Genomic DNA, 144,179 nt, shown 5'->3' on the forward strand with positions numbered 1-144,179 from the left:
TGGATTGCTTTCTAGATGCTTCTATAGGATTGAGATGTTTATATGATTTATTCTTGGAGATGTCATGTTATGACGTGGAATGGTTTATGTGTACTTTCTTAGATCAATCCTATTAGGATGATCATTTTAGTGATGCTTGTATTTTGACCAATGATTTTGGTACTTGTCAGTTGCTTGTTTAAGAACTGATGTGTGGTTTATGGTCGTATGAGACCTTTTAATTTTACTGAGCTTAGGGTAGGTTATATGTATGGCATGCTAGGAAGTGGTTTGCAATGGAGGTTGAGGCCCTAAAGAGGCTGATAGGTAACCCATTGTAGGCTATTTAATGAGTGATAAAATTTCATTAAATGGGTTTTAAATGAATTAACAAGATATTGGTACTACAGAAAGTCAGTAGGGGGGCAGAGGATTAAAAGACTAGCTGGGTAACCTTAGAGCTGACTCGTTAGTATGCCTTGTCAGTACGAAAGGATACTAGTGCCACATAGAGTCACTAGGGGGCCAGAGGATTAAAAGACTAGCCGGGTAACCTTAGATTTGGCTTGTGCAATGAGACTTACCCACATGCATAGTAGATTCCCTACATGTCTTTGTTGCATCTAGGATTAGTTGACACTTGTGCCTTGGTACCCTTTGAGATAGTTTGTTTTTATGCCCACATGCATAGTAGATTCCCTACATGTCTTTGTTGCCTCTGGGATTAGTTGACACTTGTGCCTTGGTACCTTTTGAGATAGTTTTCTTTTTAGTTGACACTTGTGCCTTGGTACCTTTTGAGATAGTTTTCTTTTAGGTGTTTCCTTGACCTAAATGTTGGTTTTAACTTTTGAGTTTGTTATCCTATATGAGACTTGAGTTTATCTCCTCAGTGCAGTGGGAGTGGACCTTTTTGGGTTCCACGAGGTCAGATGGTAGTGTTTTTTCTTATACCATTGAGATCCGACCATTGGATGACGATTGTTGGATGTGTTGGATGTGCTTGTGCAGATGTTCCTTTTTAACCGATCTTGTTTTTCTATGATGGATGATTATACCTTTTGTATTGTATTTGATTTTGTGAATCTTATGAGATGTAATCTATTTTTATGTTGTATATTCTTTTAGCCCTTCATACCATGTGACCTTTACAGTCAATGATGGAGTATTTTGATTATTGCCAAGTGGCATTCGAGATAACTATATATTATTTAAATGGAATAATACTTGTATATTGTTCTTTGATGCGGATTTATTATATTAGATTTAGTGTTAATTATTGTCATGGGACCCTTAAGAGTTGTAAGTTGTCTATGTGTTGTTGATGTATGAGTGTATGTTAATTTCTTCCACTATATTATATCTATTGTTGTTAAGTTATTTTCTTTTTAAAAAATTGTTTGACAAACTTAGTGAAACTTTAGGTTAACTTCTTTTGGGTCACATTGTGGGGTGTTACATTAATCATCATGCTTAAAGAAAAGTTTACAAGAAAGGTGAAAAGATTGAATTCCACCATGTTGGAAATCCTTGAGATGGACGATAAAGTGTTACCCGAGTTTTTGGGACATTGCAAAGAAATTGTCTCTTAGGCTGCAAAAAATAACATCATCTTGGAAGATGACCATGCATATATGCTCTTGTGGAAAAGTCTTTGTGCAAGATTTCATAAGTTGAAGGATCTACAAGAACATGAAAATAAGATATCTTAGTTGAGAAAGGAAATAGAAGTGAATTATAATGGAGTTCCTATGATTTTATCATATTTTATTTCTTGTAACCATTCAATCCTAGGGGAGCAAGAAGCCCAAGCAATAACCATTTAGCCTCAAGAAGATTAGATCTCATCAAGAGAGGATGTCTAAGACAACATTGAAGAGTCAGAGAGCTTAAATAACAAGGTTTTACCAAAATCTTTCTTTACTCTAAGCTATGAAAATCCATCTTGATCCAAAAAGTTTTAAAAATGAAAGTTTTTAGATTTGTTGAAAGAACTACCCCTATAAAGTAGTTGTCACATCATCAATCTCCACAAAAAGAGGAAAAGTCTACAAAAGTCAAAGTCAATATTAATTTTTAATTACCATTGAATTTAAAATTTTAGTACATACACATGTGCTTGGCAAAGGGATCAAAATCCTACAGAAATGGATTGCTTAACCCAAGATTGGACATCCTGAGTGGTTCTAACCCAACTCATTTGGACTCATTCAATTTATCAACTAGGTATGTAAACTTGAAATGGTGTCTGTAAAGTATATGCTTCAAACTTCTCTCAACTTAAGAACTACTCTACGAAGATTCAAATGTTTATGCTATAGGAAATCTACACTAAAGCTAAGAATCAAATCTACTTTAACAAAGCATGAAAATACAACTGAGAACTACTTCAACTACTTATGCTATAGGAACAATAGAGTCTACTCTAGTTCTACGAGCTGAAGGTAAATCATATACTAACTAATTAGTTCACTCTTTGTGTGGGCCCCCACAGAGAAGTGAAGTAGATCAACTCAGAGATGGAAACCTAAAATGATCTTCTTATTCATAACAACAGTAAATATACATATTGATAAATAAAAAGATTTTATTCAGTACTCAAAAACTTCTTCTTTCTATTAAAAACAACTAATTAACAAAAAGCTCTTCTAGAACACAAACTTCTAGTTATTTAAGCACAAACTAGGAACATAATTCCTAGATTCTAGACTCCATCAACTACCGAAACAAATGACAGCATTGAATATTATAGCAAATGAATTAACTCTAGAACTAAATGGAATAGGAATTTAGGAGCTCACGACCCCTAGATTACCTCCACTAAAGGCTATCAATTAACGTGAGCAGCTACTTTGACTCCCTCTTTCCTAAAAATAGGTATCAGCTATTATGGACGAAATTATTGGTGATGTAGAAGGTCATTAATCAAATCTGCCACTATTTGCTTGGACTGCTGACTCCACTTAGCTGAGTTGACTTCGCCTTTAATTCTACAAAATATTAGTGCCTCCAAGGTAATAAAATACATCAAGACCAATTCAAAATATGTCATCTAAATTAGTTTACCCTATGTCACATTTCTGCAGGAGAACTACCCAACCTAGCTAAGGAAGAAAAAACATCATTCTTATTATTTTGTAATCAAATTACATATCATTTCATAGCATATTCATTTCAGTCCTAGAAAGCAATTATGCACACATATGTCTAAAATTATCATAAACATCATGTTCGTAAACATCAAACTCTTTAGAAAGTTTGCAAATTCAACTAAAAATGAAATGATAAAATAGACCATATTTTGGTCTCATCATTCCCCCCAACTAAAACTTTGACTTGTCCTAAAGGAAACATGAAATTTTTCACCCTTGCAACCATTCTAAAATCTGAGGGAACACTCTATCCTTTACCTCCCATAGCAAGGTTCTAATAAAAACCTTTACTCTCCATCTACCTTTCCCATTTGTGGAGCTTTTCTCTCATATCAAATTTCTCAAAATCTTACTTATTAGCAAGCAATGGGGACAATAGTAGTGGAGGCTGAAAAGTTAAAGGGATCCAATCACTTTTTCTTTCTTCCCCTAGCATAATGTACTAGGATGCTCACCAAGTAACCATGATAAGATTTAGTGGAGAATGAGGTTCCTTCTTCTATAAGTCTTCACTCAATCCTATCTAGCGCCATTGATTTCCCTATTCTGCTATAGGAAGATCTATTTCTACCATAGTTGTATATCCTTGATAGGTTGCCTCCCTTAAAGGAGGAATAATCTAGTTTCTAGATTTTGATTAAGCATCTTTCAACCAATCATAGTACAGTGTTCTGGCATCCTTGGCTTCAGGCTTAAGAAAAAGTGGAATCTCATACTCTAATTCTTTGTACTGGTGGGCCTAGTTTTCTCTGCTAACTTCATTTTGGATCCAAAACATCAATGCCCTGAGTTTAATATCACCCACATAAGGCAGAGGGTTCCAATCTCTATTGTCAGGGACTACTAAATTATGTAAAAAGAGTTCATAGAGAAAATTTTTGATGGCTATAAGGACAATATGAAAAGCTTGGAAGAATTCTTGAGGAGTATTCAATGTTAAAATTTTACCCTTCATTACATAGGTCATCGATAATTGACAAATTGTTCTTTTAAAAAGAGAGCATAAATAGGAGAAGGAGAGTGACAAGACATCAATTCAGGAATCATGGCAGTGACTTTTGTAAGTTTACCACTTAATTGTTCAATCTCTGCATCCTTTTCAATCAAATATTGAGTTTGATTAAAGATGATTTTGTCGAGGCTCTCTCGCTCTCTATTTTCCATTCTTCCCTCTCCTAAATTAACTGATTAGATAACTATAAAATAATACTTAACAATGAAACAGTGGAACCAAGATGGTAAGTAACATGTAACACAAGTATAGGACCAAGAGGAATAACTTACTGGGCTATAGATGCTAAAGCATTAAGTCCTTGCAAAAGAATTTGTTTAACAACATTGTTAACTACACTCAAACTTATTCCAATATCTTTTTCATGAAATTTTCCCCTTTGAACAATAGGAGGAGAGTCTAAAACTCCAACAGATACATTGTTGTCATTGTCTAAATCTATGGAAATGATGGGTGGCTGGACAGAGGATGTTCTTGTTGCTATAGGCATATGTTATCCTCTTTCTTCATTTGAACCATCTTCAATGATGATCGTATCCTTGTCAGAAGAGGATTGCTCTTTTTCAATAGTTACATTTTTAGACATAGGGGATTGAAAAGACACACCCTCATCAAGTTTTATAGACATTTGGCTCCTTCGAGCTCTATGCCTGAGGGGTACTTCTACTACCTTTGAGGCTACAGGAAGTTTTGGAGATGTTTCCTGTACATTCCCTTTCTTCTTCTTATAAACCCTAGGAACTGTAGGAGAGCCAACAGTTGGGGAAAATTTAATTTTCCTTTTACCCTTATTAGATGTTGGACCTGACCTAGAGGTAGAGGCTAAAGGAATAGAAATTGGGGTTCTCTGTGACCTCATGGGTCTGGACGAGAAAGAACATAGTGTTGGGTTTATAGGATTTTCCTGAGGTTCTTTTTCCTCCTCAATTTTCTCTGTAGACTACCTAACAGGGTTTTTCACATTGTTTGAAATAAAATCATCCCATGATATTTCAAGTAGTTCCCTAAGGGCTTTTTCTATGATGAGCTTAATATAACAATGGTGTGAAAAATCTTTCAAGGTTCTTTTTTGCACTATAGCAGCTCTTTTTAACAAAATGTGATACATAAAATGAGGAACATTTAAAGGGCAGTCATCATGTCTTAAGCAACTCAAAAATTTGAAATGTGTGGCATGAAAATATGAATGTCTCCCCTCACGAGTAAAATATCTCACAATATAGACAACACATTGGTTAAATAGTTCTGGTAAAGATCTGTGGATTGTACCTTGTTTTCAGTCTATCTGAAGCCGTGGGTCTGTGTGCACTATAAATTGTGCTCTAGCCAAAATTGGGTCCAATGCATCTAAAAACTCCTCTCCTGTTAGAGGCAATTCCATTATCCTAACTACAATTTCGAGTGAAAATGGAACCCTTAGTCCTCTGGCTATGGAAAAACCAACCCTCAACGTCTGCAAGAATTCTAAGGTAAGCTCCTCATCCCATGCAGATAGTTTGAACATATAATTTGTCCACCCCTAGCTTGAAATATAGGTAGGCAAACTAGGTCTCCCAACAATGTTGCATGGTCAACTAGTTCTCTTCTTCTAAAATCACCCCCATTGTTCTTCTGGTGTGATTACAGGAGTAATTTCAAAAATTCTCAAGTGATTGGAAGAAATTCTCAAGAAAAAGTCACATGGAGCTTCAGAAGAAATTTTGAAAATGGAAAAGTTTGGAACAAGACAAGAAGACAAGTGATAGTACTTTTTAAGTAACTAATTTTTTAGCATTTAAGATCACTTAATTTGCATTAAGTACCTCAGTTGGAACTCGTACTTACCAACTTGCAAAAAGTGTGTGACATAAAGATAATTGTCACATCACATCATTCTTTTACCATGATTTATGGAAAAGGACAAAATATGTGGTGGCATAAAAAGAATAGCATGAACATTTAATGATAAAAAAATGAAATATAATACCCCTCTCCCCAACTAAATTAGGTAATAGCTCCTACAATTGCTAGTGACAAAGGTAACTGAAAATAGAATAACACATTAAGAAAAATATTTAACTTGACTATGTGTACGGACCTTGTAATTCATGTTGTCACATGATATCATCATGTAGAAGTTGATGAAGGATGAGGTGAGGTGGAAGACAAGAAAGAGTGGAGTGAGGTGAAATTATTACGGAGAAAATACTTTCACTAGGAAAGTAGTTTATTATGATGAGTGAAATGCGCTTAGAGAGAGGATGATAAATGAGTGGGAGACTCATCTGCAGTTGTTGTAAGAATTGTAGGATCAATAGTTGGTTGGAATTGTTGCAGGAATTCTTCACAACTAGATGGCTTATGGTAGAGTTTTAAGCAGTACCCATTAACAAGTAGTTTGAAGCAAATAGGATCAATGGTAGAGAGTTGCACTGCACCATTCTCAAACATAGAAATGATTTCATAGGGTCCAAGCCAACATGTTTGGAATTTTCCTAGAGTTTGCTGATAACAGGAATCATATAGCAGGGCCCAGTCTCCAATAGAAAACTTCTTGTCATGGAAGAACTTATCATGCCATTTATTTCGATGTTGTTGGATTATCTTTGTATTATGCAGGGTAGATTTGTGGTATTCATCAAGGGCATTTAGTTGTAGTAACTTATCTTCTTGAGCCTTTGAAAGATCAACATCTAGCTCCAAAGTAGTTTTTAGAGTCTTGTGCTCCATAGAGTAACTAAAATGAGGTAAATCCAACGGTGCTCTTCCATGTACTCCTATAAGCCCAAATTGCTTCAAGAAGCTGGGTAACCCAGTCTCGCTTGTGAATAGCAACTATTCTGGTGAGGATTGCTTCTATTTCTCTATTTTTGATTTCTACTTGACCATTAGCTTGAGGATGGTATGGGGAAGATGTGCCATGATGGATCATGTACTTCTTCATGAGTTTCACAATCAAGTTGGATGTGAATTGAGCTCCTTGATCTGTGAAAATTTCTCTGGGTACTCCAAATCTAGTAAATATGCATTCATATAGGAAATATACTACTTTGTGATCTCTGGCATGTGTCTTAGCTTGTGCTCAACCCATTTAGTTTCATAATTAGTACATACTAAGATGTATGATTTTCCATGAGAAGAGGGTTATATTGGACCGACAAAGTCAATATCCCACTTGTTAAAAGACGTGACTAGCACTTGTGGCTGCAGGGGCATTTGATTAGATTTAGTGAGCCTTCCCATGTGTTGGCATCAATCACATCACCTTGTATACTTTTATCCATCTTTGTGGAGAGTAGGCCAATAGTATCCAGTTATCAAAATCTTGTAGGTTGTTCTCTTTGCTGCAAAATGACTCCCACATGGTTCATCATGACATGCCCATAGGATGTCATAGGTTTCATCTTCCCTCACATACCAGTGAGTTACTTGATCTAGTCTAGTGTAGAACATCAATCCATCTATCCATGAGAAATTGAAACTCTTTTCCACTAAGAGACAGTGCTGCTTGGGTGAAAAGTGTGATGGTGTTCTTCTTGTAGCAAGGTAATTTTTTATATTTGTGAACCATGGGTTATAAATTTCTATTGAAAATAGATTCTCATTAGGAAAGTTGTCATCTATGGCTCTAAGATCATCAGGTATTGAAAGTCATGATAGAAAATATGCTACTATATTGGCTCAGCTTGGTTTATCTATTATCTTTACTTTAAACTCATGCATGAGGAGTAACCAATGTGCTAATCTACCAGAAATAGCAGGTTTGTTCATCAAGTATTTTCTAGTAGAGTAATCAATGTAGACAAAAACCTCATAGCTTGTGATATAATGCCAAAATTTATTAAGTGCATACACATTAACAAGCAATTCTTTTTTAGTGACAATATAATTCAGCTCAACACCTTGCAAATTCTTACTAATGTAGTAAAGGGCATGCTCAATAGTACCTTCTTTTTGTCCCAAAATTGCTCCTAAAGTAGTATCAGATGCATCAGTATGAATATGGAAAGGTAGTTTCCAATCAGGTCCTCTAAGAATAGGTGTTGTAGTCAAAATATTCTTCAATTGTTGGAATGTTGCTTCATAGTCTTTTGTCCACTCAAATTCAACTTTCTTCTTAAGTAAGTTGTCCAAGGGGGTAGCAAGCTTACTCAAGTCTTTGATGAACCTCCTATAGTAACCGACATGTCCAAGAAAGCTTCTGATAATTGTTTTATTGGTTGGTGTTGGTAGATTAGTAATTACAACAATCTTTGCAAGGTCAACTAGAATTCCAAAAGAGGAAAGGTAGTGGCCAAGAACAACTATTTCTTCCATCATGAAATAACACTTCTCACTATTAAGAGAAAGGTTGTATTCTTGACACCTTTTTAGTATTTTCTCCAAGTTGGCATGAGCTTGTTCAAATGTGTCACCGTAAGTAGTGAAATCATCCATATAGATCTCAACACAATTAGCAACTATGCCAAAAAATATGCTAAGTACTGCTCATTGAAAAGTTGTTGGTGCATTACATAATCCAAATGGAAAGATAGAGTAAGAAAATGTTCTCCATGGATAGGTGAATGTTGTCTTATCGTGATCTTCTGGAGAGATCTAGATTTGATTATATCCACCGAAACCATCTAGAGATGAAAAATATCTCTTTCCTGCTAAATTATCTAGTACTTGATCAATAAATGACAAAGGAAAGTGATCCTACATACTCTCTATTTTCCTCCCTTCTTTGGAACAATAACTAGAGGTAACACCCACTGGCTATCAGAAATAAGATAGATAAATCTAGCACTAAGAAGTTTTTGTAAGTCTGCTTTGACTATATCTTTTAATGTTGGGTTTACTCTCCTCTAGGGTTGTCTCACTAGCTTACATTTTGAGTTGATAAATATCCTATGTGTACAAAGACTAGGATCTAAACCCTTCATGTCAGTATAGTCCCATGCAAAGGCTTGCTGACTATTTTGCAATAGTTTAATGAAACTTGTCATTTGAGATGTAGTAAGGTCATTATTGATATTTAGCTCTTTTTCTATAGCAATCTCAGCTCTCTTTACCTTTTCCATCATTAAAACCTATACTATTGGTGGAGATTTAATTTCATGGAGTAATAATGTATTAAGGTAATTAGGTGATATAGGAGATTGAGGTGCATCACGTTTAGACAATACAATTTGCAAGGATCTGGTAGGATTTTCAGAAGTGGACTCCTTAGAATCATACTAATTAGTAAGGATTGCTACTAGTATATCATCTTGTTCCTAGGATACAACAAATGGGTTTCTCTCAAACATCATGAGTTGTTGAATAGAATTAACTTCTAAAGGATCATCACCAAGGTTTGGCCAAGAAACTTGGTCAAGATCTAGTTGGGGTTGTACGGGAGAGTACAGAGTTAAATTTTTAGTCTTGGCACCATTTGATATTGTCATTTTTCTTGATTGATATGCAATGCATACATTTGCAGTGGTCAACCAAGGTATTCCTAACATTAATGGATATCCTCCAAGGGTGCCTCTAGGTGACAACACAACAAAATATGAAGGAAAATCTAGGGAATCCAAGGTTACAATGATATCTTCTATCATACCATCAAGCTTGACAGTTGAGTTGTTTGCTAACTGAAGTATTGTAGGAGTGTCCCTTAATCCAATAATGCTAAGTCTTAACAAGACTTCTCTAGTCATGACATTAATTGATGCTCCCAAATCAATCAAAACATTCTGAATTTGAATTCCATTTATGTGTATGGTAACCACAAGACTTCTTGGGTCTAAATACTTAGGCCTCAAGGCTTTGCTCAACATTAAACCATTAAGTTGTCCCAACACATGGACAATAGGAGGATCCTTTTTCTTTCTACCAAACTACTTGACACATGCTTCCTTTAAAGCTTTATTGTAAAGGGAAATCTCCTTAAGCACATCCAATAAGGGAATCTGGATAGTCATTTGCTTAAGATGGTCTAGGAGATCAGTTGCTATAGGATTTGGTTTGGATGGAGCTGCGAGAACTAACCTTTGCGGATATGGAAGAGTAGATTCTTGTACAGATGGGGTAATTAGAGCATCAACTAGTTGACTTGTTGAAACATTTTTAGTATCAGTGACCTCAGTTATTATAGGTCCTTTAGGTGCAGGCAACTTGGTTCCAGACCTTAGATGAATATCATTTATCTACAAAGAATAAGCCCGCTACTTATTGTTGGGATTTTTTGTTGGCTGAGCAAGAAGTTGTGGTTGCTTCTATGGGCTAGCATTGGCTGTAGGAGATGGAGGCATCAGGGCTTGTCACTGAGGTGGAGCCATCAGTGCTTGTTGCCGAGGTGGTTGGATAGGCCCCCACTAAGGTGGTTGTTGCCAATTCCCCTAATGCAGAGGTTGTTGGTTAGGGCCCCACTGAGGATACTGGTTATTTTATTGAAGCCATTAATTATTTTGCTAGGGATACTAAGGTGGTTACTGGTAGGCTTGGTTATATTGTGGCTACCAGTTGGGTGAATTATTGTTCCAATTCTATTCTTGAGGGGCAAAATTTGGGGGAATATTACCTTAGCATTGATTATTATTATAACCAGAATTATTTAGAGGGTCTTGAGGCATACCTTGTTTCTGAGCCTATGGTCATCTTTGAGCAACATAAATCACTTCTCCTGTATCCTCATCAATTGCTTTAAGCTTAGTGGGCATTGGATGTGCATTCACAACTACAATGGTCTTGCATGTGCAGTTCTTCTTCCTTTCTCTGTAATGAGAGCATAATTCAGTCAGCATAGCATCATTTTCATCCTTTTTCCTTCAGGCTTGCATGGTATCCAACTGAGTAGCAACATCATTAATGATATCTTGCTTGAAATCAAACAGTAGGTTAGATAACTCCATACTAGATACTCCTGACCTATCATTAGTCTTATGTGGTAGGCTCCTTAGTCCTCTACCTTTCTTTATGGTAGCTCTTGAATAATTCTAACATATCTACTTGATTTTATTCCAAGTCCTTTGTGTAACATTTCCTCCAGCCATTAGGTCTAGGGCTTCCATGCTTTCTTCTTGCACACCTCTAACAAAAATATGCTTCTTAGATTCTTCATTTAGGTTATGCTATGTACTCTGCTGCACATTGAACAAGAATATGGAAACATAGTCTTCCAAGGTTTCACCTCCCTTCTGTGACATTTTAAAAATATCACCCCTTTCATATCTTGACCTCTACAATATTCTTTATATTTTTGAAGAAACAAATTACTCATTTCAGTCTAGTTTGCTACAACATTTGTACCCAACCCCATGAACCATCTTAGAGCAGCCTCCTTCAGAGTAGAGGGAAACAACTTTAACTTATGGTCATTAGTTGTGTAGTCATAGCTCCTACAAAGAATTTCAAACTCAAAGAGAAAGGTTTCAGGGTCTTCTATAATAAGGCCATAGAATTTTGGAAGGCAAGCAGCAGGTATGTTCTTCAAATTTTGATTCCCTTGCTAAGGTGGAAAAGGAAAAGGAAAGGTAGGTATAGCCATTCTTGGAGGAAGAGGTGGTGCTTGGTAGATAACAATGGCTAGTGGATTATCTTGATATTCAGGCTCAACAAAAAGTTCATTCAAGTGGAGTGATTCTTCTGAAGATGAAGGAGGTATTTCAACTTGAATGTTAGCAAATAGATTTTCAAAAGGTTCATCTTTGTTGTTCTCTCTTTGGGGTTCATCTAGTTCAGGATGAAAATCATTGAATGGTTCTTCCTGATTATCATGAGGAAGGAATCTCCCAATGTGGTCTCTTCTTCTATGCATAGCATGCTTCTTTAACACTAAACTCTATTCTACAAGGAATCAAAATGCAACTACAAAGATTGGTTTGAATTAACTCCATCCCTGGAAATGGCGCCAAAAATGCTTGGCCAAAGAAAGGGATCAAAATCCTACAACAATGGACTACTTAACCTAGGATTGGACATCCAGAGTGGTTCTAACCCAACTCATTTGGACTCATTTAATTTATCAACCAGCGATGTAAACTTGAAATGATGTTTGCAAAGTATATGCTTCAAACTTCTCTCAACTTAAGAACTACTCTACGAAAATTCAAATGCTTATACTACAAGAAATCTACGCTATAGCTAAGAATCAAATCTATTTTAACAAAGCATGAAAATACAGCTAAGAACTACTTCAACTGCCTATGCTGCAGGAACAACAGAGTCTACTCTAGTTCTACGAATTGAAGGTAAATCCTATACTAACTAATTAGTTCCCTCTTTGTGTGGGCCCCCATAGAGAAGTGAAGTAGAACGATTCAAATTTGGAAACCTGAAATGATCTTCTTATTGATAACAATAGTAAATGTACATGCTGATAAACAACAAGATTATATTTAGTACTCAAAAATTCAAAAACTTCTTTCTACTAAAAACAACTAATCAACAAAAACCTCTTCTAGAACACAGACTTCCAATTATTTAAGCACAAACTAGGAACAAAATTCCTAGATTTTAGACTCCATCAACTATCGGAATAAATGATGGCATTAAATATTACAATAGGTGAATTAACTCTAGCACTAAATGGAACAGGAATTTAGGAGCTCATGACCCCTAGATTTCCTCTACTTAAGATTGTCAATTAATGCAAGCAACCGCTTTGACTCCTGCTTTCCTGAAAACAAGTATTGACTATTATGGACAAAATAGTTGACGATGTGGAAGGTCATTAATGAAATCTGCAACTGTTTTCTCAAGTTGTTGACTCTGCTTAGTTGAGTTGACTTCATCTTTAAGTCTGCAAAATATTAGCGCCTCCAAAGTAATAACATACATCAAGACCAATTCAAAATATGTCATCTAAATTAGTTTAGCCTATGTCACATTATTGCAAGAGAACTACCCAACCTAGCTAAGGAAGAAAAAATATCATTCTCACTATTTTGTAATCAAATGACATATCATTTCATAGCATATTCATTTTAGTCCTAGAAAGTAATTATGCACACATTTGTCTGAAATTATCATAAACATCATGTTCTTAAACATCAAAGTCTTTACAAAGTTTGCAAATTCAACTGAAAATGAAATAATAAAATAGACCATATTCTAGTCTCATCAACATGTACAATTATGAAGATAAGAGACAAAATGAAAAGTTCTAAAAGAAACCATAACTAGTTACCAGAATACCAACATGATATGAACCTATCTTCCAAGTTGATGAAGACTCTTTAAGTACCTGTCGAAGAACAAAAGGTTGAGAATATTATAAAAGTGCTTTCCCACCCTACCACGAAGCTGATAAGCTTCCTTAGAATCTTTCTTGACATGAAAGATACCCACTCTGGTAATGAGGTAGTCTAACCAAATTTTTTTTTAAGGAGTAATGGAATTGTGTAGCAAAATAGTGTCAAGAATATACAAGTGTTAGTTAATCATAGTTTGACAATATAACATGAACAACCTATCATTATTTTATCATAATCTCATCTCATGCACTTTTAAAACATTAAATCATTTATCCAAATGTGTAGTTACATAATTGTTGGATGCAATTTTTCAATTGTGTGTTGTCTTTGATGTTACACAAATGTCATATCAGTTATCAGTCAGAGTCTACCGAGCTCAGTTGGTCAACAAGGCAAAACACAATGTCTACCAAGCATTCTCAAACTTTACCTTGTGTAGATAGTTGTCACTGAGCTTTCAAGGTTAGCAAAGGAAATTTAGTCTCTACCGAGATTACTCAGTCATCAAAGGAAAATATGGTAGAGAATAGTTCTTACCAAGCATTCATGGTCAGCAAAGGAGATTCAATTCTTACCGAGTTCACTTGAAAACCAAAGGATTTCACAGAATTTGCAGTATTAACTGAGTTGAGATGGTTAGCTCAGTAAATTATTTTTGGAACAGTGTTTACCGAGCAAGGTCAGCCAATGAAGGATTTCATTGTTTTGGGAAATAAAGTTTATTTGTTTAATGTAATATTTGTAGCCCACTGATGTATGGTTTATTGGTAAATGTAACCTATAATTGAGCCGACTTGACAATTTGTAATGTATAAATAAAAGGTCAAGTTGTGGATTCTAATTGAAAGGAATGAGTATGCAATGAGTTGATTGTGTGAAGAGGCAGTGTAAGTGAATTTTGAAGAAGGATCAGATATCTTGAGGAGAAGCAGAGTTGTATTTGATCAGTGAGGATCTATTGAAGCAAAGTAGAGATCTCTATCAGCAAAGTTCAGTTGCATCTCATTCAGGTCACTTATTGTTACTTTCTCACCATTGTAACAATGTTTCCTAAATCTCTTAACAGAGTTAGTTTAACAGCCATTTTGTAAATCCTCTAACAAGGTGGATAGTTTAGTTGAATTATTCTAAAGACCTCTAGCAAGGCCACTCCTAGCAGGGTGATTAAATCCTCTAATAGGGTCACACCTAACAGTGTGTTTTGTAACCTTTAATAGGGTTGGCTCCTAACAGGGCTCACTTCAGAAGAGTGAAAATTAGTAGCTAGTTACTTGATGATTTTTCCCATATTGGGTTTCCACGTCAAATATAGTGTCTCTTGTGCTCATGTTATTTACTTTTGCATGCATGTTAATAATTATGAATACTTAAAGATCAGTAACAAGTTAATCTATCGAGTTACAACATTTTTGTGAATGTTTACCGAGTGACAGCAGTAAGTAACTTGTTTGACATCTAAGGGATCTATGGATTTGTTTTTGTGGTAACTAATTCTCCCCCCCCCCCCCCCCCCCCCCCCCCCCCTCTCAATTACTCCATCTATAATTCCAAAAATTGGTATTAGAGCTTTTGGTGCTTGTAGGAAAAGATTTCAAGGATCTAAGCTAAAGATCAAGATGTCTTACAAGAGGGAAATTCCAAGACTTGATAGGGACAACTTCTCAGCATGGCAGGGATTGATGAGACTTCATCTAGCTTCTATTGGAGATACAGGACTAAAATATCTGGATGAAGCATATATAGAACCTGTTGGCACATTATTTGTCAATGATATTACTAAAAAAAAGACTCACAACAACATGATGATAGATATTGCATCTGCCCTAAGTTATGAAGAATTTGATGATATCAAGGATTGCAAAACTGCTTTTACAATGTGGAACAAGCTAAAAGAAATTTATGGAGGAGATGATAATGTGAGAAGAGGCAAAGCAGAAAGTTTAAGAGGTCAACTTGATCAGATGAGGATGAGAGAGGATGAAAACATAGCAAAATATGTTGAAAGAGTTAAAGCAAGTGTCGGTGCAACCAAAGCATCTAGAGGAGATATCAAGGAGGAAACAATTATAAGTAAAGTTCTTAGAACACTACTTCCCATTTATGCAATCAGAGTTTTTGCAATTCAAGAAAGAAGATGTGAAGCAAATCATAAGATAAATTTAGAGGCCATAGTTGGAAGATTGACTGCACTCGAGTTAGATAACTATGATAATTATGTTCTAGTTGCCAAGAACATTGAATCAACATTTGAAGTCAAGCTTTCACTCAAGGAGAAAGACAAGAAGATAAAGGATCCTCAGTCAGATAGTGAAGAAGAATCAGAACAAAGTTTTGATAGTGATCTTGAGGTGGTTGAAGCTCTACTAGCAAGGAAATATTCAAGAGGCAAAGGGAAATACAAAGGTAAGGTTCCTCTAATCTATTTTTCTTGTGAAGAAATTGGACATATTGCTGCTAGGTGCCAAAATAAGCAGAACAAGGATGAGAAGAAAGGTCACAAGTGAAATGGAAAGAAAGACTTCAAATCATTCAAGGACAAAGGTAAGAAAACTTGTTTCATGGCTAAGGATTCTAATGACTTTGATGATGAAGAAGAAGATGAAATTGTTTACATTGTTGTAAAGAATGAATCTGATAATGATGAGGAAATGACACTCATTTCTCATGTGAGAAAAAATGATACATGGATTATAGATAGCGGTTGTTCTCATCACATGACTGGTGATAAAACTAAGTTTGAACATTTTGAAGACTATGATGGTGGCAGTGTGATGTTTGGTAATAATGAACCTTGTTGCATAAAAGGAAAAGGAAGAATCTCACTAAACAAAGAACTTGTATGTGATAATACATATAGGGTAGAAGGACTATAACACAATCTGTTGAGTGTGGCATAGCTACTCAATAATAGATTCAAAGTAAAATTCATGCATGGAAAAGCAAGACTGCTAGATGGCAAAGGAAAGCTGATTGGATCAGACACTCAAACAAAATGTAACTTATTTTATCTTGAACTTGGTGAATGTTCATATTTTATTGCTCAAGTTGAAGAAAGTTGGTTATGGCATAAGAGGTTGTGTCATGTGAACTTTGATAACTTGGTGAAAATAAATAAATTCAAGAAAGTAAGAGGCATTCCTAATATAAAGAAACATGAGGTTGGTCTATGCAAGAATTATCAAATTAGCAAGATGAGAAAGACTAGCTTTAAAAGTAAGAACTATTAGTCTAAAGAAGTTTTAGAAATTGTGCATACTGATTTGTGTGGATCTATTGGAATTGAAAGTTATACTAGTAAAAAGTTTTTCATTCTTTTTGTTGATGATTACTCAAGAATGATGATTGTCATGTACCTAAGAGAGAAATTAGAAGCATTTGAGAAGTTCAAATGGTATTTGGCCAAAGTAGAGAAGGAAACATGCAAAAGACTAAAATGCTTGAGGTCAAACAGAGGTGGTGAATTCATTTCACATGAGTTCAATAACTTTTGCATTGAAAGGGGAATCAAAAGGCAGGTTTCAACACCTAGTACTCCTGAACAAAGTGGAATAGCTGAAAGAAGGAACAAATCTATCATGGACTATGCAAGAACCTTAATGATTGAAAAGAGCATTGCTATCAAATATTGGAAGGAAGCTATCAATACTGCAGTTCATACCTTGAACCAAGTACAACTGAAGAAGGACTCATTCAAAACCCCCTACGAGTTATGGTATGGCTACAAACCCAATGTAAGTTACCTAAAAGTATTTGGAAGAAAATGTTACATTTTGAAAGAATCTAGAAAAGGTAAATTTGACATGAAGGGTGATGAAGGAATATTTTTGAGATATTCTTGCAAAAGTAAAGCATATAGATATTTGAATTTGTCTACTCACAAATTCATAGAAAGTGTACATGTGAAAGTTGATGAGTTTGTAGAAAGAACTGAAGAAGAAAGCAAAAGGGAACTAGAAGACTACAGGAGATTTTTTTTCATTGAACCTAATACAGTGCCAGGTACACCTATCAATCAAAAATCTTCTACTCTAGAGTCTTCTATAATCGAGTTGCATGAAGCTCAAACCGAGCTAATGCCTACAAAGTTGCAAGGATTCGAGTTGCAAATCAAAGCTACCGAATCAACAACTACTGAGCCCAAGCAACTAGAACCAGAAGTTTAAACACAAAAAGATAACAATGCAAGTAATTCAAAAAGCAAGGAGCCTATGCTAGCCAAATATGTTAGGAGGCATCATGCACTAGATCAGATCATTGGAGACAAATTTGAAGGAACTATGACAAGAAGTAAGTTGAAAGGTACTTGTTTACTTGTTGAATTTGAACCTAGAAGTGTCAAAGATGCATTAGAAAATGAAAGTTGGATTGAGGCTATGAATGAAGAGATAGAGCAGATAGAGAAAAAAAAAACATGGACTTTTGTACCCGGGCCTAAAGACAAAAATGTGATTGGAACTAAGTGAGTATTTAGAAATAAGCTAAATGAAGATGGTAAGGTGTCAAGAAACAAAGCTAGATTAGTATGCAAAGGATACTCTCAAGAAGAGGGTATAGACTATGGAGAAACTTTTTCTCCTATTGCAAGATTGGAAGGTGTTAGAACCTTACTTGCATATGCTGCATACAGAGGATTCAAAGTTTATCAGATGGATGTCAAGTCAGCATTTCTCAATAGTATACTGGATGAAGAGGTTTACATTGAACAACCTAAAGGTTTTGTTGATCCAGACAAGAAAGACATGGTCTGCAGATTACATAAAGCATTGTATGGTATAAAAGAAGCCCCTAGAGCATGGTATGAGAGATTACATAACTATCTTATTCAAATTGGTTTTCAAAGAACTAATAATAATAGTAGCTTGTATATCAAGGAAGGACCAAATAATAAGATTGTTTTGGTAGAAAAAATTGTAGATGATACTTTGTTCATAGGAAATGATGATCTTTGCAAAGAATTTTCAGAACAAATGAACAAGGAATTTGAAATGTCAATGTTTGGTGAGATCAAATTCTTTGTTGGTCTTCAAATCCAATAGAATAAGAATGGTATTTACATCACTCAATCAAAATACATCAAGGAGATACTGAAAAAGTTTGGTATGGAAGATTGCAAACCAGTTGAGACTCCAATGTGTACTGGAATGAAACTTACCAAGGATGATGAATCAAAGGAAGTGGATTAGACATTGTATAGATCTATGATTGGAAAGTTGCAATATGTAGTGCATACAAGACCAAAAATTTCCCTTGTAGTTGGAATTGTAGCAAGATTTTCAACAAAACCAAGAGAAAATCACATGATGGCAATCAAAAGGATCATGAGATATTTGAAAGGCACTAAAGATTATGGATTATGGTATAACTTGGAGGAAATTTGGATTTAAAAGTGTTTACTAATGCAGACTGGGTAGGAAATATTGATGATAGAAAGAGTACAAGTGGAGGATCTTTCTTTCTTGGAAAGAGGTTGGTTTCTTGGACAAGTAAAAAGCAAAATTGTACATCCCAGTCCACAATAGAGGCATAATATGTTGCAGCAACAGTAAACTGTTCAAACATTGTTTGATTTAAACAATTATTGGAAGGCATGAAGGTAGAGATTAAAGAATTAGTTTTCATGTTTTGTGACAATACAAGTGCAATTAATATATCCAAAAATCTAATGATGCATTAAAAAACCAAGCATATTGCTATAAAGTATCACTTTGTCAGAGAATTGGTGCAGGATAAGGAGATCATATTGGAATATGTCCATACAAAAGAACAAATTGCTAACATATTCACAAAGCCTTTACCTAAGGATGCATTCTTGTATCTAAGAGGTAAGTTCGGGGTCATTCCCCTATCTGAAGCTCACTAAAATACAGTTTTAGTGATGCATCAATAGGAACAAAATTGAAGATCTATCAGTTGATGCAGCAAAATAATGAAGACATTGCATATGAATTAGTACTTAAGGCACATTGGAATTTATTTTAGTTGTGTTGTCTTTGGCATGTGTTGTTAAAGAGGGAGAGTTTAATATCATATCTTTCTAAAATTTGCAAGAAAAAGAGAGTTTATGCAAGAGGAAGAGATTACTATGAAAGAGGGAGATTTTTGTATTTGAGGAGTTTTGTGGAATAAAATATAAAAGGGAGAAGCATGACATGTTGTGTTTCCATCAATGCCAAAGAGGGAGATTGTTGGATACAATTGTTCAATTGTGTCTTGTCATTGATGTTACACAAATGTCATATCAGTTATCAGTCAGAGTCTATCGAGCTCAATTGTTCAGCAAGGCAAAAGACAACATCTACTGAGCATTCTCAGACTTTACCTTATGCAGATAGTTGTCACTAAGCTTTCAAGGATAACAAAAGAAATTCAGTGTCTACCGAGATTACTCGATCATCAAAGGAAAATATGGCAGAGAACAATTCTTACCGAGCATTCATGGTCAGCGAAGGAGATATAGTTCTTACCGAGTTCACTCGGCAGCCAAAGGATTTCACAAAATTTGTAGTATTAACTGAGTTGAGATGGTTAGCGCAGGAAATTATTTCTGGAATAGTGTTTACCAAGCAGGGTTGGCCAATGAAGGATTTCATTATTTTGGAAAATAAAGTTTATTTGTTTAATGTAATATTTGTAGCCGACTTATGTATGGTTTATTGGTAAATGTAATTGGTAATTGAGCTGACTTGACAATTTTTAATGTATAAATAAAAGGTCAAGTTGTGGATTCTAATTGAAAGGAATGAGTATGCAATAAGCTAATTGTGTGAAGAGGCAATGTAAGCGAATTTTGAAGAAGGATCAGATATCTTGAGGAGAAGCAGAGTTGTATTTGATTAGCTAGGATCTATTGAAGCAAAGCAAAGATCTGTATCAGCAAAGTTTAGTTGCATCTCATTCAGGTCACTTATTGTTACTTTCTCACCATTGTAACAATATTTCCTAAATCTCTTAACAGAGTTGGTTTAACAGCCATTTTGTAAATCCACTAACAAGGTGGATAGTTCATTTGAATTGTTTTAAAGACCTCTAGCAAGGCCACTCCTAGCAGGGTGATTAAATCCTCTAATAGGGTCACACCTAATAGTGTGTTTTGTAACATTTAACAGGGTTGGCTCCTAATAGGGCTCACTTCAAAAGAGTGAAAATTGGTAGCTAGTTACTTGGTGGTTTTTCCCATATTGGGTTTCCACATTAAATTTGGTGTCTCTTGTGCTCATGTTATTTACTTTTGCATGCATGTTAATAATTATGAATGCTTAAAGACCAGTATAAAGATCAGTAACAAGTTAATCTACCGAGTTACAATATTTTTGTGAATGTTTACCGAGTGACAGTAGTAAGTAACTTGTTTGACATCTAAGGGATCTGTGGATTTTTTTTTGTGGTAACTGATTCACCCCACCTCTCAGTTACTCCATCTATAATTCCAACAATTGGTATCAGAGCTTTTGGTGCTTGCAGAAAAAGATTTCAAGGATCTAAGCTAAAGATCAAGATGTCTTACAAGAGGAAAATTCCAAGACTTAACAGGGACAACTTCTCAGCATGACAGGGATTGATGAGACTTCATTTGGCTTCCATTGGAGATACATGACTGAGATATCTGGATGAAGCATATGTAGAATCTGTTGGCACATTATTTGTCAATGATATTGCTGAAAAAAAGACTCACAACAACATAATGATAGAATATTGTATCTTCCCTGAGTTATGAAGAATTTGATGATATCAAGGATTGCAAAACTACTTTTGCAATGTGGAACAAGCTAAAGGAAATCTATGGAGGAGATGATAATGTGAGAAGAGGCAAAGCAGAAAGTTTAAGAGGTCAATTTGATCAGATGAGGATGAGAGAGGATGAAAACATAGCAAAATATGTTGAAAGAGTTAAAGCAAGTGTCAATGCAATCAAAGCATCTAGAGGAGATATCAAGGAGGAAACAATTATAAGTAAAGTTCTTAGAACACTACTTCCCACTTATGCTATCAGATTTTCTGCAATTCAAGAAAGAAGATGTGAAGCAAATCATAAGATAATTTTAGAGGTCATAGTTGGAAGATTGACTACATTTGAGCTAGATAACTATGATAATTATGTTCCAGCTGCCAAGAACATTGAATCAGCATTTGAAGCCAAGCTTTCACTCAAGGAGAAAGGAAAGAAGATAAAGGATCCTCAGTCAGATAGTGAAGAAGAATCAGAACAAAGTTCTGATAGTGATCTTGAGGTGGTTGAAGCTCTGCTAGCAAGGAAATATTCAAGAGGCAAAGGGAAATACAAAGGTAAGGTTCCTCTAATTTGTTTTTCTTGTGAAGAAATTGGACATATTGTTGCTAGGTGATCAAATAAGCAAAACAAGGATAAGAAGAAAGGTCACAAGTGCAATGGCAAGAAAGACTACAAATGATTCAAGGACAAAGGTAAGAAAACGTGTTTCATGGCTAAGGATTCTAATGACTCTGATGATGAAGAAGAAAATGAAATTGTTTACGTTGTTGTAAATGATGAATCTGATAATGATGAGGAAATGGCACTAATTTCTCATGTGAGCAAAAATGATACATGGATTATAGATAGTGGTTGTTCTCATCACATGACTAGTGTTAAAACTAACTTTGAACATTTTGAAGACTATGATGGTGGCAGTGTGAGGTTTGGTAATAATGAACCTTGATGCATAAAAGAAAAATGAAGAATCTCACTAACCAAAGAACTTGTATGTGATAATGCATATTGGGTAGAAGGATTAAAACACAATCTATTGAGTGTGGGACAACTACTCAATAATGGATTCAAAGTAGAATTCATGCATGGAAAAGCAAGATTGCTGGATGGCAAAGGAAAGCTGATTGGATCAAGCACTCAAACTCAAATAAAAATCCCTATTCATGATAAAATCTTGAAAATATATAGTGAAATGAGGTAATGTAAAATGTATAGTTTCCAATTACAATAGACTTATTAAAGATTTGTTACTAAATTAACAAGAAAATATCAAAATTCAAATTGAAGTTCAATGTTAAAAAAAAATAGCAAGATAACATCTTGAAATAGAAATAAGATAGTGGTTTATATGAAACTCTAATTTCAAAAATGACAAGTTAATTTAGGAAGATTTAGTTACTTTATTTACTCATCAATTTTTATAAAAAGAAAAAAAGAAAAATAGATTTAATTAAAAATCTATTTGGCAACAAATCGATAAAAAAATGTTGGTAGTAAAAAATGGGTTGTGACATTTGTGTGCAACCCAAGTACGAAACATTTAACTTTGTTTAAAAGATGGACAAGGATGATTCTTTATATTTGAAAGTTTATAACTAGGTCTTTATAGATTCATTTTATTTTGAGGATGAAAACAAACTATTGGAAATTTGTTTGTTCAAGGGAGATTTTGTTAAAGACGCTGAGTCATACTCCACTAAGTACTTTTCAAATGTTGAAAATTTAGTTGGAAAAGAGAATCTTAAATCAAACATGATGCAAGATGATTGTTAAACCAACGAGGTATTGCAAGCTCAAGAAATATTGGACAACTTGCATAATATGTCTTGTTGTGAGGAGGAGATTATAGTTTAGTATTTGTTATCCATCAAATAAAAAGATTTCAACCAAAGATAGTCAGATATTGGTTCCCTTTGAGTCGTAAGTATGGATAAAGAATTTTCAAATTTGATTTCCATGAAGATTGATGATGTTATTTCATTAAAGAAAAATCTGATGTTTGATGAAATCATCTCTTCTTTTCAACATAATGAGAATCTGAACATCATTTTTCAAATGATGGTTATTATAATAGAAACATGAAAGCTCTTGCAACATGTCCTTTTGAGCTCCTTCAACATTATTCTTTTCAATATGAGGTTACAAAGCATTTGAGAAGTAATCCATAAGAGACATCAAAAGGATAAGATATTTATGATGAGATTTGACTTTTCAAGATAGATTACTTGGTTACCAAATTTCTGCATGCAATTAGTTAGCATTCAACACCGAGGAAGTTGCTAGAGGACAATGGTTTTTGGGCTACTCCATTTGGAAAAAATCTACTACTCTAGAAATGCTCATACTTCTCCTTATTGGTTAATGGTTATTTGTGAATTTTTCTTACCTCTTCTTCTTGTGGTAGGTGTTGAGATAATGGGTGTTGCACACATTGCATTATATTATTATATTGTATTATTTTATTTTATTATGTAATGTTTTATCTAGGAGCACCTAGATGGACGTGCAACATGTAAAGATTCCCATGGGGAGTTGTATTGTAACATTGTGATAATAATTCACGTAATTGTTTAATATTGGGGAAAAGAATTAAGTTTCCAATATTAAATGTGGGGTCAATGGGTTAGGTAGCACATATTTTTAGCACATGGTTTATGTAATACCACTAAGTGGTTTTGTGGGACTTGCTACTATATAAGCAACTACAAGGGTAGTTGTTGTATGTGAAGAGGAAGACAAAAAAGGGCAAGAGCTGAGCGGGACAAGGCTTGACAGATTAGCCAAGGGAGCATTTGTGAAGGTTGGAAGCACAACATGGGATGTGTGGCTTCATGCTTGTTCGCATAGATTGTTTGATTGTGGCTATGGCATTGAAGGCTTCCATGGCTGTATTGCAATGATGTTTTTTGTTGAATAATACATGACAATGGATGCTTTTGGAGGCTGGGTTATTCCCTTAATGAGGGTTTCCCAAGGATATATCTTGTATCACAATTTTGTGGTTATGTTGTCGATTATTTTACATGTGGATTTCAATTGCATATTTATTTTAGATCTATTATGGGTTATGTGGAAATTGTTATATTCTTTATTGCAAGTTTCCTTACAAGTGGTATCAAAGCTATGGTTTTATTATTGTAACCCTAGATTGAATCCATGGGAATGCATGAGAGGATAAAAGAAAGGTTAAGATATATGAGTTGTTTATTGTAGATCTGAAGGTTTTGGGTTTGCTGTTATGATGGGGATTTTGGTAGATTTTGGGCATGTGAAATTGTTGGACAAAAAAGTTTTTTGAATGTTTCATTTTAATGAGGGTTTTAGGGGGAGCTTGTAGAAATGACCTCCCAGGTAAAAATAGACATCACCATTAGATCCAGGTGGATGTTTCCATAAATTTTGATATATAATATACCCTAGTTTGGCTATGTTCAGAGAAAATGAAAGGGTTTTTTTGGTTTCAGCCCATGATGGCCATCAAATTTAATCCTATCAAAAGACTATCTTAGTAAAACGACCATAACTTTCTCTCAAGATATCCGATTTCAGACTTCTTATAGGCATTGAAAAGATAATTTAGAGCACTACAACTTGGTGTAGGTTTGACTCTGTATTTTTGACATTTTATCAGGTTTTAAGAGCCTAAAATTTAGAAGTTATTTATTTTGAGCACAGATTGGGGCATAACTTGGGTATACAGAGTTAGATTTTGGACTTACAATATTCAACGAAAAGCTCTTAGAAAGCTCTACACATTAGTTCAGATTTGGTGTAGGTTTGGTATGGTTTATTTGGTGATATATTAATTTGGACAATTTATGGTATATATTAACTATGGTAGCATTCTGAGTTTATGACATTGTATATTTTGGAGATTTAAGGTTTGATGTCATTGTATACTCAGTTCATATTTTAGATCAGTCTCATGATGATATGGTTATTAGTGTTTGATTTGGATATGTATGATGACTTGTTGGGTCTATAATTTGTGCAGTGTTCTAAGTGGTCTATACTTACATGTTGCATTTATACCTTGGTTATGGGTTGTCTTTGCCCATTGATCTTTCATCATTGATGCATATTCAGATTGGTGGCTTGGATTTGGGTTGTCTATGCCCTAAATCACATGATTTTCTGATTTTTTCTTCACATAGAAGGGATGAGATGTTGTTACCAAGTATAGTCATAGTGGAGGATTGTGGTTGACTATTCTATGCTGATAGGTTGGACACTTTTGAGAGTTAGATGCTCGGTTCAGGGATGTGATCATGGTGTCATGGATTTTGGCATGACATGATTGGATATGCAAGTACATCCTTGATGTTCATTATTTGGATTCCTGATGTGGTTATGGTGGTATATCTTCTTGGTTGAGGATCATGGTTATTTGGTTTCTTTTGAGGAGCTCATGATGTGCACTTTGAGTTCTTTGATGGTTTGATGATTTGGTTTATTATCATGGTTAGAAGATGGATTTTCATCATGATGTCATGGATAGCTTGGATACACAGTTTAGTGGGAGCTTGAGATAGTGATGAGGTGATAGTGCAGGATTAGTTTCTAGTTTAGTTTATATATTATTGGGTTTGGAGATCTTGGTTTCACTTGGTACTGACACATTGGTTGTGTGAGTGTAGACCTAGAGGATCTTCATGTAGGAGATGGATTATATGTTGCCATAGGTGACTCGGTACCACGGTTGAGTGGGAGTTGTTGGCATTGATATATTTATTGAGTGTTTGCAGATGTTGGAGGTCTGTCTTAAATCCTATTGTTGCATAAGCATCTTTGACATTTACATGGTGCACTTAGTTATCTTCATGGCATGTGAAGATGGTTAGATCTTGAGGACTCATGAGGTTCTTGGTTATTTTCATGGTGTGTGGAGATGGTTCTTCATGGTATGTGGAGATGATTTTCTTCATGGTGTGTGGAGATGGTTGCACCTTGAGGACTCACAGGGTTCTTGGTAAAGGTGTGGTTTATGCTTTCATTTGAAAAGTTATCCTTGGTGTGAGGATGGTTTCATTATTATGTCATGCTATACTCTTGATACACGTTTAGATTTGTGACATGTTATAATATGTTCTTAGGGAGCATGTTGTCTCCTTTGAGATGGTTAGATCATGTTGTCATGTTTGTGTTTTTGAGGCCGTGGTTGGAACTTTGACAATGATCTTGGTTTAGTTTTTTGATATTGAGTACACTGATCATAAGCTAGGTACTTCATGATATTGATATGTTGCATTTGGAGTTGGAATGGATTGATTGGTTACAAGTGCTCATGGATACTTAGAGACGGTGGTGATGTTGATTTCTCTTGGTTTAGAGAAGTATTTTTGGGATGGTTGATGATTTCAACAAGAAGTCTGAGGGGCATTCACCTGATATGGACTTGAGAGGAGATTTTTCTTAGATGAGTCTTGGTTGGAGACTCGAATATCTTGATGAGCATTCTTATTCCCCACTCTTGGTCTACTCAAAAGTTTTGTTACTTGAGAGGTATAGCCCAATGTTTCTCTCAGTTGCATTATATTTATACTTTTCTTTCATGGATATGGATCTTGAGCTATGGTACATGAGTTAGTTCTTGAGGGTTCATTTGAGAGATGGTTTAGTATTGGTTATCTCCATTTGCATATGTTGTAATGTTAGTTGAGTTTGGGAGAAGGTTTTATATTGGGCATATTCCTTGAATTAAGAATGGTTTATGAGTTTGATCTTCTTGTGAGAGGTATATATCCATGATTAGTTATATGGTATGGTTTGGGTGTTGTTGAGGCTTCTTGGTTGGGGTTTTATGGAGGAGATCATACTTACACAATTTACATCTAGAGGTGTGTATAGAAAGACATGATAAAGGTTATGATTTGCATGATTTCTCTTTGGTCTTGTTTATCTTCTTGGATGTTTAGTTTTCACTTACATTGAATTTGAGATTTGTTAGAGATTGTGATCACTGGTTTGTGCTCATGTATGTCATGTGAGAGATGACATGGTTATTCCTTTATCTCTTTCTTTTGTTAGTTGTGAAGAACTTGGGAGAGCATTGGAGACTTGTTATGAGAGTTGTTCTTGCATGTTATTGGTATATGTGTTGTGGATGTCCTTGATACTACATGGATTCATTTCTTTGAGATGTTGTGAGTGGATCGGTTATAGATTTGACATTATTTTTTGCAGTGGGAGCTTCTTGGTATATATGTGGAAGGTATTGCTCTTGAGGCTTGTGATTGCAAGTTACAGATTGGATATGTTGATGATGTGAGATTCACTTGGTATACCTTTGGAGGTATGGATAGTTGGATGGGTTTGGCACTTGTTGTGGGTGCTATTTCACCTATTGATATTTTGAAAACTACGGATACACATGATTACCTTTGGATCAGGTTTTTGTGCTTGACATTTCAATTGGTACAGGATTTTATGATCTTCTAATGTGATAGGTTGGGTGGCTTTCTCTTTGGATGGCTTCTATGTATGCTCAGTAGTAGTGACATAATAGGAGGTGAGATCATTCATGTTTGAGATGCTGGATACTTTGATTTTGTTGTAGGTACTAGGATGGAGCACTTTGTGTACTTGATTCACGATGGTGGATATGCTAGGAGGGATTGTTCCCTTGTTTATTTATGTGGCTACAGATTGAACCCATGCAATAGATACAACAAGTGGGAGATTGTTGAGATAATGAGTGTTACACACATTACATAATATTGTTATATTGTATTATTTTATTTTATTATGTAATGTTGTATCTAGGAGCACCTAGATGGACGTGCAGCATGTAAAGATTCCCATGGGATATACTTGATGAGTTTTATTGCAACATTGTGATAATATTTCAGGTAATTATATAATATTAGGGAAAATAATTAAGTTTCCAATATTAAATGCGGGGTCAATGGGTTAGGTAGCACATGGTTTTAACACATGATTTATTTAATACCACTTAGTGGTTTTGTGGGACTTGCTACTATATAAGCAACCACAAGGGTAGTTGTTGTATGAGCAACCACAAGGGTAGTTGTTGTATGTGAAGAGAAAAAGACAAAAAAGGGAAAGAGTTGAGCAGGACAAGGCTTGACAGGTTAGCCAAGGGAGCATTTGTGAAGGTTGGAAGCATGGCATGGGATGTGTGGATTCATGCTTGTTCGCATAGATTATTCAATTGTGGCTATGGCATTGAAAGCTTCCATGGTTGTATTGCAATGGTGTTTTTTACTAAATAAGACATGGTGATGGATGCTTTTGGAGGCTTGGTTTTTCCATCAATGAGGGTTTCCCAGGGTATATCTTGTGTCACAATTTTGTGGGTATGTTGTCTATTCTCTTGCATGTGGATTTCAATTGCATATTTATTTTAGATCTATTATGGGTTATATGGAAATGGTTAAATTATTTCTTACAAGTTTCCTTACAGTAGCAGTTTCCTGCCTATATACATACTTCTAAATAAGTCTCATCCTTGCCGATTTTTATTGTTCTTAGTTTAGCTTTTATTTTTGGCTTGTTGGTCAGACCAATTCCCCCCTCTGCCATGTATAAGATGCTCCCTGCATTATAGCCCTTCGTAACTCTATGCCTAATAGATATGGAATTTATATGTTGTTCTCCCCATTTGAAACCTATGTTAAACCAAATTTTGGAATCTTACTAACGACAATGCACATCTTGGATCATACGGATTGTTTCCTAATTCATCAAAATTCTTCCTTGATCCTACCATGGTCAGGTTTGTAACTGTTAAAGAGTATGATTATCTTCATTGTCACATCATATCATAGTTTAGAAATCAGAGTAAGATTCGACCATCACTTCAAAAGTGTAGGAAAAGGTTGATAAGGTTCGATACTTCTTATTGCTCTTAATAACCAGACTCATCGAGAGTTACTATGATTAGGATACACCACTACGTGGAGGTCTGTTTGCAATAGCCCTATTTGATAATAGATGCATTGTATATAATATTCCCATGAATTTGAAAAGATGCCCCAAGCTCACAATGAGAGACCTCGATTAATTGGAAGAAGACACAGTTTGATGTTTAATAAGTCATGGTTGGGCCAACACACATAGTAGAAGAGATATCGATGTACTTAGAATCACATGGGAATACATGTGTGGTGTATTTCATTGACAAGAGATATCAATGTACTTATAATCACATGGGAATACATGTGTAGTGCAGTTCATTGACAAAAAAACATTAGCTTGGTGACAAATAAAGAACCATAAATGAAAGTAAGAGGATGGGTAAGATTCAAATGGCTTAAACATTACACACTAAAGTTTGATTCCTAGACTAAAAGTGTTAAATAGTCAAAGTTGATTTATTTTTTCATTTTTAGTCCCCAAAGTCATTTGTAATTGTTGACATTGACACATTAACACTTGTCATGATAAAAACTAAAGTCTGAATCAGACAACACAATAAATTTAGTACATGATTGAGGATATTCAAAACACTAGAAGTAGTCTAGCCTTGGAAGATATCTATATTTTCAAATTCAACAATTGTATAGTCCTTAGATTGAGTGAGTGTTGTAGAGTAAATTTTTCATCTCCATGCTAGATTTAAATATTAATTTTTGAATTTTAATATTTAATTCTTTAAAGAATTAAATATTAAAAATATAGAGAATAACATCTTTTAGTTCACTTAAATATTTCTCTAATAAATTAATTATTATTTCAAATGTAGACACATGTAAAATGGGGGTGAAATAGGAAGAGGCATTAGTGGAAAGGTGAATCTTGAAAATGAGTTGAAAAGGTGGAAGTTATGAGAAGTTACTCAACAACTTCTTGTCTAGTAGTTTTGTTAAAAGGGAATAATTCACTATAAAGGGGTTTCTTGGGCTTGATTCTTTTTTGGAATAAGATTTCTATAATCATTTTTATCTTTTCATTTTTAGTGAATACTTTGGCAAGAACTTGTTTTCTTGTATATACATCCTCTTTAATTTTCTGTGTACTATTACAGGAGAGTGATTAGTACATCACTATTATAGAGGAATATTGATAAATTGCATTTTATTGTACTTGTGCATTCAATTGTCTAATTTCTAATTAGTTTTTACCAATCACAAGTAACTACTTTCATATAATTGAAACATTTCAAAAGTTTTATAATTTGTTTATTACTTTTATATATTTTAGAAAATATATGATTGGGTGATATGATTTTGTGTTATAGGAGGTCTTTTTTGGGAGGATTCTCCATATTGCTTTTTTCTTGGCCAATTTTTCACTACATACAAATATGATTAAATAGTGTAAACTTACTACAATGTTAATCCTTGTTATAATACTTTGATAAAAAGTAACAATATATATGACTAAATAATCAATTTAAAACAAAGTTTAGATAGTTCATTCAAAAACTAATATAAAAACATAATTTTCATAGTTTCAAAAGAACTATGTTTGTTGATTTCATTACTACAATTTGAGTAAAAAATCACACTTACAATAAAATTTACATTTTAAAATTATAATAAATAAACAATTAATCTTTTTCATAATAATTTAATTTAAAAATAATAATTTATCAAACTAAATAATCAACTTTAAATAATTTTTAACTATTCCCTTATAAAACTAATATAAAAACATATGTTTAATTTCTATAAAATGTAACAATGTTAATCTACTTAAATAATTAGAAAATCTAACAATGTTAGTACTAATATTTTGTACTATAAAACTACAATGACAAGTACTGGCCACTATGTGGCACTTGTTGATATTTGCAAAATATGCACTGGAATATTTGGTTATTAACAGACTTTGTGCCATTGATATATATTCACATTTTGTCTAGTTGCAAGAAATTATTTTCTTGACAAGAGAGATTATTTTAAATATTAATATGATTGTGAGTGCAAGGGAAGTGGGATTTGTATCATTTTCTTGCATTTACTTTAACGTAAAATCCTTATGCATCTACTTGCATGGTTATGGGAAGATGTTAATGACCTTTCTTTCTTTTGGGTGAAAAGCATACTTAGTGTCTCGTTTATTCGTTGCATATCTATCAAGAGTGAGTTGTACCTCTCAAATCAAAGGAAGATGATCAATTTAATGATAATCTCTCCAACCATTAGTGCAATTTATTCTTCTTTCTAGGTATTTGGAGTCAATTTGTGTAATTATTTTCAAAGAGAATTATGTTCACTATCAAAACCCTAAGGGCTTGTTTGGTTATAGGCATAGGAATGGCTATTCCAATAACAATTTTTTTTGGAATCGGTATAAGCTCATTTTAGAGGCAAAATGGGAATATGTATTCCTATTCCCTATTCCAATTGACAAACCAAACATAAAATAGAAATCATATTCTAAATTTTCTATTCCTATTCCAGCAACTAAATGGGCCCTAAGTGAAACCTCCACAATACAAAGATAATGTGTTTTATGACTACAATAGGATTAAAGAATGCTAAATTTCAAATTTTATCAAATTGAGAAATCTTATTCAAGATCATATTAATAAGGATGATTACAACATTACAAATAATTCTTCCTCAAAAAACAATCTCAAGGCATTTAATGATTCATTCCCAAAACATGGAAAGTAAGATGTCTCTAACAAGGGTACAAATGTCAAGAATACTAACTAGTTTTTTGTTCCAAATGAATACACCTCAAGCATAAAGATTCAATTTCATAAAAAATGTAGTTCTTGTATATATACCTACAATACATAGGGGTAGATTAGAACCTCATGATCCCCATCCAAATAAAGAACCCACTATCCATTCAAGGCTGACCAATGATCCCTTTCTACATTTAGGTCAAATATCCCTCCCATCTCATCTAATTATTTATTTTCATCTCATGATCCTAAATCATCCAATGTTCTCTTTCCTAATCAATATCAAAGTACTCTTCCCATCAAATCCCATGAAAACCCTCCACGTCAAGAACAAGATATCTCTTTTATCATATCAAATGATTCTATTATTGTCACTCTACTTCATGATCCTATTACAATTCAAGATCAAGTTATCCCTCCATCTCCATCTCAAGATCCTAATATCCCATGTAATCCCCACTATGATCCCAATCACCCACAATACCCAATCATACACATCCAAGTTGCATGTTAAATCATAGAATACATTACTATCCAAATTCTCTCATCCTAAAACTTCATACGCACTAAAGCCATGCATTCCATCATATAGGGAGAGGGGGTTCAGAATGGTACATTCTTGTTCTAATTTCCTCTGTCTTGAGGATATTATCTTTGTTCAAGAACTCCTCTTAAAGAAGATCACTTTCTTTTAAGGTTCTCTTACCACTACCCCAATTTCCTTTCACAGTTATCTTTTTGGTTAACAAGTTTTAAGGATATCTCCTTGTTATTAGATGTAGGTATCCTTGTTCTCTCTTCCTAATAACGGCACATAGTTCTATGTCACTATTATTGTTGATGTTTGGTAGCTTCTCTTGGATAAACTATAGCACACACACACACACACACACACACACACACACACACATTTACATGTATACATATACATATACATATATACACACACATACACACACATGTATACATATACATATACATATAGATACACACACACACACACACACACACACACACAAGAGGATGTTGCATTTGAAGAACACATACTAGATATTATGGATGTGCCAATACATTTGCAGTAGTCCTCTATAAACTAACATGGTATCAAAGAAGGTTCAAACTCTTGGGATAGAAAGATTTCAAGACATATATATGAACACATTGCATAGTCAGGAGGCTCTGAAGCAAGATATGTAGAAGGAAACAAATGAGAGAGTTTCATATCCTACATAGAAATTTAATAAAAAAGATATACAATCAAAATGATCAAACCAATGGTCATACACATAAAAATCTAGCCACTGATGTCCCAAGATTATCCTATGGTACAACATCTGATAACTGATAATAGGAGAGCATATTGTGTAAGAGGTAAATTACCCATGTATGATAAGCAAGAATGCAACTTGGTCTTCATGTGTTGTGTCTATCATTATGGTGATGGTTCAAGTTTGTCACTAACATGATTTAACAAGCTCTATAGTGCTACTCATGTGTGTCTTAAAAGATGTTTGTATCTTATGAGTAGGTTGCTAGCTTATCTGTCAGCTTGATAAGAGCAATATTAAGAGAAATGGAATCCTTTATCAAAGCTTTCAAATCAGGAAGAACCAAAACCAAACTAAGTGTTGTCGTCGCTCTTGTAAGCCGCTATATAAAATAGACACATACAACCATTGGATTGAAAGGGAAAAATTTATAATGATTATTCTAGAAAAGACTATGGAAGGAGATGAAAAATATAATTCATAGGGAATCCCTCCACTGGCAGAGAATGGAATATAAATAATTTATTTAATTGAACCACCGATCAGACAATGGGGAATGTGTGGACCTCTACAGATGCACATAGAGTTCATAGCAGATTCTTCAACCACTCTACCAATTATATAATGGACACTATTAGCAACCAGTCTATAGTCACTATTTCAACACAATGAATTAAGCCATCATTGGCAATGCAAATGGTCAAATATCACCGCATAAAGCTAGGGATTTTCACAGCACGTGAGTTTTAGTACCTTCCTTGGGATGGGTCACTTCTCCATTCATCGATTATTAAAAGACACATTGAACAAATTGTGCACATGCCTACACATCACATGCAAAGACCATATAGATAGAAATGCTAGTCAAAGGAGAGTAAATGATAGTTAAAGAAAATAAAATGTACATGTGGCATAAGGTATAACCAAGGTAAGGGGGAAAACCATAGCTAAAATAAAAAATTTAATTGTATACCACAACTTGAGATTGAACATAACAACCACCTTGAAAAAAGATGTGACATGGAATAAGGACCACCAAAACCACCCATGAGGGTCGCACACATGTCCACAAAGGATAAATTCAAAGTAGTTAGTACTAGTTGGAGTACAGAGAGGTAAAGGTAGAATCACATAATTATATGAGGTCAAGTACATGGAATAAGGTATGTAATTATTCCCTTATTATTCTTCATATTGTGATTTATAATGTGTTGATTATATATGTATCTTAAGTACATATATTTTCCAAACAATTACTTATGTATCTTAAGAACAATAAAATTAATTAATTAATACTAATGTCTAATGGAATGAAATAAAACGATAGTGATGTACAAATGAGTATTTATTATTCTTGTGTATTTTATTTATCTAATCATTGTAGTCTCTCCCTTGTATTTCTATACGAGCTATTTGTCTTGATATTTTATGAGGATTCTATTGCAAGAAGACAAAGATTGAGATTCAGAGGGAGCCTAACATTTCATCAGAGGCAACCTTGAAAGAGTGGGAGAGGATAGAGGATATGATTCAACCAACCTTCAACAATCTCGATCATATTGATTCAGAGGGAGTAAACCATGTTGAGATGAATTCTCCGATGATCAATAAATTGTAGCAGTCAATAGGATTGTGATTCTAGAATATACGTTGTGACTATGTGATTTTAATGGGCCTACAACCTGTATACATCATGAGGAAGTGATGACTTCCAAATGATGTCACTGGTATTTGTAAAAGTTATTGAAAGGTGATGATTTTACAATAACTTAATTTTCTATTATGATGGATATCTTATGATGTCTATGCAGATCATAATAGACTATACTTTGTATGGTAGATGTTTATATGGTAAGCATTGTGAGAATGTGTGTGCACATACCTTATAAACTTTTTTGAGTGCATGGTGAATGTTAAGCAAATTGATGTTCTAGAAGGTCATTTACACAGAGTACTTGGTGAATGTCATGCGACTTGATGTTGTAGAAGGCCATTACTCATAGAGTACTTGGTGAATATCATGCAACTTGATGTTTTGGAAGGCCATTACTCACAGTACTTGGTGAACATCATACATCTCAACATTCTGGAAGGCCATTACTCACAGTACTTGGTGAACATCATGCATCTCAACATTCTGGAAGGCCATTACTCAAAGAGTATCTGGTGAATATCATTCATATTTTGGGAGACCAATACTCATGATATCATATGTGATATCAAACATTTTTGAGTAATTGGTGAATATCATGTATTCTGGGAGACCAATACTCATGATATCAGATGTGATATCAAAACCTTTTTGAGTACTTGGTGGATACCGAATGTTGATATTATGGGAGAACGATACTTATGATATCATATGTGATATCAAACCTTATTTGAGTATTTGGTGAATATCACGTGTTGATATTATGGAAGACCAATACTCTCGATATCATATGTGATATCAAAATGTTGTACATCTTCAAATCAAAGATATTCGTATAGTATTGAGGTAATATATGGTCATGTGTTTATCCTCCTAGCTAAGAGGGAGTGTTGATGTTTTATAGTGTGTGTGTGTGTGTGTGTGTGTGTGTGTGTGTGTGTGTGTGTGTGTGTGTGTGAAGATGCTATATTTGAAAAAAAAAACATACCAAACATTATGGTAGTACCAATACATTTGCAACAATTCTCTATAAACTAACAATTATAAGGGATTTACATACAACCTCCTTTATACATTATACATCTTTTATTAATTCTTTGACTAACCACTTTCTCATAATATAAACAAAGACTATGTTTTTCCTAAGATTGATCTTATAAGCCACACTATGTGCAAAGTTTTGCAAGCCACCCCATTTTTTATAATTTACCATGAGCAAATTTCTTTCTTTATAATTTTGTAAGTATTAAATATTATTAAATCTTTGTAATAATAATTCTTTAAACCTCATCCATCAATCTAGGTTTAATCAATGCTTACTCAAATTAAAGCCTATTTAATAATAATAATAAAAGATTGACATCATTTTTGTTGTCATATTTTGTGTTGTCCCACAAAAACAAGTATTACATTGTGATGTGAATATCAGGATTTAACTGTGTGATGACCTCCCGGGAAGTCCCGGTGCTTCACCCCTGTGAGCATCACCTAGATCCAATGAGTGCTAAGTGTTCCATTTATTCTCATGAGAGATGGATTCATGTTGAATCACTACTCATGAAATATGGGTCATCGAGTTTGACTCAAAAAATCACACAGTTAAATCCTGATATTCACATCACAATTTGACTAGCTGTGGAAATCATCTCCTACTTATCAAGTATTACATTAGTAGAGAGGATTTGGGGATGTAAATGGACCGAGGAATTTCAACTCCCAGAAGCATACCGTTGAGTTTGGAACCTCCATAAATTGGAAATTGCAGGGAGGGTTGAAAAACAAAGATGAAGGCAAGGACGTGACTATCTTGTATAAAACAGGCTTCCAAATCAGGCAAAGACGCATCTTTAAGTAGAAGGGGAAAATGGTGAGGGAAGTGTCGGAGAGCTGTTTGGAGAGTGTCACGATGGAGATGGTGTCTGCATACTGTGGCAGGTTCTATGGCAATAAGCAGGAGCTTGCCGCCAGGCGGATCGAAGCCATTGGCTTTCAAGTTGGCCTCCAGCTCGCTGAGAGGTCCCATTTCTATTTTTCTTTTCCTTCCACATTTGCACCCTACTTCTATTTCTTTTCGGATTTATTTTTCTCTTTAATTCAATTGACATCTGAAAAGGAAAATCTAGATGTTAGATTATGACGGGCCATTGAAATGCACTTCTTTCTTATTTATGAATTTAATTTTGTTTTTAAAAAACAATAATTGTAGCTATTCCATGTGGAACGGGAAGAATTCGCACAGCCAATTGAAAATAAATATGATGTTTCTGCGCATCCTTTCTGAAGCCCATGCCTAATTAGGCAGTTAACTCTTAAGCTGGGTATACAAGGGTTAGATTATTGGAGCGCTGCAGCTTAGCTAGGTTGTTGTGATTCATCCTGGTCGTTGCTTAGATGTAATTCTCTTGTCACTAGTATTATCTTTTACTTGGTTGGAGATTTCGCTACAGAATGCTTTGGTCTTGGATTTCTTATTGAGCTCTGGCTAGCATTTGAGCTTCACTGGTAAATGATAAAGAAATTGTCTTTAGTCAGGCCATGAGAGCATGTCCATCCATGCATCGCACAAAAGAATGCATCAGTAGGAATTGAATGTTTATCCATGCACCCTATATAAAAGCGCTTTTATTAATATTGAATCAAGGAAAAGAAATACATTATAGAAGGCAGCCAGACAACTGCCAGTAAGAACCAGCAGAAATAACAATACAACGTAACATCCAGGAAGAGGATTGAAACAAGAACAGCTCCAGGGGAGCATATCACCATTACAAAAGAGGACCAGGGGAGCATAACACCATTACAAAAGAGGACCACCCTCAAATTTTGAATCTTTGAAACTTGCTGCTGTCCTGATGATTGCCGATATTCACTTGTTCTTTGGGACCCCCTTGCAGCTGAGAGCACCAAATTTTTAAAAAAAATGATATTAGAGTAAAGCCTTAGCATTTGACCTTCTTGAAGAGTATCATGGTTAGAAAAAACAACCGTGCATCTACTTCTCCATATGCTGAGTAAAATACTCTTCTTCTAGAATTAACAATAAATTTTCTCTGAAGGCTTAAGTCCAAAATCACTTCTATCTAACTGAAAACATGGTAACAATTGGTAGGGATATAATAGAAAATAGCATTCCATGTTTTTTAGTACATGCGTAGTCCCAGAAAATATGTTTCAGCCTTTCTTTTTGATGTCAAAATGGATATCTATTTGGCTGTACCATGATGCATCTCAACCTGTCACCAATGGCAGCTTGAACTGTAAAACGTTCCAAGTCAGAATCTGAGCATTAGCCTCAGCCTTAGACTGCCAAGTTTGAGCACTCACGTTTTTCTAGCTCTTTTTCTTGGAATCTACATTTTCACTTTTGATTCAATCTAGGATTAAAGTCAAAGCATGGAAGAGACATGAATAGATTTTTTTTCAAAGAAAGTAGCCATGCTGATGATTAGAAAATTGCCGCCAATCCTTAGAGAAATTATATGTTAGTGGAGTGCAAAGTTTCATAATAATGTCTAGAGGAACAAGAGATTTCACAAAAATGACAAACCCTTTAAACCTTTTGTTTAAATCAAAGTTGTTCCTAATGTTTTGCCAGGTACCCCAGTATACAGAACTAAAATCCTATAGGCCTTTGATTCTTTGAACTGATAGACACATTTCCTGAATAAGTAGTAACCATCTGTTTGAAAGAAAATAGCATGAGGTTGAACTTGATATCAAATCGATTCGTTCCACGAAATAGACGTGGAACCAAAACTGAACTCATGTTGTAATGAGTAATTTTTGTAGTTCATGTATTTACACACTTGCTGTCATGTCCTCCAAATAGACTGTAAGGGAAATGAAGTTATAATGTAAAAGAAAAGAGCCATCAGTAGTTTATCTACCCACATGACAGTTTGCCATTTTTTCTTGAGTGAGACTTGGATAATAGTAAATACTAAATACGATAATGAACCAAGTTTTACAAAGGTTCGTCTCCATTAGCAGCACTAATTGTCCATTTTATTGCCAAACAACCCCCCTATGTTTTGGGATTGAACAGGCCTAACCCACCTTTAGCTTTAGTTTGGATACAGTGTGTTAGAAAATATAGTCCACTGATATAACTGAGAGGGGAGGGGTGGTGAATCAATTATACAACTAATTTTCACAAATTACAATCTTAAACAATTTTAACCATATGAGTAATGTAAACTGAAACTACAACAAGATACTCATACACAATAACACTAGATATGTTAACTAGGGAAACCCTTGATCGGAGGGAAAACCCTGGTGGGGATGGTACCCACAAGATGATGTACTAATATAAATATTCCTTGTTAGAGGATAGACCCTGTTAGGAGTCTGTTACAACATTCAGTACATGAGTCCGTGTTAGGAGACTTTGGATCCCTGTTAGGAGATTCCAACCCTGTTAGAGTTGTGCCAACCCTGTTAGGAGTTGTGGAAGACAACTGGACCCACTACCCAAATAGCTTCAAGGGCAAGACCAATAAACCCACTGTCCAAATGGTCTTTGTATCATTCCTTGCAGAATAATAGAACTGAATTGTACTTCCTTCCTCCATCTCTGTCCTGTGAACTGGACTTTGCTCCTTTAGATCGTGTAACCAGATCTCGAATTGCGCATCCAATAATCCCTTGGATTGCTTACATGCATTTAGTAAGCACTCTGCTCCTTTTCGCAATTCGTGCTTGAATAACTATCATAATACTTGAAGACACATTACAATTAAGGAAAACAACTTTCCTTTATACATATCTTCATAAGAATTCCCTGAGTCGGCCTTGAGACTTTCCCAATTAATAAAAATAAGATAATTAAAAAAATTACTATTCCAATAACATTGTCGGCTCATAGTCCATACAAAACTTTACACATGCGATACTAAGACTTGCGCACTTGCTAACATCATTAACTGACTATCCTTTAACACTGCCCGACTGCGCAATACTTCATTACATCTCAAATGTAAGATAGACAACAAACATCAGGAACTGCTTTCCCAATACTCTCGTCTCTGTACTGCTCTCCGAAAATCAGGCACAACTTTTGTACGCTACCGACTTAGACTTTGTGCACTTGAACACTTCATCGGGACACTGTGATTTACATGTCCATAATTGCGCATGACCAAACAATCAAACCATTGTCCATATCAGCAAGATCTCTCTCTGCTACCCTGCCAGTCTTTACAGAAACAATGCTATCTTGACATCAATGATAAACACAGTCATGAATGCAACATATCAATACTCTCCAATGCTCAGGATACTCCCCCAATGTAGTATCATCAGCATTCATGACAACACAATGCATACTTGAATCTGGCATTACCACTCCAGTTGGACTGTAACAAGTGGCAAACAATCTTAATAAAGTCATCATAACCTTTCTTAGAAGGCAGCTTGCAAGAGGACAAATATTCACGTGAAGCCAAAATATGCAATTCACAATTTCAATCTTGCCAACTAAAAAAATTGTTTCCCAAGTGCATAGTTTAATTTTCGCTTTCTTAAGAAACCACTTCCACAAATTAGAAAGAGAAAACCCAATCCAAAGGGGATGCCCGAATAGCGATAAAACTGTTGTTGTTTGTAGCTGCAGGAGATATCTCGATTACTTGCATGCTGTTCTTTCATATACTTGCGTTTGGAATTATGAAGAGACATGCATTTGAGGGTATCAAGAGACACGTCTAAATATACGAAGAGACACGCATTTGGAAAATGAAGAGACTTTCGATTATGATATGAAGAGTCTCGCAAGATATATATCGTTACTTTGTGTGATGACGGTGTATTCAGTTCAAAGCATTGCACTTAGATCTCTATTATTTAATAAAAGAGATTTTTTTGGTGTTGCTGGGTTTTTCCCCTCAAGTTGGAGGGTTTTCCCAGGACAAATTGTTGTGTCTTAATGTTCTTTGTTTTGTTCATTGCTGTTTATCTTTATTTCTGGGCAAAACATTAATATGTTATCAGAGGCGGTCTAGTAAAGATCCTGAATCGGAATAGGAAAAGTGGGAATTTAGGAGATGCAAGAAATGAATGTTGGCTTCAACTTGGGTACGACTTTGTTTGGTGGCATAGGGTTGACTGGTCAGTGAGTATGTTTTCCATTCAGTTAGGTCTGTGTGTGATCTTCAAGCCATTAATCAATTTAGAAGTGATCTGAGCACTTATCGCTGCATTTCAAGTGGTTGGGACAATTAATTCTTGAGAGTTACATACACAGGAAGCTCCAACAGAGGTTGGAGAGGCAAATTTCATATGTGCTGCACTAACAAAGCAGTCCCAACTATTTTTGCTTCTAGTCTATTGACTTTGCTGCTAACAAAGGAATGATTGGTGCATTTGAGAGATAATTATAGGCACTCTTGAAGTGTTTATTGATTATACCTTTGAATATTGATCTTGAATTTTATGTACTTAATATTAATTCTTGTTATAGCACTGAGATTAGTGTATGCTTCTAGCATTGATCTGTATATTTCTCATCTTGATAGTTTGATTCTATGAACTATTACCAATCTCTCTAAAAATGCTTCTAGGACAAATCAAGAAGCAACAAGGTGTTGAGAGATCACATGCAAAATCATGCAAGCTGAAGAAATGAAAAAAAGATGAGGACTCTTTTGCAGTCATGGGACTGCGTTGATGGCATATAACTATACAGATTGTATTTGCATGGAGAGGAAGAAATAAGATTCAGAGGGAGCTTGTGCGGTAGAGGGAGAGTGCCAAGTCCTTCACTAAGGATCAACAAGCTTGTGTAGCAGTGTCACTACAAAAGCTCCTTGTTTGGTCAAACTTGGAATCAGCTCTTTCATTGTAATAATCAAAGCAGTGAGAGTGCTGCCCCTGTCGAGAAAGAGATACTATTGAGAGAGAGTCTCAGCTTTAGTGATTCTTTTACTTATTGTTAATGAGTTATTCTCCATGAGGGAGAAGTTCGAGGTGCAATACCTTTTTAATGAGTTCTTCTCTACGAGGGAGAAGTTCAAGGTGTAATCCCTTGTAAATGAGTTCTTCTTTGTGAGGGAGAAGTTCGAGGTGCAATCCCTTGTTAATGAGTTCTTCTCTGTGAGAGAAGTTTGAGATGAAAGCCTTTGTTTCACTAGCCGGAGTAGGTATGGTGGATTCAACCTCTGGGAGTAGCCATGGTGGAAGTCATGTGTGAGACTCCATCTTAGTTCTTCACCCTTTGGGAGTAGCCATGGTGAATGTAATGCTGAGATGACTCTATTATGTTGAAAAAATCTGTAATAAAGTTTTGTTATTGACACACATGGGTGTAGTTATTATGTTTGTCATGATGACCACAAAATCTGCAAATGATATCTCCTTTTCTAAGAGAAAATGTTGATGTTTGTAGCTGCAAGAGATATTCTGATTACTTGCATGGTGCTCTTTCATATACTTGCATTTGGAAAGATGAAGAGACACACGTTTGAGGGGTATGAACTTTGAAGAGACATGCGTGGAAATATGAAGAGACACACATTTGGGAAATGAAAAGACTTTTGGTTATGATATGAAGAGTCTGCCAATTCTTGTTATATATCATTGCTTTGTGTGATGAGGGTGTATTTAGATAGAAGCATTGTGCTCAGATCTCTATTGTTTAACAAAAGAGGTATGTTTTTTTTAGCTGTGGCTGGGTTTTCCCCCTCAAGTTTGAGGGTTTTTCTAGGATAATAAGTTGTGTCTTTCTGTGTCTTACTGTTCTTTATTTTTCGTATTGCTGTTTATCTTTATTTCTGGACAAAACATCAACAAAATCTGCAAGAATCTAAGGAGGAATAGGATCTGTTCGTATCATGTGCTAACTTAGAATTAGAAACAAAACACTAAAGGTTAAGGCATCTATAACATTAATGATCTCTTTAAAATTTGAAGAAAAATCATGCTATTATAGCAAAATGAGAATTAATAATTACCACATTATTGGGAATGTAGATAATCATGATCTTATTTACTTGATTGTATTCTCGCTGCAAATAACCAAGGGCATTAGCAGCAAGAGCATAACGAAAATGAAACAAATGACAACCTTTTCTGATTGAACATTCTAAGGGAAAAGTGGTTGACATATCTTTATTCATTATAAGCTAAGGATTGGCATCTTTAAACAACATTCAACATGCTTACATAACTTGGGGTTAAACCTAACCATTCAGCATCTCGAGAATAAACCTCTAACACATTCTATTGTAAGCTTTATCAAAATACAACTTAAGAAGGAGAGCATTTGGACTTGATCATTGAAAATTTGAACCCATTCTATAGTTTCACATGCTAGCATAATATCATCTAGGATAAATGTCTTGCTAAGAAACCTTATTTGCTCTGGTTTGAAAATGCCTTTCACTATAAGTTTAATCCTTGCAGCATTGCTTTAGCAATAATTTTGTTGGAGGTATCAAGCACTGTAATAGGCTAGGTTACCAATTCGGATGCGGATTTTGGAAGCGGATACGGGATGCGGGGATTTTTTTTTTTTTGGATGCGGATGCGTGAGGAAACGTATATATATATATATATATAATATGCAAAGAAATGCAAGAAATGCAAGAAATATACAAAAATAAATCATTTGATAATATGACTATGAATCTATGATACTTAACCCTTTATCAAAATTCAAGATATTTCAAAATTCATATGATATATCAATATCAATATGTGCTTGTCCAACATTAGTGTTTAGTCTTAATTTTTAAACAATAAGTTCAAATAGGTCATGTTCAAGATTCCAACAAAATAAAAACATAGTTAATGATTGAAGTCTAAAGATTCAATCAAAGTAAGTTTGGCTCTGAATCATAGGGATTCGCAAGAAAATCCACATTCTCATCATCATCTCCAACTGCTGAAAGATTATTTGAACCAAGCATGGTTCCACTTATGCTAGATGCACCATGTGCCACGCTATCATCATCACCGTCTCCAATCGTAATAAGATCATAAAGTGTTGCATCCAAATTTGCACACTTAGGGGCTACATCCCAAAGCTTTGTTGCCACTTCCTTGTAATGATCATTCTTACGTGACAAAAGACGCAAGTTGGTGTGGACAAAGACCAAGTCCTCAGCTTTCTTGGAGCCCAACCGATTGTGCTTCACTGAATGGATAAAGGAGTATGTACTTCAATTCCTTTCAGCAGCAGAAGAACTAGCAACCTATATAGTTGTCACAAAACATACAAATGAAAAGCAAATTAATTTTAAAGAATGTGTGAAACACTAAATTCTAAAATGCAAGTGTAAACATAAAAGTTTAAAACAAATTTACAAAACAAAATTAAAAACTTACTTGTGATAGGACCTTGATTGCAAGAGGTTGAAGATGCTTGAAAGGTTGAACATACATGTACCACCATGTGATAGCTCCCATTCTATTTTGGTCCTTTAGTGCAAATGGAGAATGCCTTAACCTCGAAGCAAACAACCCAAATTCTTCCCTCACTTTTTCATGCATTTCTTCCAGTGGGAAGAGTCTTGTAAGAGCTTTGTGGCACCCCTCAGCAACCTCCTCATCCGCAAATGGTGCAACTCTACCCGGCATACCAACTACCTCCTCACTATAGTACCTAGGAGATAAGGCATATGCAAGGAGGTGCAATGGGGTAGTCATCTTATTCCAGCAATGGTTGATAATTGCTTGCACTTGTGTGCTTAAGGCTTCACATTGTGTGGGGTCACTCTCATGTGCTTGTATAGAATGTTTTACCTTCTCAACCATGGTGTCCATGCCATCATACACATCCCCCAAGTAAGGTGTATCTGTATCAGCAAAACGGAGCATAGTCATGATGGGCTCGGTGAAATCCAATACATATGCCACACGAGCCCACCAACTCTCACTCAAGATCAAATCCCTGATCCTTTGTGCTGTTTCTGAATTTGAGATCTTCCATACACCCCATTGATTACTGATGACCATTTGGCCCAATGCATATTTTACCTTGAGGAGTCGTCTCATAACAATTGTATGAGATGCAAAACGGGTCTTAGCAACCTAAGCAAGTTAACAATATGTCAATTGACAATATAATTATAAATTTTAATTTTTAACTAAATTACAAAACCATGAAACTTAGTAATTTAAAAAAATTAATTTACGTTCAGCAACTCCAATTTGGAGTATGTTCTAAAAATGGATTGTGACATGTGGTGGTTGGTCTCAAGCATCTGTATGTCCTCCCCCTCTTCATATATTTTCTTCACCCAATCTACTTCAGTGCCAATCCTCTGCATGATCAAGTTAAGGGAGTGAATAGTGCATGGGGTCCAAAAAATATGCTCATACCGACTTTCAGCCAAAACACTCACATCCCTGCAATTTTTGGCATTGTTTGTGACCACCTGTACCACATTCTCACTACCCACCATCTCGATGGCCTCGATGAGAATTCTAGAAATGAATTCGGAATCCTTCACTTGCCCCTCACAATCAATAACCTTCAAAAACATTGCCCCTTTGGGGGAAACTGCAATCACATTAATTAGTGGCCGGTTTCTTGTATCCTTCCAACCATTTGACACAATAGTTAGACTCGAAGTTTTCTAAGATTTTTTGATTGGTTGAAGGTCTTTCTCTATATGTGCCTTCTCTTGTTGCAATAGAGTTGTACGCACCTTTTCATACTCCAGGCTTGTGTAGTCAGCTGGTGATTCTTTGATTGCTGCCACCATTTCCTTCCAATATGGCGATCTCACCAAGTTGAAAGGAAGCCCATTCGCATAGAGGCAATGTGCAATAGCCTCATCAGCACGGTCTTTTGCCTCCATTTTAAATGCGGTGTGCAATGGGCCTCTTTTGCGGGTTGAAATTCCCACTTCTTCCTCATCCTCTCTTGGCACAGGTACTTGCAAGAATGGGTGTTGGGAGGATGCAATTGGTTCAATGGGTGTCTATAGCTTGCTCTTTGAGGAAAGACCTTGATAGTAGCTTTTTTTTGATCTATTGATCAATGCATTAGCAGCTTCTTGTTCTCTTACAAATGAAAGTATTTCTGCACTAGTCATCTCAGTACCATTTTTGCCTTTGCACATTCCAAATCCTTTGCCAGCAGGGCCCATAAAATGAAGCTTCACTCGGGAATATGAGCTATTGAAAGGTTTTCCTTTGTTACTTTGACAATAATTGCACTTCCAGTAGTATGAGCCACCTCCTGAAACCTGTGATATCCGTGTTGTATGTCTCCACAAAGGAGAACCTACATCAATTTTGAAATTATCAGTCCCTTCCCCTCCTTGACCCCCCACGAAACTTTGACTAGCACTGCCACCGTCATCCATTTTTGCCTAGTTTTTTGCAATCTATTTTATAAGAAAATAAATAAATTTTAATTAGTTCCTAACAACTATGAACATCAATGATCATTCATACAAGTGGAAAGAAGTGAGAAAAACTACTAAAATAGATACCCAAAGTTGCTTCTACATATCTTTCAAAAAAAAAAAAAATTGAAAAAAAACTTTAAAAAAATTCATCTAAATACTCAAGAAAAGGATTGATCACTTACCTTGAATGGTTTAAACTCCTTTGAGAAAGCTATCTCTCCCTCTTCGATCGATCCTCTTCGAAAATGCTGAACTTAGCTTCACAATGAAGGAGTGGCTGTAGGTGCAAACAAAGTTCTAAAATGACTCTTGTGAATGCTTCAATATTGACTTTTAGGGTCGTTTTAGGGTTTCATAGTGAAAAAAAACTTTAAAAAATCATTCCATCACATGTCATATTAGACACAAGTCATAAAATAATGTTTTTTATTGATTTTTTTTTGGTTTGCAACCCGTTGGGCTCGCAGATGATCCTGGATGCGCCCGAAAGCCCTATGGGTGCTGGCCGGAAGCCAGCCGCAGGCTGTCGGATGCATGTGGAAGGTGAGCGGGATTCGTTTGCTTCCGATGAGGATGCCACGATTGGGAGCCATGAATCGGTATCTGAGGTAATAGGATGCTAACCCTCAATAGTGTCTTAATCTTTTCTCTATTGAAATGAGTTTGGTAAGGCCCCAATTAATATTAAGCCCTAATGAGCCTAGCTCCATAGCCTCTAAATCTAATATATAGAAATCATCTTTAACATATTGCCACATAGCTTGATAGAACTCTATTGAAAGTCTATCAATCTCAAGACTTTTATTAGCAGCCATAGAAAACACAACATTTTGTAAGCCTTCAATGAAGAGATAATGAATTCACATTCAATTCCCTAGGGATATTGTTCTTTAATAATATCTTCCAGAATTGGCTGGACATGTTGCCAATGCAAATCTTCTTATAAAAGCTTCTCATAGTAATTCCAACACAAAACTTTTATATCTTTTGACTTTGTACGAAGATGACCATTTTCATCTGGAATAGCTCCAATATACTTCTTTTTATGATTATAGTTAAGAAAATTATAGGAGTACTTAGAATCCATGTTACCCTCCTTAGTCCAATGTAATTTGGCCTTGATTTTGGCCGTGTTCTCTATACTCGTCCATTTTTTGAATTTTAGCTTCTAATGAGGCTATACAAATCTATAAATTGATATCATTTGGTTTGACTGTAGTTGAAAAAATCGGACTTGACAATAACTTGGCAAATCGAAATTTTTAATAAACTTAAGACTTAAAAAACCCAAGGAAAAATTCAACAATAACTTGGCAAATTAATTGAACATTTGAAAATAAAATAAGTTTTAAAAAATCAATTATTGGTTAACGAATTTGATGAAAAGTTTTTAAATATTTCTATTAATCTTTTAGCTGTTTGATATATGGACATGAGATTCAGATTGAATTTTTTAGACTAAAATTAAAAATTGGAAGATATTTATTTGATCGAAATTATTTGGAATACCATCCCAATTTCATTCTCACCTTTCAGAATTAAAAATTTCATCACTAAAAATAATGAGAGTTCAATAATTTATAAATATGTTGAAAGAGAGTAGAGATTTCAAATGTACTGAATTATTCCTGTGATGAAGACATTATTTTGAAATAAAGTATGCCTTTTTATTTTACTGTCCAAGGTCTATTTGAAAGTAGGATGGACCGTCAAATTTAGGTCCTAGTTGGTTTGGGCAACAGATGTCTTATATTGTGGAAAGTGCGATATTATCACCTGGATTATGTTAACCCAATTAGGACAGCTATCATCTCAAAACTCTAGAAACATAGATTTGCTTTGTTTTATCTTCTTCCAAATTGCACTCCACAGAGCTGTAGCTTGCAGATTTAACTCCGAAAAAGTGACTAGAGGTTAGAGGAAAACAGCGACACAAAAGGTGGCCAAGAAACAAATTTTTGTTGGTCCCATCTTAAACCACAAAAGAATGGGTGACACGTGACTTGATTATTGGTGAAAAAAACCCTTGGTTTTCAGTGAAAATATCTTTCAATCTTTTAAGGATTACCTATAATTTTTTATTAAAAAATTACCAAAAAGTTACTTCCACTCTAATACCATAAAATTTAATGGTATTAGTGAATTGAAAAGGAGAGGAATACTCCTTATAAAGAAATTACAATACAAAAGTTTCTAAAAAGGGAATTAACTACGATAAAGAAATACTAAATTAGCAGGATCCTAAACTAAATGACCATTATAGAAACTGTAAACATCTACGATATTACTTTAATAGTTGGCCTTTTGATGGGCCCTTGGGGGTTCAACCTTCATCTTGCCTCATAAAGGAGTCTTGAAAGGCCCTTGAGGAAGGGCGGATTAAGTTAAATTTTGGTGGTGCCTCAAAAGGCAACACTGGATCATTAGGAGCAGGATACGTTGCTAGGGAAGATGAAGGAAACATATAATAGGAGCAAAAAGTATGGTGATTTTGTTAGCTATTAGAATGACAATAAAGATGTAGGCAAGAAAGCTATGCTTAGAAGGGGATTCACAAATCATTATAAATGATATTATCAAAGGCAAATATGGAGTTTGGTATTTGAATAAATACATCCACATGATAAAATGGCTGCTTGAAACATTTGAGGACTTTAGAATCATGTGTGTTGGGAGTGAGGCAAATGATGTAGTATACAAAATGTCAAAGATTGGGGTCTATTTGTCAGAATAACAAAAGGAGGAGTTGGTGGAAGAATTAAGGGACATTCAAGTGGAAACATTGGATATGTGAAGTTAAAAGGATCAATAGGAGTATAGAAGGGACTTTTTGGGTGAACAAGTAATGTATTTAGTTAAAGGAGAAAATTGAAATTGAAAAAATAAAATGGTAAATGATTGAAGCAAAATGAGAAATGGGAAAGACATTTGAATGCATTTTAGAAAGATGTATCAGTTTAAAAGTGTGGCGAGCAAGTTGAATAGATGAAGGTTGGTGCAAAAATGATGGAGTCATAACACTCTTGTCACATGGAGCAAAGGTGATTGCAAGACACAGGGAAGGATTCAAAAGTTAGCAGATTGGTGTAGGGCTTATTTCAATCAAAATGGAATATACAATGTTGAAAATGAAATTGTGGAAGGGGAGAAAAGGAAAAGTGCAGAAATAATTGAAGCATATTTCTCGTTGTATTTGTCAAACCAGCTGTGAGCCATTAGAGGCGATGCCACTGTGAGGAGAATGATGGGTATCTTCAAATTTGAAGACCTTGGCTTTTGGAGATGTGTGGTGACAATGCTCGGGGAAGAATATATGAAGATTGACCTTCGTCCACACTCAAATCTGGACATTTCTTCCATTTTCTTTGCGTGGGCACAGTTGGGAACTAGAGAAGAGGGGTTGAAGGTAATTAGACAATGTGTGCGATTTGAGTGGGTTGGAGGCATTATATCCATTTTGGGTTAGGCTGAGCTAAGGGTAGGAATTGTTATAGGGGAAGGACCATGGTGGGCTGTGGAGGGTTCAATTGTAATTTACATCTATTCCTTGTATGGATTACTTCTAAATCAAAGGAGAAACAAATGGAGGAGGCATAGGATGGTTGGGAGGAACTATTGATCTATTTCGTGACAAAGGAGGAGGGCAAGAATGCCAACCTGAAGCATGACAAAGTGTGATGAAGAAAATGAAGAGGAAATCAGAATTGAAGGCTAGAGTGTGGATGGTAATTTGATTGGAGTGAAGTCGGCCAGGAAGCCCAAGGAAAAGTAGACACCAGAGGAGGAATGTTCATCTTGAGTGAAAGTAGGTAGGACATGCTAAGGAAATGGATGGAGTAATCGGCTTCCAGATTTTCTTTAATGTCTGCTATGTTTAGTTGATAGGTATATCTTGATAGATTGCCCAATCTTGATTGTAAAGTGGGCTTAAAAGCTTGATTGGAATTGATCAGAGTTAGCATATAGCATGGAGAATTGCCCAATTTTGAATATAGACTGAGCTTGGGATTATTTTGTAAATGTTCTTTGAATTGGACATGTGACAATGATAGCCTACGAGGCTGAAAGTATAGATGATCAAGATGTATATGAGATATAATGTGATGTATAACTGGTTGAAGGTTGAGTTTGCCAAAAGATACAGTGGCTAAACTATGTAATCTTGAACTCTGTTATAATTAATAAAAAAATATACATTACCAATAAAAAAAAATTACTTTCATAGTTATTTGGTGTTTTTTGACTATTTTCTGGTAAAACATGCAGTGAGTTTTAGAGAAAATGCAGGGCCGAGTTATTTGGCAAGTAACTTGCTGCCATTTTTGGTGCTTACGCACTTGCATGTCTAGCGAGTGATTCTTGATTTTTTTTTACTGTGGGCTTTTCATTAAATAATTTTTTGTTTTGTTCAAGTTTTGTTTTGAGAGATCTTTCTTTGCAGTTCTGCTGCCACATTAGTAGTCCTTCAAATGCATGTAGATGTAATGTCCCCTGCTGGGACTTCAATATAATTATTTCTCAATTTGCTTTCTGCAGAATTATCTCATATATTCTTTGTAATTCTCCTTCTCTCCATGATGTTTTTTCAAAGTTTTTATTCTATATATGTATATTTTTCCGTTCTAAAAGTCATGTCTTTTCATAATAATTATATTATATTGATTATAGAATAATATTAGTAATAACATATATTATATTAATTATATCAATTATTTTTCTTATTAAAATTAATAATATTATTTTTAATATTAATGTGGATGGTGGACCCACCAAGAAGAATGGAAAAAGATGATAATCATAAGGTATATAGAGTGATTTAAGGGATTTACAAGCAGGAAAATGAACTATAGCTGCTTAAAGTTGTCAAGATTAGTAGGAACAGATTGTACTTGCTTTGACTTTGCCACTTGTGTTGTCCATGTCAGCCACTTATAAAGTTGGAGATTGTGGGACACATAAAATGGGCCTGCCAACAAGGTAATTAGAACTATATTAATTGTTACTTAATAATTTGAATTACTAGTAATATTATTTGTTTTTCAATATTGCCATTAAGAATATAAAATGGAACACAACTTAAGTATAATTATAAATATTGAATATGATTAGTTATAAATAAGAATGTCACTTGAACATTAAAATAATTATATTGTTTTGAGGGAAGAGACAATATTACACTATTATGATTATTACGAATAACCGATTAGTCCCAATATTATTATTATCCTTGAGTATTATATTGATCTCTCTCTTTTTTTTAAAATTTCAATATGTTCTATAATAGCTATTTGCCTTGATCTTTTCCTTTATCTCCGAGGATGATCTTGCAAGAAAATGTAGAATGATATTAGATTCAGAGGGAGTCTGACACTTCACTAGAGGCAACATTGGATGAGGAGCTTAGAAGATTGATATTTAGAGGGAGTCTGAAAATCCATGTGTGTGACTACATGATTTGTTATAAATAAGAATGTAACTTGGACATTTAAATAATTATAATATTGTTTTGAGGGAAGAGACAATATCACACTATTATGATTATTACGAATAACTGATTACACCCAATATTATTATTATTATTATCCTTGAGTATAATGTTAGTCTCTCTTTTTTAATTTCAATATGTACTATAAGAGCTATTTGCCTTGATCTTTTCCTTTTGTCCCCGAGGATGAGCTTGTAGGAAAAGGAAGAATGATATCAGATTCAGAGGGAGTCTGACACTTCACTAGAGGCAACATTGGATGAGGAGCTTAGAAGATTAATATTTAGAGGGAGTCTGAAAATCCATGTGTGTGACTACATGATTTTAATGGGCCTACCCCTTGTGTACATCATGAGGAAGTTACGACTTCCAAATGATTATCACTTGTATCTATAGAAGTTATTAAAAGGTGATGATCTTTCAATAACTTAATCTTCTATTGTGATAGACATTTTATGATGTTTGAAACATATCATAATAGACTATAACTTTCATGGTGGATTAAGTCCCTTAAACAATCCATGGCCTTCTATTGTGATAGACATTTTACATGGTCAATTAAGTTCCTTAAACAGACCATGAATGTTCGTATGGTAAGTATCAATGAGGATACTTGTGCACATACCTTATGAACATTTTTGAGTACTTGGTGAATGTTATGCAACTTGAGGTTGAGGCCATTACTCATAGTACTTGGTGAATATCATGCAACTTGATGTTCGGGAGGCCATTACTTGGATTACTTGGTGAATATCTTTCAACTCGACATTCAAGAGGCCATTACTCATTAGTTAGAGTACTTGGTGAATGTCATGTGACTTGATATTTAGGAGGCCATTACTCTTGATATCATGAGATGATATCTAAAATGCCGAATATCTTTTGATCAAAGATATCCTAAAGCTTGCCATTCCTGATTTTTACATTGAGGTAATCTTGCATTTTTCCTTCCTCTTTCTTCCCTAGCTAGGAGGGAGTGTTGATGTTTAGTAGCTTCAGTTAGATAAACCCATGAGACTAAATTGAAGATATATCTATACACACATGTATATTCATATATATATATATACACATCATAGTAATGAGACTTGCCGCGAGTCACGGGAGTCACCGGGGTAGGCGAGTTGGGTTACCCCTACTGGGTCAAAATGACCCGTGACCTTGACTTGCCAAGTCATCTAGATATTTATATTAATATACCCCGGCTTGTTGAGTCATTGCCGAGTCACGACCGAGTCCGAGCCAGGTCACAAGTCGAATTGCCCTTGTTGAGACAGAGCCGGCTCCGAGTCTTGTTACTTTGATATACATATATATACATATATATAGAGACATATACATATATATATATAAATATGTAATTAAATAATAAATTGTTATTATATAAATCATAGAATAATGAATAGAGATCATTGCCTTTGGAAAACACATGCCGTACATGCAGTGCAATCACATTTGCAGCGATGCTCACAAAATTAACACAAAGAATACACAAAAACATAAAATAGTGCTCAATTATCCTAGGAAAAACCCTCCTTGCTCAAGGGAAACATTCCAACCCACAAAAGATGATTCCTTTATTTAAATCTTCAGATACATTACATAATGCTTGCATATAATTGTTGTCTTCAATTAGACAATCAATATATGAGCCTTTAGATTCTAATCAAAATCTCACCTAACTAGAAATCAAAACAATTATATTAATACTAGCTCCTCATAGAATGGTTTTTTGCTCTTATCAAAATTTTAACCAACTATACTAGTGAATCTCAAAGCACATAGAGAGAACTATCAATACTAATATAGAATGCAACAAGTTACAACACTTCTCAAAATTACAAAACAAAAATGTTGATTTTCTTTCAATGTTCAGAACCACTGAATAGAGACATGGTAATCACCTGCAATAATCTCGAGAATGAAAATGATAGAGCTCACATAAAGCTTGATTGTGAACAAGAGATTTTGACAGCTCAACCGTTGAGAAATGTTGACACATATGATGACATATGATGTGGAAAATAAAACCAACGATATAAATAATAACTGCTAAAATAAATTAAGATTTGCACGATGCTAGGAAAATGGTAACAATGTTGAGTCACTCAAACACTAGTGATAGGTAGGATGCCATTTAACATGCTTCCAACAGAGAATAAAACTTGAGGAAGATCGAACTCGAACAAATAAATGAATATTAATGTATGTTCCAGCTGAATGACACTTCAATGAAGAAAACAAAACTTTGAGATTGCATAAGTAGATAAAAATCACGTCCACACTGATATGAAGATCTTGATCGCAACTAACAATCTTCAACACTCTCTTAGCAAGAGAGAGATCTTCAGTATGTCATCAATTGACAAGAACACATAGCTGCAACTAAAATGGATGTCAACAAAAATCTCCTCACAAATCTTCTCAAAATAAAATTGTTATCTCAGCATAACAATATTCACCATAGCTACTCCCATAATTCATGTAGTCACACACATGGCTTCCACCATGGCTACTCCCAGAGGGTGGATCCACCATAGCTACTCCTAGAGGGTGGAACAAGGGCGTTCACCTAAAACTTCTCTCACATAGAACAATGCATTAACAAGGGATTTCACCTGAAACTTCTCGCATAGAGAAGAACTCATTATCAAGGGATTTCACCTCAAACTTCACTCATAGAGAAGAACTCACTGATAAGGGATTTCACCTTGAACTTCTCTTGTACAGAAGAACTCATTAAAAATGCATAGTGTTACTGATGCTAAGACTCTCTCTCAGCAAGAGCATCATTCTCCACAGTACTAAGTTTATCTTGAAAGTAACAAAACCTCACTCTAGAAAGTGGCTTGTGAGAATGTACTCTGTTTGCTCCTTTTTAGAAATATACTTGAGCTCCAATTCTTTTGTTTGAACCATATCTCTCAAGTAACGATATTTTATTTCCACATGAACATGATTGACCAAAGGCTTCGCACAACTTTGGTTATCACAAAAAATCATTGTAGGTTCCAATTCCCTTGCAGCTACACAAGCTGCAACTTATTCTTCTTCTATTGTACTTTGTGCAACACAAGATTGTTTCCTGCTGCACTAGGAGATTATAACCGAACCTAGGTTGAAACAACATCCTGAAGTGGTCTTCTTGTTAGGCATACAACCTGCCCAATCTGTAGCATAGAACCCTTGCAACTTCAGTTCTACACATAAAGAACATTTTATACCACATACCAACATACCATTGTACCACGAAGATATCTCAATATGTGTTTGGCACCACAAGGTGAATGTGTTTGGGTTCACAGATGAACTGACTTAAGGTGTTAACAACATAACATATATTAGGCCTTGTGTTAACCAAATACATTAATGAAACAATTAACTGCCTTTACATAGTAGGATCAACTAAATCTGAAGTGGCTGCAATCTCATCTATCTTTTTCATACTAGCTTTCATAGGAGTAATCATAGACTTGCACTCAACATTCTAAATCTCTAAATATCAATTGCATATTTCCCTCGACTTAATGTTATTTCTTTGGTCTACCCCAAGGCCGAGGAAGTAGTGCAAGAGACCAAGATCTTTCATTTCAAATTCATAAGCTAACTCTTTACATTTAATAATGAGATCATCATTACCAGTGAGAAACAAATCATCAACATAAAGCACTAAGATCAGCACTTTGTCATCACATACCTTGAAATACAAATTTGGGTCAGCATCATTCTTTAGGAAGCCAAAGCTCAAAAGATAATAATCAATTATGTCATACCAAGCACAAGGAGCTTGTTTAAGGCCATACAAAGCATTTTTTTTGACCTGCACACATGTGAGTCTTTATCATGAATCACAAAGCCCTTTGGCTGTTGAAGAATGCTGTTTTCACATTTATTTGATTTAGTCTCCAATTCTTAACTACTGCAACAACTATGATGGTTCTGATAGACGTGTAATGTGCTACAAGTGCAAAAGTCTTTTCATAGTTTATGCCTTTTGTATTTTTTTACACTCCCATCAAATGCATGTTTAATTTTGAACAACCACTTAGAAGATATAACAAATTTACCTTTAGGCCTAGGAACAATGTCTCACACATCATTTTTGATGATGGATTGGTACTCCTCCATCATGGCATCCTTCCACACTTGTTGATTTGAAGCTTCTTCAAAATTAGAAGGCTCAGATGCTATAATGTGATTCATCAAAGCTACATATCCTGCAAACTTATTAGGTCTTTTACACTCTCACAAAGTGCCACGAGGGGCTGCATATTTTTCAACCTCTTCCACAGTGTGCCTGACAATGGTTTTTACTTATTAGCTGAAATGTTACTTGGATGTGCATAAGTATCTATTGGATCAACTGGATTAACGGGATCAACAGTCTTCTAAATCTTATTTTACCTACGAATCTTTGAAGGTGAGTTTGGATCAGCAATATCTATATCCTGAGAAGGCTTGAAGTCTTCTCTATCAATTTCCATATTAGACTCTTTGGATTCCTTGCAAGCTACATCTTCATCAAAAGAGACATCCCTGCTGATTTCAATTTGATTTTTACTTGGAATGTAAATTCTATATGCTTTTGAAGATTCACTATAACCAACAAAGATGCCTTTCTTTCTTGAAGGTTCTGACTTAGTTTTTTTCTCTTTTGGAACATGAATGTAAACAGGACATCTGAAATTTTTGAGATGACTGATATTTGGTTTGATACCTGAAAGTGCTTCTTTTGGAGTCATGTTGTCTAGGATTTGATGAGGATTACAGTTCTAAATGTACATTGCTGTCCTACAAGCCTCTACCCATTAAAAAGTTTGAAGACTTTGGTCACGGATCATAGCCTTTACCGCCTCAACAATTGTGCTGTTCTTTCTTTCAGCTACACCATTTTGTTGAGGATTATAAGGGACACAAACTCCCACTTAATCTTTAGCTTCAACACAAAAGTTATGAAATATGCCAGAAACGTATTCTCCCCCATTAGCAAACCTTAGAACCTTTTTCTTCTTGTTAGATAAATTTTCACCAAGAGCTTTAAATTCTTTAAATCAGGACAACACTTCATCAGATTCTTTAGACTTAAGAAAATAAATCCAAGACTTACGAGAAAAGTCATCAATGAAGGTAACAAAATACCAAAAACCACTAAGGAAACAACTGACATAGGGCCACACAACTCAAAAGGAATTAACTCTAGGATAGTAGTTTGTAGGCAAATATAATTTTTTGAAGTGGAGTTATTTTAATAAGAATTTTTAGGCAAATAAATGGCTGGAAAATTCATCTATTACAAAAGATTATAAATATTTTGTTCACAAATTAACTAGACACCATTTTCAGAGAGGTATGACTTTTTATGTTGAAGTCATGGTTACGGGGAGACCCCTCTCCCCCCTAAAAGTTGCGTCTCGGTCTTTGAGATGCGTCTCGGAGACTTTTTGTGTCTCCAGAGACCTCAAAAAGGTTGGAGACTTCATGATGAAGTTTCCTGAAGTCTCCCAGTCTCCTAATCCAAATAGTGAAGTCTCCCCGAAGTCTCTTGATAAAATATAAATGTAAAATATAATATTAACTAATTTTATATATTTTAGCCCTTATTTTAATGTTTTTATTGCAAAAATTAAGACCAACAAGATACAATATTGTGATTATGTGAGTTATGAAATATTTGACTCTATATTAATGTGACATTACTATTATTATTTACTTTAGTCTTTTAGTTTTACAATATTATTATTTTCAAATTTTGTATTTAGTATTAGACTCTTTAAACTATTAAGAAAAATTGCCGTCTCCAAGTACCCCTGTTTCCTAGTTTTGAAAAATTGTCGTATCGGTACTAGTACCAGTACTAGAGACCTCCAAGTCTCCCTGTCTCTCGGTGACCTTGGTTGAAGTTGCCGTTCATTGAGGATATTTTCTACTTGATCATTTTGTTCGAATTTCATTACAATAAATTGAAAATGATTGACTTTAGGTTGCCAACATATGGAACTCGAGCATTTTTAACTAGCCATAACTAATAAGGAAATTCATGGGGCCATTTTGAACGTCCATTGCCTCCCATCAAATGAAAAAAAATGAAAGATTTTTTGTGATGTCCACATGAGTACATCCAATGGGACCAATAGAAGCATCCTTAATATAAATTTTATCTTTATGCTCTTTTCCATACTAGACCTTCTACTCTTAATCATGAGAAGGAATTTGACCGTTCGATTGACCTTTTCTTACTCAAATGATTGGTGCATTGTTGATGGGTGTTTTATGAACACACTAACATAGAACAAAGTGCCAAAGGACAATCTAGCATCTCTTGAGAAAAGGGACCTTGTATGCTAAGATTGCAAAGATCATAAAGTCGACTCATAGGTTCCTACTAAGATAAGATAAGATAATAATATTAATGTCCAACAAAAGCTGATAAAAGTTCTATGGGACTGAGAGCTTACAACAAGATAGTTGACAGAGGCAGGAGCACCAAATGGTGTTCAAGAAAAGCAAATAGGGAACAAGAATCAAGAAGAAGAGAAGAGAAGTGTATTGCAAACATGCGACTTGGTGATGGATATGAGCTCCATAAGGCTTGATGTATGCTGGCAATTCAAGGGGTTTTGTGTAATTTCTTTCAAGACGACTTTGATAGTTCTGGCTTTAGGATTTATTTGAATAATTTGGCAATGAAGAGTATTTCAAAATGTTTCCATGTAATATGCTGAAAGTAAAAGAGATAAGGTTGAAGGATCCTATTCTGATCCTAAGAACCTAAAAGAAAACGATTGGCTAGGTGAGTCTACTACACTTTGCTTTGGAAAATCAACCACATGAAGGAGGCAATCTTCAAAGGTTGTGCTAAGATTTTCAAACCACAAATGAACATCATAACAATAATACACAATGATCGAAGTTAAGCATCCACATAAAAGGATCAAGCTAACCTTACACTTCACATAAAAATCATCTTGTTGCAAAAGTTGCATGGAAATGATTTCACCATAACAATTTTATTGATTGCATTCCTCTAACAAATTGAAAGCAAGTCTAATCGATTGAGAAACAAAGAACCATGCAAACTCCCTAAACAATACAAGTAATCACAAAATTTCAACGATTTTATCTTTAATTTTGGTAGCTTATAATAACAATCTCCAAAGTTTTCTTTGTTCCAAATGAGTGAGCTAACCCCTTTTATAGGTACCATGCAAACTCCCTAAACAATACAAGTAATCATAAAATTTCAACGATTTTATCTTTAATTTTGGTAGCTTATAATAACAATCTCCAAAGTTTTCTTTGTTCCAAATGAGTGAGCTAACCCCTTTTATAGGTTGCAAACTATAGTGAATTGCCCAAATCAAAATAGAATCAAGGCCAAATTTTGCCATCTCAACCCTCATTAGGGTTCGACCAAGGAGAGATTTCGTGGGTCCACATGGACTAGTGGGAAGATGTGTTGTCCACTAGTAGGAGTGGGTCAAATCAAACTATAATGATGTAAGATTCCCACTAAGCCATTAATGCTCTTTCACCCAAAATAGATTATGCTTGATTCCTTTTTTAAATGTGGAGAATCTGGACATGACTATTTCTAGCTCATCCATGTAGGCACTTTGCACATTTTGTGCTTGAACTCCATAATAATTATATCCTTTTCACATTAGCTGAAGTTCTCCCATTTGGTACCAAGTCTTGAATCCCGCATGTAATATGTGAGAATATGAAAATAGTCTCCATTTCTCTTCAGAGAAGGAAATCATGCCAATGAATTATTCCAATAAGTTCTTCAAGCCATTGGCTGTCATTTCTTCATCGGTCAACCTTTTTGCAAACAATGCTTCGATTGCATTGAGAATCCCTTCGTGGATGTTCTTGATCATCTTCCTTTGTTGCATTGAGTCATTTGAATTCTCAAATGATTCCTTCCTTGTAACTATTGCACTTTACCATCGAAAGTGATCATATACCTCATTATCTCTTATTACTCCACCATCCATTAGTGCCTGCATACGAATCTCCATTAAAGACTCCCAAGTGTGGGATATTCTCATTCTGGTAGATGTGTGTCTTCGTATGCTTGGTCCATGCACTATATCCTCCCAAGGATAATTAGGGTTCTCCCAAACATCTAAGTCAAATCCTCAACAAAATTTTATGCAATATCATGAACATTCTTCACCCATCCTTTTGTGCCTTGGGCAATTTCCCGTATTTCTTCAATGCCATCGATTGTCTTTTTGGAAGAGATTCAAGGAGAACAAAAGCCTAATTTTCTTGTGTAATAGAATTTGTTAGATGTTGTAGATATCCACACAGAGCCTTGTTCTCACTTGTCAATTTCTTGTATTTCTCCACCCCCCATGCCTTTGTGGCATGCTGTAAGTTAGTTGTTGTCACAACATACTCTTCTAGGTTAATCATATCTTTGGCCTTGTCAACCTTTGGCATTGCTACATGTTGAGTTTTGGATACGTTGAGGACCTTGGAAAGTTCCTTTACCTTGCCTTTCTCTATTGGTTGTTGATATGGCTTAGAAATTCCTATGATTCTAGTGCAAGATCAATCTTTTCTTCAAGATACTTTTGCATCCTATCGTTCAACCATTCTAGAGCAGATGAATGCCAATCAAATGCTTTTTTTGGTCTTGCAATGATATTGTCAATTCATGACACTCCTTTGGGATGAGAATCTCTTACTCTACTAAATCTTCAACTAACATCGTCTCGAGAGATTCTTGAAATTAGAGATTTATTTTTTGTAGGAGGTTATTGCTCATCATTCCTGTGCAAGCTAACTTCTTGGAAAGCGTTGATACTTTGCATGCCATGCATTGGTAGAGTTATTTGGTCTTGTGACCATCGTCTTTTGTTGGTTCAATCCTTTCTGTTGTGAAAATATCAGATTCTTGTATACTTGAAGAATTGGCAGGTGATGCCGGTTCTATCTCTGGCCTTTGCCTTTTCTGTGGAGGTCTTCCACTTGGCTCATTTGACCTTTTCTTTGGCCACTCCTCCTGGATGATGCTTTTCCCTTTCCCATATTTTTCCTTTTTAGGTGGACCTTCTTCTCCTTTTCCTCCAAATTTTGATGATTTCCCAACTCTACTATCCTGTGGCATTAGATCTCCCATCAGGTCATTAGTTAAGAGAACATGCTTAGTCTTCAATTTGTTGACTTGATGTTCAATCCACTACCTTGTGAATTTTGTAATAGGTTTGGATAACATATCAAGTGTTGGAAATATAAGAGTAATTGAGAGGGGAGGGGTGAATCAATTGCCACTAAAATAAATCCCAGATCCCTTAGATGTCAATAGAGAACACAAACTTCACTAAAAATATAGATGCTTGGTAAACACGGGCACTCGGTTTACATTAGTAAATGTTGTAACTCGACAAATGCTTAACATGCAAATCTTTAGGATATTATCTGTGTTTAACCTTACTTAACTTAGTTGCATACACATAAAAGAAATAACAAGTGACACCAAGATTTAATGTGCAAACTCAATTTTGGAAAATTCACCAATTGCAACTAGTTACTAATTTTCACACTTTAGAAGTGAGCCCTGTTAGGAGCCACCTTGTTAAAGGTTACAAAACGCACTGTTAGGTGTGACCCTGTTAGAGGATTTAATCACCTTGTTAGTAGTGGCCTTGTTAGAGGTCTTTAGAGACTTAAATCTAGAAATGTCACCTTGTTAGAGGATTTACAAATAGCTGTTAAGCCAACTTTATTAAGAGATCTAAATCACTGTTACAATGGTTAGAGAGTAACGATAATATGACCTGATTCCTGATGCAATTGAATTGCTGATTATAGATCTCAATTCTGGTTTGTATACTTGATCCTTTCTGATCGAATGTATCTTTGTAGCTCCATAAGGATATTTTTCTAATCCTTCTAATTCGCTTCCTCTAAGCATCTTCAATTCTTCTATTCGTTTTCACACATTCAATCCTCTACTTGACCTTATATTTATATTATATCCATTGTCAAGTCGGCTTGAATATAACTTAGAATAATTAATATTCATCTCCTTAGTCGGCTAGAACCAACAAACAAATCTATTGAACTCAATATTCCAAAACAAGAAAATCCTTCATTAGCCGACCCTGCTCAGTAGACGCTAACTCAGAATTTTTTTTCCTTGTGTTAACCAAGTGAACTCGATTAACACCACATCTTCACAAAGTTCCTTTGGTAACCGAGTGAGCTCGGTTAACACTAGTTCCATGCAACTTTTCCTTCATTAACTAAGTGAGCTCAGTTAACACTCAATCTTCTGCGAACTTCTCTTTGTCGCCCAAGTGAACTCAGTAGTCATTGTCTTCTGAACTTGGCAAACTCTGGAATGCTCAGCAAACACAGGAAATTGTCTTCATCACCCGAGTGAGCTTGACATACACTAACTGGCAAAGATATGACATTTTGTGTCACATCAAAGACAATTCACAATCAACCAATTGTTTTCAACATCAAGATCTATTTCTTCAAATCCCATCTATTAGGCATTTGGGTGATCTTGTTTCTTTCTTTCTCAAACTTAGGCTAATTCACATTCAATCTTCCTCTACTTGATTTGGTACTAGATGAATCCTACATGTTCCTATCATTCATAGTGGTAACATAATATATTTTTTTCTTGACTTAAAATTCATCTTTGGCGTTGACCCACTAGTCTTCCAGATACATCTTATGCCTATATTTCCTGTCGGCCACCACTCTTTTTTATCTTAAGGATTAAAAGCTATCCTTGCTATGTGAATTGATAAATGATAGAATTGAATTTGCTTAGGTGACTTTCAGCCACTACACACATAAACATTCTTCATATGCAGTTCCCATGATGATTGGGTGTTCAATTCCGCATTTCCTCTTCTTTTGGATTCTATCATATGCTGTCAATTGCCTCGTGATTTCCAAAAACACATTTTTATTGTTGGATATGGTGGAAGTTTGTAAGGATGAAAAGTGAATGCTTGAATTCAGATATATGAAAATGCTAGGAACTTGATGAAGCAAGAGTTGTACTTTTCCACCAAGTCCATTGCTTGCCATGACAACCTTGTGTGAAAGCCTTCTTGTAGTGATCTGACAATATGCATGGCAAATGCGTCATTGGCTCTTAGGTAATCAAGCATATTATAGAAGTGAAATTGAGAACAACATTCGTGCACTTTTAACTAGTTTGGACCACATCCAATGGGTCCTTTGCATCTTAATCCTTCATATTTAATTATCCGTGCCAACATGTATGCAACATAGGTGCTCATATCAGAAGTCCTGGATTAGTCTAAATTCTTGAATTGCTCATCTCGATTGTCATTGATCGTCCTCAACTAGTCCATAGCCTTGACTACATCTATCATCTCTTCAAGAAAATTTGACATCTATGTCTAAAAATGCAAGACAACAGGCACCCCATTATATTGGTTAATAACATCATAGTCGTTATACTTAGTTCTGTGATCCAACGAGACAATTTGCTTGGGCAATTTGGAGTCATGAGCCTTGGGATTTTGCAACCACTTATGGTTGTTAACTTCATTACATCTGCCAATTTCAACTTTATAAACCCTTACTCCACTCTCTTTTGTTCTGTACACCGTTGAGTGATATGTTGGAATTCTAAAAGCCTCAACAATTGTCGGCTGAGTAAAATTCACAAACTTGCCATTTGGAGCTCGAATCATCGTCTAGTTTGAGTAGTAAAATTCACGAACTTGCCATTTGGAGCTCGAATCACCGTCTAGTTTGAGTTATAATGCTTTGCACATTCAACAATCAGGTCCAGATACTGGATGACAGGAAGGAAGCCGGCTAGCACCACTATTCCACTTTTGACTATTTTCTTGGTTAGGAATGTTGGGTAATATTCCTTGTGGCTGAACATTCGTCGGTTGAATTTGTCCATATTGAGGTCTCCTAGGTTTGTGTTGCCAACCGCCTTCCATTTAGACACAAGCTTTGACTCCGAAAGAAATCCCTTTAGCTCGTTCTAGGTCAAAGCTTGCCTAGATAAGCCTGATCCTTTGGATTCTACCATCTTTCTCCTGTAAGATAAGAATAAATGAAATAAGTATGACATTCGGGCATTAAAAGTAATAGAAACCATGTCTACATCTCATTCTAGAATTTGAATAATATTAAACTTTGAAGAACAAAGCTTCTTGATTTAAAAAAATCACTGCAAACTTACTTCTTCTCAAACCTCACTCTCTGTCTTTAATTCTTCAACTTGATGTGTGAAAATGAAATGAAACCTCTCTTATATAGAAAATTCACCCACTAGCTTGCTAAGATGGCAATGGGTTAATTTTAGCAATTGCATTAAATACTCTCCAAAAAACCTTTCAAGATTCTATTTTGGGAAACATTCTCTTTTTTCATCTTACAAGTTGCCAAAAATCTCTTACATTCATGTGTCATGTTATTTTAATTGTTTTTGGAAAAATACTATTTTGGCATTTTAACTTCACCATCATACCACGTACTTCACGGGTGCACATTTGATTTCAAAGTTGATTTTAGACAAATTTTAATATTTCCAATGTCTTGCGATATTGACCTTGGATGCCAGTTAGACATATGAGAGGATTCCACACTTAATCAAATTTCCAATATTTCCAACATTTTGTATGATCTTGACCTTGGGCACAAATGAGATGGATTGGAGGATTTCTGTTGGATGAGGCCCAAAAATCAATGATAAACAACAGAATGAAAAGAACTAAAACAAGTACAAGAGATACAAAAATTACTATGGGAAAACTCTTCAAGAAACAAAGGGAAAAACCCCAGCCACACAACAAAATACCAATTTATTGATCATAAATGTTTAAGTGTACAACATCCTTCACTTGATGCGATATATATAACAATAGGAGAGACTCTTCACATTACAACCGAAGGTCCTTGGGTTTCCTAAATATGACTTTATTTTTAAATACAATCTTCATATTTCCATGCCTCAACACGTGTGACACATCTTCACATTTAATATTACAATTTTATCATAATTGTCCTCTTTAGTTGAATGTGTCAATGTGACCATAACAATAATAACATTCATATTTCTAGAGATAAAGTTCTCTATCGCAGTTACAATCTCCAACACTCCCTCTTAGCCAGAGAGAGATCTTTAGCTAAGCAGTTACACAAGGCTGCAACAAAAGATGTCAATGATAAAACATAGATCCAAAACATAATTCATGGAATCACTCATCATGAAAACGTGCAAGGAACATAAGCAACTTTCATCACAGACTCGCTTAACATGATGTTGTCATGGAATCTCTCAACATGACAAACCTACAAAAAATCACAATCAACTTTCATCACAGATTCACGCAATGCAATGTTGTCATGGAATCTTTCAACATGAAAAGCCTATAAAAAATGACAATTAACTTTCATCACAAACTCACTCAACATGATGTTGTCATGGAATCTCTCAACATGAGAAGTTAGTAAGGTTTACAACCAACATTTTATCACAAACTCTCTCAATGTGATATAGTCATGGACTCTCTTAACATGACTTCCAACTCCCATGTCTCTACATGATGTTCACTATGAATCTCTCATAAGTGAAAGAGTTATCAGGTTGTCCTTATAACCTTATAATTTCACGTAAGTAAGAACTCAAGAGAAGAAATCACAGCTGGGACTTGTTTCCATCAACAGTCTCAAAATCCTATAATAAAGGAAATCACAGCTGAAACTCTTTACCAAGAAGAGTCTCTAAATCTAAGCATGTGCAAAATTCGCAGGGATTCCATAAATACTCCCTCTTAATCAAGAATTATTTTGATCACAACAATAAGCAAGAGAATGCAACCTTCCTCTGAGGCTGAACATCTCTCTCTCAACATCTCTCTCTAAATATGTATTCTTTATCTTGTTGCATCCTACAACCAAAAGAGATGTTAATGACTTATAAAATCAACTCTAATAGAGATCAATATTAGAATCATACACTAATTATATATCTATAATTCATAATCATGAAATACTTATCTCTTTGTAGTCTAATCTTCCTTAAAAGAATCTCAGCATGTAGAAAGACATGGATCAATACATAGTAATTTCTCAACATTTTCAAACACCCAACTAAAGGAGTCTTGATTCTTTGTATTCCTCCATTGCCATTAAACTCATTTTTGCAATTTTCTGTAAATCCACAACCTTATGAATTCACAATTATGTAGCAGTTGATCTCTGGTATGCCAAGACCGACAAAAAAGTCAAATATAGCCCTACTTCTCTGCAACAACGAACTCAGCTGGTCCAGATCCACCTGCAAAAAAATACATAGAATGTAGATGCCGGTGCAAATCCACTTGGAACCCCACGAACCAAGAAGATGAACAACAATAATGAATTGAAGAGAAAGACGGTAATCGATACTAAGGTTATTTCATAACCATAAACAACTCTCGGCAATGAAGAGTTGAAAACGAAGTCCAAGCAACACCCGTTACACTTAAAATATTAACGGCACATGCAAAGTGTGAACCAACACCATGCATAATCAACATGGCACCAAAGTGGATGCCATGTAAATAGGATTATGATGCCAGGACACACAATTCCAAGTAACACGATGCCTTTGACTCATCATATCGAATAATCTCCAGAGCAAATGCTCATAACATACAAAAGGAAAACATGCTTCTAACAAACGTGACCTTTGAATAATTCACACCATATTAGGTTCTCATGTCCTTTAGCTGCTGGTTGGAAGGGGATGACAAGAGTCACAACAATGTCCATTTAGAGATCCTTGCGAGAAGTCTTCCAAGCAAGGATTTTCAGTACTTCTCATACCTCTCCACAGAAATATGATAATACAATAATACAAACCCTTATAAAATGAAAGAAATCACCCAAAATGCCTGAAGAAATAGATGCATATAATAGTTACGGAAAAATATGCCCGTAAGAAGACGAATCCGCTTAGGAAGGCCTTTTATATTTTACTTAATTAAAGGCCAGTGCAGAATAAAGCTTCCACCGCTATCTTGCAACAATGACAACCGGTGTTTCTCGAAGCTCATTCGCCTCTAAATGGTCTGCGTGAAGAGTTTTTGAAAAAACTTAAAAACTGGGCATCGATGAATTCAACATCATGCACATGGGTCCTTTGGTTACTCTTGATTGTGAAAAATTGAATCCTGATTTTGATCGCAAATTATGAATGGTTTCTCCGATAAAGAATCAAAGAACATTGAAAGAACCAACAACAACCAAGATTTCGTGATACCCTTTAATCAAACGATTGCCGCTCGAGAATAAAGAGACCTCCGCTAGAAACAAGAATTGACTCCAATGGCTGAAGGAGAGATGGCATGATATCATCAAGTCTAGGAATAACAAAGCATGAGGGAATGTCCAAATGAGCCTATCTCATGCCACAAACCCATCAAGACTCACTTAGATATGCCTCGTCGAGAAGATGGATAACTTCAGAAGATGCTGTATATCCTGAGATACAAGACAACCCGAAACAGATGACAAAAAATGTCAGAATGTGTAACAACCCCTTTTTCCATCCTTAACTAACAACAAACATATCATTGAACACTGTCACTTTTCCATATTCTTGAGTATGAGAAGGCTGTTATAACACCTAGTTCATATGAAACAGATTAATGGTTATAACCAGTTTAACTGAAATATTTTAAGTAACAATTTGAAGCAGCATTCAACCAACAAATACGATATATATGATTGCCATTGTAACTAACCATTACCAAATGGGAAGAGAGATCTTTTCTACAAAGATCAATTGATCAATATTGAGGAAAAATATTTGTAACTGTTACTTGATAATTTCACATTTAACTGAACTTGGGTAACATGAAAGTAAAATGCTGTTATTCGTGAATGGCTTAAGAATGCAGATCTTGACCTCCTCTGTAACAAGCTATTTTCCATTTCTCTCAAATGATTAAATATAATCAAATTCATTTACTGTTCACTTGAAAAACAGTTATAACAAATGCTTTACATATTTAAATGAAAAGGGATCAACAGTTACTTCAGATTAATTGAACGCTTGTCAACTAAAAAGAGAGTGTGTGCTTAAATGATATTAACCAACTAAACATAATTTCACCTGAATTTGAAAGTACACAAAAAGAAATTTACCCACTAAATGAAAATGACTTGAATGCAGATCATGTCCTTGTATGGTGCAAGCCTTGGCATCTGATGAAGAGAAGCATTGCCAAGGACTTAACCTCCCAACAATGGCTTATCCTCACACAATCTCAACTGAGAAAGGCCCTCCCTACCTTGGGATTAGGCATGGGTCACCTCTGTTTTGCCACTGAGCCTCCTAATGATAAAATATCATACTGCAACCGGCTCGATAACAAAGATTCATATCCTTGGACCACCGTGAGCTGATACAGTTTTTATGACATCTTTTATTTCTTGATTATTTTTACCTGATTGTTCTCTCTTTTATCATGTAAGGATATTCCATAGTTTAGTGGCTATAATTCACACTCTTCATCTCGATCGTGCTAGTCTTCCTGGATGAAGTTTTAGGGTGATTGAAAAAAAACATAATATATCACAGCCATTTACATTCTGCCCAGCCTGGGCTTATGGCTTAACAGAGATTCACGTTACATATATTTTAATTACTGATTCTCCTTGAGAGTGCTACCCCTTATCTCAGGGACATATGGACAATGCCCGTGTAAAAGCTTGCACCGAATAGAGTTCTTTGAAATAAGCTCTGATATGAAATACAATATTCTGATATGAATTCAATATTCTGATATAAAACAGTGCTCGAATATGGAATCAGTGTTTTGTTATGGATTCAACATTCTGATATGAAATCAGCATTCAAATAATAGGAATAATGTGTAAATATAAACTCACCCATTCGGGTTGTAGTTTGACCTTCAAGACTTATGCTAATGCACAACCTGGCAATGGTTACCACCTTCAAGAGAGTGCCTTGCTCTTGTGGACTTTGAACTCTCAACAATTAAGACCTATGACACTTGCAGGCAGTAAATACGCTTCTAATATTAGAGGTTCTCACACAAAGTAACTATGCAGATCACAAAGCTATTGTGGCTAGAATGTGAATGCAATAACATAGATTATTGTGGCTGGAGATTGAATGCAAATAACAGAGTTATCATGGCTAGAAATGATGTTGGAATCAGATCTTTAATACTTGGTAATCGCTGTGGTATACTCTCCAATGTAATAGTCTCGTCGTATGTATAAATTGCCTCATGCTCGGTTAGAAAAAGAACATGAAAGGTGGTGGTGGAGTCATAAAGAAAACAAAGAGCGATCGATACATGTGGCACATGTGTAATATTAAAAAGGGTCACCAAAGTGACATAAGGGCCGATGAAATAATTAGCAAGGTGGCTGCTTGTTGATGTGAGTTTTTGTACCACTACATAACATATTAGCAATTGAATACTTGATACACACAATTCCTCTCTTGAAAAGTTAATACTCATGAAGACATAAGCATAACTCCAATGTTCCTTACACCTATGGATACTAACTCAGTTATTGATGTGATTTGCTGGTAATCACGTAGGCGGGCTTACGTTATTCATTTGAAGATAACTTGGTGGTACTTCATTTGCTTGACCTGTTCTTTTCTCCTTGATCACTTTCACTTTCAACTACTCCTACCACTAAATGCTTATTGCTCTACTACTACTCCTATGGATGGAGAAATTAGGCAATGGACGAGGATCTAACCAAATGAAAGCTTGCCAGTGGCGCTACCTCCATTGGTGCAATGATTCCAAGGGATACACTTAGGATTTTCACACTGACACCTATCTTCCAACCCAACTTGAAGTACAAGCGGAAAGATGATATGCAAGTAGAACTTAGGAGCGATTGGACTAGATTACCACACAAGGCTTCCTAACAAGCCGCTAGGATGCTAGTGGCCTAGTATATAGGTCCCTATCAAACATTCACTAACATCACCATACAATTAGCCATCTATTTCTACTCTAACAACATAGAATGAAATCCTACTTTAATTTGAGAGATGAGAAGAACCATGCAATACACCAAAATGATCATTTATATCCACCATGCAAGTCACAACAATGAATAGAGAACAATTTCGATAGTATTTTGGCAACAATTCTCCAACATAACTCTCCTGTCTCGAAGGTGTCCAAGACGTAAAATTTTCTAAAATTGGAAGTTTTTGGACAACTTCGAAAAATTATTGCCAAGGCAATCGAGAGAAAAGGGGGGTTCCCAAAGTTTTGGGGCGATGGTGTGAAAACCTCACAACACCGCTTAAGGCAAATAAACAAGACTTTGGCCAAGGATGAAAGAAATAATAATATTGTCTTAATATATAACATAATGGTATCTATAACTTATATATGTATATACATATACATGTACATGTGTAAACCCCAAACATATATTTCTTACGTATACATCAAATATCAAGTATGCGTATATGTTCTTATATATATATTTAATTGGTTTACATAGATACACATATACATGTATGTACATGTGTAGATATTTAGTATCATGGTGTTGATATGTTAGGACATGCTTATACACTAGGAGGCTCCAACCAAATAACACAATTTCAAAGGTACCAACTTGTTCATAGTTCAATCTATGCTTAGTGATTTCTTTTATTATTAAGTGATATATAATTTAAATGGTTAGCTCATTGTTGTCCCTTAGTATATACCCTTGCTTGACTAGCTGCTTTCCCTTAACCACAGTGGTTAAGACTCAAAACCTGTTGGCTCAATGGTAGGTGGTGACCTCATGCCCAATTCGTTCTTTGGCAATGCTTCATCCCCTTAGCCGCATTCTTGCAAGGGAAATTTATCATAGTAATAACATATTTCCCACCTTTTTAAGAAATCAAAATTATCATAGCATATGATCATATTAGCTATCCATTTCCAAATCATATGTCATCATAATGATTAACCACTATTCCAATTTCCTATAATATCATAATGAATAATCAACACTTCATTTTCACATGAAACCATAATGAATAACGAATTTAACCAATCATTCAACTTCGCATACATGTGACACACATTTAATATTAAAAAGGGTCACCAAAGTGACATATGTGTTGGCATTAAGTTATTATTGCCATTAATGACAACACTTATTTGTATCAGTATAGCTACCGAGCTCATCACTCAGTGTACAATGTATACCGAGCATTTAGTGGTTACCTTGTACATTCATCACTTAAGCAGTTTACACCAAGCTTCGCAGTTCACATCGAGCATTCTAAGTGTTAACTGAGCTTCGCAGTTCACACTGAGCATTCAAGTATTAACCGAGTTGAGTATAGCTACCGAGTAAATGTGCAATCCAACAGTGTCTACCAAGTTTACAGTGTTCACCGAACTTCACAGCGTTTACCGAGTGATGAAAGCACAGTGCCTACCGAGTAATGCAAGCGCAATGTTTACCGAGTGAAAGCAAGGTAAACGAAGGATACAGTTTTTACCGAGTGACACTACATCTACCGAGTCTCCAATGGTTTTAGAACTATGTCAGGTGATTAGTATGGACCGAGCCTTCACTTCTACCGAGTGCATGACGATGTCGAGTAATGCAGTGGACACCGAGTATCAGAAGGTCACCGAGTCAGTTCAGTGAACCTGAGTTATTTACTGTTTGGCCGACTTAGTAATATTTTGTTCACTTGTATTTTAGCCGACTTTGCAATTGTAATTATTGGAATGGTATATATGTAATGATCATTTGTAAGGTGTATCATATATGAAGGATATCAAGATAGGCATGTAATATTTTGATAAGAATGAAAGCGAATCAGCAGAAGAGCAGAGTATTCAGCAAGGTCTGCAAGGAGCAGTAAAGATTCATCAGTCACCAAAGGTGATCAATACATCAAGGATCTAATCAGCAAATCAAGTTTGTAAGTAGATCCACTGTTTTATCCTAACAGGTGAATCAATTTTGTAAATCCTTTAAAAGGGTAGACTTAACAGTCTTTGTATAAATCTCCTAACAGAGTGCATACTTAAGTTTATGTTTGTAAATCCTCTAAAAAGGTGGACCTAGTAGTCTTTTTTGCTCTTAACAGGGCAGATCACTGGAAGTGGTCAATGTAAGCCTTAACCGGCCAACTTCATACTGCAGTAACAAAGTTTTGTGGGTATCATCCCCACCCCAGGTTTACTTTCTATTTGGAAGGTTTCTGGGTCACCAAATCATTGTGTACATGTGTTATGGATGTTTTATTTCTTATATATGCAATAGATTAGATGAATGAATGATGAATAGTTAAAGTGCTGAATTGATTAAAGTTTTGAAGTTACTGATTCACCCCTCCCCTCTCAGTAACCTATCATATCTTGAATATTTCCAACAATATGAAATAATTAGCAAGGTGACCACTCAAGGCAAATAAATAAGACTTTGGCCAAGGGTGAAAGAAATAATAATATTGTCTTAATATATAACATCATGTTATCTATAAATACTTATATTATGTATGTACATATATCCATGTACATGTGTAAACTCCAATTATATATTTCTTACATATACATCAAATATTTGGTATGCATTTACATTGTTATATATATATTTAATTGGTTTACATATATACATATATACATTTATGTATAGGTGTAGATATTTAGGTATCACTAGGAGGCTCCAACCAAATAACATATTTACAAAGGTACCAACTTGTTCATAGTTCAATTTGTGCTTAGTGATTTCTTTTATTATTGAGTGATATACAATTTAGTTGGTTAGCTCATGGTTGTCCTTGCTTGCCTTGCTGCTTTCCCTTAACCACGGTGGTTAGGACTCGTATTTGTTGGCTTAATGGTAGGTGGTGCCCTCATGGCTAATTCCTTTTTTGGCAATGCTTTCCCCACTTTGCCGCAATCTTGCAAGGGAAATTTATCATGGTAATAACATGTTTCTCATCTTTTTAAGAAACAAAAATTATATTAGCATATTATCATATTAGCCATCTATTTCCAATTCATATATCATCATAATGAATAACCACTATTCTAATTTCCCATGATATCCTACCGAATAATCAACACTTCATTTTCACATGAAACCATAATGATAACGAATTTAACCAACCATTCAACTTCACATGAAGCCTTAATGGCTATAAAGGAGCATTTAAAATTGAGCAAAACATTGGGATGTAACAGAATGGAAGAATAGATACTTTAGGATGGAAGGAATATCTTGTTGGTCTCTCTAATTGTTGTTGTCTATCAGTGTCAAACACTTAGTCATTTATTAGGCAGAGCCAGATGGTCATCACTGCGATCGAGCTACTCTATATAGGCCGAGTCATGAGATAGACATATATAAACTTGTATATACCGAGCTCTATAGTAGCTGAGCAAGTATATGGTCGCTTAGTATTTTCAATATAAGTCGAGTCTAATGTAAACTAAGCAGTTCGAGCACATTCAAGCCAAGTTATACAGAAGATGCCGAGAATAGTAAACACCGAGCGTCAGCAACATATACAGTGAGTGCCGAGTATTAGAAATAGTAAGTGTCGAGTAACGCAGAATTTACATTCAAGTCAGGAATGATACAACTTTTGAGGTAAACCGTTTCACGCCAATATGGACGTGATATTTAATATTTGTAGAGTTTGTTATAGAGAATTTACACGTTTTATGACGTGGATCACAAATCCCTATGTTCTGTGATGAACGAATTAGAGGGAGAGGTGAAACAATGAAGCATCTAGGATACTCTTTATGAAATTTGTAAATAGGGAAAAACTTGACAAAGTTTTGTATGGTGGTGAAGTGTATGGTGATACAAAGGAGCAGACAAACTATTCATGCAAATCAAGTGTGAATGTGCGAACATTGCAGAAGAGGCAAAGAGTTCTGTTACTCCAGAACAAAACAAGCGACCTAGTCAAGCAGTAAAGGACATAAAACCTTTATCAGATCAGAGATCATAACAGATTGGAAAGAGAAGATCCAATATCAACTTATTAGAGCAGACCAAGGATAAGGTATTGAATCAATTTTAACAGATTGAGTCAGGGTAAATCTCTAATAGAGTGGTCTTAATAGATCTTTGTATATCTCCTAATAGAGTCCTTACTTTGTTGTAATACTTTGTTGTAAGTGTGAAATCCCCTAACAGGGTGAGATCTAACAGTCTCAAAAGCTTTGAATAGGGCAGACCCCTCACAGGCTAGATTATTGATATGGTCAAACATTGTAACCCTAACAGGTTAACTTTACTACTGCAATTTTGAAGATTTGTGGGTATCATCCCCACCCTAGTTTTACCTTCATATTGAAGTGTTTATGGTTAACCAAAATCCATGTGTCATGTGATTACTTTTCATGCATGTGATTGATAGATTAGATCTATATGTTATTACAATTTGATTTTATAAGTTATGCATGCATTAGCAATTGGATGAGAGATGGTAAATGTGGTGAATGCATTATAGAATTGTTGAAAAGGTTAAAGTGTCATAGGTCCTAATTCAACCTCCCCCCTCTCTCAGTATCTTTGTTTCCGATTAAGAGTTCCAACAAACTGTCACAATACAGATCTTGCTCATGCTCGGGCGCATGCTCTAAAATTGTCCGCTTCTAGAATCATCATGGGAGAAAGCAAAACATGGTCTCCATTAAAACATAGCCGCTAACAAGAAGGTTGCAGATGCAAACACAAAGGAGATGAAGCAATGAAACATCATCAATCTTTAATGAACCAACCATGAAACGGAATTTTGAATAATAACAAGGCAGATGAGAGATGTGTGTCATAAAAAATTACTTTGGTCAAATTCAATGATCGCACAACTTGAAACACACATTTATTACTGTAATCAAACTAGAGCTCTGATACCATGTTTGATTTAGCTCAGAAATCAATGATAAACAACAATAATGAAAATAACTAAAATAGATACAAGAGACACAAAAATTATCTTGGGAAAACCCTTTGAGAATTGAAGGAAAAAACCCAACCACACAACAAAATACCAATTTATTGATCATATGTACAACATCCTTTGCTTGATGCGATATATATAACAATAGGAGAGTCTCTTGACATTACAACCAAAGTTCTTTTAAGTTTCCCAAATATAACTTTATTTTTTAAATACAAATCTTTGTCTTTCCATGCCTCAATGCATGTTGTATGACACTTATCTTTATATTTAATATTGCAATTTTATCATAGATGTCATCTTCAACTGAATGTGACGATAATGATAATAACGTCTATATTTCTAGAGATAAAGATCCCTATCACAGCTACAATCTACAACAATTTCAATTTGAAACAAATTCCTTGTGCATGTAAGATTAGTGTTCTTGGGGGCACTTGAGCTATGCGGAAGGAATTTTAGAGTTTTTGAAAAATCTGTGGATTGGGGCCCTTGAGTGCATATGAGATAGGGAGGTGGTTTTTGAAGTCTTAAGGGATTCTTTCCACCAAGAGAATCCACGCCCTTGGGTGTCAATTGGACAAGGTGGGAGAATTTTGGACATTGAGGAAAATCCACAACATATTTGAATAAGCTCCTTTAAGCATGTTTTAGACATAGAGAAGGATTCTTGTCATTGGAACACATTCCTTGGCACAAGTGAATTAGTGCTCATGGGCACTCTTGGAGGTTTGTCAAGAAATTTTCATATACTTTGTCATTTTTTTATCGTTGTTTGTTATCTCCAACTTAGGCGCAAACTAGATGTGCCTTGGAGTTTTTAACACTTAACCATTTTTATTGTCCCTTACTTTCTCCAACTTGGGTGCACATTAGAAAAGGTGAAGCAATTTCCTTGTGATCTGAAATTCCTTGGACATGTAAAATCCATGCCCTTGGGCACACATTGGCCTTGGGAAAGTATTTTTAAAGTTTGAACAAATTCCTTGGCACCTTGGAATTCCCCCTCTTGGGTGCTAATTAGGCATGTAGGTGGAAGTTTCTAATACTTAGCCAATTTCTCATACTTTTCGTGCCTTTCTACTTTGGGCATTCACTAGGATGGGATCAAGGGTTTCTCCATACTTAGTGAAGTTTCAACGGTTTCCATGCCCTTTCCTCTTTTGGACCTTTTCAAGGATGCTCTTGAACTTGGTAAAATTTGAATTGTCTGCCTCGTTTGTTCATTTTTCAAATTGGAATGGGTACTTTCGGCTCATTACTATGTCAGGCTTATCAGCTGCCAGAAATAAAAAAGCCTAAAATTGAAAAAATGACTTACTAAAAATAGATAGTATGTTTAAATGCAAAATTACACCAATCTGCAACACAATGGAACTTACTAAAAATAGGAATTTCTAAAAATAGTGAGTTCATCAAAATGCTCAAAATATCACTGGCATTCTCTTTGAAAGATCATTTTTCTAATTTTTCTTTTCACACTTGACCAAATTTCCTGTTTTTCACAAAATATCCTGTTTCAAAACCTAAGGTATGCAATATTCCATTACAAATTTAGTTTAAATTGCTCATTGCTCATTCACAGCACAAGGAATTTTGGAGAACTTAACCAAAACTACCAAGGACACAAAAGAAAATTACCAAGTGGACAAAAAAATTACAGGGTACCCTTTTGCAATGGGGCGATGTGTGAAAGGTAACAACATGCATGTTGTCAACCTTCCAGCCCTTTAGTACTTAGTATTGATATCTTCATAAGATATGTATTCCATGATGAAGTGCCATTCCATTTCTACTGGTCCATTGTTGCAGGATATGCATATTCTTTGTTCCCAAGTTTCCTTGGGTATCTTCCACCTATCAGTCTCACAACTATGATGATGCAATCCCACCTTCGATTGTGCAACTGTCTTGCTTTTCCTTTAATAGCAGCCCTCAAAAATGTTTTTTTACCATGGCTCTTAGCTGGGCTAAACTCTTTGATGGCATGTTTATTTTCTGTCCCAATATGCTTTGTCCACTTGGCAGGTCTAGACTTTTCAGTCCATTAGCTTTTTATTTCTTCATTGGTGTTATACATTCTTGCTTGCAACCATTTTTTGCAAAAGACAATCATCCATGTTTTCAACCTTTTTTAAATAGCTTGCCAAGAAGGTTATCATTGATGCTTCAGCCAAAATAATTTCATATGAGACTGTCCACTTGGCTGGTCTAGATTTTTCAGTCCCACAGAGTAGGAACTTTCTTTCTTACAAGTTGATCTCCCACTTGTTCATCCATGTGTTATTTTGCTTCGTCCAAGTTTTCTGCCTACATTCTAGAATCTCCTTAACAACCATTTTGGACCAAAGATGATTATCCATGTTTCCAACTTTTTTTAAATAGCTTATCAAGGGGGCTATCGCGGATGCCTCTAATGGAAGAGTTCTAGCTTCAGACAAAAGAGTTTTATATGGGACTGTGCTTTCGACTTAGATTTCTCATGATTAGATGTTTCTGGATTCTTTCTACATACTTCCAAAGGAAGTAGATTAGAATAAAACCAAGGGAAATGTTTTATATTTTAATTTACACCAGCTATTTTATGTTATTGAATGGAAACACAGATTTAGTGCAACCTTTTGAAAGGCATGAGACAAGGAGAGTCACCTGGGTCCTGGACTATCATTTAGGGGAGTCATGTGAATAAAGACACACACATATTTGTACTGTTTTAAGTGCTCCATTCAAAGATAGAAAGGGAAGTCTTATATGCCTTAAGAAGACACAGTATTAGATGTTGAATAAAGACACCCAACTTTAGGAGGTCAGTTTGCTTGCACGAACCCTTAACATTAACAAAATCCAACACTATTCACTGCAATGATATTTAAGGGGTTGTGCCAGTTTTGGACGATATTAGGAAAGCGTGGAGGTAAATAAGGTGATTAAAGCTTGGGGTGATATTGTTATTGGCATTAAAAGCGTGCATATTTGTCAGGAAACAACAATATTCAAGAGTACAGATCAGTCTGAAACAGTAACTATAGAGTCCATCTCCATATACTTCCAGCAGAGTTTAAGGCAATTGAGGTTAGCAAATAATAAAAGCACCATCAGTGTTATGGTAAATTGGTGTTGTATTAAAAAGAGGAGATGAAATATCCCTATATAGATTTACAAAGATGAAGACGAATAATAGTGAACTAAAGACTTACTAAGATGACCATTAAAGAAACCTTATATATTCTAATACCCCTCCTGAATGGTCACTGTCTAACTACCATGCTGAAGACACAATATCTTTTGGTCACAAATTCATTAGAATTTTCTGCTGTTGGTGAGACTCTCCCTGAATCTGCAAAATGTTAATGACCTAGAAGCCCTCCAATTTGATGTTAGGTAACAAAGCTGCCCCTCCTTGTAGCCAAAGACATATTGAGAACAACTGCCACGATTTTGAGAAAAATCGACAAACCCCCCAAATTTTCACAAAAGAGCATGATGCCCCAAAACATACTGCAAAATGTCAATTTTTCTTAGGGGAAAAATTTGAAAAAAAAACACTATTTTTGAGGTGAAAAATTGGTCAAAAATAGAATCGAGGCATGGATCAGGAAAGAACGGTAAAACTTAATCAATTATCTTTTGATGGAAAAATAATCAAAACCCAACTGCTAGTTTTGAAGAAAAAATTATTAAAACCTAATAGATAATTTTTGAGGAATTAATTATTTAAAGCGAATAGATAATTTTAGAAGAAAAAATTATTAAAAGCTAAGCATAATTTTTTGAGGGAAAAAAATTACAAAAACCCATTAGAGAAGCATTTATGCAGCAAAACATGAGACTTTGTGTGGTAAAACAAGACATGCAAGCAACATGCAAGCATATGCAACTCACACAATGCACATGCAAGAAACATGCAAGTACATGCAACTCACAAAATTTCCATACAAGCAATATGCAACTCACATGCAACAAACAGGCATGTACATGCAAACTTCGAAAAATTAGAGACTTTTGCTCAACCAGGAAATTGTGCAATCAAAACCCTTGACTAGGGTTGCAATTTTCAGCAAAATCTTCAAAGATAACCACAAAACTTTGATAAAAATACCCCTGACAATTTCTTATTTCAAAAAATCAAAAAAAAAATTTCTGAAAAAAATTCTAGATCAAATGAGGCTCGAAAATTTCTTACAATTTTTGCCAATTTTTATGAAATCCCATTGACTCGCTTTGGTACCATGTTATGGTGAATTGATATTGTATTAAACAGAGGAGATGAAAGCTCCTAGCCTCCTTATATAGATTTACAAAGATACAGACAAATAATCAAGGTTGCATGGGGATGGGGTACTTGGGTACATCAAACTTGTTTTGCAATGTAATTTAATATTTATAGAAAATCTGAAATTATGAGTCATGACAATGGTTTTTCAAAACAAAACCAGTGATAAAATTTGCAAATGTAATGTATTGTTTTCAGTATTAGATTTGCAATATGTTTGTAATAATAATTTATAATAAAGTTTTAGATGCATAACAGAGAAGGCAGACTTTAAACATGAACAAGAAGATCATAAATCATATAACAATGCCATATTGCAAATGGTAAACTTCTTACTTGAACACTGATAAAGCTTAATGTTAATTAGTATTATATCATAAGTTTCAAATTGATTACTTATTGAATTAAGCTTGATAAATAACAAGCTGATATGCAAACAAAAAACTGAAACAAAAATCAGTAATCTTTATCAAGATCCTTAGCTATGATGCTCTCCATTGAGTACCTAGTGCTTGGGGTACGTGTACCCAGTATGCGGGTACATAGACAAATGTACCAAGGGTGTGTGTATGTGTACCCATGCAACCAAGCGAATAATACAAATTACTTAAAAAACTAAAGACTAAGATGATCATTAAAGAAACATTATCATATTCTAATAATCAGTGGTATAAAGGGCAGATAGACTGTCATTGTCATTTTTTGAATACTTTGTTATTGGAATAGCAAGCTGTAATATTTTTATTCAATCATTTTCAGTTGTATGGAATGTATGTCAATTGTTGACAAATTACCCTTTATCAAACATGTGAATTACTGTGGTGAATATATGTTCAAAAGTTTAGTTACTATCATTTCAAGTGATTGCTATCAAAACAGCTTTCCCAATAAGGAGGAAACAAAGTGTTTGATGAAATGTCTGCTAGTTAGAAACAACAAAACTTCAAGTTGATGGATAAATACCTTTGGAAGGGTTATTGCATGGAGAGGGTTATGATTTTTTTTAATCTTATGCCCCAACATCATATATGGCAATAAAATCCCCATCTTTCATTAATTACTTATTAATTACTATGTTTAGGGTAGGAGTGACTAATCTCACAAATCATTTAAAACCATAGAACACATCCAATCATTATGAGCTTCTATTTCATGATATAAGATAAGACCTTTCCAGAAATTGAAGGAAAATTTTCAGTTATATTGCACATTTTAAGTTGGGATAAAATGACCACAACTCCCTGAAATTGTAACATTTTTTGATCTTACAAAAGGCCAAAGAAAGAGGAAAGAAATATCTACAAAAACCTTAAGAGGGTTTTGCCAAATTCATTACAGAGAAGAAATGGCAGAGGGTCAGGTAAATTTACATCCTCTTAGTTAGGTTTGCTCCTTTTAACAGTTCCGATCACCTTGGCAAAATTTTTATTGCCCTGGTGAAATCCAAGTGGTAAAACTAGTGAATGTGATTGTTGGAGGGCAGAATGCTAGCATTTTGCCTCGAACTTTCTCATTTTTCTCACGCAAGAAGGGGAAATGATGACCTTCAGGATGCCTGTATTTGTAGGATCAAAACAGTGAACTTCATGCAAGAAAAACATAATTGAAAAGGTCAATTGCATTTGTATGACAAGCATTTCAACATGAGAAGGCAAGATGCTTTGATGATATAGTTTCTCTTAGAACTTTTAATGATATAAAATTGGAATTTAATGAATTATGCCATTGATTTACAAATGTCCCAATTACACATTGAAGACAAAAAACAACCAAAGCAACACATTTTATTTTATAAGCAAATATACATTTTTCCGCCATAATGAAGATTCCCGTTTCCCGGTCTGTTTTTGATCAAAACTCTCGATGTGAATAATATTACAAATTAAGATCGTCATGTATAGAATGCATGGATAAATATAACTCAATATCATCTACAAGGCCAAACAAGATAACTACTGTTAATCTACATGGTTGTTCAAAGGACTATTGCAACATTTTGAAGTATCAAGTGAAAAATCTTCAACCTTTTGAGAGATCTGCAAGAGACAACAACATTGCGAAGAGGACACATAAGAGAAGTATTTGCCAATCTTCCATTGTACTGTCGTTAAATTCCATAGATGTCTATGTTGCTATGGGCTTCTCCCAAGTTGTGAAGAAAGAGGATCATAAATACACCACTAATAAGGCTATTCTTAAGAATGTACAAATCTCTTGCACAAGGCTTGGGACTACACACAATTGTTTACGAAGATTACCGTAAAACAGCACAACCCATGGTTCATCTCAAAATAATAAAGAAGGTTTTACAATCCTGGATGTATAGCAAGTTGCAACATTCATCAATGCACTCTTTTACCTACAACCAAGAACACTAAGTTTCTCAAAAAAATTCCACGCAAAGACCACACATGCTTTTACACAAAACCCAATATATTAGTTAACAAGGCCATTACATGGTTGCCGATTTGAAGATCAATAAATCTCTAACAAGCTATTTTAAAACATCTAGTGTTTGAACCCAAATGTCGAAGCATCTAGTATTTGAACCCAAATTTTAAGGCATCTAGTCTTCAATCTCTCCCATCAAAATATGCATCACACATCTGATGGGCCTTTGGCAAACCATAGAAATGCAGTGTGTGTTTGAACCCAAATTTTAAAGCATCTAGTGTTCAATCTCTCCCATCAAAATATGCATATCACACTTGACGGACCTTTGGGAAACCATAAAATGCAGTCAATGCCCCCCCATAATGGCATTGGTACGGACTGCCTTCGGATTCAGTTTAGTTTGTTGCAGAAAACCATATTTGGCTTTTCATAGTGAGTCTCTTGGTGGCATTTGATGTGATCTATGATCAATAACCCTATATTCTATCAGAGAACAATGGTTTTTGGGATTGGAAAGTGGCTGTCATTCATTTTCACCAATAAATCTTTTGTTAACAATTCTCTTGCCTTTTCCACCTTTTGTTGGTCAGGTATTTTTGGCCAAGTTTGTAATCCAGCCGTCTTTTCACCTAGGCTAACTTGAAAAATTCCCATGCTTGGTTTCTATTTTAGGCAATGTCCCATGTTACCCAGCCTTACCTCAGTGAGTTTGAGCTCATCCATCAGTCATATTATAAGCTTCTAATGTCTCTTTGCTATGGTTTGGGAGTATTTTCATTGGTAATCTAAGGTCTTTTCCGTAACCAGCCACCAAGGCACCTTAGACATAATATTCTCACTCCCACTTTAGAGAGTCAGGTACTCTGCAGCTTTTTTTAGAGACTAGGGAAAGCACTTTGCCAAATTTTCCTGTCTGGAGGATTGTTGGCTGTGTATGCTAGATAGTTAGTCTGAGTAGTACCTTATTTTCTCTCAGGATAGATTGTCCTCTCGGTATAAGTCATTCTCCTGAGGACATTGATAGATAATATGCTTGCTCTTTTCCTCTTCTGCTATCGACTTTGATGTAGACTAGAACTTTTCTAGTTCAACTCTCTTTCCCTTATTTCCTCCTAGAATAGATTGGGGTTTGATGTGGCACAACTGATTTTCCTAAGGACATTCACATATTATGTATTGGCTCCATTGGGGCAATTGCCAAAGATGATAGTCACTCTCCTGTAGCTGACTTGGATGCATAGTAGAGCCCATCTCCTTCAACTCTCGTTCGCTAATTCTATTTACAGCTCTCTTCTCTAGATGTTATTTTCTTATAACAACTCTAGTATAGCTTTTTGACTCTGTTGCTCTCTTGGCTGTTTCTTTCTTGTGTAGGTACATCTCTATTTTAGAATTAGTTGTATGATATTTTTTGTTAGGAGCATTTGGGTTTCACCTCTAGAGTATTGGTTATCAAAATCTTTGTAGAAAACTATGACATACGCATAGTGTCACAATCATTGTTGATTGTTGCTAGTGACTATAGTCGCTACTCAAACATGGAAGGAATTATGTTGGGAATGTATTTATTGCTGCTTCAGATCGAGTATGTAGAAGATATGCAGAAGCTCTTTGAATGAATTCAAGATCATACGTGCTCCTTTTCATTGAGTTGCGAGAAGCATTCATCTCTATTATCATTTGCATTCAGAGTCTTGATTATGCAATCACAAAAAAAGTTTTCCTTGCAAAATAACGTAGTGCAAGGTAGGAGTATCCCCAAAGGAGATGTCCTAGCCCTCAACAAATAACCACATAGCGGAAGATAAACAATAAGACATATATTTAGATCCAAAATAATGCCAACTCTCATAATAGAATCATAAGATTTACATCCAATATACTTGACTGTAAGGCCTTTTGGGTTACGGCCAAATGCATAAACAATTACAATAATAATTCTGCAAGATCTAACAAGATCCAAACCCTAGCTAGCCCAGATCCACAATCTGGTAGAAACCCCAAGAAGAATCTAAACTTTTCCTCGTAAGCCAGGCAACCTTCTTGTTTCCCAAGCCACAGCTACTAGCTCTGCTAACAAACTTTTCTCTTCTTAGCTACTCTTCTTCTCCATGCTGGATCCCGTGCTCAATTCTATGCTCCATGTTAAATGAATAATGACAAGACAAGACCCTCTACTTATACCAAACCAAGCCACAAGTTGACCTAGCAAATTACATTAAATAAACACTGAAGCCACAAGTTACATTACATAATGACACCTATTAAATGCCTTTTTCCCTCTTTTGTCCAATTTTTTAAAATTTATTTATTATTTTTCTTCTAATTGTCGTCACTTTCTCTCCACAATTTTTTAAAAATTTTTTTATATTATGCCCCCCTATATTTTCTGATGCAAGATGCTCCTGCATCACAAAAAGATAGTTTGCAGAATATCATATTTGTTATAAGAACCGTTTAATGGAATATTGCAATTGTAATTCCAGAAAACTTGAGCTATCATCATAAATAATTATATGTTGGTATGAGAGTTTGGTTGCTTAGATAGCCACAATGGCAATAAGTTGTCGGTTGGGTGGAATGCATTGGAATTCACTATTAGAGGTAGTGTTTTATGTATCTAGTGAGTGTTAGGAAAGGAGACTTGCGGCGAATCAAATGATTAAGACTTATTGTGGCTGTCACCATTAATTAGACATTGGTTTAATGAAGAATATTTGGATTACATATACCGCCACCACAGATTATAAGATGGAGGGAAAAAGACTTGGCAACATGCATTATCGACCCTTGAACAGGAGTCAACGAGTGAATTACCATGGAGCCAATTTGATTATTAACTTACACTCAATGCAGGAGGATCCCACATGACTGAATACGTTATTAAATTGGCAAGGGGCTATTCAGTCTCCCGTCTTCGTCATACGCGACAACTCCATCCTCAAACAAAGGATATCAGGATAATAGAAAATGTCATCTGTGGGCACGCAGGTTTAAAGTGACACATGTCACCATTGACCAAGAGGACGAATGCCTAAAAAGAAAGAATGGTAAGTTTGTACAATAATATGGTAACCAAACTGAGCCAATCCATCATACATTGAAAGGTTACCCATGTGGATGGTAGGAGGTAAGTATTATTTTCCTATTTCATTCTCAATATGTTAATTAAGATTATTAAACATATATGTGGCATTAATAAGAAAATAATTTGTTAAAAATATAGATTAAAGTATATATAAAAGATTGAATATATGCATATATGTTAGAAGTATATATTTAAATTAGATATTCATCTATATTTTATTGGAATGGTCTTATATTATTATGCAAAATTATTATTATCCTTGAGTATCATATTAGTCTCTCTCTTATTTGTATTTCTATATGCACTATAAGAGCTATTTGCCTTCATCTTTTTCTCTCTCTCTGGGGACGTTATTGTAAGAAAAGGAAGATTGATATCAGATTCAGAGGGCATTCGACACTTCATCAGAGGCAACATTGGATGAGGAGATCAAAAGATTGATAGTCAGAGGGAGTCTGAAAATCCATGTTTGTGACTGCATGATTTTGATGGGCCTACCACCTGTGTACATCATGAGGAAGTGACGACTTCCAAATGATTTATTTGTAAAATTTATTGGAAGGTGACGATCTTATGATGTCTAAGAGAGATCATGGTAGATAATAAACTTGCACGGTGGATTTAGTTCCTTAAACAAACCATGGCCTTATATTGTGAATTTGTGATGGACATCTTATGATGTCTGAGACAAATCATGATAGATGATAAACTTTCATGGTGGTTTAAGTTCCTTAAACTGACCATGGTCTTTTATTGTGATGGACATTTTATGATGTTTGAGACAAATCATGATAGATGATAAACTTGCATGGTGGATTAAGTTCCTTAAACAGAGCATGGCTTTCTACTGTGATGGACATCTTATGATGTCTGAGATAGATCATGATAGATTATATCTTGCATGTTATGCAACTTGACATTCAAGAGATCATTACTCCTGATATCATGAGATGATATCTAAATGGTGGATATCTTCTAATCAAAGATATCCTTGAAACTTGCCATTCCTAATTTTACATTGAGGTAATATTATATCTTGTTTTTATCCTCCTTAGGTAAGAGGGAGTGTTGATGTTAGGTAGCTTCAGTCGAATTAACTTATGAGACAATACTATTGTAGATATATATGCGCGCACACACACATATATATCATTAAATATGAGATATAAATTTATTTTATCTACATATTATTATGTGAGAGAAATTAATATAATAATGAGTCATATATATATATATATATATATATATATATATATATATATATATATATATATATAATCAAAATTTGTTATTATATTAATTATCAAATAATGAATAGACATGTCCCATTATAAATACAAGGGGTTGCTGCCTTTGAAAAACACATACTTTATAAAGGTAGTGTTATTACATTTGTAGGGATCCTAAATTTAATAGTTATATATTTCTTGGAATTTTAATTACAATTCAGAATTTATTAAAAAATAAAATCCCAAAGCACACACTAATGGAGACCACCTTTAAATTGTTTTTTTTGTTGTTGATTTTGTAGGATCATTTTCTGTAAATCTAATAACACTCCTTTAAATATTTAACCAATAACCATAGGGGATTAACTCCAGATGGATTCAATTCGACTAAAGATACAACATTAACACTCCCTCTTAGCTTGGGGGGATTGTTATAGAACACATTATGCTCTTAAGTATATAGAGATATATCATCTCAATATGATATTCTTGGAATGACATATTTAAGAATATCAACATATCTCCATCAAATTAGATGTTATCTTTCAATATCATCTGAAGTACGATTCAACAAGGAATATCAATCATATGATATTCATCATACTTATATTCTCTTGGTATGTGCACTGGCATCATGTTCACGATTCCTACTAAAAGAATATGTAATATCCTAGAAAGGATGTGTTATGTGATCTCTAGCACACTCGGGGACAACAACTGAATGTAGTCTATCAGATAATAATCATAATCTTAACAACTTAATGTATATTCTAGAAGGATATGTGTTATCTGGTCTCTGACACACTTCGGGATATCAACTAAATGCAGTCTATGAGATAAAAATCATGGTCCTAAGGGCATCAACTTAATGTAGTATCCTAGAAGGATATGTGTTATCTGATCTTCGACATCCTCCAAGACATCAACTGAATGTAGTCTATTAGATAATAATCATGGTTTTAAGGACAACAACTGAATGCAGTCCATCATGACAAGTATCATGATCTTTGACACATTTTGGGACAACAACTTAATGTAGTCTATTATGATACATTCATTATCATGACCTCTAGCTCATTTCAGGATAACAACTTAATTGTCATATCCCCATTTTAAGATAGAATTTTAATAATAATTAGATAATACAACGTTGTTAAATAAATAATGATAATAAAGTCATATTAAAACTAATACTAAAATATAAAATAGGAAATAATAACTATTTAATCTATATTATAAATTAATAATATTTAGTATGATATTTTAAATAATAAAAAATAAATAAAATTTCAATGAGTAAATAAATAAATAAAATTAAATAGAAGAGACAATATTCTAGAAAGTATGTTAACTTTCTACATAGAATGTAATAACAAATAATAATAAACACAAATAAGTAAGTAAATAAATAATATAACATAGAATAATATAAATTAACTAAAGCTAATGAAAAGTCAAGAGATGTTTTAACAAATATACACAACTCAAAATTAAGATATAAAAGGGAGGAGAGTTTATTTTAGAGAGGGAAAAAAGAGGAGAAGATAGGAGTTCAAAAAGGAAAAATGGAAGAGGAAAGTAATATGAAGAAAATAAGGAAGTGAATTTTTGAAAAGGTATCAATGATATTGAAAGGATGAGAACTTTCGAAAGGGTTATGATTATGAATAGTCGCGACTCTTCAAAAATATTGTGATTATAAAGTATTGAGACATTTTTTAAAGGATTTTAGTTATGAAGTGTTGTGATTTTTCGAAAGGATTATAGCTATGAAGTGTTGTGACTTTTCAAAGGATTTGTATAATGAAAGGTTGTGATTCTTGGAAAAGAAGAAGGTAAGAAAGGTATGTTTATGGATTATATTTGTTTAATTATGTTTATGAATTTATTTATATTAATGAATCATACTTGTGGATAATATTGTGTTAGCTCATGAGGTTAACACCATGGATATTAATGAAACTCGAAGCATGGGGCATGTGAGATATTAAGATCTCCATTGTTTGCCATGGCCGAGAATCAATATGGAGTCGAAGCATGAAGCATGTGAGATATTAATATCTCTATTGTCCGCCATGGTCGAGAATCAATGTGCCAGAGGAATCTTAAGGGGTGCACTCTTGGGAAGACGAGGTAGTTATGAACTAGGAAGCCCGATTTGGAGATGTCCTTAAGATTCAGGGTAAATTAGAGGGTAGAATAATATAGTTAGTTTTGTTATTGTTGTGATTCTAACCATTATTTCGCAAGTATTACTTGTCCCAAACTAACCCTAATAGTGGGGACATTACGTTAATATAATCCATCATGATAATAGATCAAGCCATTGTTAAGATTGTCACCTTACAATAGCAACCTCACAAAAAACATCAATGAAAGATCGTCACCTTTCATGACATTTGTCCACATGCAAAATAGTAACTCTCGTGATATTTACCATGATCCAATTCAAAGGGTGGATCCACCTCAAACTTCTCTCTCGAAGAGAATAATGCATTACAAGGATTTTCATCTCGAACGTCTCCCTCTTAATCTATTGACCTTTTCTTCAAGGTTGCTTCTGATGGAATGTTAGACTCCCTCTGAATCTAAGAAGATACTTCATAATCTCAATCATTAATCATATTTGCTTCAAGAGCCTCACTTTATCCAGCCTGATCATCAGACGATTGATGAATTTTGAATCAAAGCTTCTTTGGAGCTGCTATCATGAGATTGAGTCTCCACAATATTTGGTAGCATGCCTAATGTGGCAATCTTCTTTTCCTGCAAGAACATCCCCAAAGGAAAATATCAAGCCAAAATAGCTCTTTGCAGTACGTCTGGAAATAATAAATAGGAGAGAGACTACAATGAGTAGATAAATGTGATAGTCAAGGATAATAAGTACTCATCTGCACATTATTTGATGCAAGCTTATTGAATGAAGTTCCATATACGTCGAATCAGAAAATTCTTTCATATAAGCATTGTTATATTCCCTCCACAATGTAAAATTCCTGCTTATATCAACCTCCTAGCCTCTTTTGTCCAAGATTGTTTCTAATGAACTGTCAAACTCCCTCTGAATGTTAGAGTCTCTCTTAGAAGAAATGCAAACAATTATCAAGATCTTCCTTTCTTGAAGGATTTTTCTTATGCTTCTTGGTCTGTCCTCTGTCAATAGATATACGTATCCAATAACATAAAATTCAGACTTGTTTACACGGTCCAGTCATTTCTCTTTCCTCAGGGCAGGATAACCAGTGCAGTATCTAAATTGTACACCATAACAATCAAGAATGTATTAAAGTTGTCACCAGCAGGGAGATTAGATATAAAGTTGACCCAATTTATCCAACATTTGCATGAATAGGGCTGCTAATGATGAATGCATGGACTAAGTAAGAGTAGACCACTACTGCATCAAATTATAAGTGGTGCTGCTCAGATATGCATACAATTGTAGCATCATTTTTCAGTCATTCTCCACCATATCAATGTAATTGGTGCACAATTTCTGGATGCGATGTGGCTTTCTGTAGTATATGAAATTCGGACTGCCTGCTGCTATATGATCTGATAAAAAAATATTGTAAGGTATCAGATCCTTGAATGGTTGTTGCTAATTATTTTGGCTATCACCACATAATAGAATTCGAAGCGACAAGTGTATCTACGGCTTAGTAATACCACACTCAATTAGTGTAAGCATATAGCCAATAGTAAACATGAAGGATTCTTTCAAGCGACTCTAAAATGTGGATATCATTCTACCCTTTGGAATCCCCAAGATCATTCTTCCAAAGTTGAATCTATTCATGAAGCTCAGTTTGATTTCTTTCAGGATTTTTTCCATTTCTTGAGTTTCGTCCATCACAATGGCATTTTGCACTGCATTGGCCGTTTGCCCTTTCTAAGATTATCTGCTGCTGCTGGTCCATGTCTTGATCACTGCAATAACAATCAAAAGATTTACAATGGAAAAGTGCTTCCACATCCTTGAATTTTGCTACAGTTCCAGGTTGCATATGGTCGACAACATTTGAAGCCTAAATTTTATGTTATCAAGCTTGTCACCTTGTGACTCTAATGGAATAGTCATATCCTGAAAAACTGATGCAAGTAAAGGTGCTTCTCTATGTCTCTTAATTCATCATGTTGCTTCTGGATCTCTTCTAAGGTGTTCATTATCTGGTACACTCCATAGTAATTTACCTGTATTATACCATGAGAATAGGAGCAATTCGCTACTGCTAATTGCACATGTGCCTTTGATTGTCATAGATAACTCAAATACAGGATGCCCATCATTACTTCCATTTAGTCAGGGAACAACGTGATAATCCTCCATATCTTTGAGCGCACTTGAAGTGAAAGTAATCACATTATGTCAGACACACAAATGCTTGTAGCCAGAGAAGCAATGAATGAAGGAACTTTACAGGAATGAACATCTGCGACCAAGCCAAAAAATACCCAGTGCATAGCCACAGAGAAATACATCTAGTGAAGCTCTAGCATAGAGAATGCTCTAAGCACAGAACAAGCCAAGTCATAGAGTCAATGAAGTAGAGCGACATCTGCAGTAGACTCCAATGACACTCTCAGTGAAGGCATCACATCAGAATTAAGAAAGATATTCCTTATCATGATTTCTCAGGCCAGTGTAGTCAACATTTTGTAGACTTTACAGACCCAGAATAAAAGGACAGTGCCATTGAAGAACTATTGCAGAAAACTATTGAAAGCTCTAGAGGCTGGGTTGCTTTCTCATGTAGAGGTACAATTGTTAATGCTCATTCTCTTCTGAATGTGTGTTTCAAAAGATAATATAAACCGAAATTTCTTTTGTTGGAGCTTTACAATGTTTGATTTAGAATTGTATTTAGTTCAGAACATTACAGAATTACAACTGATGGTTTATTATATAGCCTTTAACTTTTGCCATTTTCCAGTGGATTTTCACTGTCATTTATAAGACATTTAAAAAAAAGAATTTAATATATATGCGCTCCAAAAATATTCAAAATAATTCCAATTTTATCTCTTTATAAAATCTTCTGAAAACTTGGTTGACGACAGGGGTCATGAAGACAATCCTATTGATTTTACAAAAATGACCTAGTGGAGAGTTTCATAACGAAAAGATCTGCAAAAAGCCTCTTATTGCGCTTGATGCAAATCTACCCAGTCAAAAGACGATGTCTGAGTAAAAATCCGAGGTGTCACATTATTTGTGCCTAATACTAAATTATAAGTCAAAGGAAAATTTAAAAGGAGGAAAGTTCTCCTAGGGCAATATTACACTCGAGTGAATTTTCATCGACATGAAGGAAATTTCTAAAATATCTTTTTTTTCCCTCTCTCCAGAATTGCACCCAAGTGCAAATTGGTAGACCGATTACAGATAGTGGGGATGTATCAAACATTCTTATCTTCTAATTGCAGAGATTCTGAATTGAATCATACACAGCGCAATATTCAGGTCATGGAGATCGATCATTTCTTGTAGCTCAGGACTAATCATCTTTACACTTGCAATCTAGCTCTGAAACCCTGTTGATTTTGTAGGATTGGTTTTTGCAAATTTATGGTACAAACCATTGCACCAAAACCCTGAGGAGCTAGTGAAGGCTGCTCACCAGGATCATAACATCCCACCACACTCCGCATTCCAGACTCTGGACTGGATTTGCGCTCATATGGTGGGCCCTCTCTTGGCCGTATGAGCCCCGGATGAATACTGCAATGCCAGCGTTGCCACCCGCTCTGAGACTCAAACCTGGGTGGCCACATGGTACGAACCATTGTACCAAAACCCCGAGGTGCTAGTGAAGGCTGCCCACTAGGATCATAACAATGTAATAACACTACTTTATTATTTCTGTGTTCCAAGTGTAGATTTGAATGTATATAAAAAGGAGTAGAAGAGACATGTCTCTGTTAATCAGTAACGGTTATTGTAAGTTAATTTCTATTAGACATTATTAACAACAACGACGATATATATATATATATATATATATATATATATATATATATATATATATATAAAATTGAAGATTAATTAAATGCGATAATGATTAACCAATAACCATAGGGGATTAACTCTAGATAGATTCAATCCGATTGAAGCTACAATATTAACAATTTTAATTCCCTGTGATAATCTATAAGTTATTTTTGATCGTAGTCATGATAGACATTTAAGCACTGTTGCAATACAATTTGGCAATGTGTAGAATCACCATTGACTATTGCAAATTGTCTTCATGACTTAACATCCTAGTGTTCAGTTACCAGGCTAGATAACAATGCCTCTAATAAAATAGATTTTATTCTCATCCAAGATATGCTTCAATTACTCAGACATGGAATACATAGATCATGATTTACTGTACGATACTTAAATTTTTATGTTCTCGGAGTACATCTTTTGAGAAGCCAAACATGTTCAATTTGTTATGGACAATTATATATTCAAAGAAATGCATCTGACAAGCACTAATAGTAGCCCTCTCAAAAAAGGGGTTTAAGAGCATTTGGAAGTTGTTGAAGGTAATACAGCTGAAATTTTTTCTGTATTTTTCCTGTGATATTCCAAAATGTAAGTGTTGTAACAATTGTTGGACTAAGCTAGAATTCAGGAATATTCTGGGTGGGGTGAGTGATCCAAGAAAGCAAGCCTTGGGTGGTTTTGATCACGGCAAGCTGCCTGTGGCAAATACTAAGTGCATTTGGCGAACAAATCCTTCAGTGTCTATGTCTCTGGGTTGGGTGAGTCAAGAAGGATTCTCACAAACTGTTATTTACTGAAAGTTGGGTTGAGGATGTGGAGGCGTAATCTGCTCAGGGAGCATGAGTGAGGTAGTGATGCATGTGGGGGAGCAGGTGAGATAGCAGGGGGAGCTGATTACAAACAAGCAAGCAGGCCATTGGTGGGGCCAGATTGAACATTGGGGGAAGCAACAACAGTCACAAGTGTACAACACATGGACTGGTGTGGTTGTTCTTGGAAGAAGTCACCCACCTTTACTTATCAAGGTGTTTTCAATGCTCTTAGGAGTGTGGGTACACACAAGATAAAGCACTGCTTTTGAAGTCCTTTTAGCCGAGGTCTTCCCTGCAGCTAACCTAGCTCGTTCAACCTGCCTGTTACCCAACAAGCAAATTCTTATTGGTTGAGGAGGAAACATGCTCTTGAAAGTTTTTAGTTGAAAGACGTGCATAATTTAGCTGGTTATAAAACATTATAATACCTTTACCCCCTCAATGACAATATGGCATACTAGAATCTGCTTCCAACCTGGGGAAGAAGGCCCAGTACACCTTGGAAGTTTTACAAACTCAAGTCCCACCTTTTTACAAAAATCATATGATGAGCACCAGAGTTGCAATATTTTGATTCCACATATCTGATTTATATCTATTACTATTGTGTTTATGCTCAAAATATAGTGATCATATTTAATTTGTTTTGACTCAGATATACAAAGGAACGGCCTAGATTTGCAGATCATCTGGAGGCAATCAAGTTTATTTGCAAGGATTTTTGGTCAGAGCTGTTCAAAAAACAAATTGACAACTTGAAGACAAACCATCGAGTGAGTTTGTATTTAATCTTTTTGTTCATCTTAAAACAATGACTACTGTCGAGCTCATTCCATGATAGAGTTTTTAAGTTACCTACTGTTTTGATATGGAGATGCTTTTTCATATGCAGGGTACATTTGTATTGCAAGATAGCCGTTTTCGATGGCTCACACATATATCTCTTGATACCCCATCACCAATTATAGATGGTTCCCAGACAGAATCTGCAACATCAAATGATGCAAGAGCTGCACAAGCTGCGGGCATGTACCTCTATTTTCCTTGTGGAATAATTCGCGGAGCATTAACAAATTTAGGAGTTCCTTGTGCAGTTTCTGCAGAGGTGGCAAGTCTTCCTGCATGTAAGTTATGTCTAGTTAAAGACAATTCCTGCATGTAAGTTATATCCAGTTAAAGACAATTGTTTTGAAAAGTAAAGCTTTATTGTGATAACTGGGTTTTAATATTATTCGTACTTTCACATGCAGGTTCCTTTATAATTCGCATCAAAGCTTGAAACCGAGTGTCCAAGTACTACAATATTTCACTGAAGTAATTGGAGGATACTTTTTTTTTCCCTGTCATAGATGAAGAGCATTATGCAGAAATATTATCAAATTTTTTGTGATGGCGTGTATGGTTGATGGAAGAGTAGCTTTCAATTAATTTTATTAAATTGGAATAGTGGCATTGGTTTACCTAGTCAAATAAATTGATCATTATAAATAATTGCATTTGAGCCTGCTCACATTCTATTATGAAGATCTATTTTTCTATTTGTAATGTTTTTTATGTTTTATTTTTAATTCTTAATTATATGGGGCAAGTTGTAACATGCAAGTGTGTTAGTGAGTACAACTTACCAGCCAGTTTCCCAAATAAATATAGACTTAAGTATCTCGGATAAATGTTAACGACCCCAATAACCATTTGTTGTTTTCTTCCAGCAGTTGTATATAGCTTCTTAACCCAAGGAGCTTTCCTTCAAAATAGTGCTTCTCTCGTGTATGAGCCCATTCTACTTTGGAAGAGGACTTGTTAAATGATCCAGTAACTACTGAACTTATTGAGGAACAATAAAGTTCACATAGCTGTCATGGTAGTACTTCATATATGATTGGATGTGTGTCAATATTTGTTGAAGGGAGATTTTGATGACTACATTGTAAACTGTCATCAGCATTTTTTCTGATAGCCATAAGATGAGCTACCTGATTAGCTAGGCATCTATGCAAGGGCTCATGTGGTATTTTCAACTGTTTTGACAGACTTGCTCAAGATTGCCAACTATTATTTAGTGTCAATTTTCAAGTTAACACACACAAACACAAGAACTCTTCCCACCTGGAAAAAGAAGAAAACTCCCCACCCAGTTGCTCAAGTCTTTGCAACCTTTAGAACAGCCCTCATTCTCTGAATCCAGGCAAAAGAGGCCACTCAAGAAAGACCGTATTCCCTAAAACTAAAAACCCCAAGACCTCCATGCCTCAATTTTATGCAGAGAAAAACACTTCAAAGGACAAGAGGGGCCAAGATACTTCCCTGATGTACAAGGTGGAGGTTATTGCAGTTGTGGATAGTGATCAACTAGTATAGGAGAAAGAGGTTGTGGAAGTGGGTGATGCCTAGTTGAGGTCCAAAACTTGCTAGATGCCCTAACATCAGTACTAAAAATTTGGAGAAGATTGGTGATTTGGATATCAAGGAGAACTTGGCAAACGAGGATGAGCATGATGAAACAAATGATGTGGTAGATGACTTTGATAACGACAATAATAACCCTTCCTAGCCTGCATGTGTAGCATAGTTGTCTTGGGTTGTGGCTTTGTTCCTTATAGATTTCAGGTTCAATTCTGAGGCCCAAACTTAATTGTTGTACATAGTTTATAGGTGATTGCATAGACCCCCAAGAGGATTAGTTTGCCTTTGCTTGCCTACTTTTGCCCTCCAATTTGGTAGTTTGTAAGACCAAGTTAAACATTGGTTTGGGCGCGTGATGATATGAGAGCATGGATGGGATACCTTTTGAGTTACCAACAAAAAAGTTAATAACCCTTCCGAAGAATAACACGCCCAAGCTTCTATCAATATTAACACAACTATTGAATATCGTGCTCACACTATTCCTAGCTATGCTAAATGTGATACAATAGCGGGGGAGCTTTCTGTTCTCAAGCTTAAGTCCATGAATTGGGGAAGGTGGTGCTATCCAAATTCATTTCGAAGGGCATGCACAAATTGACTTCCACTCTGCCTCCTATAGGATAAGTAATTGGGAAAACACGATAAATATATAGGGTACCACAAGAACTCTACAAGTTATCGAGTGAAGAAGGGTTAGCTTTTTGTCCAATTCTTGTTTTTGCGTGCCTAGGATGTTCTTTTGTTATGCTTTCATATACACTATAATATTGTTATTACAACTCTTTTGTGATCACTAATGCATTGTTGGAGGCTTGTTCACTTGTTTTGATGCCTGCACACCTCTTGTTAATAGGGACAACACCCTTGTTTTGCTACTTGTAATATCAATATATACATAAACAAGATAAATGGTTGTAGAGATCTGTTGATCCTAAGATGTGGAGAAACCTCGAGACAACACAACATTTTTTCCTACAATTTTTGACATCCCTCTAGTTTGTTTAGAGTAGCTTTTATTTATTTCTATGATAAATAAGTTCACAATTTTTGACATCCCTTGTTTAGAGTAGTTTTTATTTATTTTTGTGATAAATAAGTTCACGATTTAATGGAGGATTGGAAAAAATCACACCCATCAGTAGCTCACTATGGAAGATAATAGATGTAGTAGGTGCCTTTGACATACAAAATACAATATTTTAATGTAGAAATAGAAAATGATTAAATGAAATGAGCTACCATAGTGCATAGAGAAGGTGGAACAAAAATCCTTATTTGTATATTTGTTCAAATAGTGTATGGGGTGACTAACAACCTACAACTTAGGTACAAGGACAACAATCCAAATTTATACAATTAATGTAATGAGAATAATGAGGCTTATACAACTCAATTTAGGGGGGCTTTGAGTAGGTCCTTGTGCGACCACAACTTATTTTAGCTAGTAACCAATATTAATTTTTTTTATAGTGATTTGTGTAGTCGGTGGCCCCCATGTATATTTGATTTTGGTACTTGTGTTTTAAGTGGTCATCTTTTTTAATTTATTTAATGATTAGCAAAAAAGTTTTCGTAGCAAATTTTGGAGAAGATTAGAGGCAAATGAAAAGGAAGGAAATAGATTTGTGGAGTCATGCACCATTCTTTTTAAACTAGTCAGCTGTGAAATTAGGTCATACTCGTAATAGATGAACAAATAAAATAGTAAGGATTGCTTCATACCTAAAAATTGGTAGCACAAAAAGTGTACCATTCTTTTTTCAAGAGTTGCTACTATTTTCAGCTAGCAACAATTACTCCACTAAAATATGGAAATATTCCAATTTATCCATTTTCCTTGAATAACAATTTGCATTTTGACATACCTTTTGCTTAGATTTGACTAAATAATAGTCTTAAATAACAACATGAATACATACATGGGTTAGAAGAAGGCAATTTTAACTCTCTAAATTTGAGTTGTCAACATCACCATTAAAATAGGAATCATGGAAGGCATCATTTAACTGCCTAGCCTTGCTAGTGATGTAAGACCTAACTATGTGATGTAAGGCCTAAATATACTAACACCAAATAGCCTCGTATTATTGATGAAAAAACAAATTTGATTATAGTAAAATCACCAATTTTAAATTTCTAAAACTTTAACCTAAGATCTAAGATCCAAGGAAGCTCAAAAAATGATGGGGCTTGGATGTGCATTCCTCTCCATCATCATGTTAGTGTAAGATGGGATACTATTTACTATTTACAAACACATTTTTAGGTGTCATTTTTTTGGAAGTGCATAATTTTTTTGTCTACGTTTAAGATCTGCTCTTAGTTCATATCATTTTTTTGGCAAAAATATCACTTTTAGATCGTAGTCATTTTTAGCCATTATAATCATTGTTATGCTAGGACTCAATTTGATCCTTAGCAATATTGATTTGAGTATAATTTGGTCTCATCGGGATAGTTATAAACAAGAAGCATAAGCAACAGAAGCCAAAGAAGCATCAGGAGAAATAACAATTAACCTCCTCGCAACAAGGCAATTCTTCATATTCTAGCAAGAAGGTAAATTCATTTAGGAAGTACAAACCACCTTGTGCATATTGCAAGAAACCTTATCATGATGAGCATTATTGCCACACTAAAAAGATTGATGAGTTGACAAACCTACTAAAGAGGAGCAAAATAGATTTGCCAAATGCTAGAGAAGGGTTTATCACCTTCCACTTCCTCACAGTCAAAAGGAAAAGGGAAAACATTTGTGGCAACTAAAATTTCTTTAGAGCATATGTCAAAAGAGTAATGATTAAGTAAAGATAAAAGAAGAAATGATGAAGCGATGTTAAGTGTTGAGCTTAAATGGGCAATTGATGAATCAAACTTTGACAAGGTAATATTGGTTTGATTGTTTTGCATGATTTGATGAAGTGTTAGAAAGATGCACAAGTATGCTACATTGGTTGGTAATACAGGGAGAAAGTTGTGAAGTGAAAAAGACAAGGAATTGTTGTGTTCTATCAAGCTAAAAAATTTTGTCGGTCAGCAAAGGTTATTGTTCAATGGAAGTATATCGTGCATAAATTTGAGAACAAAGTAAGAAAGTATTATTGAACACATTGTATTAATTGAGTGAACAATGTTAATTGAGCAGATGAGGTTATTTGGTAAAGGAAAAACACAAGTTGACAGTTTGACTAAATCAATTATGGGATGACATCAAGTATGTATTTGGATTAATCCAGAAGATTCTACGGAAGGAAACAAGTTTGATGTTAAAATCAATGGATGAAATTGATTAGGAAAGATCGCATGGGGAAGATTTAAGGAAAGGTTCTTGATCCAAGAAAAGTTCAAGTACCAAGGTTAATTACAGCTAAAATGATGCATAAAACATGTTACCTAGTGACAAATCCAATGAATGTAAGCTGAGATGTGATCAAACAGATGAGGGCAATATGTATGTATTGCACAATATAGAAAATAATGCACATAAAATGACAACTATAATCAGCTAGGATTTTGGACTAGTAGATGAAGTTTCTTTACAAAAGATTAAGGGGCAAGGGTATAGGATGTTGCTCAATGTTTTCATATGGGAAAAATTGGATAAGATTGATGTATGGATTGAGAAGATACAAGCCAAGAATAAGGTCATGCTATCCACGTATAAGGACATCTCATATATGCAAGGAAGTACTCAAGCCCAAATACTACAAGTGGATGATTATTGTAGTGCGAAAAGCCTGGAGATTTTTAATGATGACTCCAGGGAACATTTATCAACAGAAGCATTAGTTCAATAATTCTGAGCATCTAGTGAAGCAATGTCATGCGAAGATGATATTTGATGTGTATTCAGTGACAGTTGAGCACAGGCTCTATGTCTCAACTGCTGGAACGATAATGGTATCCTTTGGTCTATGCTTGGCTTACATAAATGATGCTATTGGTTTTGCCAACCACCTTTTTATTACAGACGCATGAGAGCCCCATGTGTCCTCTTCCTGGTATTTCTGGCTATCAGTGGCTCTCCTCTTTTAGAGACGAAGTCAGGTATTCTGGTGGGGTCACTTGTCTTATCCGAGACCACCTTTTCAGTAAAATCTCCTTGGTAAACTCCGAAAGCTATGCCAGATTCATGTGGATTCGCATTGATCGAGGAACCTTGCTCTATAGAGATACTTATATCGTTGTTTGTTACTTCTCGCCAACATCTTCGTACTATGCAATTCACATCACTGAGGGTGGGGACCCCTATGAAGACCTTCTTCGGCACATTACCAGATTCTCTACCATGGGAGACATCATATTCCTTGGCCCCCCCCCCCCCCCCCTCTACTTTGGACTTTCACTCCCTTGCCTCCCACACCTCCACACTCTATGATATTCCTGGCTAGCCCCCTCTCCATGTCATCCTCCCCCCACCCATTGTCACCTCTTCTCCTTCTCTCACATTAGTAAGGCAGTTAGAGTTATGAACAGTAGCAGAACTCCTAATGATGAAGGATTTCAAGATGAAGTTTTCAAGTTGGGTATCTTTGTCCTAGGTCCCTTTCTTACAATGCTCTTTAATCGAGTGGTTTGTGTCGGCTTCCCTGACTCTTGGTCATGACATATTATCTATTCGACCCATAAATCTAGGCCAGCCTCTAACCCCAGAAGCTACAGGAACATCATGGTTGGGCATACCTTCGCCAACTCTATGTGACTGTGCTGAATGGTATCCTGTCCAGTGAGTTTGATCAACAACATTGTCGAGCTAGAGGTCAGGCTAGGTTTCATTCAGATTTTTAGACCACTGATCACATTTTGACTTTACGGGCCATCATTGAGGAGGCTCGCCATCGTTCGGCAAAAGTTTATTGTTGTTTTGTTGAATTTCGCAAAGCTTTCAACTCTGTTCCTCGGGTGGCTCTCTTTCAACATCTTAGGGACATTGAGATCTCAAAGATTCTTCTTACAATATTATGAGGTTATAAGAGCACTTTATGGGAAGATTCAAGACTCTACAAGGCTTCTCTGATCCTATCCAGAGAACTATTGGGGTGAAACAAGGTTGTCCTCTCTCCCCCACTCTCTTTGGCATCTACATCGACGAGCTTGAGGCTTTTCTCTGTGATTGTTCGCTTCTTGGAAATGGTTTTTATTTACATCAGGTATTGATTTCTATTCTCCTATTTGTTGATGATGTGATTCTCCTAGCATCTTCTCTCGATGGTCTTCAGCGACTCCTTGATGGCTTGGCCTCTTTCTTTGACTCACGTGAGCTAGTTGCAAATCTAGGCAAGACTCAGGTTATGGTCTTCAATTGTTTAAGGACATCCCATCTCCATTTTTACTTTCAGGGTATCGAAATCGAGATTGCATCTTCATATACTTACTTGAGGGTTAAGTTTTCTGGACCTCGATTCAACCTAAGACTAGCCATGTAGCCCAAAGTCAACAAGGGGCTTAGCTCCCTTGCTATTCTTCAGCGATAGTGCTTTCAACACCACTTCTAGGACACCACGACTAAGATGTCTCTTCTTGACTCCTTGGTCAAGCCAACTGTCCTCTATGGTTCTACTGTTTGGGGCCCCTCTCTCTTGGAGTCTGAATGGGCCTCTATTGAGAGAGTCTAAACTCTTTTCCTTTGGCGCATTATTAGTTGTCACTGGTTCACACCACACAACATCGTTCTAGCTGAGTTTGGTGCTCACCCTTTCAGATTGAGGACCATCTTGGATTTAGTTTGGCTACTTCACTAGCTCCAGAGCTTTGCTAATTCCTTTGACGATCATCACAAATATTCTTACTTGGCTTGTTGTTCCTCTATGGAGGTGGTGAGTTCAGACTTTGGTCACAAGTCTCGTTGTTGGTACACCCAGGTCTTTGCTCTCTTGGGCTCGATTGATATTAGTTTGGATTGTCTTCCCCCCTTCCAGTTTTCTTTGGATGCTCCAACTCATCTTCTTTCCCAAGGTGGGCTTCGTCCGCACATAGCTTTCTATACTGAGCACTTTCTTGAGATCTAGGACGAGATCATCTTATGTCCCTAGACCTCACCCATCGTTGGACTCATGCTCTTTGCATCTCCTTGGGATCGTGGGTTCTCACCGGCTACATATTCAGACTAATCACCAGATTGGTAGGGAGGATAGGATTTATAGGCTTTGTCACATTGGGGAGGTCGAGACTGAGTCTCAGTTTATTTTTCGTTGTCCCATTTACCATGAGGTCCAAGGGAGATTCTACTATTTGTTTAGAGAGTGTTAGTCTCTTCCCTCATTCTTCAGATATATTGACCAACACTGTCTTGCAATCTATCTTCAAGAGACCATGTAGCTTCGTGAGCACACTATACAACTCCAACTTTGCTCGACATCGACCCCTAAACAGCTTATCACTTGTTTCTTCCATCCTATAGTTCCTGCTTGAGGGTCGAAGCAACCTTTCTACACTATCTCGGTTCACACTGGATCTATGAGACCCCGTAGAGATTACACTCAACAACATCCCAGTACTTGATTTCCCTAATGTCCACCTTTCCATTCTGGACTACTTCTCACCTGTGAGGAGTTCTTAGCTGTTGTTATTCCCTTTTCTTGGTTATTTTGTTATTTTTCTTTCACGTTCTTTCTGTGGACACTGTTTGGTGCTCCCTCTACTGGCATTTGCCCCTTTGTACTGTTTCCAGTCCCTTAGACCCTCACTGGTCTCTTAATGGACATTAATAAATTTATCGTATCTTATCTTATCAAGGTCAAGGATACACTAAAGGAGTTAGATTCTAAGATGGATGATTTGGTTTAAGTGAAGTTAGAGGTCCATGATTTTCATGGGGAAGTGAGGGCAAAGTATCAAGCCTTAGACTTGTTGGATTCTTAAGAAATTACTGCAACTATACAAAAGTTCAAGGTATCTCATCCAAAATTCATTTTGATCATAGATCAACAAGACCCAAATGCCAAATATTGAGATTTTGACTGAGAAGAAAAACTACCAAATTTGACCTTGGAACCTTCAAAGGTGCACAACTCCACAACTCTGCAACTTTTTAATTTGAAGATTTTGGTGAAGTCACAAATTTTACTACCAAAGGTTAGCAACTACAGAGGTGCAACAATTTCCTACAACTTACGCCTACCCGATAATTAATTGCTAGTCCCTATTTTTGAATATTTTCATGCAATAAAAGCATCTTTTCAAGCTTAGCAGTGGTTAATTGATGCTTCTGCATGGAGGAGGACGAGTTACTATTTCTAGAAGACTCCTAAGCTCTAGATCTTCAATTGTTTGAGGACATCCCATCTCCATTTTTACTTCTAGGGTACCGAGATCAAGATTTCATCTTCATATACTTACTTGGGGGTTAAGTTTTTTGGACCTCGGTTCAGCCTGAGACCAGCCATCCAGCCCAGAATCAACAAGGGGCTCGGCTCCCTTGCTATTATTGATCGAAAGTGCTTTCTACACCACTTCTAGGACACCACGACTAAGATGTCTCTTCTTGACTCCCTGGTCAAGCCAACTATTTGGGGCCCCTCCCTCTTGGAGTCTGACTAGGCCTCTGTTGAGAGATTCCAAACTCTTTTCCTTTGACGCATTATCAGATGTCACCCCACCACACAACATCATTTTGGATGAGTTTGGTCCTCACCCTTTCAGATTGGGGACCATCTTTGATTTAGTTTGGCTTCTTCACCAACTCTGGAGCTTCGTTGATTTTTTTGACGATCATCATAGATATTCCTACTTGGCTTATTGTTCGTCTATGGAGGTTACAAGTTCAGACTCTGCTCACAGGTCTCATTGTTGATACACCCAGGTCTTTGCTCTCTTGGGATCAAGTGGTATTAGTTTGGATCATCTTCCCCCCTTCTAGTTTTCTTTGGACACTCTAGCCCATCTTCTTCCACCTCAGCGAGAGTTGAATGAGCATGTTAGACTTGACATCTACAAACACTATGTTATCATGACCTGGAGGAATCCCCTAAGTGGGCTCCGTTCGCACATGGCTTTCTATGTTGAGCACTTTCTTGAGATTTAGGATGGGATCATCGTACGTCCCTGGTACCTCACTCGTCATTGGACTCATGCTCTTCACATATCCTTGGGATCTTTCAGGGTGGGTTCTCACTGACTCTGTATTTAGACTGATCACCAGATTGGTGGTTGTCCTTTCAGGGAGGTCGAGACTAAGTGTCACTTTATTTTTCGTTGCCTCATTTACTGTGAGGTTTGAGGGAGATTCTACTGTTTGTTTAGAGAGTTTCGGTCTCTTCCCTCATTCTTTAGATATATTGACTAACACTGTCTTGCACTCTATCTTTAGGAGATCATGCAGCTTCACGAACACACTATACAGCTCCAGCTTTGCTTGACATTGAACCCTACGTAGCTCATCACCTCTTTCTTTAGTCCTATAGTTCCTACCCGAGAATCAAAGCTACCTCTTTGCACTATCTCAGTTCACACTAGATCTGTGAGACCCCATAGAGATTACACTCGGTGAAATCCCTCTTGTAGACCTCAGAGGCGACCTTCTAGAGTACCTGATTGCCCTAATGTCCACCTTTCCATTTTGGACTACTTCTTGCCTGTGAGGAGTTCTTAGCTGTTGTTATTCCCTCCCCTTTTCTTGGTTATTTTGTTGTTTTGCTTTCATGTTCTTTTTGTGGACACCGTTTCGTGCTTCCTCTGCTGGCGTTGGCCCTTTGTACTATTTTCAGTCCCTTAGACCCTCGTTGGTGTCTTGTTGGACATTAATAAATTTATCTTATCTTTATCTAGCTACCACTCAGAGATGTCTCTCTTCTATCTTTTAAAAAAGAAGAAGTTTTAATTCATGTAAAGGCCCATGCACCATTTAATTGATAAAAACAAGGACATAGGCCTACTTAGCACCATATTAGGAGTTAGTTTATATATAATTTTCTTTTTCTTAATAGTTTTAGCATACTCTTTGCATGAGAAAAATGCTAGCTTTGAAATTCTCATGAAGGAGAGGGTTCACTATAAATACAGGGTTGTAACGTGTACTCAAGGCCAATGTTTTATGCAATTGGTGATCGGGTTATATGACTTTCTATGTGTAGTGATTCTTGCTGGAATGTGTGTTTTCTTTGTGAATTAATAGTTCATAAATAATGAAGGAGCTAATAGTCTTATAGTGTTGAATGATCATGTGATTTTAGTATTCTAGGAGTTTGTCACAAATGGATACATAATACCTCTGGTAACTAATTGGAGAAGAGGACTTATTAAATGCGTTCATAGTAATTTGTCTCATGTGCACACACTTCCCATGGCTGCACGATTTGATCAATTGCGAAAAATCATACTATCTTAACAAAGTTCCATTGATGATTGCATCAAGGAGATTACAGTTGTGATGCTCTGAATTTCTTTGGTTTCCTATCACCTATTGTGAAGATTTAATTTGCAAACATGTTGCCACTACGGCTTATATCCATTTAGATTTTAATTTCAGTAACTTGCTTATCTTCTTGTTTCCTTATCTCTTTGTAAATTGCTTTTCACCAAAATATGGTTAAATTATAAATTCATATTAATTTAGACTTGCATGAATCACCATAAAATTTAGAAAATAGAAAAAGATATTATTTTCCACTAAATATGTTCTAAGTGTCACAGAGTTACAGATTGGACTAAACCAGACCAACAAATGCCTCCTTGTTAAACATAAAAATTTATCTTCAATTGAGCTACCGAGTTGGTTGAAAGCTGCCTCCTAGAACTTTGGAGTTGATATTTTATTAACTTTTCAAGAGAGGTTCTCATGAATTTTTTCCATTTTCATCATGCAATTACAACACTCAACACTTCCCTAAAGCCACATTGGATCCCCTCATTTGTGATTAAGATTCCTTTTCAAAGAGACCCACAAGCTCTAATACCAATTGTTACTAAACAAAATTCACAACTCATAACTAAGAGGAAGGGTGAATTGGATATGAGTAATAGCTACAAAATTCAAAATTATAAAATCAATCATTGATCAACAATTTAACAATACACAACAATAAGACATACAACACCATAAACACATGGATTTTATCTCTCAAATAAAACCATGTTAAGGGAAACAAATCAATGGGGATGATACCCACTAGATATTGAGCTAATATACAAATATCCTTGTTAAGAATATGATTCTATTTAGGAGTTGATATAATTGATTTATTAAAATGGTCCTTGTTAAGGAACAATCCTCGCTAAAGAACTTGAACCCCTGCTAAAAGGTTCAAAACCCTCTTAGGAGTTGATAAGAACAAAAAGGCTCACTACCCAAGCACATTTCCCAAAGAATGAAGGTTAAACCCACATTCAAGAAGACTCACTATCTCAAAGATGAAGGTTAGATCCACCTTCAAGGAATCTCAAAGATGAAGGTTAAAGCCACCTTCATAAATCTACAAATCCAAAGGGATGATTTGATTGAACAACAACTCAATTCCCTTAATATTTCCTTTGATGTCCACTTTGAATGATAATAGATTCCACTCATATCTCTTCTCAAAGCATATGAAAATCCTTAAGATCTTCTTTGATATCCCAACATCAAGACTTTCATACATCGCATACAATTCCATACAATACATTATAAATGAGGAAATTAATTTCTTTTATAATAATTACAAATAAGAAATTAGGCAAGCCTACTAGGCTTCACAAATTTGCAAATAAATAAATAGAGCTATGCTAAGGAATACACTCCTTATTAAAATGTTATACAAAAATTACATAGATTAATTTAGACACTAGGATCCATAATCAATGCTTGCCAAATAAATCAACATGCTACACCATCTTATCGACTTCCTATATAATATATCTTATGTTACATGCTAGCGACCAATCCAACATGAACCAAATGATCCATGAATCTGACATACACACTATTGGAAATTTGGCTAAGGCGATATATCTAGGTTGTCGTTTATGGAAACATATAGCTTGTTTTGAGATAGAAAAATGAAAGGATAAGTTTGAAGGCATAATACACAAAAAATTGTGTAAGTGCACATCAACGAAATAAAGAACAATCAACTTATTCTATATAACAGAGTTCACTAGAAGCACTTGGGATTGTGTGTACCTATAGGAAGGAAGAATATAGTATATATTAAAAGCACTTAAGATTTGATTATGCACAAAAGAACTTGTTGCAGATTTACTAGTAATAGCTTAGGTCAGGACAAAACATAGTTAAATGCATTTTGGTCGAGGAATTGTTTTGGTTTACCAAAACAATTACTTGACAATGTTGGGATGACATCTTAGATGTTAACCCACACGTGGAAAAAGAACAATTCAAAAGATTTAGCAAAGTATCAAGAAACAAGGCCGATAGAACAAAGTTTAGGGTATAAAGGAAAAATATTTTGTTTAGTGAAGTGTGGCATTATATTGTAATGATATAATGTTTGAATGTGCACTCTTTGTGATCAATATAGATGCAAATTTGATGCTTGTACAAAGAACCATTGCATGACCAATTTTGAAGAAGAAATCAAAAGGAGAGATTAGATATTGAAGATATCAACATTATGTAAAGGTTTTTGTATCTATCTCTATTGAAAGCATTGCATATGCATGTTTGAGCAGTGGTCACTTCTTGCACTCTTTTATATTGTAATATCAACTCCTAAAATGGTTGAAACTTCTAACAAGGCCTAATCCTCTAACAACGATATATACACTATATAGATGTAATAGACTCCTAACAAGGTTAATATCTTTCACAAGATACTTTTGATTAGTGGATCATTTTGTGGGTACCATTCCCATCGAGGCTTACCCTTTGCCAGGGTTTCCCTAGTTAACAAATAATGGTGTTATGAGTTGCATTGTGTTATTTTTATGTTTACTTTTTAGTTTGATCATATACACAAGTTTAAAGATTGTTAATAATATCCATAGCTGGACAAAAGCTTGTGGAATACTGATTCACCCCCACTCTCCCACTACAACATTTGGGGCCAAATTATGACAACGGTGTACAATTTGTGGTGAGTTTCATTTTTTTTTGCAATTATCCATGATGCCATCGCAATACCAACATTGGCATTGTAATTACAACGTTGACATGATTATTAAAAAAAGAAACACAACATTAATCATTCTAATTTGATTGATTGCGAAGAGCTACACGTGAAAGATCAGAGAGAGCTCCAAATGAGGGTATAGAGAAGTTGTGAAAGAGTGTGGAGTGTGGAGATCTACAATTTTCTAGCCCTGCCCTTGCTCTACATTTTGTTGCCCTTTCTTTGCATTTTGTTGCCGTGGTATTTTGCTCATAATGCATTCTTCTCATTATTTAGTCTTTCTATTGTTTCACACTAACTTTGAATATCTTCCTCCCTATATGAGATCTTAAACTTAATAAAATGTTTTCTTGTTGTCCATGACATCGAATGAGCTTAGCTGTATTTTAATAATCTCCAGTCAATCTATGGCCATGCCCTAACTTTGCGATTGCATTGCTGTGCCATGCCCTTGTGATCTTTGTGCCCTTTCCCTTGCTCTGCCCTTGCTGCATACATATTCTAGAATCCAAATAATAAAACAATAAAACTCACTTAACTCGTGCTTACATATTCCTAGCTAACAAGACCAAATACAATTTTCCAAGGTGATAAAATTGCATATGCAAATGCATCACTTGCATGCCAGGCATAAAGCACATTCCCCAATTTATAATAAATGGTTGGATATAAAGGCTCCATACACTAGCCCAATAATGGAAGCCAATAATGTAACCATGCACGTATTCGCATGATCTCCCTGCGAGGATCCCAAGTTTCTACTGTTGCTATTAATTTGGGCATCACTGTATGATCCAAAATGTTATTAAGTATTGAAGCCGGTTGTATCTTATCCCATGTCTCCAGAAAACGTAGCATAGGTTCAAGGTCCCTTGGCTCCCTGGGCTTTGTTGCAACTATTCTTACTCCCAAAAGAATAACTTGAGTGAATAGTTGAGTGGAAGGAGTTGAAGAAGCAAGTTCTGCTTATGTGTAAATGCCATAATCACAAGGTTCATTCCTTTGTAGAAGCCTCTGCCACAATGACATTACTTCTAAACCATGCAAAGGATGTTGAAGTGGTTTCCAACCTTGAAACACTCTTATAAGAAAAGACTACTTGGGATTGTCATAGGGAGACTGTGCAAATACTTGAAACACTCATATAAGAAAATGCAAATGCAATGCATGATAAATTGTACAATTTGTACTCTCGATATTTGAACTGTAAATTCTCAAAGACACTTGCAAGTGATTCCAATGACATAGTACCTACCACAACACTTTTCTAGATTCTATCCAGTGTTGCTCCCATAATATCCTCTATGTTGTCTAGTTGTTTCTACTGTGTAGTCTCTTTCTAAAGTGACTCCTCCTTCTGGTATATTGCCACTTACTCTCTCTTGTGCCTTAAATTTTGATTATCAAAATTATGAATATTTGCCTCTACCATATCTAAAATCAACTTCTTATTATGTTGTAACTCTGACATAGGTGTTTGATCCTCGATAGCTTTCATTTCAGCATTCAAGTATTCAAGATTGGTTAACACCCTGACTTGCAAACCTCTCATGTCAAGCACTTTCTGTACTATTTTAACACCATGTTCTTTCTTTTGAGCTAATAATTCTTTAGGAGCATTTTCTTGCAAAATATTAATTTTGTTGAACAATTATAAACTCTTAGAAAGTGCATTGTTTTTTTCTATTAACATTGACGGGCTTCCATTGAACAAAATCAAAATGAAGAGGCATAAATGAAACACAAGTTATGGCATTTCCTTCATTGCATGCACATCTTCTCTTTATGTCCCTAAGCTAGACAATAATGTCTATTGGTTCTCATTAACAACTAAGATAATTAGTTCTCTGCCACTATAAAAAATCATCAATGGGAGAAAGATAGTCCAAATAAGTAATCATTATGAAATGGGAGTTCTGTTGATGCAATAGATATGTATGTATGTATGTATGTATGTCTGACTTTATGTATATATATATTTATGCATGTATATATGTATGTATGTATATATGTATATGTGTGTGTGTGTGTCTATGTATGTATCTCTTTATATATACAAAGAGATCTTTTAAAGGTGCTTATTACATCTTAACACATCAAAAAATTTGATTGAACTGCATACATATTCCAAAATTCAAATAATAAAACATTAAAACTCACTTAACCCATGCTAAGTGACTTACCTCAAGATCCCGCACAAAAATAATGCAGACCAAAAAAAATGGGTAGAGTTTGCAAGAAATTTTACAAAAATATATCGTAGAAGACATCTTTAGAAAGAAACAAGCCATAACCTAGTTAAATTGGCCTAGTTTCTGATTAGCTAAGATGATTACAAACTCCTATAGGACTATCATCAGATTAGGTACAATAAAATGAAAAACCATCTATTCCTAGCTAGCAACATCAAATATAGTTTTCCAAGATGCTAAAATTGTATATGTAGATGTAGATGCATCACTTGCATGCCAGGCATGAAGCACATTCCCAATTTATAACAAATGGTTGCATATAAAGGCTCCATACACTGGCCCAACAATGGAAGCCAAGGATGTAACCATGCATATATTGGCACAATCTCCTTGCAGTAATCCGAAGTCTCTACTGCTATTGTTAATTTGGGCATCACTATATGATCCAGAATGTTATGCTGTATCGGAACCAATAGTAACTTCTCCCATGTCTCCAAAAAATGTAGCATAGGTTCAGGGTACCTTGGTTCCCATGAATTTGTAGCAGCTATTCTCACTACTTGAAGAATAACTTTAGTGAAGAGTTGAGTGTAAGGAGTTGAAGAAGCAAGTTCTGCTTATGTATAAATTCCATAATAATGAGGCTCATTCCCTTGCAGAAGCCTTTGTGACAATGACATTACCTCTAAACCATGTAAATGATGTTGAAGTGGTTCCCAACCTTGAAACACTCTTATAAGCAATGGAAAAACAAATGTAGATGCAATACATGACAAATTGCACAACTTGTAGCCCTCCTGATCTTTGGACTGTAATTTCTCAAAGAAATTTTCAAGTGATTCCAATGTCATAGTACCTACCGCAACACTTTCTTGGATTCTATCCATTGTTCCCATAATATCCTCTATGTTGTCTAGCTATTGTTTCTGTTGTGCAGTCTCTTTCTAAAGCCACTCCTTCTCCTTCTACTATATTGCCACAAGCTCTCTCTCGTTCAATTATGATACATCTCAACAAGCTACTCCAATGATGTAATCACCCATCTCTCTGTAGATTGTGCAAGCACTTTTTGTTTTACATAATCTAGATAGATATTCACAGTTCCAAAGCCATAAACCTGAAGATGATCATGTGTGCATCCCACTTTAGGGAAAAATTGGATGTCACATTCTTGTGCATATGTTTCAATCACTTCCTCAATAAATTTCATTTCAGCATTCAAGCTTTCAATATTGGTCAAGATCCTATGCAAAAATAATGCAAACCAGGATAAATGGGCAGAGTTCACAAGAAATTTTACAAAAAACTTATCAAAAACTTATCATAGAAGATATTTTTAGAAAGAAACAAGCCATAACCCAATTAAATTGGTCTAGTTGTTAATTAGTTGGGTTGGTTACAAATTCCTATAGAATTGCCATCAGATTAGGTACAATAAAATGAACTATTAGCTATTCCCAACTAGCAAGATCAACTACAGTTTTCCAAGGTAATAAAATTTCATATGCAGATGTATGTATGTATATCTATATATGTATGTATGTATGTATGTTTATACATATATATGTATATGTATATGTATATGTATATATACACACATATGTGTGTGCCTATGTATGTATGCATGTATATATACAAAGAGGTCTTGTGAATTATAAAAAAAGAAAAGAAAATACAACATTAATCATTCCCTATTTGTTTTGATCGATTGTGGAGAGCTACACACAAAAGAGGGTGGAGAGGTCTGAACATTGGTGGAGATTAGTGGAGATCTAAGATTTCATTTCCATTCTCTTGTGATCACTACATCTCGTTTCCATGCCCTTGTGATCTCTATGTATGTATGTATGTATGTGTGTATGTATGTATGTATGTATATATATATATATATATGTACATACATATGTGTGTGTATATATATACATACATATGTATATATATATATACACACATATGTATGTATGTATGTATGTATATACACATACACACACATATGTATATATGTGTGTGTGTGTGTGTGTGTACATACATACACACATATGTGTGTCTTTATGCATGCATGTATGTATAGAGAGTGATCTTTTTAAAGGTGCTTATTGATCCATCTGAATACATATTTCAAAATCCAAATGATAAAATAATAAAACTCACTCAACATGTAGCATGGTCATAGATGCAATGACAATGCCTATTGGTAAGTAGATTCCTCTTTTTCTCTCTACTTGTGTTAGATGTACGGGAACACTAAAAAATTGTGATGAATTTCTCCTGAGCAATAAAGATAGACTTCCCCTGAGAGTAGCCCAACTTCCAGGTACTTTAAACATTGATCCTTTCTTGAAGATTTTAGATTTACTAGGGAATTTAGATGTTGGGGGGGGGGGGGGGGGGGGGAGGGGCGCAAATGAGCTTCCACCTTCACATGGTTGGCCTTGATTAGCAGAGAATTATAAACTATTCTCGAAACTAAGTAACACTCAATTTTAACCTATGATTGCATGACAACTAATTGTGTGAATCTCTTGGTTTTAGGAAATGCCGAAGGAGGCTCAAGAAGAACCAACTTATCAATTTTTTATTATTTAATTTATTTTTCATGTATACTTTCATCATTTGATATGATATGGGAAAGAAAAACAATTTCTAGATACACACCATTTATTTTCACAAATTTAATATGATCGTAGGCATAAAAAAGTAAATGGGTTCTATTAGAGAGAAGGTACCATTCAAATGACCCCTGAATGAATATTATATTTAAGAAAGAGTGGGAGCTCTGAGGGACATGTGTTGATTACCCAAATGAATACTTATATGAAATAAAACATGGGAGTTTTGAGGGACCATCCATGGACTATCCATGGAAGATCATGAATCTACTCCTTTTTATGTTTTCAACCTCCTAATGAGCTTACTATTTTTATCTAGGACTGTGTGATTTGCAGGAAGATGTGAAACTAATGAAGGATATGGGCTTGGATGCATATAGGTTCTTAGTCACAGTTATTACCACGTGAGTCCATTTTTGAACCCTTAAACAAAAATGACTTGCAATCAACAATGCCTTTCTTAAAAAAGTTTCTTATTTTTGGTGAGAAAATATGACACAATCAAAAGTGGAATTAACAAAGTTGGAGTGGCCTACTACAACAATCTTATCAATGAACTCTTAAAACATGGTAAGAATTAAATCTATTTTCTATTATGGACATAGAAATCTATATAATTTTATGCAAGCCATAATCAAATCATGTTTGACAAGTTCCAACTTAAATTTGATCCTTGAGATAAGATAAGATAAATTTATTAATGTCCAACAAAGAACCACAACGTGGGTCTATGGGACTAGAAGCTTACAACAAGGAAAAAGCAGACAAATGGAGCACCAAACAGTGTCCAAAAAAGAAAGAACAAGCACAACAAAAGAAGAAGAAAGTAGGAAACGTCATGAAAAAGATTAGGTATCCATCTTCACAGGGAAAAAGTCCAACAGTGACTGATCTGTGCGGCTACTAGAAGCCCTGTGATGAAGCTGAGTGCCACGAGAGGAGTGTCACTGGAAAAAAGGTCCCCTATGGCGTCTCACCGATCTGGAACAACCCATGTTAGGGAAACTGTACGGTCACTTCACACCCTGAGCTAGAGTTAAGGGCAAGAAGAAGGTCGTAATAAGCTATGCCTGGGTTTGACTCCTGGGAAATGAAAGCTGTAAAGTATGGTCATGAAGCTGTAAGGACTCGCGAAGATAGAGTGCAATGCAATGCTAATCAGCGTACCTAAAAAAATCTGAGAGGGATTTGCAATCTCTAAACAAATAGTAAAATCTCCCTCTAATCTCATAGTATATGGGGCATCTGAAAAGAAAATGAATCTCAGATTCTGCCTCTGCTAAGGTACAAAGTGTACACACCCGATCCTCTCTAGCAATATGGTGATCGACCTGAATCTAGAGTTTGTGCGAGCCCACCCTAAAGGAGCCAAGGGAGATACATAGGGCATGAGTCCAGTATCTATGTAAGTACTCAGGGTGTACAATAATCCCATCTCAGATAACTAAGAAGTGATTAGCGTAGAAAGCCATCCTTGGACATAGTCCCCCTGGAGGATCCACCCAGGTCCGTGTGATATACTTCCTGTAAATGTCAAGTTTGACATGCCCATTCAACTCCTACCAAGAAGGGAGTAGATGAGTAGGGGCATCCAATGAGAACTGGTAGGGAGGAAGATGATCAATGTCGATCCCCACTGAACTCAGTAGGATAGTAGCCTGAGCATACCAACTGCAGGCTCTAGTGGTAGGATTGACATCAGCAATAGTAACTAAGGAGCAGTAGGCTAAATAAGGGTATCTGTGTTGGCCTTCCTCTGAGTCAGCAAAGTCACGAAGATAGTGGAGAAACTAGATCAAGTAAAAAATGGCTGCAAGTCTGAATGGGTGAGCACTGAACTCGGCCAAAATAATACTGTGGGGGGTAGAACCGTGACATCCGATAATCTGATTGAGGAGCATAATCTGGGTACGCTTGATCATGGCCCAATCCAAGTCTAAAAGAGAAGGACCCCAAACCACTGAACCATAGAGCAATATGGGTCTTACTAAGGAATCTAGGAGGGATAGCTTAGACGATGTATCCTAAAAGTGGTGTTTGAAGCACTGTCTCTTGAGCATGGCAAGGGAACCCAACCCTTTACTGATCCGAGGCTGAATAGTTGATCTTAAGCTGAAATGAGATCCAGAAAACTTAACCCCAAGGTATGTGTAAGATGATGTAATCTCAACTTCCTGACCCTGGAAGTGAAAATGGAGATGTGAAATCTTTAGACCGTTGAAGACCATAACCCGAGTCTTCTCAAGGTTCACAACTAGCTATCTCATATCACAAAAAGATGCAAGTCTATCTAAAAGCCTCTGAAGACCCTCAGGAGAGGAAGCAAGAAGAACCACATCATCAGCAAAGAGAAGGATGGAGATCAATACCTGGCGTAGATGACAACCATCACCTGGAAGTGAGGAGTCACTAAGACAAGCCTCAAGTTCATCAATGTAGATCCCAAACAAGGTGGGTAAGAGAGGGCAGCCCTGCTTCACCCCAATGGTGCTCTGGATAGGATCATAGAGGCCCTCTATGGTCTCGAGTCTACCAATCATAGTCTCATATAACCTCATAATAGCCGTCAATAAGATCTTAGAAATACCAATATCTCTCAGTCTTTGAAAAAGGGCTACTCTGGGGATGGAATCAAAAGCCTTACGAAAATCCACAAAACAACAGTAGACTTTCTTTGAGTGATGTCGAGCCTCCTCAATAATAGCTCGTAGTGTAAAGATATGATCTATGGTCTGGTAGTCTATCCTGAATCCTGCTTGACCCTTAGCCCTATAATTCCTCCTATCAAGCTCATTAGATAAAATAGTATTCAAAGCTGTAGCATAAATTTTGGCAAATGTATGCCCAATCATGATGGTCCTATAGTTTTTGGGATCAGAGGTCAGCCCAGACTTATGGATCGGGTGAATAATGTGTCTCGACCAAGAGTTCGAAAAACCAAAACAAACCACTCTATTAAAGAGCGTAGAGAGATAAGGGCCCAAGATCGTGGTATCAAGTTTGAACAGCTCCACCTGAAAACCCTCCTCATCAGCTGCCCTGCTACAACTCATAAGTCTAATGGCCTCGTAAATGCTGGAGGTGGAGAATGAGTGACAATGGGGGAGCGAGCTGGGAAGGGGGGCAAGCTAACTCGGGATGTCATACAACGTGGAGATATGGGAAGCAAGGAGATGAAGGTCAGGGGTGGACTGGGGTTGGCTATGCCTGGGGAACATGATGCGCCAAAACAACTTGGGATACTGAATAAGCGTGTCTCAGAGGGATCTACCCTGTGAAGCAATAAATAATTTCTTCTTATGGCAAAGAAAGCGTTTGTAAGAGAGCCGTAAATTGGTGAAATCGAGGGAATGAGTATGAAAAGCCAAGGGCAAGGAGCGGTGCAAAGTTTTACAATCATCATCAAACCACTGATTCATGGGACAAGTATTTGGTCAAGCTGATCTATGAGTGTTGGAAATGGAGCGGTGAGGGATAGAGAGGAGAGCCGACTCCCAAATCGCGATAGCTAGTGAGTGAAACATGGTGGACACTTGACTATGATTCATGAAGCTAGTTGGGTAGAGGAATCTTCTCAAATGGAAAATGAAGAGGTCTTGATCACTATCCTCAAAAAAAAAATGAGTGTGGGGGCGGAACCGAGCAGGGTGAGTAGAGATGGGTGATAAAGGGTGGGAAGAAACACGGACCGAAAGGCTAAGAAGGGCATGATCAACCAAGGGAAGATGGGAGATAGTAAAATTTTGGATGGAGGGGAGGAGGGAAGCAACAACGAGGATGTAATCCACCATGATTGCACACCCACTATGAGGCCAACACGTAAAAATCTCAGAACCCGGGAAACAAGAGAGGCCATTTAGAATCACCAAGTTGGAGGACTCACAGAGTTGGAGAAGTTTTTCTCCTCAATTAGCTTATTTCTTTTTAATTTTGAATTAATTTAGTAGTGGCCACCCCCCCATAATTGGTATCAAAGCATAGTTACTTAGAGGAGGCTTAGTAGCTCGAGTAAGATCTCAATGGATATGGATCAATTGCAAAAGAATCTTGAGGAAGCTCTTAAAGAATTTGATATCGTTATAGAGGAAATAAATAAATTGAAGATCAAACTTAAATATGCAAAATATTTCATTCATAGATTGAAAGAGAAGATTGAATCATCTAGATCCAAAAATAAATAGTCACATGATGAGATTAAGGATGTTAAGTAGTTTCAAGGCTTAAGAAGGAAAATAAATGATAGGAAAAATCCAACTACCAAGACCTAAAGGCATTCTTTCTCTAGGTCCAAACTAGGCCCACTCTCTGTCCTAGCTTCTTAGGGTCCCTTTCTTCACCCTAACCCAAGGGATAATTACTCTCCTATTTCTTGTACTCTTGGATCCTCATTAGTCAACTCAAAACACTCTTCTACCCCTTCAAACACACCCTAGCCTTGTAGTTAACCGACTTACTATTCCAAGTAATCAAGAGCCTCTCTAACCAAATGAACATTTGAAGACTTCAACACTGATCCTTCCATGTCTCTTGATGTTTTCTTGGAGGCCACATGTTCCTACTCCTTGACGATCTCTTCAAACCCACTATTTAGCCTTGTAGCCCTTTTTTCTCCCAGTTACACTTCCTAATGGGGAAATTGACTCCTCAATCCAAAAAGTCCTTAACACACTCATTAAACAATTGGATATCTTGATACCCTTTAGGGAAAATGCCAAGATTCAACTAGTCTTGAACCCTCAACTCATCGATACACCCTATGAAAAAATGACCTATTTTAATGGGTTTAAGGGCTTGCTATAGTCAGTTTGGTTTCTAATGTTTTGGCCTGATAAAAAGGATTAAAATTTCACCCACATTTAGTCCTAGGTTCCTTCACCCTATGGAAAACACAAATCACCAATTGATTTCCAATCCACCTTGTTCTCCTTTTTTCTCTAGCAATCACCAAGTCACCTTGCCAAACACACCAAGGCTTGCCTAGGGCTTGGTGGAAAAATTAGTTATCCAACTCCAAAAAGAAAAAATTTACATATTTAAAATGTATATACAATGCTCTACTTGATTCCAAGAGGCCATGAGGATTAAATCATTGGAAGTCAAGTTAGAGGTATTTCCCACAACTCACTATGTACAAACCAACAGATTGGCCCAAGCAATTTTTTTTTCTAATTCCTAACAAAACCAATCAAATTGATTAAACAAGAATGAATTAAATAAGGAAATAACAAGAACTAACTATCCACATAACAAAAATCACTAGTTCAATCCATCAGAATTTGGAGTAGTAATTCTCAGTCGTATTGTGATAAAATTGCATAAAAATAGCTTGAAACTCACTATGCCTCCATAGAATATCAATCCAAATCATTTGTATTGGGTGTGGCATGGCCTTATGTAGGCCTCCTTCATGTGTGGTAGTTATAAAAACTACCCATCAATGACTATGTGCAAAGTTGCACAAAATTTGCTAAAGTTGTCATGACAACTTTACAAAATTAAAAAGTTGTCCTGAGCAACTTTTTGCTTTTTGCTCTCCAATTATTCCTAGGACCCCAAATGTGTCCATTTTGATCCCTTAGGACTAATTAAGGAAATTTTTATTTGTTTCACCTATTTCTAATCATTATCAATCCCCTTGACCCTATTTTGACCCTTAAGCAACATTTGCTCATCTAAATCCTATTTGAGTCCAATTGGCAAAAACAACTCAACAATTCTTGCTAATCCTCCTAATATACCTAGACACACCTTAGGGACTTATCTAAGTTCTTATTCTGGAATAATTTGGCTAAGACCATTTACTAGCCAAAATTTGAATAGGGAGAAGCCAAAAACCTAAGTTCTCCTACATCATTCTCCTCGTGTTACAATAAAGAAAACTTACCAAAATATTTCTTTCTCCGACACCACATTGATGGGGAAAATCCAAATACCAAGACCTAAAGGCACTCTTTCTCTAGGTCCACACTAGGATCACTCTCTCCCCTAGCTTCTTAGGGTCTCTTTCTTCACCCTAACCCAAGGGGTAATCACTCTCCTATCCCTCTTACTCTTGGATCCTCACCAATCAACTCAAAACACTCTTCTACCCCTTCAAACACACCCTAGCCTTATGGTTAGCCAACTTACTATTTCAAGTAATCAGGAGCCTCTCTGACCAAATGAATATTTTAAGATTTCAACACTAATCCTTCATGTCTCTTGAGGGTTTCTTGGAGGCTATGTGTTCCTACTCCTTAATGATCTCTTCAAACCCACTATTTGGCCTTGTAGCCCTCTTTACCCCCAATTAGGCCTCCTAATAGGGAAATTGACTGCTTACTAAAAAAAATCTTTAACATTCTGATTAAATAATTGGGTATCTTGATACCCTTTTGGGAAAACACCAAGATTCAACTGGTCTTGAATCCTCAACTCATCTGTACACCTCTATGCCAAAATGACCCTATTTTAAAGGGTTTAAGGGCTTGTTGTAGTCAGTTTGGTTTCTAATATTTTGAACTGATAAAAAATATTCAAATATTACCCACATTCAGTCCTAGGGTCCTTTACCTTATGGACTACACAAATAACCAATTTATTGGCACAAACAATCCACCTTGTTCTCCTTTTTGCTCTAGTAATCACCAAGCAACCTTGCTGAACATGCTTGGGCTCACTTAGGGCTTGGTGGAAAAATTAGTTATCCAAAACTACAAAGAATAAAATTACATATTTATAATGTATATATTATACTCTACTTTATTCCAAGTGGCCATGAGGATTCAACCATTGGAAGTCCAATTAGAGCCATTTTCCCACAACTCACTCTGTACAAACCAACAGACTGGACAAGACAAAAACAATTTCTAATTCATAAAAAAACCAACCAAATATCTAAAAAAATAATGGATTTAGTAAGGAAACACCAATAAATAACTATCCACATAGAAAAAACCACTAGTTCAATCCATAGAAATCTAGAGTAGTAATTATAATCCCCACTCAAAGATCCTTGGAACAAGGATCAAATACAAGCCAAGATTATTTTTTAAAAGAATGAGTGCACATGAAAACATCATACATAAATCACAAAGATTTCAATAGAAGACTTAACCACCATCCTGACAACCAACAAATCTCCAAACACCACTACCCGAATTAACACGACCAATTGAAGGATGACAAACCACTATGACAGAAGAACCTAAAATCTCTGAATTGCAGAAGCAAAGAAATACAAGTAAACCCAAAGGGTACTAGAAACACCAATATTCAATCCTCGATGACTAGAGGAGATACCCCCTATTCTTCACATGAGGAAGTACAATAGGCTACATGAGAACTTTTCTTTCACGTGATGAAGTGCACCAAATGATGCAAGGAAGTACTTGACCTAGTAGCCAAAATACCCAAAACTAGTGTGGTGTTTTGCATGAGAAAGTGCCAAAATCCACGCGAGAAAACCCAACACACCACATGAACATTTTCATTCTTATGAAAGAATGAACAATTTTGTGTAAGAATCCAAAACAACATGCCAAAAGATAAAATGGTAAAAAGCTAAGAAATAAATCTCCTCCACACCGGGGAGTACCAGATCCACATTTCAAGGAAAGGACACTCTAACAATAACTAAAATACATAAAGATGAATACTAAATCTAAACATTTAACAAAGCAGTGAAGGGAGACATGAACTGAAGCAACATTTCAGTGTACAAAAGCAACATCACAATGAACTGAATTAACAAACTAAGTGCACATTTCCTCCCAACATTAATAACATCATGAGACCTCGAAGGTCCTAGCCATCCTTCGCATGTAGCATCCCAAACTACCAACTAGATAGTTGGATCTATCTTATAAGGATGTCACTACTAAAGCGTAATAACATCATAAGAACAAGAAATCCAACATGCTAAACCATAAGCAATAGATACGCTAAACCATAAGCAATAGATACTCCAACAAGTAGATAACATCATAACATCATATGCTAAACTTCATAATAAGGAAATGAATCAATACTAAAATCATCTGAACATGATATACAAGCATTCCAATGAAAGCATAAATAACAAGGAAGCATACTTTAGAACCTGAAGTACTAAGTGAAAACATCCAACAACAGTTGCATTGAGACAATAGACCATCTCTCTACACTGGTCCCCAACAGTGGTGAAGATAGCTATGCCTTCCAATCACGTGAAACCCATAGGTCTGTTCCTACCTTCTTGATGGAGATAATGATCCAACCACAAACACACATAAATAAAAAATCCATGGCTAACACTCACGCTATATAATATGATGACTGAACCAAGAATATAGACAATGCATAAACAACAGGCCTTGGTCAGACACTTGATGGGCTACTATGTAGGGGCTGACATAATGGAGAGTCATTTGGCATCCAAAATCCCAAGCTCGAATCGTGCATTTAAACTCCTAAATGAAGGGCCTCACACACACATTTTATTATCTTAAATTTTATTACTGCCCAATATTTACTTTAGTTATTACTTGATTAAAACTTCCTCTGCCAAGCCTTTGGGACAAGGTCACTAGGCTGCGAGATAGAGTGCCCGTAGGCATGCATATTTCCAACCCAATCCCAATGATCATAACTTCTGCAAGTCCATGGAAGATTGGGCCTCGCAAGTCACCCGACTAGGTATGTGTATGTATTCATGTATTGCACACCACCATCACAAAGATCATAACACAAGGACTAGATGAGAACACAAAAAAATATTACTCAATTGAAAATAGTCTTGGGAGGATGGATGTGGCACACATCCCAATGCAATAATGGTTTGACTGACATCCAGAAGGATGATCGAGATCCATAACCAACATCATGGCAATAAAACTTGAGAAAATAGTGCGACACTCAAAATGAGGTGAAAACCCCAAAAATTGGTAAAACTCAAAATTAAAACCTATTTGGTCTTTGGGCACAAAAGCCTCAAAAATCCAATAAAATTTGGGTTTGGACATTATATACAAAAAATGACCAGCATAACAGCATGAAACCCCAAAACCCCATCCTGCTAATAGGGAAAATTTTCATACCCGACCAACTGAGTAGAACTAGTAAACAAAAATGGAGGGGAACACTAGTTCTTAGCCTCCTAACAAACTGCTACCAGAAACAAAAGCTGGAAAAAAGGAAAAAGAAAATGGGAGAGCCCTACCTAATAGAAAAAGGGGTAGAAATTGAAATCAACCTGATAAAATAATTAACCCACTGATACTATTGTAAGTGACGGAAAAGCAAGGTCTCCTCAAGCCGAATCCAATGAGATTGACCTCACAAAGATCCCATGCTCATAACTCTCACAATGAACATAAACACAATCCTCCAGAAGAGGATTCTAAAAAAACAACTTTCAAATTTGTATTTTGTAAAAGTGAGAAGTGAGAAATTAAATTCCTCTTTCCATACTTATTCACTTTTCGAGTGAATAATCGATTAGGTCAAATAGCCAAATAGACTAGCTAAACTTTGAATCAATCCAAATGAAAATAAGATTTTCCTAGAAATAGGAATTTATCTATGGAAAAGATGTCAAAAATTAAATTCAATAAAATTCATAGCCTGAAAACACAAAATCATAGAATTTCCTTAAACACTTACATGACAAGGCCCAGCTCTAAATGCATAGACACGCTCATTGGTCTAATCACATAATGCAGATGAGTTCAGATTTAATTTTCACTAAAAGGTTTTATTAAAAAATTAAATAAGGATACATCGACCATATAGGGATGACATTGGTAAAATATGAATAGCTGATTCACTAACTCTATGTGCCAATTCCAGGAATATAAATCCTACACACTAAAACACAAAATCAAAGCAATAAATACATTAAATAACTAATTTAACCATTTATTCATTTATACCTAAATAATCCATTTACACCACTCATGTTCACACATACCATAATGAAAAAATAATGAAGTAAATCACCATAGCATAAAATCCATCACATAACATAATAAGAAATATGTCCAAAATACTAGATAACCAAATATCATCATAAACCTACTGTCATCTCAAAATGGCATCAACATGAAAATATGATAAACTAAACAACATAGTAGCATAACATCTATGATATTGAAATCAAAGTATAACATCTGATCCTTAGGTCATCTCAAAGTACATAAAATAAGAGTATCAAGTATCTCTCAAAACAAAAAGGCACAAGGTATAGACTGAAAACATGAGAGGCACTACATTCTCCTCCACTAGCATATGCTTACTCCTAGAAGCCGACAAAAAGATAGAGTTGCAACCCTCTCTATCATGTAGCATCTTCCCAAGTTGCAAAAGTCTCATAGCTTTGGTCCCATTGGACCCTACCTACTTGATGTCCTAACCTCACAAGGTCATCCTTTGTTGCTATAGGATAGAACTAGGCTCCAAAGTAAGCTTCCCTTCTGCTACCTGCAAAGCATCCCAATCAAGAAGATGGGTCACATTGGGAATATACTATCTCAAAATAGAAACATGAAAGACATCATGGATACACGATAGAATAGGTGTAAATGCTAGTCAATAAGCAATAGGACCAATGCTCTTGAGGATCTCAAATGGTTTGACAAAATGTGGTACCAAATTAGAGCCTTTCCCATAACAGATGGGGCTGTTCCTCTATTGCACTCTAAAAAACACCCAGTCACCAACAGAAAAATGACTATCCAACCTATGGGCATCTGCATACTTCTTCTTCCTATCTTAAGAAGTAACCAAATGTTCCCTAATACAAACAACTTGCTACTCCATATCTTGAAGCATCTTTGGACCCAAAAGAACTTGGTCCTCTAAATGATCCGAACTCAAATGGGTATGGTACAACCTAATTTACAAAGCCTAATAATGTGACATGCCAAGAGAACTATGATACCCATTATTGTATGCAAACTCCAAAAGGTATAAATAATCATCCTACTTCACCTGCTTGTCCATAACACACAAGAAAAGCATGTCTTGCAAGACCTGATTCACTCTCTCAGTCTAACCATCGGTCTCTGGGTGATAAGACAAACTAAAATTGAGCTGCACACCCAAAGAGTACTAAAGAGATGTCCATAGTGCATAAGTAAACACTAGATCTCTATTCAAAATAATTCGATGAGGAATCCCATGCAAATGAACAATATCTTCCAAGAAATAATGTACTGCAAAAGAAGTTGTGTAGGATGCTCTCATGGGTAAAGATTGTACTACCTTGGACAACTTGTCCACTGTCACCATAATATAATCATGCCTTTGTGATAACATAGGAAACCTTGTAATAAAATCAATGGATTTCATATCCCATTTCCACTCGGGAATGGCATGTGGCTGCAAAAGACTCGCTGGATACTAATGCTCTGCCTTCACTCTCTGTCACTCAAGACATCAAGCAAAAAAATCAGCAATATCATGCCTCTTCCTTGACTAAAAGTACAACTGCTTAAGACCAACATGCACCTTCTTGACACTAGGATGTGAAAAATATGGTGCATGATGTGTTTCCAAAAAAACCAAGGCATAAAGTTCACCAGACATGGGTACGTAGATGCACCCCAAGTGTCACAATAGCCCATTGGAGTGAAGCATTTAACTTGAAAATCTCCCCTCTAGGGTATGTCCAGAGTTGATCTTTTCCCTCACCTCCTAATACCAAGTGTCACCAGGAAAAGCCTCTAAGATATGGCCTGACAAACCCACTCCCAATGACAACATTGATACCTCAGGTAGTCTCCTACTTAAGGCATATGTGATGACATTCTCCTTCCTTTTAATGTAATGAACATCAAGGTAATACTCACACAAGAACTCCATCTAGCAACACTATCATGCATTTAGGTTTGGATGAGTAAAAATATTCTACAAACTCCTATGATCACTATGCAACTGAAACCTATGTACCAAAAGATAATGCCTCCAATGGACAAGGGCATGTAGAATTTGAGCAAAAGCACACAACAAATCCATGAAGCCCAAGAAAACTTGCATGCAAAAAACCTATCATGGAGAAGAAAAAGACAAGAGGCAAGGGTTTGATCTGCATGCAAGTTTTCTTGGGCTTCGTGGATTTGTTGTGTGCTTTTGCTCAAATCCTACATGGTATTAGACCTAGATTTTCTATATCTTGTTCTATGTTTCAAGAAAAAGGGAGAACAAGGGTTTGGCAAATTAGATCTAGTATTTTTTAAAGCTTTTTTTAAGAAAATAGGGGGCTCACTAATTTTTAGAGTAGTTTGAGGCCAAATAGACCCCACAGATGGATTCAAAAGGCGTCAAAACCCTTATTTTGATATAAAATTTGTTCAATTTGGACAACGTTGATCTAGGAGGCAAATTTTATTTTTGCTTGATAGGGCCGTAGGGCCGCTGGCACATAGATCGAGGCACATAAATTAAAAAAATTGCAATAAAATTACCAAAAGTAGTTTTATTTACCATTGTGGTTTAAAAAAATTGCCAGCGATCACTGAAATTGCTAGCGATCAACGGTAACCATCGACGGTGACCGCCAACAGTCTGCAGACCGTTGCAGCTTGGTGGCCGCTGCGGCTTCACTGCCGCCACTTGTGAGCGGTGCTGCGGTGGCTCCGTAGCGGCTCTATTGCGGTGGACCTCCTGCCATCGTCACCGCTCCGCCCACTGCCCACCAGTGGCTCGGCTGCCAACCTTTGCTCTGCCTCAGCCCCATAGGTGGCGCAATTTTTTGAAGGTTTTTTTTTATTATTAAAAAAAATAAATTTTTTTCATGCATTCCGGAGGCCCTGGAGGTTTTTTCGCCGTAACTTGAGCATACTGAAGTATTTTTTTGATCCAAAAAATGCATCAAAAAGTTGGTTCTGAGATGGAGATGCTGGTACAAGTTTTTTTGGTTTTTGATACAATTTGGTTGCCTATTTTGGTAGTCAAAGTTGGATGTTCTATTTTGCACTCTGAGAGGCGTATCTTGAGCATCTGATCTCCATTTTTGGACTTCTTTACATCGATGGAAAGCTCTTTATGTGCTCTTTCCAATGATGCTAGTTATTTTTCTAGATTCTATTCTAGGCACATCCTATTTAGTCTTTTGCATTTTAACATTCTGGTGGATATCTTGTTTGTTTCAGGTCCGGGGATCAATTTTGTTGCTTCAGATGCTTCATTTTAGGCTCTACCTTCTATTGTTTCAGCCTTATTTTTTTTTTATCATTATTGATATTCATTGTAAGCATCTTAATGCAATGCACTAAGATAAAGTGCCACTCTTGCATTTTGGGATCCTTTTCATCATTGTGATTCGTTGTAATCACACTATTTTATAAAGTGCCATGGGCAGGATAGTTGTTTGCCACTTATAGGCCCTCTTTCTCTTTTTCCTCATGCAGTGTCAATGAAACGTGCCTTTATTGGCGTCTGTACCTCACTCTCAATGTGTCTGGTTCTTGTGTTGTAGGAGATTCTTTGGCCCACCTTTTCAGCTGCCTGTCACCTCACCTGCATTAAGGGGGGGTTATATTATTGTTCTATGCTTCTTTGGTTGATGGTTCGTTGGTGTGAGCTATGTATTTAGTACTTGATCCTACATACTAGGCAATTGCAGTGGCTGGCTACCTATGCATTTCAGTAATATGGATCATCTACCATATAGACATGCTCGGTTCGTGCCTTCTGTTTCCATGGAGGTTCTACAAATTAGCATTTTGACAGAGTTTTGCGATTCTTCATGCTTCAGTGATTCTCTTCTGATCTCTTTGTTCCTTCTTTTGGAACATTCTTTGCTCTCTTTTTGGAGTAGGGTTTTTCCCATGTGATTTTCTCTATTTCTCTTCTTTATAGAGATTTTGTTGTGATTGGGTACCTGATTAGGCCTTGTTGCCAAGACCCAATTTTCCTACTTTCATAGCTGTGCTAGGTTAGCTTACCTCCTAAGCTTCACTTAAGGGGGGGTGTTAGAGTAATTATTTGTTCACACTTATTAATTAAATCACTTTGATTTAGTTAAATAAGTTGCCTATTACTCTAGTTTTCTTAAGCTATCTTGTAGGTGCATATAATTAATATTTTATTAATTATATTGTGCAACTAGCTTTTTTAGGCTTTAGGTTACCCTTTTCGGGTTTCAATCTCCTTTTATAAGGATTGATATCTTTGTATTTTTCATTATGAAGATCCGTTGAATAATATTTTCTTCGTCTGAGTTTTTTAGATCAAACCCTTGCCTCTTCTTGTCTTTTTCTTCTTCGTGACAGGTTTTCTGCATGCAAGTTTTCTTGGGCTTCGTGGATTTGTTGTGCAATTTTGCTCAAATCCTATAGGGCATGCACCACAACTGCATACTCCCTACAATAATCATAGAATTATAGTGTAGGGCTTGACAACCATTTAGGTGAGGGCCTATAGTTCTAGTGGGCATAGAGGTAGATTAATTTAGGGGAATTGAGATGCATGTAAAGGTTCTTAGCCAAATAATTTGTTTAGGGCACCCTCCCTTTTAGAAGCTATATTTCTTGCCCCCCCCCAGTGCATGTAGAGCCCACTAGTCTATAGGGTGATAATTAAGTTCATGGTCCTTGAGTTTTCTAGACTTATGCAATCACTCGACCATATTGCATCAACACCGTACCCACAACTTCCAACGAAGCATCTATGCAAACCATGAAATCACCTATAGAATTAGGCACTGCAAGGACTAGTTGACTGGTCAAACACTCCTTAAGAGCATCAAATTTTGCCTCATACTAGTCTGACCAAACATACTTCTTCCCTTTTCACTGAAGAGAAGTGGTGGGATGAGCCACTTGTGAGAAATCCTTCACGAAGCAATGGTAGTAACCCACCAATCCCATGAAACTATGAACTTCTGAGACATTAGTGGGTACCAGCCAATCCATGCTTGAATCTTCTCTGGATCCAATGTAATTCCATCACCAGTGATGATGTGCCCCAAAATACTTCACTTCTGATTGGAAGAATCCATAATTACTCAAGTTTCCATACAACTAATGGTCTCTCAAGCATTGCAATACTTGATGTAAGAAGACTTCATGCTCCTCCATAGTCTTTGAATAGATCAATATGTCATCCAAGAATATAATGAAACAATGATACATGTATGTGCAAAATACACCATTCATCAAACTCATAAACACTGATGGTGCATTGGTTAACCCAAACGGTACAACCATGAACTCATAATGCCCATACCATGTACAAAAGGATTTTCAATGAATGTTAGCCTCATGGATATGAAGCTGATGGTATCCTGACTTTAGATAAATCTTTGAGAACACTTGTGCTCCCTTCATTTGATTGAATAGGTCAAGTATCCTTGGAATAGGATTCCAATTTTTCACCATCACCTTATTCAACTATCAGTAGTCAATGTACAAATGCAAAGACCCATCCTTCTTCTTCACAAAGATGACTGGTGCACCCCATAGGGATACACTAGGATGAATATGGCCCTTGGCCAAAAATTCCTCCAGCTGCAATCTGAGATCACTCAACTCTTGAATAGTCATGTGGTAAGGAGCTTGTGAAATTGGCTAGATCAATCCTAAAATCAATATCACACTACAGTGGTATATCGGGTATCTCATAAGGAAACACATCTACATACTCATGAAGGAGTGGGTGATCATCAAGTGTCATTCTATAGCTCTTGGCTTCCTCAAGATCATTGACCAAAATAAGAAACAAATGACAACCCTTTCGCATACTCCAATTCAGTTGATTAGCTGAAATCATCCGAAGTGAGATTGGTCTTGGGACACCCAAAAGTTCAACCTACCCACCCGTGTCATCAAAAAACTGTACTATCTTACTACAAAAATTGATATTTGCCTAATGGGTAGCTAACCAATCCATTTCTAATACAATATGATACGATTCCAAAGGTAGGATATGAAGATCCACTATGGTGATGAAGGTACCCAAATTCAAATGACAACAAATGACCAAAGAATCTATAGCCACTTTGGAACTTGTGTCTAACTCAACCCACCACCTATTAATCTGACACTTTGCTACTAGCCCACATCGCTAAACAAGAGATTATTAAATAAAAGAATTTGAAGCACTAGAGTCAAAAAAAATTGAAGACAAAATGCCATGCAATGTACCTGTAGCCTTGACTACCATACCCTAATTCTTAGTTTGATGACTGTCAACTGCTACAAAGACTCGATGATTCCTTCCAACATCTCCCACTATAGGTTTGGATCTAGCTCCACTCTTACCAAGTCCTATAGATGGTTTGATAGAACACTCAAAAGATCTATGGCTAGGTTGGCCACAAGAATAACAAATTTTCCCAAAGCTGGAGCCTATTCCATGACCACCCTAAGTAGTACTAGGATAAGGTGAACTACCCCTGCTAGAGTTTTATTGAACACTCTCAGGAGGATGATCCTACTAAGATTTTTGCCCATGATTCTAGCCCTCTCCCTTCTTCCCCAAGGTTCTAGAATTATGTCCACTTTTGGTCCAAAACCCCTTCTGTCAATTACGATGAGAACCACCATGAGAGGGGACTAACTGGGTCTGACCCTTTCCTGAGGCCTGAGTGACCTGTGCCCAAAGGTCATGCAATTTGGTTCTAAGAACTTGATCTACCACTAAAATACCTACACACAGTTCTCTTTATGATCCCTTCCTTCTCCAAGACAAGTACAAGTGTCCTTGGTTGATGAGCACAAACATCCCCAATTATAGAGTCCCTAAGACCCCTAACAAAGTGATGAGTGGTGAGTGCCTCATCATGCCTATAGCTTAGGTACTGATTGAACCCAAGGAACTTCTTCTCATATTTATCTATAGTCATAAAGCCTTGCTTAAGCTGGTGGAACTCATCAATGTAAGCCTCACAATACTATGATGATAGAAATTTCTTCCTGAACCTCTCCTCCAAGATCTCCCAAGTGAGATCTGCAACATTGATATGAAGTCTATCACTCTTTGTATCCCACCAAATGGAACCATGCTCCCTCAACTACATGATAATTCAAGGGGCCTTCATGTTGTTCCCATAAGGTAGTAAGGAGAAAAAATGCCCCATATCAAGTAACTAGGTCTTAGCCTTAAGTCCTGTTCCCTAGCCATCAAACTGTGGTGGATTGGACCTCTAAAGTTTTTACATCATTTCAATCAGAGTGAAATCATCATTTTCATTACAACCATGACCTCTTAATTGGTGCCTTCTACCACTAGGTGGCATATGAGAACGTTACCATTTATGCTCCTCTACTCTAAGCTTTGACTGATGGGAATATCCATGATGAGATCCCTCTTCTTGATTATGATCCTGTTGGCATTCCTCTACATGAGGGGCCAATTGAGAAAGGATCCCCTATAGCACTGGAATCAAAGCCCCTATGCCATTTTGATTATTATTACCCTATTCTCTCCTACCATCCTTTAATTCCTCCTCATGGTTTTCTTCCTCTTGAATAACTTGTCGGTTACCACCTTGACAACCAGACCTACATACAAGAGGCATCACTATGGAAGCAACAAGATAAAGTCAAAACATCCATCACAAACATAAGACACACAAACAAGAACCAAAAAGATATCACAATACCAAACATATAATAGCAATACACAACAAAAAATGCAAACATAATGGAAGCATAATTCAACGATCCTAATGTTGCAAGATAGGCTCTAATACCAGATGTAATGCCCCACCTAGATCCTTGGAACAAGGATGACATACAAGGCACGATAAATTTTTTGTATAGGTATGAGTGCATATGGAAACATCATATACAAATCAAAAAAATCTCAACGGAAGACTTAACCACCATCCTAACAACCAACGAATCTCCAAATGCCACTACTTGAACTGACATGACCAACTAAAGGACAAAAAAACACTACAATTGTAGAACCTAAAATATCCAAAATGTAGAAGCAAGGAAATGCTAGCAAACCTAAAGGGTACTAGAAACATCAACATTTGATCCTTGAAAATGAGAGGACATACCCCTTATTTTTCATGGAAGGAGCAACAACCAACAAAAATCTCACGTGAGGAAGTACAACATGCTACATGAGAACTTGCCTTTCACATGAGGAGGTGCACCAAACAGTGAGAGGAAGTACTTGGCCCAACAACCAAAATATCCAAAAATATTGTGTGGTTTTATGCGAGAAAGTGCCAAAAGCCATGTGAGAAAACCCATCACGCCACACGAGCATTTTCATTCTCACGCGAGAATGCATAATTTTTCTCGAGAATTCAAAATAGAATTCCAAAAGATAAAAAGGTAAAAATATAAGAAATAAAGTTCCTCCACACCAAGGATTATTGGATCCACATTTCAAGGAAAGGACACTTAAACAATAATTGAAAGATGGAAATATGAATACTGTATCTAAACATCTAACAAAGTAGTGAAGGGAAATAATTGAAGCAACATTGCAGTGTACAAAAGCAACATCACAATGAATAGAAACAATGAACTAAGTGTGTGGTTCCTCCTAACCATAATAGCATCATGAGAGCTTGAAGGTCCTATCCATCCCCTGTGTGTAACATCCCAAATTGCCAACTAGATAGTCAGAGTTGTCTTGTATGGATGTCACTACTAAAGCATAATAAAATCACGAGAACAAGAAATCTAACATACTAAACCATTAGCAATAGATACTCCAACAAGAAGATAAAATCATAATATCATATGATAAACATCATAATAAGGAAATGCATCAATATTAACTTCATTTAAACATGATATACAAAAATTCCAATGAAAGCATAAATCACAAGGAAGCATACTCTAGAACCCAAAGTATTAAGTTAAAACATCCAGCAACGGTTGCACTAGGACAATAGATTGTCTTTGTACATCGGTCCCTAATAGTGGTGAAGGTAGCTATGCCTCCCAACTATGTGAAACCGATAGGTCCACTCTCACTGTGCTGATGGAGATAATGATCCAACCAAAAACACACATAAAGAAAATGGCCATGGCTAACACTCATGCCAGATAGTATGATGATCGAACGAAGAACATAGACAATGCATAAATTATAGGTCTTGGTTAGATACTTAATGGGATACTATGAAGGGGTGGAAAACATGGAGAGTCACTTGACATCCAAAAGCCCAAGCTCAGATCATGCATTTCAACTTGTCAATAGAGCGCCCCACACACACATTTTATTATCTTAAGTTTTATTACCACCCAATACTTTTTTTAGTTATCACTTGATTAAAACTTCCTCTGCCAACCCTTTGGGACAAGGTCACCAGGCTGTGAGATAGAAGCCCCCTCGATATGTTACCCTACCCTACCCATGCTCATCCAATGATGAATGCCTGTAGGCATGAATATTCCCAACCCAACCCCAATGATCAAAACTTTTGACAAGTCCACTAAAGATCGGGCCTCAAAAGTCACCCAACAAGGTACATGTATGTAGTCGTGCATGGGGCACCACAATCACGAAGATCATAACACAAGGAATGGATGAGAACACAAAAAAAATATCACTCGACCAAAAATAGTCTTGACAGAATGAATGTGACACATCCTAATACAACATAAAAGTGTAACAATAGTTTGACTAACATGCAAAATTATGATCCAGATCCATGACCAACATCATGCCAAGAAAACTTGAGAAAATAGGGCGACACAAAAAATAGGTGAAAACCCCAAAAAATAGAAAAAAAAAAAATTAAAACCCATTTGATCTCTGGGCACAAAAGCCTCAAAAATCCAATAAATTTGGGTTCAGACACTTAATGCAAAAACAACTAGCATAATGATGTGAAAACCAAAAGCCCCATCCCAAAAGTAGGAAATATGTTCATACCCGACCAACTAGGCATAACCAACAAATAAAAATAGAGGGGAAAACTAGTTCTTAGCCTCCTAACAAACTACTACCTGAGGCTGAAACAAAGTAGAAACAAAAAAATAGGAGAGCCCTACCTAATAGAAAAAGGGGTATAAACTGAGATCAACCTAATAAAATAATTAACCTAACGATACTGCCAAAAGTGATGGAAAAGAAAGCTGTCCCTAAGCTAGATCCAATGAGATTGACATCGCGAAGATCCCATGCTCAAAGCTCTCACAATGAGCAAAAACATGATCCTCTAGAAGAGAATTTTCAAAAAAAGCTCTCAAATTTGTATTTTAGAAAAGTGAGAAGTGAGAAATTAAATTCCTCTTTCCATACTTATCCACTTTTCAATTGAATAATCAATTAGAGAAAATAGCCAGTTAGACTAGCTAAACTCCAAATCAACCCAAATGAAAACAAAAATTTCCTATAAATAGGAATTCATCTATGAAAAAGTTGCCAAAAATTAAATTCAATAAAATTTAAATCTAGAAAACCCAAAATCATAGAATTTCCTCAAACACTTTTGCGACAAGGTGAACCTCCAAATGCACAAACACACTCACTAGTCTAATCACACAATGTCGATGAGTTTGGATTTAATAATCACTAAAAGGTTTAATTAAATAATTAAATAAGGATAAATTGACCATACAAGGATGAAATTGGTAAAATATGATTAGCTGAATCACTAAATCCATGTGCCATTTCCAAGGATATAAATCTTGCACACTCAAACACACGATCAAGTGCAATTGCATATAATAACATAGTCAAAGTAATAAATGCATTAAATAACTAATTTAATCATTTATTTATTTACACCTAAATAGTCCATTTGCATCACTCACATTTGCACATAGCATAATGAAACAATAATAATTTAAATCACTATAGAATAATGAAACAAGAATGAAGTAAATCACCATAGCATAAAATCCATCACATAAAAAAAATTAGAGATATGTCCAAAAGACCAGATAACCAGATATCATTGTAAACCTACTGTCATCTTAGAATGACACCAACATGCAAATATGATAAATTGAACAATGCAACATTATAGAATCTATGATACTAAAATGAAAGTATAACATTTGACCCTTAGGTCATCTCAAAGTACATTAAATAAAAGTATCAAGCATCGCTCAAAATAAAAATCCATGAGGTACAAATTGCATACACAAGAGACACTACAATAATTCTCAGTCGCATTATGGTAAAATTGCATAAAAATTAGCTTGAAAATCACTATGCCTCCATACAATATTGATCCCAACCCTTTTCTTGGTTGTGACATGGCCTTGTATAGGCCTCATGCATGTGTGGTAGTTGCAAAAACTACCCAACAGTGACTATGTGCAAAGTTGCACAAAAGTTGTCATGACAACTTTGGAAAATTGAAAAGTTGTCATGAGCAACTTTTTTCTTTTGCTGTCCAATTCTTCCTAGGACCCTAAATGTGTCCAGTTTGATCCCTTAAGACTAATTAAGGAAATTGTTCTTTGTTTCACTAATTTATAATCATGGTCAACCCCTTTGACCAAGTTTTCTCCCTTAAGCAACATTTCCTCATCTAAATCCTATTTGAGTCCAATTGGCCAAAACAACTCAAAAACTCTTGGTAACTCCTCCTAATCTACTTAGAAACACCTTAGGGACTTATCCAAGTCCTTATTCTACAATGGTTTGGATAAGACCATTTACAAGACAAAATTTGAATAGGGAAAATTCAAAAACCTAAGTTCTTTTGCATCAATGGAATTCTAAAACATGAACTTGGAATTAAAAATTGGAAGATGAGAAAAAAATTAGCCAGATTTTAGATAGAGAATGCAAATATGAAATTGAAATTTACTAAGGTGACATCTAAACTTGAGACTACGAAGTTACAGTATACAGAACTTGAGAAGTACAATAATATAGTTAAAGATGAAATTGGAAAAACACATAAACATCTTGAGAAGTTATATTTAAGAATTGAGAAAATTGATGAGCATATTATGGTACAAAGACCTGTTGGAGACCAAACAAGAATTAGATATGTTGAAGAAGAGTCATCTAAAGGACTTGAAATTACTGAGGAACAAGATCTAGTGAATCAACAATCTAATTAACAAGAAGATCTAAGCAAAGAAGTACCTAATCAACCCAAACAACTTGAAGAAGAAAAGAAATTTTTTAATGGTAGATGCTTTGCATGTAATCAGCTTGGGAATATGAAGAAATACTGCACAAGTAAGTATACTAAACCTTTTTCTGGTTATTTTTATAATTTCTCTTCTTATGGACATAAATCTAATGAATGTAGGAAACCCATATATAATAATGAAAATAAAATGTATGGAAGTACTAAGCCTACAACTAGTAAACCATTGGGAGAAACAAATGTCATAAGAGATGGAGTGATGTGTTGTAAGTGCAATAATTTTGGGCACATTGCTAGAGATTGCAGATTACAGACAAATCCATTTGGACCTAGATATGGACATAGAGTAATATCATGTCATTTTTACAACAATTTTGGACATACAATGAGATTTTGTAGAATGCATAACATCAGAACTCCTAACATGAGACCACATAATGTGAACCCTAGAAGAAATGAGCAATAATGCAAGAAGGAATGAGAATGTGAAAGGAAAGAAAGTTAAAGTTCTTAACAAAATACTTATTAGAGAAGGAACAATTGCAAACACTAAGGTATGGGTAGAAAATACAAAAGACACATTAGAAAACATGATGAAATTAGTGATTGTAGCTGAAACTCCCTTATCAACCTGAGAAAATGATTTAACTAAGTAAAAAAGGGATAAATGCACTTGAAAATTCCTTAGATCCTTGAATGGTAACATAAAGTTTTATGCATTTGAGGAAAGCATGGAAATAATTTCTAAATGCTATAACTAAGAGAACATTAAGAAAATATGATTATATGTGACCACAAAAAATAAATTTAGCGTATTGAACACAGCATTTTTTTTTGAGTTGTGTGTACTTGAACAATTAACAAAAATACAATTTTTTGGTAGACTTCAGGGTTGAAATTAATTAATTTGGACACCATTTGATCAATTGAATATTTTAAGGGGTTAGCAGGGAGATTGGAAGGTGATTTGGAGCATTTAAGAAGAAATTAGATCTAATTTCCATCAAAACCCCAGATTTGTGATTTCAGAGGTGTTTTTGATAATAAAGTTAATTTCTAAAGTGGATTTAAACTTAACATTGTGGAAATGGATCATTCATGAATTTTATTCATTAATTCATGATATTTTGGATAAATCTAGACATAAGTTTAAAAGAAAACCTATTGTACCTTTGGAAGGTGACCCTATTTTGACATTTTCACAAACTCTGGATGGATTTTTGATCGTGAAACAATATAAGACACTCATTCATTGAAAATTAGAGGTTATAGGATACTCATACATAATGAATGAATTTGATAATATTTAGAAGGAGAATAAGACATTTAATGACAACTTTAAGCAACTAAGGAAACTTAAGGTTGCACAATACATATTTCATCATGAATTTGAAAATTGTTGAAATCTAATTGAAAAGATCATTGTTGAGAAAGAGATATTGTTGATGAAGAATGTCTTCAATCATTTTTTTTTCACTGATGTCAAAACTGCTATTTGTTGGAGAGATAATTGCTTATAAGATCCAAGTACTATCACTTCATTGATAAATGAGGAGGATTTAATCAATAAGATGTAACAACAACACCTAAGGGAAATGTTGAGTTATGATTATGTAATGAAGTACAAGAATCGGTGAAGACAATGGTAAAATAATGCATTGATAACATAGTTGAAGACACAAAGTTTGGCTACACTTAGAAACTTTAGAAGAATAGGTTATACTAAGAATGTTTGCAAAGTTTGACCAAAGTTGATAGTGGGTGCCGAGCAAAGTTAGTTCATGCCAAGAAAAATATTAGTTACTGTCGAGTAAAAGAAAATTCTAGTGTGTGCCGAGTAACAAAGTTGGTGTCGAGAAAAATGCAATAGGTGCCGATCATTAGTAAACTGTAGTTGATGCTAAGTAAAAATCTAATAGGCGCCGAGTAACACTGTATGTGTTGAGCATAAGAAGATTAATAGTGCCAAATTGCTACATTATTTAAAAAGTCAAAGATTCACCAAATCTAAGCCGACAAGTTTGTTATCTTGAATTTTGTGAACCAAGTGGAAGATAAGGATGATGAGTTGGTGGTACAAAATTTGAGGTTAACTATTTTTAGGTGATTACAAGTGGATTCTACATGAAGTTTCTAGAAGAAACAAGATAAGGGATAGATACATTATATCCTACCTAATCCATTCAAACACTAATTTAGACAAGGGAAATTAGAGCGAGAAAAGTATTCTAAATTCCTACTTAAGGAATTACTGGTCATGAAGCAATGTGGTAAGGCTAGAGTGTGTGGTGCCAAGGAGAAGGTATTGAGAAGAGAGAATAGAGTATAGAGACTCTGCTTCATCAAGTGCCCACAAAAGTGACTGCATTGGCACAACGAGCAAGGAGACTCAAGGAGACAGAAGCTTGAGGAGTGAACAAGTTGTCAAAGTTGTAGAGATTGAAAGCCAAGCATAATTTGTGAATTGAGTTGAGATCTAAAATTTGCAAGTTATATTGTAAGTTGTATAAGATCAAAAGCCCTTATTGTTACTCTCTAACAATTGTATCATTTAGGGAAAAATCCTTAAGACTAAGGTTGACTTAACAATCATTAGAAAATCCTTTAAGAGGGTGACATTCCAAGTGAATGACCTAAAGTCCTTTAACTAGGCTCACTTCTAACAAGGTGATTGAAATCCCTTAACCAGGTCACACTTAACAGTGTGTGTTGTAACCTTTAATAGGGTTGGCCTTTCATAGGGTATCACTTCAAAAGAGTGAGAAAGAGGTAGCATGTTACTGGTCATTTTTCCCAAATTAGGTTTCCACGTAAATCACTATGTTATGTGTGTTGATCTTTCATGTCTTATTGCTGCATGTTGATTTATCAGTAACTTGCTAGTTATAATGTTTAGCTTGAATGCATGAATAGTTAAATGGGTTCACTAGGCTGAGTGAAAAGTTTTATTTAGACATCAGAACCTTGAATAACTAATTCACTCCCCCCCCCTTTGTTATTCTAAAGAATTTCTAATGATTGGTATTAGAGCCATCTATTGATTTAGTTTGAAGGTACTAGAACCATAAAGATCAAGATGTCTAAGAGAGAAGTGCCCAAGCTCAATAGAGACAACTTCCCTGCATGGCATAGTCTAATGAGATTGCATCTTGAAGGAATAGGAAACCATGCACAATCCTTAATTATAGTAGAACATGTTGATCTAGTTGGTGTACCTACTACTGAAGATATGAAGAAAAAGAAGGAGCACAATTAGGCAACGTTGGAGATTGCCTCTACTCTCAGCTATGCTGAATTTGATGACATCAATAGATGCAAAACTACTTACAAGATGTGGGAAAACCTGCCAACCATATATGGAGGAGATAAGAATGTACAAAGAGCCAAGTTAGAGAGTCTTAGAGGAAATTTTAATGACATGAGGATGGAGGAAGGTGAAAACATTTCTCAGTAGTTGCCAAAATAAAAGAGGTTGTAAGTGCTATAAAAGGTGTAATTGGTCAAATTAATGATGACACTATTCTAAGTAAAGTCTTAAGAACGTTATTACCTATCTATGCTATTAGAGTATCTACTATACAAGAACTGAGATGCATTCTAGGGAACAATCTAACCCTTGAAGGACTAGTTAGAAGACTCACTACATTTGAGTTATCCAATTTTGATAATTACAAGCTAGAAAGTCTTGAATCTACTTTCAAGGCTAAGTTGCTGCTGAAAGATTCTAATGAAAAGAAGTAGAGGAAGAAGAGGAGAATAAAGCATGTGTTTGGTGACAATGACATTGATGAAGAAGATGTCAATCAACTAGAAGCACTATTGGCAAGAAGATTCCACAAGGGAAAGGGAAAATTTAAAGGTAAGCTGCCTATCATTTGTTTCAATTGTAATAAAGTTGGACATATTGTTGCTAGGTGTCCAAAAAAGAAAAATTTCAAAGGAAATGACAAATACAAAGGTAGAAGAAATGATGACAGAAAAGAGTACAAGGACAAAGGTAAAAAGTGCTACATTATAGAAGAAGATGATTCAAACAAAAATGATGATGAGGTAGTCTATGTTGCAATGAAGGATGAGTGAGATGAAGATGAGGCAACAACACTAGTAACCTGTGTGATCAAGAATGACAAATGGATCATAGATAGTGGATGCTCACATCACATGATAGAAGACAAAAGTAAGTTTGTCACCTTAACCCAGTATGATGGAAATAGTGTTAGATTTGGAAATGATGCCCCATGTCTAATAAAAGGAAAGGGTTCCATTAAGCTTATAAAGAAGATTTCATGTGATAATGCATACTATGTTGAAGGATTAAATTACAATTTGCTAAGTGTGTCACAACTAAGCAATGTAGGATGAAAAGTAGAATTTGGAAACAAAATTGCCAAGATCTATGACACTAATAGAAATTTGATAGGAAAAGGAGACCAAACTAGAACCAATCTATTTTACCTAGATATAGAGGATGCTGCCTATCTTATTGTAAGATTTAATGATGTGTGGCTATGGCATAAAAGACTATGTCATGTGAATTTTAACAACTTGATTAGCACCAACAATATGAAGAAAGTGAGAGGTTTGCCTAAACTGAAAAAGCTTGACAATGTAATGTGAAAACAATGTCAGCTAGGCAAGATGACCAAGTCAAGTTTGAAAAGTAAAACCTATACTTCTAAGGAAGTGTTAGAGATTGTTCATACTGACTTGTGTGGACCTATAGAAGTACACAATTACAAAGAAGACATATATATAATGCTATTTTTTGATGATTGCTCTAGGATGATGACTATTATGTTTTTAAAGAAAAAGTTTGATGCCTTTCAAATGTTTAAGTGGTATTTGGAAAGGGTTGAAAAAGAAATAGGAAAGAACCTGAGGTGTCTAAGATCATACAGAGGAGGAGAGTTTATATCAAGAAAATTTGAGATGTTCTATACTGATAAAGGAATCAAGAGGTAGACTTCTACATTAAGAACCCCTCCATAGAATAGAATTGTAGAAAGAAGAAATAGATCGGTAATGGACTGTGCTAGAACACTAATGATGGAGAAGAATATTTCTCCAAAGTACTGGAAGGAAGTTGTAAGTACAACTATTTATACCCTAAACCAAGTACAAATAAAGAAAGGTACAAATACAACACCTTTTGAATTATAGTATGGTCACTCACCTAATGTCAAACATTTTAAGGTATTTGGTAGCAAATACTATATTCTTAAGGATACTAGAAATGGTAAATTTGATGCAAAAAGTGATGAAGGCATATTCCTTGCTTATTCCACAAGAAGAAAACATTTAAGTGTTTGAACACTAACACTAACAAGATTGTGGAAAGTACAAATGTAAATTTTAATGAATACATAGAAGTTCATGATGATGAACTCATCAAAAGGCTAGTAGAATAAAAATCATTTGTATACTTCTATGAAGGAATGCTTGCTGAAGAAGAAGCTACAAATCAAGTGGAGATCCAACAAAAAGTTTCAGTAACTGTCGAGTCACAGTCAGTGAATGCCGAGTTGCATTTAGATGCTGAGTTGTAGAATGAAGAAAATGCACATTCTAATTCTAAAGTTAGCACACATGAAAGAGATGTGCATAATGATTCTGAAGCTGAAAGACCAAATGAGGAAACAAGGATAGAACCAAGACTATCCAAGTATGTCAGAAGACATCACCCTGTTGAATAGATCATTAGAAATAGGGATGCCAGATCAATGAAAAAGAACAAACTAAGGAATGAATCATGCTTACTGACCAAGACATAACCCAAAAAAATGAGAGATGCACTAGAAGATGATGATTAGTGCAAAGCTATGGAGGAGGAAATTGAGTAGATAGAAAAGAACAAAACTTGGAGCTTAGTTCAAAGACCAGCTGATAAAAATGTGATTGGTACCAAGTGGGTGTTTAGGAACAAGCTAGATGAAAATGGTGAGATCAAAAGAAATAAAGTCAGACTAGTTTGTAAAGGTTATTCTCAAGAAGAAGGAATAGATTATGGGTAAACTTTTGCCCCTATTGCAAGGATGGAAGGAGTGAGAACATTACTTGCATATGCTGCCTACAAAGGATACAAAGTCTACCAAATGGATGTCAAGTCTACATTTCTGAATGGTATATTAGAAGATGAAGTCTACATAGAACAACTAGAAGAATTTATGGATGGGAACAACAAGGATATGGTATGTAAACTACATAAAGCACTCTATGGGCCCAAACAAGCACCACGAGCATGGTACAGAAGACTTCACAAGTATCTTGTGAAAATTGGATTTGAGAGAATTGATGACAACAACAATTTGTACATAAAAAAGAAGAAGGTAAGGACATGTTGTTATCAAACATCTTTGTTGATGACATACTATTTGGAGGAAAAGATGCTCTATGCAAGGATTTTGCTAATTAGATGAAGTATGAGTTTGAGATGTCAATGTTTGGTGAAATCAAGTTCTTTTTTGGCCTACAAGTCTATCTACTGAAGCATGGCATATTTTTTACCTAGTCAAAATACATCAAGGAGATACTAAAAACATTTGGATTGGAAGACTCAAAATCTGTGAGTACACCTATGATAACAGGACATAAGTTATCAAAGAATGATGAATCAGACACTATATAGTTCAATGATTGGTAAGTTACAATATATTGTACACAACAAACTTGATATTGCATTTTCTATTGGAATAGTTGCAAGATTTTTTGTAAATCCAAGAGAAAATCATCTTATGGTAGTAAAGAGAATAATGAGGCACCTAAAAGGAACATATGACTTTGGCCTATACTATAAGAGGAATGAAAAATTTGAACTAAAAGCCTACATTAATGATGATTGGGGAGGAAATATAGATGATGGGAAAAGCACTAGTGGAGGAGCACTCTTTTTAGGTAGAAGACTAGTTATTTGGACTAGTAAAAAGAAAATTTGTACCTCATAGTGCACAATTGAAGCTGAATATGTTGCTGCTGCCATAAACTGTACCAATATTGTATGGATCAACCATCTACTTAAAGGTATGAGGGAGGAGATAACTGACCCTATGATACTTTATTGTGATAACACTAGTGCCATCAACATATCAAAGAATCCTGTGATGCATGCCAAAACAAAGCACATTGCAATTAAGTATCATTATGTAAGAGAGCTATTGGAAGACAAAGAGGTGAAGATGGAATATATTAATTCAAAGGAAAAAAATTGATGACATCTTCAAAAAACCATTACATAAAGATGTATTTGAATATCTAAGAGGTAAGTTAGGGGTAATACCCCTATCTAAAGCTATTTGAACAACAACAAAACTACCCTACATAAAATAGGAAGATTGTTGAAATGATATAAGTTGATGTAAAGGATAGTTACTTTAGGTTTTTCGTGAAGTAATTAAAGGTGATGAAATTCCAAATCAGTCACAAGAAAGGTGAAAAAGGGAGTAATTTGAGCCAATACAAAATTCTAGATCTGCATAATAAGATGTTGAAATGATATGTCTTTGGCATTATTGTCAAAGAGGGAGAAATAATAGAAACTGATCAAATCTATAGGATCAAAAGAAAAAAGGTAGGAATGCCAAAGAGGGAGAAAGGAAGAAATAATAGCTAAGAGGGAGAAAACAACACAAACAAAAGTCAATCAAGATGACAAGATCAGAGAGGGAGTAGAACAAAAAAGAGGAGAGAGTGTATCAACAAAGGAGATGATTACCCTAATACTTTGAAAGAGGGAGTCATAAGAAGTTGGAAGGTGCTGATAGGAGGAACAATTTTGGATAGAAGATTTCTTTTTGGAATTTTCCTTACTATTTTAACCTAGTCAGCCTTGATTACACATAATGCTATAGGTGACTTGGTTGATAAGTTTGGTTTGCCATCAATGCCAAAGAGGGAGATTGTTGAAATTTGATTGAAAAGATCATTGTTGAGAAAGAGAGATGGTTGATGAAGAATGTTTTCAATCATTGTTTTGTTACTGATGTCAAACATGTTATTTTTTGGAGAGACAATTGCTTATAAGATTCAAGTACTATCACTTAGTTGATTAATGAGGAGGATTTAATCAATAGGATGTAACAACATCACCTAAGGGAAATGTTGAGTTGTGATTATGTAATGAAGTATAAGGATCGGTTAAGACAATGGTGAAATAATGTATTGATAACACACTTGAAGACACAAGGGTTGGCTACACTTAGAAAATTTAGAAGAATATGTTATACTAAAATTGTCTGCAAAGCTTGACCAAAGTTGATAGTGAGTGCTAAGCAAAGTTAGTTCATGCTGAGAAGAATATTAGTTAGTGCCGAGTAAAATAAAATTCTAGTGTGTGTCAAGTAACATAGTTGGTGCTAAGCAAAATGTAATAGGTGCCAAGTAACAATGTATGTGCTGAGCATCAGAAGATTAATAGTGCTAAGCTATTGCATTATTTGAAAAGTCAAAGATTCACCAAATCTGAGCCAACAAGTTTGTTATCTTGAATTTTGTGAACCAGGTGGAAGATAAGGATGATGAGCTAGTGGTACAAAATTTGAGGTTAACCATTTTTAGGTGATTACAAGTGGATTCTGTATGAAGTTTCTAGAAGAAATAAGATAAGGGACATATACATTGTATCCTACCTAATCCATTCAAACCCTAACTTAGAAAAGGGAAATTAGAGCAGGAAAAGTATTCTAAATTCCTACTTAAGGAATTACTAGTCATGAAGTAGTGTGGTAAGGCTAGAGTGTGTGGTGTCAAGGAGAAGGTACTAAGAAGAGATAACAGAGTATAGGGACTTTGCTTCATCAATTGATCATAGAAGTGACTACATTGGCACAATGAGCAAGGAGATTTAAGGGGACATAAGATTGAGGAGTGAACAAGTTGTCAAAGCTATAGAGATTGAAAGCCAAGAAGAATTTGTGAACTAAATTGAGATATGAAATTTGTAAGTTATGTTGTAAGTTGTATCAGATCAAAATCCCTTATTTTTACTCTCTAATAATTGTATCAGTCAGGGAAAAATCCTTTGGACTAAGGTTGACTTAACAATCATTAGAAAATCCTTTAATAGGGTGGAATTCCAAGTGAATGACCTAAAGTCCTTTAACCAGGCTCATTTCTAATAGGGTGATTGAAATCCTTTAATCGGGTCACACTTAATAGTGTGTGTTGTAACCTTTAACAGGGTTGGCCTTTCATAGGGAATCACTTCAGAAGAGTGAGAAAGAGGTAGCATGTCACTAGTGGTTTTTCCCAAATTGTGTTTCAATGTAAATCACCGTGTTATGTGTGTTGATCTTTCATGTCTTATTGCTGCATGTTGATTTATTAGTAACTTGCTAGTTAGAATGTTTAGCTTGGATACATGAATAGTTAAATGGGTTCACTAGGCTGAGTGAAAAGTTTTATTGAGACATTAGGACCTTGAATAATTGATTCACCCCCACTCCCCCCCTAGTTATTCTAAAAAATGAGGAATGAACAAGAATAATTTTGAGTCATGTACATGAAAAAATGTTCTTGGATTGGAGATAAACTTGTTAAAATTTGTTGAAGAAGAAGATTTTTGAAAATAGATTGATACATGTATGATAATGTGTTTCAATCATTATTTTGTCATTGATGTCAAACCTGCTATTTTTCTAGTAAAACTATTGCTTCTATGATTTAAGTACTATCACTTATTTGATTGATGAAGAGGATTTGATCAAAATATGTAACAATAGAACCTAGAGGAAAGGTTGAGTTATGATATAAAAAGGAATACAAGAATTAGTTAAGAAAGTGATATCATAGTGCATTGATAATCTCCGTAAAGTTGCAAAGGTTGGTTACATTAAGCAAGTTTAGAAGAACAAATTAAAAAAAGTTTTTTTGCCAAGCTTGATTGAATGGATAGTAGGTGCCAAGAAAAGGTAGTGCAAGCCAAGTAGATAATCACTTGGAGCCAATTAAGAATCTATTTTAGTGTCTACTAAGCAAAAAAGTTGATGTTGAGTAAATTTTAGTTGATGTTGAGTAAACTTTAGTTCATGATGAGTGATTTTATAAAGGATGCCGAGAAACACAGTATGTGCCAAACATCAAAAGCAAGTTAATTTCGATTGTCAACATTAATAGAAATATCATGAATTCAATGGATCTAAGTTGACAAGTTTGTTTTCTTGGATTGTGTGAACCAAGTAGAAGATAAGATTGATGAACCGATGAAACATAATTCAGTGTAAACCATTTTGAGATGAATTCAAAGAGGAATGAAGGAGAAGTTTCTATAAGTGATATGGAATGAGGGGTAGATTCATTGAATCCTAACTAATCTGTCGTAACCCTAAATTGGACGATGGAGAATGAAAAAAAGATCTTAATTCTCTATTTATAGGGATGGCTGATTAGAAGCAAGGGTTTTCATGTGCAAGAACCTAAGAAAGACAAGGAGTCAAGGGTATTTCTTCATTCAGTGACCTAATTGAGAGTCTGCATTGGCATGATAAGAAATAAAGCTTAAAGGTATGGATGCTTAAAGGGTGAACAAGCTATTAGAACTGAAATGTGTGAAAGAAAAGAAAAATGGAGGACTAAAGTAGAGATCTATAATCTACAAATGGAGTTGTAAGTCATTATTAGATCAAGCCTTAGTGTTACTCTCCAACAATTGTATTAGTCTAGGGTAAATCATTTGGATTAAGGCTGACCTAACATCCATTTATAAATCTTTTAACTAGGTGACATTCCAAGTGAATGATCTAAAGTCCTCTAACAAGGCTCACTCCTAATA

At 35.5% G+C, this 144,179-nt stretch overlaps 1 protein-coding gene across 1 annotated transcript; it reads left to right on the top strand.

Annotated features, from left to right (window-relative positions):
* Positions 1–36,272: 36,272 nt before the first annotated feature.
* On the top strand, positions 36,273–93,716 carry LOC149574771 (Transport protein particle (TRAPP) component). Its single transcript, XM_089814602.1, has 4 exons — positions 36,273–36,604; positions 92,834–92,951; positions 93,071–93,302; positions 93,429–93,716. Exons 1-4 carry the CDS (start codon positions 36,453–36,455, stop codon positions 93,455–93,457), a joined length of 531 nt encoding a protein of 176 aa, XP_089670728.1. The 5' UTR covers positions 36,273–36,452; the 3' UTR covers positions 93,458–93,716.
* Positions 93,717–144,179: the final 50,463 nt, after the last annotated feature.

This window comes from Cupressus sempervirens, chromosome 2, assembly GCF_028749045.1.
Source record: "Cupressus sempervirens isolate cs-2001-9-10 chromosome 2, ASM2874904v1, whole genome shotgun sequence".
Classification (NCBI taxonomy): domain Eukaryota; kingdom Viridiplantae; phylum Streptophyta; class Pinopsida; order Cupressales; family Cupressaceae; genus Cupressus; species Cupressus sempervirens.

What these genes read in the sequence shown, in the direction of transcription:
- LOC149574771 (XM_089814602.1), top strand. Translation starts at nt 36,453, where the DNA reads ATGGTGAGGGAAGTGTCGGAGAGCTGTTTGGAGAGTGTCACGATGGAG. An exon ending in ACTTGAAGACAAACCATCGA is followed by an intron (nt 92,952 to 93,070) that starts GTGAGTTTGTAT and finishes TTTCATATGCAG; the next exon opens with GGTACATTTGTATTGCAAGA. An exon ending in GGTGGCAAGTCTTCCTGCAT is followed by an intron (nt 93,303 to 93,428) that starts GTAAGTTATGTC and finishes TTTCACATGCAG; the next exon opens with GTTCCTTTATAATTCGCATC.